At 39.0% G+C, this 117,500-nt stretch overlaps 1 protein-coding gene across 1 annotated transcript; it reads right to left on the bottom strand.

Annotated features, from left to right (window-relative positions):
* Positions 1–47,083: 47,083 nt before the first annotated feature.
* Positions 47,084–111,006, bottom strand: LOC145392258 (phosphatidylinositol 3,4,5-trisphosphate 3-phosphatase and dual-specificity protein phosphatase PTEN-like). The gene is made up of 12 exons (XM_080266724.1): positions 110,879–111,006; positions 104,270–104,399; positions 103,081–103,255; positions 100,595–100,702; positions 98,208–98,343; positions 97,883–98,055; positions 94,725–94,858; positions 90,962–91,309; positions 75,487–75,619; positions 74,119–74,296; positions 58,774–58,915; positions 47,084–48,655 (listed from the first exon to the last, which is right to left on the bottom strand). The coding sequence occupies exons 1-11, from the start codon at positions 110,955–110,957 to the stop codon at positions 58,815–58,817; spliced, it is 1,695 nt and encodes a 564-aa protein (XP_080122850.1). The 5' UTR covers positions 110,958–111,006; the 3' UTR covers positions 47,084–48,655; positions 58,774–58,814.
* Positions 111,007–117,500: the final 6,494 nt, after the last annotated feature.

A 117,500-nucleotide genomic window follows, 5' to 3' on the forward strand; every position in this document is an offset into this window, starting at 1 on the left:
TAGAATGACTGAAGCAATCCTACTTAGTCTTAATTGCAACCTAAGTTTTTCTGGAGCTTCAAAGCTGCATCTGTCCCCCTGTTCATCTCAAATTTGAGAGGAATAAGGATGATTGAGTGGCCTCAGAATTTCCACATCTTCCACTAGGTACAGTACTACTCACAGCAGCATGAACTCAGTTCAGCAGAACAAAATTATTTTAAAATAGTTAGCCATTCTCATCTTCCTGCAAAGAGATACTGTCAAAAATATATGCCCAGGAGCTCCAAGCAGCATCACAGCTGCAAATACTTTCATTTGTAGATTTTACAGCACTTTAGGCTGTGGTGGGTGGTGGTATTTTCCTATCCTTCCTGCCACTTACTACTCTTCTTTCCATTTCAGGTAGCTCTACACTGAATGACAAGCCTAAATGTTTCCTGTAACCCAAGAAGCTATTTACTGTACAACAGTGTGTGGTAACCTTATAGCTAAACAATGGGGTGATGTGGAGCTCTTATGGTGCCCCTGTTAGTTGGGTGGAGGGACGAAAGTGCGGCTTTCATCCAGGAACCAAACCCCAACACCCCTTCCCATGCTTTGCTGTGGCGAGGTGCTATCTACCATTTGGGAACATTGATTCACTGCACAGAACAGCCCTAGTAGGGCGGCTGCTTCCCTGTGGTTGTTGGATCTGTTGAGCCAGACTGGCCAGTATTACTCAACAACACCACCACCACTTTAGGAGCAGTTACAGTACATCCATAATTTACAAGCACAGTGGAGATGACATACCTTTCTCCATGTCTTAATGCCAATCCAAAATGGTCCCTAAACAGCCACCATGCTTGTGTATGGCAACCAAAGGTAGCTGATGCTGCTCTTCTGTACATGTCAGAATGAACACTACATGGAGGAAAAATGTGTATACAGTGTAAAACCCTGTGCTTTGCTCAGTCATGTGTCACTGAAATTCATACGATGTGTCTACTGCCAGAATATCAGCTGTAGCTACGAGGTCTGTTCGGATTTTTTTTTTTTTTTTTTTAATGAATCAGACTCTGGGCAAAGGCTTCAGGGCCTATTACAAGGCCTAGTAGTCCTCCTACACACCTCCAAATGTCACCACTTCAGCGCTAACACCCATCGTCCGTATTGAATACATGCTAGGGTTGTCTCATACAGGATTGGTGTATTGGTATTAGCGGGGGTATTTCAACGATATGTCAGCAAGTCCTCTGGTAGATCAGTAAAGTCTGCAGGAGATGCCAGAAACCAACTTTGAAAAATGTTTCAGGCAGTGGAAAGAATGCTGGGGCTACATGTGTCAAGACAGAAGGGGCCTACTTTGAGGGGGATTAGTGTCCTAGCTCAACAGGTTGGCTACTTGTTTTTTTAGAGCCTGAGGTAGGATACATTCTGAACAGATCACAGTTGCTGTACAATTTAATCTCAGCTTGTCAATGCGCAACAATCAGTGGTGAATTTTCTTATAAACTGTACTGTGTTATACTTTATGTAATTTTTAAATCTAAATGAAAATATTTACATGCACATCAGTGTCAAGTTTAATTTTAAGAAAAGTGTTTTAAAAAAAAGTACAGGTATACGTATAATCTTGATTCCACATTAATATACACATAATAATAACATCATAATAGATACAGTAACATATACAGCTTTTCCAGATTTCATGCACATGCAGTAACAAGCTTACAGCACAGAACACATAGCTAACTGTACAGTGGCCTAGAATACAGCATAGTTTGGTAGTTGTGTCAGAAACTTAGGGAAATGACCATACATGTTACACAAGACATTCCACTTGCAGAAACTGGGAAAACTAAATATATGCCAGTACTGTTAAGCAGTACTAAACCTACGTATAATATACAGTATTCAAAGGTCTATTGATGTCCATCACTGAAGTACTGGTAATGGGAGATGCTTATTAGCTTTAATATTATGAACTTAGAGTTTAAAAGTAGAAGCAGATGCAAGAAAGCAAGAGATAATCAAATACAAGTACAGTACATATATCATGCGATAAAATGCACATGCAAGTCTATGTAGCATGCATGCAGTATAACAGTGCTTATGTACAATACTCCATCCAAGACAAGAAAGAAAAAATACATCTTGCTAAAAGCAGAGTGATAAATTTATAACAGTATATACCTACTGCAGTTTTTCAGTATTCAATAAATATATTGATCATCACCTGCACAAAATTTAATCCAGTTTACCTTAATACCTAATATATGAATGCCTAATTGTAACAGACTTGACACCTACTATACTACTGTACTGAATGTTTGTTGGATGCAGGTTGTGATGATGGTACATGGTGTGCTTCGTAAAGTTGTGATAATCTGAAGCATTTTGCATGGGATGTAATATCCATGCTGAGGTATTCCTCACTCAGGATTCATTAATTTAGGATACATTCCTCAGATGGCGTTCCTTGCTTGCATGGATATTTTTTTTCCTTTTTCACCTGATGGCCATTTTCCAAGCTACACAATCTCCTTCAGCATTCTGGTCAAGTCCCCTAACACTGAGCTTCCTGCTTAAGATCTCATCCAACTACATTCTTGGTTTCACAAAAAGGGAATAAAATTAGTTAAACACTTTCCTTAATAAGGTGTGCAGTGAAGTCACTGCTGAAATAATTCACACTAACATTTATTTCTGTGAATTTGATCTTATAAGTATGAACTATCTGTGTGCTCCCACATTCAGTACAAATGCTGGCACATCTCACTGCAACTTTAAATACACCTTAATGATTATGTTGACAAAATGCTGCTCAAATCTGAGATAGTCTTTCATGTTGGAATATAACTGTCACTTAAAACAGTTTCACAGTGATGTAGTTACTATACTATTAACATATAAACAATGTTAATGGAGGAATTACTGAACAAAGAAAGACAACTATGGTAAGTATTGTCTTTTGAATGATTTGCAGCACAGTATTTTGCTAATGAAATACAGTTGCTTCAATACACAGTGCAGTACAATTTTCCTCTTAACCAATGACATGCTGCACAACCTCTACTGATGATAACTAAGACGTGTGAAGCTAGAAGTGGAATCTGAGAAAAACAGAGCCATATCTTCATATAAACATCTTTAATGAGGATCTTCAATGAAATGTGACATTGTTAGTAATTTAAAGCCTTTTCTTTAATAACTATGATATAAACACAGTCTTACATATACAGAGTATTGACAATAAACAGCACACATTCTAAATGATTATAACAGGGTATGGCAAAGTTAGAAACAGACTAACTGCATCACAACAAAACATCATTCAGGACAGCCAAGGTAATCTTAGTAAGATGGGTTGTATGAAAAGAATAAAAAATACCTGGTATTCTTGCAACTGCTCCAGACATCACAGTAACTCTGGGATTGTGTACATTCACAAGAGTTGTATTAACTTTCCTGCTTCACTCTACATGCACAATGAAAATCCATCTGGTGAATCTGCAAAAACTGATGCTGATGACTTTACAGTATTTGGCCACAGATTGGTATCATCAGTACTGGCTGCTGTAGATAACCACACTGACTTTCAAAGTCCATGGAGAGAGAGAGAGAGAAGCAGGAGAGGCAAGTGGACCTTTGTGAATGACTGTACATCTTGTGTCAATGGGAAAATATCTGACTACGATCACCTGGGGCCATATTCATAAACCCTCTTGGACTAAAGCTGCATATGAGATGGGTTGTTTATACTTAACCCATCACTCACACAGTGATGAAACACTTCTTCATAGCCAAACTAGAATGAGTATTAGAATGAAAAATGACAAAAATATATAAATATTCCTGACAATATTTAACCTCAAGGTCAGGCCAAATCTAAGTCATTTCCACCTAACACTAATTTTATTCAGCTTAGCCTAAGTTGCAGGCATCTGAGAAAGTAAATACTGTTATCATTAACCCTATGGTTTGGATAAAACTAGTATTCAATTCTAGCTAATGCCGAATGATTATATTCAGCTGCACCAGTCACAGGAGCCTGAAAGTTAAGATGCCTTATGAATAAAACCCCTGATCAGTGTTTGTGTTATGGGTACATGTTCTGTAATTATGTATTTAACCCCTTCAGTATGATGAGTGTCTATTTTTTTCTTGGTACAGTATCTCCAGACCATTTTTACCCAACTCTGCATGAACATGTATTTACAAGGAGTTTAATGAATGTTATATCTAACCCTTCCAACTAGAAAGTCTCCCTTTGGCTGAACAAAACTGTTTGGTATGAGAATGAAATAGATTTTTCTTTTCTAGTAGTTTAATCACACCACTGAGTTCCCAACACGGTGGCTCTCATGAGGGTGCCCATAAGGATATAGAAAATGCATTATCACAGTGAAGGGCTTAACTCCTTCAACCACACATGTTTAGTATTATACTCATATTCTTGCTACTACCAGACAGCTATATGAGCAGTCCTATCGTATGGTAGAGACGTGCTGCAAAATATCACAACTCTTTCCATTCAACTGGTACTGTAAACCTGGAGGAAACGGCAACACAAGTTTAAGTCTTTTGCCATCCATAGATGCTCCTAGTGTATTTTATTCAGGATAAGTTCTGATTTTTATTCAGCTCCAAAGACTAACTGAGACAGTTCTGAACCCTATAACTACTACAGTTTCCTGCAGTTGAACATCATCATATTGTGGTAGCCTGAGCAAAATAATGTGTTGAAAGAAGGCAAAAAAGTTAACTGATAATATTTCATAATTTACTGTGAATTTAGTGGTAAGAAAGGAATGTCAAAAATAGTTGTTTGGAATAAGGACTTAATATATTCAGTTTATGGGTGACTTTTCAACCAGAGGGTTTAGAGAGAGCTTTCACTTACCCTATCAATTCATGGGATCTACCCTTGTCTGGATAAACAGACAAGACGTAGCATAAATAAGTCAATTACTATGTCACTGAACTGAAGGGACTGGTGTAAAATCATTACAAAAATGGGAATGCAATCTGAGAAAATAAAAAACAAAAGTTGAGAATGAGAAAAATAAATAAATAAATAAAATAAAATACACAGGCAGTCACTGACATGCATCAGAAATGAGTTCCAAAATATCAGTATAAAATTTTCCATACAACTGATACATTAATGTAAAGGGCGGGATGTACAAGCAAAATTTCTACAGTTTACTGTGAATCTGAGAGCAAAAGAGACTTTAAAAAAAGAAAGGCATATGTAATGAGAGCTTAATGTTGAAAATGGGGAAAATAGGAAGGTTGATGTTAGCTTTGAAAAGGGGAAGGTAATGAAGAAAAGAGGGTGAAGTGAGAGGAGGGAGAAAACTGGAAAGGATGCCAATGAGGGGGAAAAAGGGAGAAAATTATAAAAGAGTGAGGAAGAAACTTAAACCCTTCAGTCAGTTTGTCATTTTCTTAAAGTGATGCTGCTATCAGATTATTTTATTCAATTCAAAAAAGAATCTTTTGGTAGTGATGGTATTAATGTTGTGCACACAGAACTCCTCCACTCTGAAAATTCAACTGTTAGGTGAATAAAGTTGTTTGGAGATAGCAAATAAACAAATGAAATACAAAATCTCTTTCTAAGGGATAAATCCTTGTGTCTGGTGTAATATTATTTAGCTTATTCTTGTTAAGTACAGGCAGTCTTGCTTAGCAACGGGCTCTGGTACGGGCTCTGGTAATGAAGGGGAAAATACTGTCAACATCTAACTCCTCCAGTTCAAATGTCACTGTTAGGCTGAATAAAAGCCCAAGTGTAACAAGAAAATAATAACAACTATGCCATCAGAGTGATATACAGTAGTTAAAAGTGATGCAACTAAAGTGCTAAAGGACAGAACGAGGTGGTATTACAACAAAATAAAAAATAAAACCCCAGTAAGTTCTCATTACAATATATGAAACCTTTTTTGACAGTAGCTTTGTCTATAAAGTCCAGTAAATTACAAAGTAACTGCCTATTACAGTTTCTCAGTTATTTATAAAACTGTTCTTACAATCCCCCAAATATGGCATCAATTTTTTTTTTTTTTAATGCAAAAATAAGGAACCAAAGGCCATGACCCCACAAATTTGTTCCCTCCAAGAACAAACAAAAACAAGATAACAGGAAGCCAAATTCAAGATCTATTCATTTCAAGATGCATCGACACTGCATCTGAAAGACTGGAGACCATAGGCTGTAGGAACTACAGACAGAGGGAGACAGTTCCAGAGTTGACCTGTTGCAAACATGAAAGACTGTGAGTAATGGTTAACTCTTGTATTAGAGAGCTGGACTGAAAAGGAACTGTAAGGAGAAAGGTAAGGTATTTTGGCACATCCTTTCCACTTATACAAAGGACTGACTGTAGTATGAGGGTGAATGGGATGCTTGGAATGAGGCAAGGTTAGGGGGGATTAATGAGATGTGATGTACTTAGGGCAATACCCAATAAAATATATAATTGTATATAAAATGGTAAGAGCAAATCCTGTATTGTGCCCTTTAAGATGTATGAGAAAAAAAAGTAATTCTGACCTTTGTCTTCGGCATATTATTACAATTCATACTTATACAGCATATTCACATTACAGCTAAAGAAACAAACAAACACCACTAAATGGTGAGATACTTGTATGATACAAATACCATAAATATAGAGATTTTTAAAATTTTTGTAAATAAGTTCAGTAATACCAACAGTAAATGATACAAGATGATAATATATAACATACAATGGAGGTATGGTATTTACAGTAAGAAATTAACACTGTAGCTCTATTACACAATAAAAATATAATAAAGGCTTGAGTAACCATATAATGCTGTATAATAATTAAGAGAAATAAGTGAGGTTATGGGCTGCGTGCTGTGTACTTTTCAATACAATTGAGCCCCTACTTACATGCTTTTACGATACAAATTTTCAGACGTACTTTTTTATGGAACCATGTATGTCGCTGGCATCTACAATATACTGTACGGTTTAAAGTATAATATCTATTAAGAGTTACTGCAAATAATGACCAAATTTACTCGAAGCAACTGGTACAACAATGGTAATTTAGTTTCTACCTAGGTTCACCAAGTCTTGCCACAGGTACACTGAATTATGACTTGTGAACTTTTCAAGCTACAATCCACCTCTCAGAAGCCTGTGGGTTTATAAGTAGGGGAGCAACTGTAATTTTATGTGCTCACTGAAAAAGAAAAAAAGAAAGAAAGAAAAAAAAAAACACATGCACATGCACGCATTACACACACACACACACACACACACACACACACACACACACACACATTTTCCTGATATGGAAGCTGACAAAATCAATTTATTATAAAATCAGTTTGCTACAGCATGGGAGATATTATGGTGGGAACCTAATGTCAGATCTTACTTTTCTATTTCCTATCAGAAAAATCAGTATGATATTACATCCAAGTTCTCAACACCCCCTGGCTTTGATGTGAATTCATATGATGTGCATGTTGTGCATATCCTGTAAAAGTTGATCATAAATTTCCCTGATGTACAGTACTTGTGTACTTTAACTGGGCCCTCTCTCCACCCCATTCCCACTCTTGACTGTATTCCTGTTCTATTGCATCTCTTACATGAACACCGGCTATCCTCATGGGACCTGCAGGTTAACAACATATATCACAGTAGAAGGGGTATTAAATCCTCATTTCTTCCTTGGCACACCTTAACCCACCCCAATCGTTGATGGGAGACTATCCTTGCTTGCCCTCACTTCTGTCATACCCATTCCACTCAAGGTCATTTAATGAGCTGTAACCCTCAGCCACTCTTCTCACTGTAACAGCCCCATGACTATCCTTCACCTTTTTCTTGACTGTTCATCTACATTCCAACACTGTCTCTCAGCTCTTTCCCTTCCTTTACTCATTATGATGGCCCCCACTGCTTACTGATTTCATAGGTAACTCTCCAACTGTTTCTATTTCCAATATTATCACTTTCTTTCTGCTGTTCACATCTTGCATTTAATTCAATCATCCCCCCCCCCCCACTCCCTTCCGCCTTTGTGCCATATGACCATTTTGTGGCTTGGTGCTAGTTCTTTATTAATCCTTCCTTCCTTCCTTGACTGGATGGTTCTTTTGGTGATGTAATGCAAACCTCACCTTCAATGTGCCACATTACATTACTGCAGCCATAGCTTAGACTTCCTCTCAACCATAAAGGTACTGAGACTAGGACAGAGTAGGCCAAAACATGTGAAGGTAAGTTACCAACCTAGCCTGGTGGTATTACAAGAGTAAAAAACCTCCTGTCATTCTTTTTTGGTCAATAAGAATATTATATGAAATACTGTCCCTAAGGGACATTTCATTAGAGAACTTGAGAACAAAAAATGAGAAAATCCTAAAGGGAAATGGTGTTAGAATTTTATTTTTTTTAATAACATAACAGAAGGAAAAACGAATAAAAAAAAAAAAAAATCCATACACCAGATTACTGGTGTCCTCCACTCACAAAATATCTGTAATTATTGGACCTGAACTGTTGTAGGCTGAAGTTTGGGGGGAAACAACTCTGAGGAAACGATTTCCTGAGAGATGCAGTTTGGGGATAAAAGAATTCTGACAGGCAGAAGTTCTGGAATATGGCTGAGTGACATTCCAGTCATGAGTGCTACCAGATGCCCGTGTAGCATGAGGGAAGGCATGGAGAGGTGGCACAATGGACACAACTTTGTCTGAGCATTTCCCATAAAAATATCTGTAAAACAATGTAAGGGAGGCAACATTCCTTCTTACTTGTAGGGGACGTAGTTTGTTTATAATAGCAGGGTTATTAATAATTCCAACAGCTTTGTTCTGAATTTTGTCTAGTTGTTTTAATGGAACCTCTCCACATCCATTCCACAAGGGTGAGCAATATTTAAGCTGAAAGTGCACATGACTCTTATAAATTATAGCTAACTGCTCATCAGTGAAAGAAGTTACGGACTCTGTACAATAATCCAAGTTTCTCTGAGGCGGTTTTAGCAAGTGATCTGGCATGAAAGGTCCAGCTGAGGGCACTGTTAAGTGAGATGCTGAGAATTTCAATACTTTTGGACATGGGCATATTAGCAGCACTGAAGGTAATATATGAATCTGGCAATATATGTCTATTAGTAAACTGTATATACAGTATTTGGTTTTACTAGCATTAAATGAGACAAGGTTGTTTTGTCCCCATTCATTGATCATAGATAAGTCTTGATTTATGGAGATGGCTGTACTGAGTTGAGAGTTTGAGATAGTAGAGTTTGTAAACAGGTGTCTGAGTGTGAATGAACTATGAAGTGTCGAGTCATCTGCATATAAATGGATGGGATTGCGGCGCCAGAACTGATCCCTGTGGCACGCTGGCATTAATTGAGTGGAAATTGGAATATACATCGGATACTTTTATTTTTTTGTTGCTGAGATACGAGGAAAGCAGAGGAACAAAAGACATTAGTACATAGCAAGGGAGTTTGGGCAGCAGGGAATGGTGCCATACTCTGTCAAAAGCTTTAGAAATATCAAGGGCTACTGCATGAGTTTCTCCATGTAAGTCAACTGACTGATGGATGGTAGGAGTCAGGAGACTGAGTCTGTCAATGGTGAATCTTTCGTGGCAAAAACGATATTGTCTATCACTAATTAAGTTGTTGGATTCAAGATGTTTAAGTATGTGCTTATTAATTAAAATTTCAAATACTTTACCAAGACAAGATGTGACATCTATTGGTTTGTAATCAGAGGGGTTAGAGGAACTTCCTTTCTTTGGAATTGGGTGGATATTGGTTTCTTTCCATGAATTAGAGAATGAAGAAGTACGTATGCCTAGTCTGAATAATTTATCTAGGACAGAGGCAAGTTCTGAGGTAAACTTTTTCAAAACAATTGGGGGAATTCCATCTGGGCCTGGAGCTTTGTTGGTAGGAAAATTGTCTAGGATGGATTTTACATATCTTGTCTGTATTTTAGATGGAACAATTTTGGGAGAGTCAAGTTCTAGTATTGGGGCATTCTGGCTGACTTCCTCTATGGTAGTATTTCTGGCAAATGTACTGGCAAAGATATCTGCTTTCCTATGCAGGTTATTTGTAATGCTGCCATCTGAAGATTTTAGTGGGGGAATGAATGATGACTTGTTAAAGTTATTATTGAAAGAACTGAAAGTTGACCAGAATATTCTATTGTCATTAGGGTTGTTAAGTAGATTTGATGTTTGATTATGAAGAAAGTTTGATTTGGTGAGATTTATTACAGCTTTTGCATGGTTTCTAGCAATTTTAGATTGACAGAGTGATTCATATGTTTTGATTTTAAGTAAGAGTTATATGCTAATGACCTTTGGGCTGTTGCTCTGGCACAGTTGCTATCAAACCATTTTGGAGAGTTCAATCATTCAGAATGATGAGACAGAAGCTGCAATGGCATTCAACTTAAATGATTATAAATTAAGTTTCAAGAATTCTGGTATCATTGTAGTATTATTGTATAATGAGAGTATTCAGCAATAATTAACACACTTGAATTTCTGTCAATCTGGCTAATTTGGGTACATTTCTCAGGGTTGAATTCTGGGATGGTAACACCTAATTTTCAAAGAATATATATATTTTGGGCAGACTAGATTTAGTAAGTTCCCACTGTGGGGTTGGAATGATCACAGACTGGAAAATACACCAAAACCTACAATCAGCTTTATCTGTTTTGTACTAGTTCAGGTAGGGTTAATGCACTTTTTTCAGTTTATAGCTTCCCAGTTCCTGCACAAACACTAACATAATTAATTTAAAATTTAATACAAGTGCTTGTGGGAACTGGCAAAAATAAATTTACAAAATGGTTTTAATTCTCACTGATACCATACTACACCATCTGAAAACTGAAGTAAATTCTATTTTGAAAACAGCATTTTAGGCAAGAGTTTAATATATTTATATACTTTTTAGGCTTCACTAGTTATGTGTAACTGAAAATTTTCATGGGTGGTTGGTGGGGACACTCACCATCCACTCACTCAATGTAGTGTTGCTCTCAGGTGCCAGCCCTTTCCTCTCTTCCTTCCTTCTTTCCACCCATCCTCTCGTCTTTCTTTCCTTCATTCATTCAACTTCCTTCTGTCTATCGGTGACTCTACACTAAGTGATAAGCCAAATGGTTTCCTGTACACCAGGAAACCATTTACAGTACTATGCTGGGTTGTAACCATATAACCAAATTATGGCACCTGTAGGTTTAGTGGGCAATTGAGGTGCTCCAATTGGATTGAGAGTGGAGGTTTATATCCAAGGGAAGGTTGGGGTTTATTGCTCACATAATGCCACTCAGGGATGAGTGAGGCTGGTCACTCTCATCTTGAATGTCAGGACCAACTTGCCTGGCCCCGGGCTCCTATGTTCCTAATGGGGCAACACTGGGTTAGATGATGGATGGATGAAAAATTTTCATGGATGACACTATGTTACACAACTTGACAGTTTTTAACATTACTGAGCAGTCAGCTTGGTTCTGAATTTATTGTACAGCATTTAAATACATAGTAGAAAATGAAAAAAACATATGAGAGTGATATACTACATTTTGCATGTACAGTATTACACTGTAGTACTGTACATAATAGCACTATATTTAGTACTGAACTCCAAACAGAATGGCACACACATCCAGTGTGTGTGTGTGTGTGTGTGTGTGTGTGTGTGTGTGTGTGTGTGTGTGTGTGTGTGTGTGTGTGTGTGTGTGTGTGTGTGTGTGTGTGTGTGTATTTACCTACAGTATTTGTAGTATACAAGAACTTAGCAATGCTAGTGTTATCCTGTCTCCATATCCACATTTATCTAGTCCACTTTTACACACATAAATGTTTTTCGCCTGCACCACCTCTTTGTCTAAGTCGTCTCAACTATTTATGTATTTACCTAATATACGTAATTGTGGAAAGTATTAAGAATATATGGAGTAGATAGGAAGTTGCTGAATGCTGTGAAAAGTATGTATGATGGTGCTAAGGCTGCAGTGCGTGTGGATGGTGAACTAAGTGAATTTTTCTCTTTGAAGGTTGGGTTGCAACAGGGATGTGTCATGTCTCCATGGTTGTTCAATCTGTACATGGATGGGGTAATAAAAGAGGTACAGGTACAAGGTAGGGTAGTGGATGTTGGAGTGGCCCTGGTGAGAGAGAACAGTGTTTGGAAACTCCCTGTACTGTTGTTTGCAGATGATACTGTGTTGTTGAGTGAAGACGAAGGGGAGATGCAAGGCTTGGTGGATGAGTTTGGGAGAGTGCGTGAGAAACGGAATCTAAAGGAGAATGTAGGGAAGAGTAAAGTAATGGTCTTTGAGAGAGGTGAAGTCAGTGAATGTACAGCGAGGTTGGATGGTGAGGAATTGGAAAAAGTGAGAATGTTTAAGTACTTGGGTAGTGTGATGAGTAAGGATGGAGGTTTGGAGGGTGAAGTGATTGAAAGGGTACAGCAGGGAAGAAAGGTTGCTGGTTCTTTGAAAGCAGTGATAAGAAACAGGGAAGTGGGCATGGAAGTGAAAAAGTTACTACATGACAGTATTGTGATACCAACACTAACGTATGGAAGTGAAGCTAGGACGTTGTTGGAAGGACACAAGTCAAGAGTGAGAGCAGTGGAAATGAGTTATTTAAGAGGAGCCTGTGGAGTCACATGGAGAGATAGGCTGACGAATGAGGATATAAAGAAGCGTTGTGGTGTGGATGTGGATGTGATAGGAAGCGTTATGAGGAACACACTGAGGTGGTTTGGCCATGTGGAGAGGATGGAGGGTGAGAGACTGACAAAGAGAGTGTATGTGAGTGAGGTGGAGGGAGGAAGAGGGAGGAGGAGGCCGAGGATGAGATGGAGGGATGGGGTGGAGAGGTATATGAGAGAGGGGGGTGTGAGTTGGGAGCAGGGCAGTGAAATGGCGGGGGACAGGGCGACGTGGAGGTGATTTGTTTGTGGCCACCCCAAACGGGATTGAGGCGTCTGGCAATAGACAGATAGATAGATAGTGATATACACGAAATGTGCTATGCTCGTGGGTTCCCGTCGCTGTTTCTCAGGAAGTCAAATTTAGCTTTAAACTCGTTTAAGTTTTTAGACTGGACAATATCTTTGTCCAGGCTATTCCACAGGTCTATAGTTCTATAAGGAAAGCTATATTTTTTGATATCCTTCAAGCAGCTTGACTTCTTCAATGTCATTCCGTGTCCTCTTGTTGCTCTCTTATCCCATTCAAACAGATCTTCTCAGTCAATTTTTTCTACTCCTATCATGGTCCTGAACACTGCAATCATGTCTCCCCTCTTTCTCCTTTCCTCTAAGGAAGGCAAATCCTGCTTTTCCAGCCTCTCTCTGTATGACAGATCTGCCAGACTGGGGACCATCTTGGTTGCTGTTCTTTGTATTCTCTCAATCTTCTTTATATCTTTCCTTTTGTGTGGGGACCACACTACCGCTGCATATTCTAACCTAGGGCGGATCATGGCCACTATCAATTTTTTCATCATCTCCTCATCCATATAATGAAATGGTACTCTTATATTAGTCAAGAGTTTATAAGTCTCTCCAACTATCTTGTTAATATGTTTTTCAGGTGACAAACTATCTTGGACCAGCACTCCCAAATCTTTCTCTTCTCTCATTTTTGTGAGTAATTCATCACCCAACAAATAATTCAGTGATGGCCTCCTGCTACTTTTACCCATTTCCAATATTTTACATTACGTTAAATTTCATTTCCCACATCTGGCTCTAATCATGTATCCTATCCAGATCCTCCTGCAGCATTTTACAATCCTCCTCAACCTCTACCTTCCTGCAAATCTTTACATCATCAGCAAACAGACTTGCATAATTGTTCACTCCATATATCCTATCATTTACATAAATCAGGGACATTACTGGAGCCAACACCGAGCGTTGAGGGACTCGACTTGTTACTTCCCTCCATCCAGAGATCCTATCCTTTATTACTGTCCTCATTTGTCTCTCTCTCAAAAAATCTCTCATTCATTCCAGGAGGTTCCCCCTCAGTCCTCCTAAATACTCTAGTTTCCACATTAGTCTCTTATGAGGTACCTTGTCGAAGGCCTTCTCTAAGTCTAAGTACAGTACACACAATCCACCCAACCATCTCTCTCCTGTACCACGTCAATCACTCTTGAGTAAATGCTCAACAAATTGGAAACACATGACCTTCCACTTCTGAATCCAAATTGACATTCAGCCAAGATATTCATCTCTTCTAGATATTTTATCCATCTGTTTTTCAGGATTCTCTCACACAATTATGCAACCATGCTGGTTAGAGACATTGGTCTAAAATTCAGGGGCTCTTCCTTGTTTCCTCTCATAAATTGGTACCACATTTGTCCACTTCCATTCTTGTGGCACTTTCCCCTCTTCCAAAGAACACACAATTAATCTGTGAATTTTATCCGCCAGTTGTTCTCTGCATTCCTTCAGTACCCAGTCAAAAATTCCATCAGGTCCTGGGGCTTTCCTTACATCTTGAGTTTCCAGTAATTTATACACTTCCTGTACCTCCACTTTTATATCTTTTATCATCGGTACATTTCTAGTCACTCCCTCCCCTTCCACAAACTCCTTTTCATTGGTGAAGACCGATTGGAAACATTTGTTCATTATTTCAGTTTGCACTGCTGCATCTTTATAGACCTCTCCTTTTACTTTCAGTTTGGTGATTCCTTCCTTTTGTTTCCGTTTGCCATTAACAAATCTATAAAACAGTTTGGGTTCATCCTTGCATTTGTCTATTATACCTTTTTCAAAATTCCTTTCTTCTCTATGTATTCTTGTGTATTCATTTCTCATTCTTCTATATTCTTCCTTTATGTATTTACCTATTTGTATTTACCTATTTGTAGTAAACAGGAATTGAGCAATGCTCGTGTTGTCCTGTCTCCATATCCACATTTATCAAGTCTACCTTTACACACATGAATGTTTTTCTCATGCACCACCTCTTTGTCTAAGTCGTTCCAAATATTTAAGTATTTACCTAATATACCTAATTGCGATATATACGGAATGTACTATGCTCGTGGGGTCCCGTCGCTGTTTCTCAATAAGTCGAATTTAGCTTTAAACTCATTTAAGTTTTTAGACTGGACGATCTCTTTGTCCAGGCTATTCCATAAGTCTATACTTCTGTAAGGAAAGCTATATTTCTTGATATCCTTCAAGCAGCTTGACTTTTTCAATTTCATTCCATGTCCTCTTGTTGCTCTCTTATCCCATACAAACAGATCTTCTTTGTCAATTTTATCTACTCCCACCATGGTCCTGAAAACCGCAATCATGTCTCCCCTCTTTCTCCTTTCCTCTAAGGAAGGCAAATCCAGTTTTTCCAGTCTCTCTCTGTATGACAGGTCTGTCAGACTGGGGACCATCTTGGTTGCTGTTCTTTGTATTCTCTCAATCTTGTTTATATCTTTCTTTTTGTGTGGGGACCACACTACCGCTGCATATTCTAACCTGGGGCAGATCATGGCCACTATCAATTTTTTCATCATTTCCTCATCCATATAATGAAATGCTACTCTTATGTTAGTCAAGAGTTTATAAGTCTCTCCAACTATCTTGTTAATGTGCTTTTCTGGTGACAAACTATCTTGGACCAGCACTCCCAAATCTTTCTCTTCTCTCCTTTTTGTGATTAATTCATTACCCAAAAAATAATTCAGTGATGGTCTCCTGGTACTTTTACCCATTTCCAATATTTTACATTTCTTTACATTAAATTTCATTTCCCACGTCTGGCTCCAATTGTGTATCCTATCCAAATCCTCCTGCAGTATTTTACAATCCTCCTCAACCTCTATCTTCCTCAAGATCTTTATATCATCAGCAAACAGACTTGCATAACTGTTCACTCCATCTACCATATCATTTACGTAAATCAGGAACATTACTGGCGCCTACACTGACCCTTGAGGGACTCCATTTGTTACTTCCCTCCATCCAGACATCTTTTCCTTTATTACTGTCCTCATTTGTCTGTCTCTCAAAAAGTCTCTCATCCATTCCAGAAGTTTCCCCTTTAGTCCTCCTATATATTCTAGTTTCCACATTAGTCTCTTATGAGGTACCTTGTCAAAGGCCTTCTCTAAGTCTAAGTACACACAATCCACCCAACCATCTCTCTCCTGTACCACATCAATCGCTCTTGAGTAAAAGCTCAACAAGTTAGAAACACATGACCTTCCACTTCTGAATCCAAACTGACATTCAGCCAAAATATTCATCTCTTCCAGATATTTTATCCATCTGTCTTTCAGGATTCTCTCACACAATTTTGCGACCATGCTGGTTAGAGACACTGGTCTATAATTCAGGGGCTCTTCCCTGTTTCCTCCCTTGTAAATTGATACCACATTTGCCCTCTTCCATTCTTTTGGCACTTTCCCCTCTTCCAGTGAGCATACAATTAAGCTGTGAATTTTATCCGCCAGTTGTTCTCTGCATTCCTTCAGTACCCAATTAGAAATTCCATCAGGTCCTGGGGCTTTCCTTACATCTTGAGTTTCCAGTAATTTATACACTTCCTGTATCTCCACTTTTATATCTTTCATCACCGGAACATTTCTAATAACTCCCTCCCCTTCCACAAGCTCCTTTTCTTTAGTGAAAACTGACTGGAAATGTTTGTTCATTATTTCTGCTTGCATTGCCGCATCCTTAAAGACCTCTCCTTCTACTTTCAGCTTGGTGATTCCTTCCTTTTGTTTCAGTTTGCCATTAACAAATCTATGTGTGTGTGTGTGTGTGTGTGTGTGTGTGTGTGTGTGTGTGTGTGTGTGTGTGTGTGTGTGTGTACAAACTAGCATGTAATTAACTCATTCAATCCAGTGATGTACATTTCATTAATCCCCAGCATCTCTAGAGAATTCTGTTGGCCTTAAGAGAGGCTTTTCACACTGGAGGGGTTAGACATACTGTATCCATAACTACCCCTTCATAACTAGAGACCTTTCCTAAGCTAAATAAAATTGTCAATGATAGCTTGATTAAAATGGAAAAAGTTGTCATCATACTGATGGGATTACTAATCTGCTAAACCACGTGAGATAATTCAGATTAAATGTCTTAACTCTGTGCTAATAAAACTGGGAACATGGATATTGTATATCTGTACTACAATAATATATCTGTATGTTAAAAAAGAAAAGATAAAAGTCAACATGTGCACAACAAATAACAAAATAAATCAGTGCAATACTCCTTAAAAAAAAAAAAAAAAAAAAAAAAAAAAAAAACAGTATGTACTAACAGCATTAAAATGTTGGTGGGTAAAAGGTTGTACAACATTAATCAATATCAGCAGCATACAGCAATTCATCCACGAACCTCGAATAAAATATACAAACACATGCAGCTAATACAGGTAGGGTAATTTAAAATGTGGCAAACTCAAGAAAACCTATACTGTACTGTATATTAATGCTCAGTCAGTGTAACCTGGGTACATTACTGTACTAATGTATCACAAAAAATAAATATATACAAATACACAGTGAATTATTAATACACCATACTAGCCTTTAATGAATAAGGTACAGTATACAGCAGACACCCAACACATGGTTGGTCTGGCTTTCCATGTAGATTGGGTCACAAAAGTATCAGTGTACAACATGCATGAAACATTTGGGACCACAGAACGAAGGTCACTGAAATATTAGTATCCGACCTACCACATGTTGGTAGCCCTGATGTCGGGAGGTGTCATATATCACCAACTAGCAATATCCTCTTGCAAACATATAGCAAATGTAATGTTTATACAGACAGACACTGATGATACACAATGAGACGTTTGTAATGTCAGCAGTTGTTCGAACCTTTTCGGTAGGCATCGCACCCCCTGTGCACCAATACTTTTTTGATCGAGTGTACATTTGTGAGTTGTACTTTCTAATCCCACTCTAACCCCAAATCCAGACAGTTTGGAAGTTATACCCAGGATTTCACACTGAATGAAAGACCTGTTGTTGGCAGTTCAGAACATTAGTAGTATGCATGAATAACAGTGTCTCTTTTTAAACTGTTCCTCATGCAGTCTAACATAGCTTCAATCTACCAAGTGGAAATATGGCAACGGATCTTCATTCAGTGCAAATCTCTAGCTATGACTGTCTCTCTAGCCAGGGGTATACAGGGTCGGCAAAAACTATGATCCAACTGTGTACAGTAAGACCTCACTATAACGGACTAATTGGGGCGCAAGCCATTCTGAAAAAAACGAAATTGTGATAAAAGCAACATCTGGATTTCTCCCTGCTAACCTGGACTTTTTCCAATATATCACACATTAGTTCGGATCACACCAACAGTTTTTAAACTGTTTTCACTACCACTGCAGTACTGTACTCTATTATACCTTCACTACAATAATCAAATGCTATAATATATATATAATAATGCTGTACTGTACACTGATAAACATGTCTTTTATTTACTTTATTGTGATGAACATAGCTGAAGTGGCCAGGCAGTCCGGACTACTTCTGGCTTTATCGGACTTTTTCTGATATACAGTATAGGAATTTAGTCCAGTAGCTCCTCGATATGGACAAAAGCAAATTCTGGTCTACTGAAGTCCATTATATCAAGGTTTTACTGCACTTTGGTTCTATATACAGGAATCCCTCTTTATCTGAGGGGGCTATGTCAAGAAAAGTTATTTAGGACATTGATTCTTGGGATACCAAGGCGAGTTCATAGCATGGGTTCTATGGGGTTATGTCAAGTAACCATAGCGAGTTACCGTACCCTTGTGTGACTGTAGCTATCCCTCTCCCCCAAGTACATATCTATGTGCAGTAATAAAAGGATCACTGTCCGTCTGTATATGGGTTTATCCAGCAACTCTTCCTTTACGCAGGGACCAATTTTGATTAAACTTTGCAGGAACACTCCTATGGGCCCCATATTCTGCATAAATTTCTTTTGTTTCAAAGTTCCATAAAGTATTTTATTTGCAAAATTTTTATAGTTACCCCTGAATGCTTTCTGTAATGCTGCCAATGGAGCCAAGCCCATTTTCTTCTAGCTTTACCACATACCCCTGTGCTAGATTCTTCATAATATTTAATTTATTTCAAACTTCCAAAAGAGTAAACAGAGTTAAAGACCAAACGAGCATAAGCGGCCTACCGCGATTACAGCCATAATGTACTCATTGCTTCTTACAGCAGCATAATACCTGTAACAGAATTTGGATAACACACAATAACCCGTGGGTTACTTAGGTTTTGTCAAGTGGCCACCAAGGGTTACTCTTGTATGACAAAGTCACCCCCCTCCCCAAAGTACATGTATAGTACATATCGGTCATAGTTTACTCATTACACACTTACAGTGGCACAATACGTATATTTTACTCTTGCGTGACTTTTGTCACTGCCCCTTCCCAGGCACATGTCCCTTCATAATATACTCATTACACACTTACAGTGGCATAATACCTACAACAGAATTTGGAGACGTGACCACAGAGGGTTACTCCCAAATATATGGGAATAATGATTCAATGGAAAGGTTTTTGTGCAAAATGCACAGTACAGACACACTAGGAGATTGGTTGGGCATTCTTCATGTCTAGCATTTTACATGGTTAGAAAAATCTTTCACAGGGGTATTCTTTACATTAAGAATTGAGATAACCAGGAAAATTGATTTGGTTAAAGGGTTTTGGTGCACAACATGGTGATTGAAATATGTGAAAATTTGGATATCAGTAGTTCAGATACCTGGGGTTTCCTGTAAAAAGAATGCCAAAAATAATGTCAAACTGATGGCAGGTAGATATTAAACCCCTCCACGACAGTGACTTCTAATTCATTTTTGGTACCATAAAGCAATTTTATTTAATCTTGGGGAAAGTTATTGTAATCAAAGAGTCAGAAAGATTTCTAGTAGTCTCTTCAGTACAGTGAGGTTTTCTGTTCTACTCTTGCTGCCACCATATACTGTAATTTTATTATATCTCGGTGCAGAATAAACGATTAAACAACCATGGCTGTCCCTGTGTAACAGTTTACAACATTTAATCCACTGAGCCCATGGATATCTTTTTTATTCCATTCTTGTCATTTCCTGACAATTTTATTTAGCTATGGACTGACTTCTCAAAGGCTTAGCTATAGCCTTATTAAATTCCTTCAATACTAGAGGCCTATCCAAAGTTGAATAATACTGTCTGGTGGCAGCAATAATAAACTAAAAAGTATATCATTCAGATTCAAGGGGGTTCAACAAAGGTATGCCAACAACAGTGGGCAGTAGTTTTTTATCTTGGACTTGATGTAGTACAGTATATACTTTATTAACAGCAAAGCAGCTGGCCTCTCGTCAAGTAAGGGACTAGTCATATTTCAGGCTACCATATGTTGAGGTCTCCAGTAAATACTAATAAATACAATAATTAGGATCTATCACACTAATTCAACCATGTACAGTATAAGAGGCACATCAACCCTACACTTAAACATATTGTAAAGCTGGGAAATCAGTTTGTACCAAGTATGATAATATTTCCTGAACGATCAAACAACTAACCAATTTGATCTCCTATTGTAACAAATTTGATCTCCTACTGTATAGGTGTCCTCAGACACGCTGGAACAAAGGGATTCCAATTTCTATGTTGTGAATTGCCTTAACTGGGCTTTCTACTTGGAGAAACAAAAATACAGCAGTGTATGGTTTGGTGTTACTTCTGAGCCAAGTGCAAACTGTCCTCATTATAAGCCAAAAGATCACAACTTTATCCATGCACCTGGCACTGCAAAGTAAAGGAAACTCATAAATCACCTCTACAGGTTGCACGGGAACTTTAACCCACTTAAATATGATAATGTATATATCCATTTTATTCTTGTTACTTACAAGGCAATTTTAGTCAGCATGGCAAGGGTCAGATAATGTGTGCATTAACCACTTCACTATGAAAGGTCTCTCCAAAGCCGAATAAAATCATCTGGTGATAACATGAACAAGACAAACAATACATCCCCAGGTGGTTGGCATCAACAGGCAGTTTTCTGTAATTTTCTATACTGTAAAAGGGAATACCAAAAAATGAGACTTGTAATGAGAACTTACTGCATGCCAACCTCTGATGGCACTTCGTAGAATCATATGCATCGACAAAAAATTTCCTGTCCTGGTAATGTATTCTGCAGTTATGCACAGAAAAACTGATGGAAATAAGTCAGTCCTCATGACAGGTCTGGGAGGTGTTCTAAAATATCACAACTTCTTCCACATGACAGGCATTGAAAAAACTGGGGGAACCAGAAAATCAGCCTTACTGCATTTTAAAAATATATTTTCAGTATTTACTGTGGACTTAAAAGCAAAAAAGAACTTCAATAAGGGGACTTATAATGAGGACTTATTGTACTGCAATTGGTCAAAAAACTGAGAAAGCATAGAAGCTACAAAATCTTTTTACATTTAAAACAGTGTATTTCTGTCTACATTCTTAACATCACAGTTAACTAAGCACTGCCAAATACAGTCCCCTCCAACTTCACACCCCCCGGCAGTGAGAATATGCGAGATCAAAAGCTTTGGCAGGGGTTCACATGCAACAAACATTACTGTAAACACAATTAAAAATCATACTCAAATCAGACCTCAGGATGAATAAGCACTAGAGGTTATACGTTTTCATAACGTCAATCACTATCTTATGTGCTTTTCCATATACCTGTACACCAAATAAACACTTTATTTAGAGGCAAAATCCAACTGTATGCAACTTTTGTTGAAGTGCATGTTTCGGTGCTTTCATAAAGTAAAAACATGTAGACTATACTGTACTCTTTGTAAACAATTACTATTATCATGTTATTTGTACACTTGCTTCAAACTATTCCACTTAAGTACAGTATGCCCTCCAATAGCTGTGAACCTTCTTAAAAACTTATTTTAAACCTCTAATGATAGGGTATTTTATTCCAGCTAAATGCCAGATGATGCTACTCAGCCATGGGTTTATTACAGGAGCTGGAGAGTGTTAACACAAACTGGAAATGGTGTAAACTCCACTGTGACGTTGGCTACTTTGTGTTAATGGAAACAGGGTAATAAATGTTGCAAATGCTAAATCCACACTAACAGGAGGGCACACCGTGATATTTGTGCCAAATCATACATGAGTCAAAGCCTTTTGGTTTCATTTACATACAGTGCCATGCACCAACTTCTAAAACCAGCCTTTACAAAACAACAAACAATATTACAATAAAGCATTATTCAGAGCAACTCCATGAAACCACTTTATGATACAAGAACAATGCCAGGGGAAAATATACATTCCTTCCCAAGTACAGCACATAAAAATATTGTACTGTACTTAAATATATAGATAGATAGATAGATTGATAGATATAGATATATATATACATATACATACAGATAGATACAGTAGATATATATATATATATATATATATATATATATATATATGTCACCACAGGGGGAATTATCATTACAAAATAACTTAAACAATGTCAACCTTGATCCTCTTTGCTTTTGAACAATATTCAAGTTACCAGAAGCACACCCCCATTCAAAAGCACCTTAAACTCAAAAATCCAGAATAAAAATCTATACCTATCCTACCTTCCCTATGAGGTAAAGGTGTACATGACTTAACTTTAAAAACTCTGAGAAGTTACACCACATATTACAAATATTCCTAGGAAAATTTAGGAGTATTATAACAACCATGTACTGTATATTCACAGCACTATTCTACATTCATACTTGACTACAGTACACCACTTCTCTAGCTCTAAGTCTATTCATCACATCATATCACTATATCTGTACATCTATCAACCTGTTTATCCATTTGTTTATTTATGTACCCTCTTTTTCTCTGCACAAGTTCTCTCAATACTCCATCCATTTCTATTGTGTTCCACTACCCAGCAGCTTTTACTAAGCAATACTGTGCTTAAATACAGTAATCAAATTACCATACTCATATTAGCTAGTGCTAGCATAATGTAATACATTTCCTGGTTCAATTTTTGCTCACTTATAAACCTCACACATATAAATATACAAATTAACCAACTTACCTATATATCAGTACAGCATTTAGAACAGAAAAAGGAAGGAATTTTGATTCACACATTGGCACTCTATAACATGCATATATAGAAAACTGTTGTACCTTCATGTTACTTTTGGCCCTGATAATCATGTATAATTATGTCATAACTACAAAATGCTTTGATGTTGTAAAACTTACTCTGTGCTTTTTCAAAGACTTCTGAAGCTCTATTTTATTAATCAATTAATTAATTTATTTATTTTTACAGAAGATGGCCACTGGCCAGAGGAAAAAAAACACAAAGTAAATAAAAAATAAAAATAAAAAGCAATGCTTAAATAGCATGAAAACTGCTAACATTTGTACCCCAGCTTGGTTTTTGAATTTATGATAACATGAAATTTCCTGAAGCCTACATACTTTATGTATAGAGCATGTATAATATTAAATTTCTTATCATATATAATCCAGCATTATGCCTGTGCATCACCTTTTGTTTCCTAATTCGGTCAACTATGAACATTGCAGTAATAATTGCAACTTCAGTCAGCAAAGTTCTGCAAGCAGACTGTCAATCTTAGGTATCGTATTATGCTGTCTAGTTAGTTATACTGCTATTTTCTGCTTCATTTAATAAATCATCAATGACAACATACTGCACACTCTATTTCACTGATCATCAATAACAACTTATTGTAAACTACATAATGACTGTTTAAACATTTTAGTATCCCAGAGGAGTAAAGTACTACACTTTGTCCATTTACAAGACTTTTTAACTGACAATTGTGCTGCACAGAGTGAGCTTCACAATAATGAATCAGTCATGCAAAACACTCAGTGTCTGAAGTTAATGGGATTTGGGTCAGTAAGAGTCACCGATCCTGGTCAATATGCAGAATTAATACAGTAGAGTAATGAACTACCTGTACAAGGTGTACAAATAACACTATACAACACTGATTTAGAAAAGAACAAAAATTCGATATGTGGTCTAATGATGTGCACAGTAACTCCTCCATTAGCAAATAGGCTAAGTTTCTAGGCACCTCCAAAATAATGTAATTACAGCCTTACGAAAAGAAGCTGGGCAATAATCAGTCACTCACTCACTGATAATCTTCTGGTTGTCTAAATGGAAGCAGTATATGAAAAGATGGCCAGCTCAGAAATAACTCTGTGCTAATGGAAGACTTACTGTATACAGTACTACAGTATAAATCAAAATACAGTATTGCATGTAATACTGCTACAAAAATCTATCAAGGTGCTTCATAAGATCACTGTTAAAAACTAGATTCTTGTACCCAAAGCCTCTTGGAAGCAGATATTAATCATACAATGTACTGTATATATATATATATATATATATATATATATATATATATATATATATATATATATAGTATGTATGGTATATATATGTACAGTATATAACATATACAGTTCCATGCCAAGTGGGTTTCCAGGTGCCCATACCATGTACAATATGAATAACATACAATAAACCATCTCCGTTCACTTTTGCTTACAAACAGAGAGGTACATACAATATATTTCGCATCCCAATTCTTACATGTTGTAGGAATGGCTCAGTTTGCCTTACCAGTTTTCACCCTGCATCATTTCATTATTCCCAGATTTTACAGAGTGTGTTTTTTATGGCAATTGATTGCAAGGTTGATTAGAAACTTCATGAGGCCACCAACATGTTCATACTCCTCTCTCCAGAAGACAAAACCATTCCCACACCACACAATAAGGTCAAGCATAATATAAAGACCAGACTGTACTGCTAAATTTCCAAAAACTCTGAGAGCATAAAAATATTCAGCAGTTAACTGAGGGTACTCATGAACAGCAAAAAAGTATGAAATAATAGCTAGGAGGAGAAGGGCACCAGTAAGAGATGCATGAGTAGCACTGACAACCATTTAGATAGTCAGGTAGCAGTGAGATATTGGGACTGATGTGTAACCTAAGAGAAGGACTTGGTTACAATCAATGTATGAGAAATGGCAATGACCTTAACAAATGAGAAAGATAAAGAATGAATGGGACAAAGAAATACACATCACTAAAATGCACTGACACTTGTGAATGGGAAACACAAATATGTGAAGGATGGATATCACTGAAAAAGGAATATAATACATGAACAATGAGCACCAACAAGTCTAAACATAACTGCATGAGAGAGTGTCAGCATGTGGAAAATAGGTACTGCAAACAGACAGATGGATACTGGCAGAAAATTAATGGCAGCACTGATTAATCGCTTTGGTCTTGTGACGTATCATTTTAATTTATTGTCATTCAACTTATAATCATCTATAGGAGCAAATGGATTAATGAAAGCTACATCTATCTAACCCTTCTACAGTTGTTTAAGATTTCTATTCAAAGCTACATATACTTGCCCGGAGATAGGAAGAATAGAGCATATTGTATGTCCCAGGGCTCAACAATTAAACCCCTTCAATCTAATGATGTATTAGGTATGATCCACACAGAACAAAGGCATTTAGTGGTACCAAAATACAGTAGTACATTCCTGAACTACTGTACTAAATAAAGCCAATTAAGATAATGAAGCTTTATCTGCTACCAAAATGAACTAGCGAATCCTACCAAGTACATCTTACGATGGATTTTTAGTAATCTGATGGCAGGGCACAGGGAACAACAAATCACAACAACCAGCCATTCAGTTATAGTCAGTCTGTTTTCACCTGATGAAGAAACTGGGTCACTCCCACTTTGATGATGCATTTTTATATTCTTGCTACCACAGAAGATTTTATTCAGTTTAGGAGAGACTTGTACAAATAAGGAAGCTAAATATAGCTTTTACTAACCCCCTCAATACAAATGGTCTCCTCTAAGATTAATAAAATCGTCTGGAAGCAAAAAGAATAAACAAAAAGAATACGTCCACAGTTTCAAGGGGTAATAATGTCATGGATGCATGAAACTTGGGAGACTCAGTTCCCAAGTCTTCTTGGTTACTAATTGAATTGAAGTTCCAATCTTAAAACACTTAGCCATCAAAAGAGCTACAAGGGGTTAAGGATCTTCGTCAGGTTAGAAATAAAGTGCCATAGGTGCATCAACAGTTGAACAACTCCCCCACTTTGGTATGGTGTCTTCACAGTGAGTTTGTACTTGGACAACATTCATTAGCATCAGAATCAAGACAGTTAGCCAAAGGGGTATTAAGTTTAACATTCAACATCCAAAAGGGTGACTGAGGTTATATACCTGTCAGAGCAAGAGCTTACTGGAGTAAGCAAACAAAGCATACGTGACTGCTTGTGGTGTTAACTGTATGCATGAGTAACTTTATGAAGGTAATTTGATGATTATCATGAATGACCACAGTGGCATGGTAAGACAGCAACTCGTGACCCCAGTGTCTCTTCCCACCTAATTCCTCTATGAGTGGTTAACCAGAATCTTAAACCACACAAAAAACATAAAACTCAAGTTAGAATGGGGAGGGACATCAGGTAACATATATATAGATAGACAGATATTTCATTCATTCATTGCCAGACGCCATGTATCCCAAACGGGGTGGCCAACGGCTTAGAGTTAATTGTTTTACAGGGAGGGGCACTAATCCTCAACCAACCCCACTTGACACGTAGGGATGCCAACAGCATCTGGTGTTCCCAGGCGGTCACCCATCCAAGTACTAACCAGACCCAACGTTGCTTAATATATATATATATATTGTGGTAGGTGGGGGCGCTCACCATCCACTCACTCAATGTAGTGCTGCTCTCGGGTGTCTGCCCTGTCCTCTCCTCCATCCTTCTTTCCTTCCATCTTCTATCTTTCTTTCCTTCATTCTTTCCTCTTTCTTCTGCCTATGGGTGACTCTACACTGTGTGACAAGCCAAATGGTTTCCTGTACACCAGGAAACTACTTACTACTCTGGGTGGTAACCATATATCCAAATTTTGGGCCTGGTGGTTTAGTGGGTAATTATTGTGCTCCAATCGGATTGAGCCGGTGAAGGTTTATATCCAAGGGGTGGTTGGGGTTTATTGCTCACATAATGCCACTCAGGGATGAGTGAGGTTGGTCACTCTCGTCTTAAATGTCAGGACCAACTGCCCAGCCCCGGGCTCCTACGCTTCTCATCGGGCAACGTAGGATTGGATGATGGATGGATGTATGACATATATATATATAAAAGATATGGCCTAGTGAACACAAAAGATTACAAGTAAAGAATGACAGTGTGTTACAGTGCTTGTTATATAATTCACTGTTGTTTAAATGAATTTATGGAAGTATAAAGACTGTGGTAGGTGGTGGCAACCATCAATCACACACTACATGTAGTGCCACCTAATTCTTCCTTCACCTTTACCATTTTCTTTCTGTGTCTGCTCCTCTCTTCCTATTTCTCCCATCTTTCCTGTCACTTTATATTACTCTTCTGTCCTTTTCAGGTGGCTTTACATTGAATGACAAGCCTAATGGTTTCCTTTAAGCCAGGAAACCATTTACAATGCTAGGTGGTAACCATATAACCAACCAATACATGTTCCCTACATGTCAACTGCAGGTTGGTGGAGGGTTAGCACCCCTCCACGTAAAACAGCTAACTCAAAGACAAACGGCCACCCCTTATGGGATTATGGCATCTGGCTATACAGTAGACAGAAAGATAGGTACAGGTTGTGGTAAAATCTTGGTGGTTAACTTCTCACTGCTATGGATATTGGTAAAAGAAAACAATATTTATAGAAGAAAGAGTGACTGATGAGAATTATACCACTTACAGTATATGCAGTTGCTTGAGTGGAAAGCATTTGGTGAAAAAGGATTTAGTGGTAGAGTACAGTATTTGAATGTGATGTGACTGACCAATGAAGACAGACAAGGCAGCGTAACAACAAAGCCACTTCTGATGATATGAATGAGATACTATTGTAAAAATAAGTGAATGAGACGAGCTGCAAGTGTTGAAATGACTGAGTCAAGTGGTTCCTTTGTAAGGTTTTAGAATGGAAAGATTTTATGTACAAAGTGTTAATAAATGACAGTGAGTGAATGACAGAAAGATTTAGATGCATGAGTAAATACAAATGATCGCTACACTGTATATCTTTGTTCAAATGCAGTTATGGCTCTAGGACAAATTAAAAGATTTAGTAAAATGCCGATTTTTAGAAGAACAAAAATAATGGACAGTGATAGTAGAGTACCTCTTAATTACTGAATGCAAGAAGACAGCATTGGCAGTCCTCAATTACAGCTAATTCAGATCAATTCAGAATGAGGGAAAAAAAAAAAAAAAAAAAAATGGGTTAAGTAAATTTATATTTGTATGCCATTTGTTAATGTATCGTATGAATATGCAATGTCACTGGCAATATAAACACACTGAGCAGTGGCTTCAAGGATCTGATATGCTGGACTATTAAGGTGAAGCTCCAATCCTTTGAAGAAAACTAGATCCATCGAGGAAAAAAAAAAAAATGTTGGCCTGATATAATCATAAATCCATTTCTATTCCATTAAGTTGTGGAGGGACCCTTAAGGATTGAGCCTTTGCTGCTCAACACAGCCATAAGTTGAGGAGATAAGCAGTGTTACTTCACTAGACTTGAACAAATTTTGAGATCTCATCCCAAGTGTACAAGTGTTGCGACAATGGTATACAGGAGGCCTAAGAAGGTAGGCCTGAGCTAACCTGAATGCATTACCTGAATCATTAGGCCTGGGTAACATTTACACTCACTGCTGGGTCCTCATTTGGGAAACCTAGTGTGCAATCTCACAGGGAATGAGGGCTGCCCCACTGGGATGATTATGCCTTTACAACATTCCAGTGAGGGAAAAACAGGTTTATTAATAAGCATAAACCTGGATTTTCACCCCAGCAAGTCAAAAAGGATGCCACAGCTGGGAGCCAGGATAAGCATTTATCTTGTATTTTCCAAATATATATCTGGGCTTTATTGGTGATGAGAAACAGCAAGTGAGCCAATGAACTGTCTATAGGGATGATTCCTGAGAAGTTATCTTTTGACAGATACGATGCAGGGTTTGATCTCAAACTGTGGCAGGGAGCAATCTGATAGTTTGAATTTTGTTCAAACACGCTATTGTTCTATTAAAAAAAAAAAATCAACTAATACCATCACTCATGTCCTAAGTATGATAGCTCTAGCATGTACGAGGGCTGTTCAGAAAGTATCCAATCTTTGGCTAAAATAACTAACTAACCTGTTGAGCTAGGACACTAATACCCCTCAAAGTACGCCCCTTCTGATTTGACACACACAGCCAAGTCTTCTTTCCACTGCCTGAAACATTTTTCAAAGATGGTTTTTGGTATCTCCTGCAGGTGCTTCATTGCATTCGTCATGACCTCATGTCTCGGATGAATGTTGCTCAAGACATGTTAGAGTGTGCAAATCGTGATCCAGACTTTCTGAAGACTGCTATCACTGGAGATGAGACTTGGGTGTACAGGTATGGCCCAGGAACCAAAGCACACCTGTCCCAGTGGAAGCATGCAGGATTGCCTAGGCCAAAAAAAGCATGACAGGTCCGAAGTGAGTAATGCACTCAGATGTTGACATTTTTTTTTTTATTACTGTGGTGTTGTGTATCACGAATATGCACCAGGTCAGACTGTCATCAAACATTACAGTCATGCACCACGAAATGTCCTACCACACAACGTGCATTCACTTTAACATCTGGGGACCCATTTAAAAAAGGGGGGGGGAGGAATCCAAAGACCAGGACACAGTGAATGTATGCAGGCACAGTGTTCCTGCATGACAGCCAGCCAGCGTCCCAAAACAAAGTGATCATGCTGCCGGCCGTACAATACACAGTACATGTATAACCTGTACAGATACACTGTAATACTGTTCATATGTCTTAATATTTTCTTCCCCATCTTGCATAACAGCAGTAAAAATTAAACCAAACAACAGTAAAAAGTTTACTAACATGCAGTAAAAAGTTTATCATATAGCAGTGTCATCAACACCAGCCGCAGGGAGCCACGTCTAGTTGCATGTTTACTGACGCTTTGGGGTTTTCATGCGTATCCTTGCATCGGGTGTACATAACATTACTTATTGTATAATTATCTTAATTTGGGCTTTTTGTACTGTACTGTACTTTAAAAGTAATATACAATACAGTATATACTATATACCTGGATATATATGCCATTTTTGCTTGGCTGGTGGGTTAGGTTCTTTTAACAGCGCGCAGCTTTAGAAGCCAGCCAGGCGACTTTAACCATTCAGTAGGCAAGTGGACAGCCATTTTTGCTCAGCTGGTGGGTTAGGTTCTTTTACCAGCATGCAGCTCGAGAGGCTGGCTGGGCGACTTAGACCATTCGGTATGGAGGCAGACAGCCATTTATTGCTCAGCTGGTAGGGTAGGGTCTATTACCAGCACACAGCTTGAGAGGCCAGCCGGGCAACTTTGACCGTTCAGTGAGGAGGTGGACAGCCATTTTTGCTCAGCTGGTAGGTTAGGGTCTATTACCATCACGCAGCTTGATAGGCCTGCCGGGCAACTTTGACTGTTCAGTGGGGAGGCGGACAGCCGTTTTTGCTCAGCTGGTAGGTTATGGTCTATTACTAGAGTGCGGCTTGAAAGGCCAGCCAGGTGACTTTAACCGTCAGTGAGGAAGCAGACGGCCATTTTTGCTTAGGTGGTAGGTTAAAATCTATTACTAGTGTGTGGCCAAAGAGACAGGCCGGCTGCCCAACCGTATACAATACTGTATACAGTATACAATGCATAAGTTACGATGGTTGCTTAACGTCCAGACCATTTAACATCCATTTTTCAGAATGTATCGTGGACGCTAAGTGGTGCATGGCTGTACCACCTAAACATTATCTGTTGTCTTCATGACACAGCTTGGCAGAAGAGACGAGACCTGTGGAAAGTGACAAGTTGGAAGCTGCACCATGACAATGCCCCTGCCCATTCTCCTCAATTGATTCAAGAATTTTTGGCCAAGCACAACATCCCACAGGTCCAGCAGGCTCCCTACTCACCAGACATGGCTCCGTATGACTTTTGGTTATTCCCCAAGCTCAAACCTTCGCTGAAGGGTTCCCAATTTGAGACGAAGGAAGAGATCATAACGAATGCAACGAAGCACCTGCAGGAGATACTGAAAAATCGACTTTGAAAAATGTTTCAGGCAGTGGGAAGAACACTGGACTAAGTGTGTCAAGTCAGAAGGGGCCTACTTTGAGGGGGATTAGTGTCCTTGCTCAACAGGTTGGCTATTTTTTTTTTTTACCCTAAAGTCAAATACTTTCTAAACATACCTCATTTTAGTATGAACAGTGCGTATTTGCACCATAATGGTGACATGTCAAGGAATGTGGCATGTAGGACTACTAATGATAATGCATCTACTCCAGCTCAGTCCTTATTAATGGTGACAAGGGAAGCCATTATTCTCCCCTCTTCTTTTCTCTCCAAATTCGCACTCAGACTCACTATGCAGTTTTCTTCAGTGATGGGTGCTCATACAGTGACTTCACATGCTGACATAAGCAAATGAGCTTTGTGGGAGAAATAAAATTTCAAGCCACCCATATAGGCTTTATCAATGCCATGTGGGGTAATGTGATGACTTGAAGACAGAATTCAGCAAATGAGGCGAAGACTTTATTGGAGATGCTTACTGAATTGGTTTGCTACATCAAGATGTCAGATACTGGTGATATTTCACAAGAATCTACAAGGCTTACTATACAGTATATCACTCTTAAGGATATTACATATAATTCAGTGAGACATCCTATACAACAACAATATCTGCTATGTGGAAAGACTGACACTGCAAATGATTAAAGAGGGTGTTCGTGTAAAGTGCGTGTGACCATAAGTGAAAATTGCTAACCTGGGGGTCTGCTTCTCTGATCAGGTCTACAGAAGCAGGGATAATGTCTCTGTTTCAGTCGTGGCATTAAAATGAATGTGAGAGGTCAAGGTACGTACAGATGAAGAGGGCATGGCGCTCATCACTGGTAGTCTTGGACTGTAAGTGGTAATCAGCCGTTCTCATGAATTTCCAGTCCATTATTGATACCTTTAAATGACCTGTAAACGGGTGAATGGATGGCCTCGAGTCATCTTTTGTGAGCTGGGAGTGAAGGGAGGCTGTGGATGGGAAAGACTACTGATCCACTGGGAGTGTGGAGGAAAGCTTCCACCTGATTAACTAACTGCTCAAAGTCTGATGCTGACATAGTACGATGGGCTTGCAGATGGAATGACCACAAAATGATACATTGTCCTGAAACCAGATAGTGGGTCTACTAGCACATTATAGTACTGTGAAACATGACTGTTTTTGAAGAGAGAAACCTGTTTTGTACACAGGAAAAATCATGCAAATTGTTACCAATATGCCGGGAATCAAACCCGGGACTCTCAGGTGAGAGCCAGGCAGCATGCTGCTTGGCTCTCATCTGAGAGTCCCAGGTTTGATTCCCGGCATATTGGTAATATACTGGATGACTGTTTTTCATATCTATTTATTGTTTCTAATGAGATGCATCAAGAAGTTTGTCATCACAGTTGTGATATTTTAATTTCTCAAGGAGGTTTAAAAGCATGATCAAATCAGTTGGTGCTGTTTCTAGGTTGTGCTCCTAAGTCCACTGAATTTCAGATTAGGGTGTAATAAACCAATGTGCTGTTTCACCCTTTTATATTTTGGGCAAAGATTCTGCGTAATGATCTCACAAGAAGATGGGATGAGTGAGCGCTCTTATTCACAAGGTGCAAGGACTGTGACCAAGCAGTCTACCTGGATAAACTTTTGTACTTTAAAGATGGCTGCACAGTTTGCAAGCGAAGTGATGGAGTAATGTCTGTGGGTGAAATGGGATAGCTTGTTCCAGCTGTAGATGACAGCATCCCTAGTTGAGAGGCCTCCTGTGCTCATCCTCTGGGGGCCATAAGTCAGTCTATTATTCATGATTTCTAAAGGTTTTGTCTTGGTATGTGATGGTATCAATGATCCCTGTTAGTTAATGCCTTTCACTGTGGATGTGCAATCTCTGTACGAAGGAGGAAAAATGTCCTAGTAGATGTGAGAGCTTCAGAGCTCTGACTGGGGACTTCAGTAAGTCACTAAAGTCTATGGATATCAAGCAGTAGCTTCACAGTCCTATTGTGGGGCATCACTAAAGAGTGAAGCATCTGGTATAAAAAAAAAAAAAAAAAAAAAAAAGTGACGGACAGACAAGGTTGTGCTGAGAGATTCTCCCACACATATATAGAAGACATCTAAGATTTATCTTCCCTTGACATGCCCCGCATTCATCTTATTGTTTGACTACTGAAGTTGGACATGTTCCTGGCACTAATGGCAGCTCTACTTATCTCTACAGCTTGCTGATTCTGGGGAAGAGAGGAGACTGATTCATCTCTATGACTTGTCAAGGCATGAAATGCCTGAAGCACTTGAAACTACAGTTTCAATCTGCTCATTGAGAGGTACTCAGTGCTGTGGCATGTGATATCTGTGAATGAGCTTTATGTAACCCTTCAGAAATCTAAAAAGACTTAGGTTTTAATTTCATCCAAGGCCAAGACCTTTTGTGCCTCACTAAGCCAATTCACTGGGAACTTGTAGGGCTGCAATGGAGGGGAAAAAAAAAAAAATCTGGTCCATCCCCACAATGGAGTACTTTGGGCAGAGTCTTCTTGGGGCTCATTTACTATGAATGACAGCCTACTTCATAACAGATTAGGTGTCTGTGGCAATGATCTTCACTTGGACGTTATGGTCTTCCATCCAGAAAACTACGTCCCCCATTTTGTGAAGAATAATGTCTCCTAGGTGGCATGCTGCCTAGATATTAAAATTCTCCCAATCAGCTGATCACATCAAACCACCAGTGTACTGCTGAGGCAACACTAACTCAGACACTTAACTTGGATGGTAAAATGCAATCACCAGTGGCACTGCTATGACACACTGTAAAGCAGGTGCACTGGGGTAAAGGGAAGGCAAACCCTGCATTCCACAACATCACTACAACAGCATTATGGTAGTGAATCATCAGGATGGTGATCAGCTGCAACTCTACGTCAATGTACCACATGGTCTAAAACAGGCGCGGTGACATAGCAGAGAGGTAAGCCAAGCTCTTACCCTTCCTTCCACAGTATAACTAAGTGGGAAATAGGGTTGCCCTGTGTTAGTGAGCCTGGAAGTTGGTGGCTATGAGCTACTAAGCATTGCTATCACTGTGAAGCAGATGCAGTAGTGAAATACTCAGAGGAGGTGGGTACAGTAAAGGCAATGAAAGGCCTACCTGCCCCAACTCCAGTCACCTAGAGATGGGGGAAAGCTGCAAAGCCCTGTGGGCTATGACAGCTGAACATGCATGTACCACTGCCATGAACCATGGTAATGACTCTGTAGAATGGAAACATAAAGGGAAAAGCAAAGTTCTGTAAACCCTTTCTGCTGCTGGGGCAGCTGTGACTATTAGAGTGCAGTTGGTGTGACCAAAGCATGTATGATGGCACACTCACTCTAGTTCAGCCTGCATATGATGGGTCAGTACTGGCAATAACAACCTTTGGATCACTCTTCAGACAGCACCCCAGTAGTCTTACTAAGTGCAGAAGAGCTATGGCAACAACTGAGATTGACACACAACAACCAAACTGGAACTATACCGCTCACACAGGGTGATGCAGAAGAGTACGGCTAGATTAAGGACCTAATGGACTCACTACTGCTGGCTTCAACTAATTCATCAGTCAGCCTACAAATACACATTCTTCACACTGATTAATATTGTAAGTACGCACATATATGAACTGGATGACAGATTTATCCAGAAGGGAAAATCCAAAGTTAAGTTAATTTGGTATAATACATACTGTATGTTGTAAAATTAAATATTAAATTTGACTCAAATTCTCAAGATATCTGAGTTGCTAAAATGGAAAGAGTAAAGTTCATTAGGTTGTATTAGAGTTTTGTATGACCCAAGTTATGCCTCTGAAATACAAAAATATTGCTTCTGACATAATACAATGGATTTAACAAAATAGGTCCCAATGGACCTAAACCAACCGGAACAAAGTACTTCCAAAGACCTGAATATATAATTTCCTCTACACAATAAAATAATTTACATATTTATCAATGTCATGATGAAACTATTCATCAGTGAGTCAGAGGCTTCCAGTGGCTCTGGAGCATATTGCAACCAATTAGTTTCAGTAGGCTTAAATACATTTACCTTCTTAAATGTGTTTAAAAAAAAAATTTAATAACAACAAGAACATAATGCTTAAAATACCCAAAGATAATCCCTGTCCATGTTTATTCAAGGCTGTAAAAATAAATATTCCTCAATCGGTAGAGAGGTGGCCTGCAGTCCTAACGGACCCCAGTTCAAATTCCCGCTGGGACAGGGAACAGTTTATGGATTTGAATTTCATAAAAAGTAGACTTTACTGATTTACCAGAAGACCCACCAACATGTCATAAAAACAACCTTGCTAATACCAATACACCAGTCCTTTATGAGACAGCCCTAGCATGCATTCAGTATTGACAGTGGGTGTTAGAATCAAAGTGGTGACATGTGGAGATGTAGGAGGACTACACAGCCTTGGGGATATGCCCCAAGGACAGACCCTGAAGCTTTGGCCAAAGTCAGAAAAAAAATAAAAAAAAAGCATTGCAATAAAAAAAAACTATTTATATATCTATCTACTCCCAGATGCCTCAATACCATAAGGAGTGGCCACAAACAAATTGCCTCAATGTCGCCCCGTCCCCCACCATTTCACTGTCCTGCTCCCAACTCACACCCCCTCCCTCATATACTTCTCCACTCCATCCCTCCATGTCATTTTAGGCAGTGAAAAAAGACATTGTCTGATAATATTAAGCTCCTGAGCATAATACGTTAATCTGACACATTACTGAACGAACTGTTAACAAAGAGAGTAAGCTCCAGCACCTGTAATTCTGATAACCAGGCATAGTAAAACACCCGTTTCAAGAACAGAAGACCTCACACAACATGAATACAGTTAAAGTCCTCTCATTCGGCATCTTCAGGACCAAGCAGATGCCGAAAGAGCAGAAACTGCCGGATAGCTGGGAAAACCTGCCAAAAAGTTTCTAGCAATCATGGTCAGTCATCCCAGTGCAATCACAATGTCTAGCAAGTATTATTGGTCAACCCTAAGCACTAAATATTAAATAAGCAACTTACATTTAATGTATTTAATGATACAATACACATGAACTTGCCTTAAGGACGCAACCAGATTTCGGAGACAAAAATATCGAAAAGTTTTGGAAAATCAGTGAAGGACATAGGCATATTAGTCAACTATCTGGCAACACCTTCCCAATGTTTAAGCACCATAGGAGTACATTTGAAATTTTGGTGAATATTTTTATAAGGCTCACTGTGGTTAAAAGAATATTTAAATAACCTAGCTGCCCACGCGGCATGCGTGGTGAATGTAAACAAGGAAAATAATTTTCATTTCACTTGCAATTTTGGTGTTTTCTCATGTTGAAATTTAACTCTTTGCCAGTATCTGGCAACTAGCTAGCCACAGGCTCTGTGTGTGTATCGAGAGAAGACCAAACCATCAGTTACCTCAGGGCACTGGGGGTGGGAGGTCATCAGTCTCGTTTCATCACCTTTTGTGGAGAACTGCTCCAGTTTTTGCTTATTCCCAATGCTTCCACTAAGCAAGTATGTGTTACTGATGAGGGAAATGCTAGAGAAAAGGCGAGAAGAAATGGCTAAATGACATAGATAACTTCCATCCATCCATCCATCCATTGCCAGACGCCATGTATCCCAAATGGGGTGGCCTAGGGCTTAGAGTTAATTGTTTTACAGGGAGGGGCACCAATCCTCCACCAACCCCACTTGACACGTAGGGATGCCAACAGCATCTGGTGTTCCCAGGCGGTCACCCATCCAAGTACTAACCAGACCCAACAGAGAAAAAAATGGGTGAAAAGTGAGCCATGCTCTACGCCACCACCACTTCATCACCCGACATCACTGGCATCACCGGCACCCCAACTTGACAGTCCTACCCAAGAACCTGTCACATCATAACACACTTCCTGTGCCGAGAAGAGGAAGAGCCTTTTCTCTGATGAACCGAGTTATACACAGTGCTCAGCTTCAAGAACAGTGATCTTAGAAATAAGTGAAATTCATCATGCCCTGAAGAATCTAGTCTGCTGCAAGTGCTTGGGTCCTGATGTTTGCACACTAAACGATCTCTGCCCTCAAACTGATAACTGGTGTTTCTGGCAAAAAAACAAAGTGTTTAGGAGAAGAAGCACCTTCCCATTCTACTATGAAGGTACAAGTCCCATTGGATGGAAAGGAAAAGGAAATACTACGCCAAGTGTACATAAGACTGACTGATGAGAAACTCCTAAGACGTTGTTTGAAGGGCAAGACGCAGAACCCAAACAAATCGCTACATGCAAGAAGTTGGAAACTTTGCCCCAAGGTTGAAAGTCTGAGTAAGTCAGTTCTTGAGTTTGCCATTGCTTAGTCATGTTTGTTTTACAATATGGGCTATGAAAAAGGACATCTTGCTAGCGATCTTGGATTCGAACACACTGAGGACATTATCTTCCTCATAGGTGGGACATGTATCGAGTGATGGTATGCCCTTCTAGACCAAGAAAGAAGTGAACGATCACTGCTGATCCTCATTATGCTGCAGGGGCACATTAGGAACCCACATTTTTGTTGAATGTACCAACAGGGATATTTTGCTGAAAAATGTTCACAGCAGTCAGCATTGCAGCAGTGAGGGTTATCACTGCAAACCTGAAAGAACAACCTTACTGCATAAGCTACGTTAGAAAACCATTTAGATATGCAGATATATATCAGATATATATTACACAATACATGCAAAACAACTCTTACAGACCAACAAGGACAAAGAAACGGCATTCACAAACTTCAACGCTCGTTTTCTCATAACTACTTTTTTTTTAAGTTTCCTCACTTTGTAGAGACACTATATCATTATTTATTGACAGATTATCAAGTTTTTGGTCTCATTTTAATCTTTAGGCTTTTTGTTACGTTTGCATGCAAGGGTTTTGAGGAAATTCAATTATAACTGCAGCAGAACATTTATTATATTATATTTTTGCTATATTCGCAATGTAAAAAATGGTTTCATACTTCAACTATTAATATAAAATACAGTTTTCTTCATAGGGGAAAGTTCTTCCACAAATGTTTCATTAATGTATTTCTCTAGTCAAAAATAAATTTCAGCCAATTCCTAGAGGTTGTTTATGTTAAGTACCTCATTTTGTTGATGCAATAAACACGCAATTTTCTGTGCATTACATACATTTATATTTATTTATTTTTTATTTTTTATGTTCAGATCTGCATGAAATATGACTGAAATAATGTTTCTCATTACTGTCAATGTATAGTACAATTTTCACACTGATCCCCTAAAATTTTGCAACTCTAGCTATATAAAATCCTGGTTGCGTCCTTAACTTAGGTGTGTTTACATATGTACACTGTAAAACAGCACGACAAAGTTTCCAAACTTTTGAAAGGTCCCGCTCACAAAGCCAGACACTCATGAGTCATGATGGCTGATGGCATATGCAGAGTTGGCAAGCAGAAATCTTCAAAAGTGCTAAGCTCAACTTTAAAATGCGCCAAACTATAGGTGAACTGTCCACTTTTATGCTCTAAATTGGACTTCAAAACACGCTAGATATAGAAGAAAATCTAATACAGTACTGTACCGTATTTATGGGCACTAAATTATTATGAAAAGCACTAGATCTCGTATTTATGGGCACTAAATTATTATGAAAAGCACTAGATCTAGCACCAACAGCGCCAAATTGGTAACTATGGGTTCATGGGTACATATGGCAAGACAGCGACCCCATCGCAGGTGCTGATCGGCTCACATATGTGCCGGAAGGGCTAAGAACTTTTATAACGGGACTATTTATGAAAACTGCTGAAAGACTGGAAATACCATAAGACCAGATGCCGAAGGAGAGGACTTTTACTGTAAATACTTCACATGTTTGAGAATGAAGTGGTAGTCCAGTTAGAGAAGTGACCTGTTTTCCGAAAGGATGTGAGTTTGGTCCTAGACTGGGTACAAACAATCAGATTACTGTGTTTGAATTCTGATAAAACAGGCTTTCCCAATTTTCCACATGCTTCATTAGTATGTCTGAACAATAGCTCTGCTAATACTATTACATGAATTCTGAACCTGAAAGACAAACCATGTACTGTATACTAAATAATGAGGACAGTGGGTATTAGTACCAACGTGGCAAATGTGAAGGTGTGTTGCACATAGAAGGACTGCTGAGCCTGGGGGAATGAACTGTCCAGTCATAAAGTTGGATAGATTAAAAAAAAAAATTACTAATAAAATGAAAATAAAAAAATACAATAATTCAGCTGGGGCATACAGTACCAACCTAAGCCAAATTCTTCCAGCCAAGAACCCTTGAGAATCAGGGTACATAAGCCAAATACAGCAACAACATCATATGCAGCTACAGCTTATGCAAATTGCATAACCTCAAACACAGAAACTAGCCAGAAATAAATCAGGGTTCATCCATCCAAATAAAAAGATTTTCATCCTACTTCAGCTAATTTCCCATAGTTCAGTGACAGAATATGACAACATTGTACTTTGGTTCTACATTCTACCCACAGCCCTTCTTCACAAAAGGTATCATATTCTAGTAATCTCATTACAGCTCAACATTCAGGTGGTAAGATGGCAACTTCAGGTCAGATTAAACTGGACAGATTATTGAGTGAAAAAAAATTAAATCGTCAAATCAAAGCTACATAAAATAAAGTCCCAGAAAAAAAAAAAAAAAAGAAATCAAACCCATACAGTATTACATACATGGAGGTGTAGGGGGCCTGAAGCTGGGCAAATTTAGTTCAATACATTTATGGGAAGATCATCAGCATATTTCCCCTCGTAGCAGTGGATGTAAGTAATCAAAACTCCTCCAGTCACCTCTTGGGAATTGAATCTGAACTTAGCAACGCTGTCATTCTGACCGGAGAACCCTAACTATTAGATCATATGTGCCATGTAATAAAAAAATCATTAGGGTGAAGAAAGGCTCAGGGCAGTGGTGTATAAAATGTGAACATATGGAATGGTGAAACCAAAGCTAAGCAAAGTAAAAGTATGATGGTAATTGACATTTCCATTTTACTCCCACCCATGCGTAGAGACCAAAGGCTAATACCACAGTCCAGTACAGTAACAGGGAAATGACCAGCCTCCTTCCCCAGATATCAATATGTGCCTGAAAAGTCTCCAATCACCTCCTGGTGATCAAACCTATGGAAGGCCATCACTCTGAATGGGGCATTCCTACCACTAAACCACCAGATGCTGAAGAAAAAATACATGAGCCAAAATATGAAAGCAAATGGTAAATGTAGGGCATACAGTAATGACAGAAGGCAACTTACAGATCTTCTCATGGCGACATCTCTGCTTATACTTTCTTCCAGCTAATACCCAACAATTTATTTAGATAAGAGTCAGTCTTTGAAGGTTAATAGAGTCATCATTAACCCTCTCCTGTTACAACAATTCAAGTATTTTTTCCAACTAATGCTGTACAGTTATATTCATCTACAAGGGAGTCATAGGATTCTGAGACTGATTGGGTTGCTGTTACCGTAGCACTGAGGACTAAAGTGTATAAGAGGTGGTATCCAAAATTTTCCAGACTAATGTTACATAGAACTGAAAGCTCACCATAGCTCTTACAGGCTGCCATCACCCTTGAGGTAGTTCCCTTGTGCACTGATACATCGGTCTCAACACTTCCTCTATTGCTGGAACGCTCCCTGGAAGTCCTTTTCGATGAAAGTGTTGAGCGCCACAGTCTGGATTTCCTCAGAAGTATCAATAAAACACCCTTTTAGCTTGATCATCAATTTTGGGAACAGAATGAAGTCACAGGGGAGCAAAATCCAGCAAGTAAGGAGGGTGGGGGATGATAGTCATGTTGTTCTTGGCCAAAAACTGCTGAGTGTTGGGCATACTGTGAGCTGGGCATTGTCATGGTGAAGCAGCCAGTTGTTGTCTCGTCAAAGGTTGGGGCGTCACCTTCTCACATCTTCATGCAGTCACCGCAAAACATCACAGTAGAAGTTGGGATTGACAGTTTGGCCAGCTGGGGTGAATTCTTCGTCCATAATCCCCTCAACGTCAAAGAAAATGATCAGCATGCTCTTGGCACTGTTTTTCACCTGTCTGGCCTTTTTGGGTCTTGATGAGGCTGTCCAGCCAAGATACTGCTCACCAAACACTTGCTGAATCACTGCCAGGGTCATTCTTGCATTCTTCCTGAGATTCGCACAAAATCTGATGCAAATTTGCTGTTCCTTTTTTATATCCATCTCGAAAATCGCAAGATGACACATGCACAACAGCAAACAAACAAACGTCACTAATCCCCACATCTGCCTAGCTCCGTGCCGCATGGCACACTGACTCACAATGCATGTTAGTACTGCCACTTAGAGGTGCATCACGCTACTACAATCCATTTAGGAGTCGCGATCCCAGTCCAGAAAATTTTGGATAGCACCTCGTATGTAAATACATTACGCCAAACACACCAGTTGACACACATTGCACAGCTTCCCCTGAGCCATACAGACTTAAATCTATGTCCCACCATTTACCAAACTTCAAGGAATTTCAAAGCTTTCTACAAGCACAGTAAAATTACAGCAGTCTTCTCCTCAACTTATGGTTATAATGAAAAAAAATCCCCCACTTCCAGGCAATTGTGCAAAACATAAGTTCAGAGACTTACGACTCCTTGCTTAAGGAGTTAAATGACCTATGAGGAGTGTATAACCAAAAACTATCTTAAGTAGAAATTCAGTGAACACTGAGCAATGTGAGTATTTAGCAGTGTTATTAAGCTATTATTATTATTATACTCAATAATAGAGGTAGATAGCCTATATGTTAACATAAAAGTGGATTAACAAGTCAAAACTGAACCAACAGCACCCATAAATAAAAATGTAAATGGTTAATTCTCAACCTACTGTATACTATTACTCATAACCTGTCAGCAAAAAACTTGCTTTAATTTCTTATATGGTAACACCAGGGAACACTCACTTCTGGTACACTCAAAATTCAAATTTCATGCTTAGATTTTTTCTGAAATTCTGTTGTGTATTTGAGTGGAACAAAATTTTCTTTGAAGCATCAGTGTTTATCAAAATAAAATTTATGAATCATTACATGCATGTCCATAAACATAGGTAACTATTAATTTGCTTGTTATATATGTAGCTCCATCATCTCAATCCATGGGCACTCCTGACAGTGCTTACGTAAAACAACCAATACCCCAGAGAACAAAGATATATCAGAGATACTGACCAATTCACAAAAATGCCTCCCTGCCACAACAATCACAGTATGCCATGCAACACTCTCAGCACAAACAAAAGTTGGACAATGATCTGAACTCCTGCCATTTCTCTGCTTAAACTCTGCCAGCACTAATATCAAATAAAATCCCAACTATAATGCTATTTAAAAATTCTGAATACAGCAAAGCATTCACAGATTACAGTATGCCCCAATATTTACGTCTTGGTAGTGAACAGCTTCCTCACTGCACTGAAAGCATGAACATCTGTTCAATAAAAATACACTTTGGGGGGAATTTTCCAATTAGGTATAGAGGAGTACAATCCTGTATCTATCTTTGAGAGGCAGTGCTCCATACTTACATGATGGAAACAAGTCTGACTCAAGCAAGAATGGAACACTGCCTATCAAAATGCAAGTTTGTATGATTCTGAATATCTCAGTTTGGTAATATCCATTTGTACCTAGCTAAAATATACTCTCCATCAAGTTCAACCTGCACCTGAGTTTAAGAAGACTGACTGATATATTTGGGCCACTGGCTAACTGAACTGTTTAAGCCTACTGTAAGCAAAACTGAGGGGAGGTGGTAAGCAAGTGATTAGAGAAGTGGTTTGCTCTCTGAAAGGACATGAGTTTCATTCTAGGCTGGGGCTGGGAACATTTTGACTATGTGTATTTTGATAAAACAGGTACTACTGATCTCCCACAAGACCCACTGACATGTCATAAAAAACACCTCTGCTAATACCAACACAACAGTTCTCAATGAGACAGTCCTAACATATATTCATAAAGATGGTGAGTGTTAGTGACAAAGTGGAGGCATGTGATAGTGTGTTACATGTAGGACTGATATATATATATAAAACTACGAATAACTAATTCCATTGCCTATTAACACTCTCGTGATCAAGTAATTCCAGTATTCTGTTACACCTAATTCCAAATTATTTTATTTGACTGAGTGAGTTATAGGAGCCTGAACATTAACACAACTCTCTCATGGTTGCATCTTCCTTAACATTCTATTACAGCTGATACAAAATGCCCCTCATCAGGTAACTGTGTGTCAAAGGTGCCTAAGTGTTAATACTGCCACCCATTAACCTTTCACTGTCAGGACCACTCTACTACTGTATTCTATCCCACCTAATGTCAAGTTAATTTATTTAGCTGAGCAAGTCATGACAACCTAAGTGCTAAATCATACTTGGCATCAGACACTAAAAATTCTGGCTATCAGACTATATAGTGAACATAGTACCTGTTTTTCGCTCACAATGGACATAGCTAATTCTGATTTTCAATCCTTGAAATATGGTGTGCCAAACTTTACAGTACTTTATAATGAAACTAACTCAAAAGCAACATCAGGTACGGTATTCCAACAGCACATGTTTGATTTTTAAGTATGCAAGTCTTCAGGAGGAGGCCATTGTAACACTGTTGCTGTCAAGTGTAAAAAACAGTTGTAATATTCTCATTTTTCCTGTAACACAACTTTCATAAGCACTACACCTGTTATGGAACATTTACCTTTTTTAATTTTCAGACTTCCAAACACAGTACTAACCACCTCACTCACTCTGATCTATATGCAACATGTTGTACCAAAAAACATAAATAAATAAATACGGTAAGTAAATAAATAATTTAAAATAAAATATTTCTGCAGGGGTGAAACTCCGAGGCCAATACTGTGATAACCATGATTGTACCAGGTCAAATCACTAGCAGTCAGTAACTGCTCTGTCCACTTACTATCATTTTTCTCATTTAAATACGTAACAATTTTCAACTGGTACAAATGTGTCCACTCTACAATGAGAAAAGGGATATAATGAGGAAATAAGTGTGTGACAGCACAGAACTGCAGAAACACTTTTAAATGCTGAATATTTAGGATATGACAATGTGATGATGCAAAACAAAGCAGAAGCAGAGGGAGTGGAGGAATTATACAAAAACCACGGATGGGAGGTTAAGGGAGAAAAAAATCTCTCACAATATCAAGACATCTGCCGTTAGATTCATCTTCATAACTCAGATTTGTTTTTGCAAGAACAATAAGAACCAAACAGCCAATCCCATTTTCCCCACTTCAAGCTGTACAAGCCTGAGGCTGGGCTACTGAAGTTCATTACATTTAAGGGTAGATGACCAGCCTATTTTTGGCAGCATAAAAATTAAAGATGGAGATAAACGCCGCTAGACACTTAGCCGCAGTGTCCATCTCTGTATCTTAGGATTTTGAGCCTGTGGTGGGTTATTCACCCACTATCCTAGGACACAAGGTCATTGCATCATCCAGGTTACCAAAGTTACCCCTCCTAGGTTTTACTGTAGGTACTCATTTTACCTACTAATCCACCAAGGATAAATGGACATTTGAGTCTAGGTGTTGTTGTAGGTACTCATTATACCTATGAACCCACCAAGGGTGAATGGACATTAAGGTGCAATAGCTGCCTGCATCAGGATTAAAATCCTGGTGCTAATGGACATAACCAGCAATGCCAATTACTTGGCCAGTGCAGCTTAACAGCATTACATGACTGGAAAGTCTTTCTAATCACCTCTTGGGGATCAAACCTACGCATGGTAATGACTTTGATCTGGGTGTACTACCATTAAACCTTGTCCTCCCCGTAAAAATAAATCCTAGCTATGAGAGACATTTGATCATATGGTTTTCAATGTATCAATATCTTCGCCATTAGGGCCCAGCATTTTCCTTGTCATTAATGAACACACAAATCTTAGTTATTAGCGGAAACTAAGTATAACGTTGTTAGAGAATCAAACTGGTGCTCTGGATCTCCCCGCTCCCAAAGTAAACACGAGAATTTGGGTTGTAATAATAATCATGAATGTGGAAAAAACAAGGGAGACGATCAGTAGCCAAAGATATGTGGTAAGTCCTCATTCTGTGTTCTATAATACCACAACTTTTCACACATAACTGGTAGTGTAAACCTAGAGGAAGAGGCAAATCAGTTTTATGGGTGGCAATGGAACCTTAATAAATAACTTTTGTCTGGCTTACTGAAGACGGGATGCTGTAAGAACAGAATGTCATAAAAGGCAACTTTTAACGAGGACTCTCTGTACAATGATAAACAGGTGAAGAGACTAAAAGAGGGCACAAGTAGACAAGGATATACTCAAAAACAAAACAAAAGATCTTAGAACTAATAATGCAGCCCACAGGCACATATTAAATGCACAAGAACATTTTAACACAAGTATGTTAGTCAAAGTTGTCTACAAGCTTGTACTGAATTTTCAGCAAGTACTTGTACCTTTTTCTATTGAAGTCTCAGTCAAATGCAAGTTTTATAAATCTTTTGAAGCAAATTATTTCAGATGTTAGTATCAATTCTGTTTGTAATAAAAATGAAAAGCAATACAGGTAGTTTAAAACTGATGGGATGTTATTTTCATCTGCACAGTACCACTAAGTGCAGTGTTTCCAAACACCTACCATTCTTCCCTACAGCATGCTGCACAACAAAAATAATATAATATTAAACGCAGAATTATTTAACTTTTCTGTAATGATTACCAATTCGTAGCCTAATGCCATATCTCAAGATTTTTTCACAACTGTCTAAAACTTTCAATGATTCAAACCCTACATTTCTTTCCATAATGCACTACATTATTATCCCTAAGTTATGGCCCTACACAGTATATGTCCTTTGACTAATAAATACTGATGTTAATTATGGGCAATATATTTTTTAGATACTGCTTTTTGATTCTGTAATGAATTCCCTTCACCCCCTTTAATTCGGTGACATACATTTCCACTTTATTCTTGCATTTACAAATATTTTTATTAAGCTTGGGAAAAAATTTTCAAAACCAGAGTTAGGTATACCCTCCATCATTACCATCACTACAGGGATACTCTCCCACACTAAAGAAAATAATCTGGAAGCCACAAGAAAAAAAGAAAACACCATTTCAGAGGGTTAATATGCCACAAAAGATGCGCATTGTCCATAATCAATTACAATTACTCCAGAATCCAAATCGCTTAGGATGGATGAAAGTGCAACAGATTTAGAAAGGGATTACTAAAGGGCTTGGAAAGTTATGTTTAAGGTAGCAGTGGAGTTCATTCTCATTGGACTAGGCATTCCAACATGAGGGGGCACATACTTCTAGAAGGATGGGTTAATTTTATGTAAGGGTACGCTGAGTTAGCACACAATTACTTAAACAAGACAGATTCCGTCAAGGTGGAATGAGTGTGCATTCAGAACACCTATTACTTGCTTTGTTCAGGCATTTGTATACAATGAAAAATCCTCCCTTTACCAAGCTACACAATCATCTGTCATTTATAAAAATCAGGAAACAGGTATGCTTATATTATATATATATATATATATATATATATATATATATATATATATATATATATATTGTATATAAACATAAAAGTTGGGTTTTGAAGTACAGGCAACAGGTATGTAATTGTGTTTATGTAGACATGAGTACATACATATACATAATACATGTATAAAATAGCCTTGGCATGTCTGCCATACATACCAGTACACACAACTATACATTCATACCAGTACATATATAAATCTAGTCAGTTACACTCCTCATATACATATATATACACAGATTCACAAGTTCATGCAAAGGGTAGCAAATATTCATATGCAGTCAGTGCACATGACTTTCCTCTATATACATGCACACACTCACATATCCACATACACATACACACAAGGAGAGGTAGATATGGATTAAATTTTCATCTTTTCTAAATAATCAGTGAGCCTGAAACCAATTAACCAGAGTTCAGCTCAATGAATTTAAATACTACAAAATACATATAAACAGACTTAGCCTCTCTTCCTGAAGTATTGTATCTGTACTTTCTTCTGCCTAGGATGTAAAATTTACAATTTAATTCCCTACTCATATATTGCTAATGGGGGGGTGGGGGGAATGTACATGATGGCTGTAAAAAACAACAACATATATGCAATGAAAATAATAATAATAATAATAATAATAATAATAATAATAATAACAATAAAAATAATAACAGTACCGTAATATCCACTGACACAATATTATATCAATACATAATTTGCTGATTACATATTTGATGATATAAGCAATGAAAATGAGGAAGTCTTCAGAGAATACATCTACAGTATTCACCAAAACACACAAACACACACACACACACACACACACACACACACACACACACACACTCAAACAGAGAAAAATGCATCAAATACGAACAAATACAACATGGTATGTCTAAAATGTATATAAACAATTGCTCTGTCCACCGCTGACCAAATGAGAGAGCGAGAACAGCCATGGAGATTTTGTAGCTGATGCGATGGGATGAGGTGGTGGTGGTGGGTGATGGTGGTTGAGGTGGTGGTGGTGGTGGTGGTGGTGGTGGTGGTGGTAGTGGTGGTGGTTGAGGGGGAGGAGAAGGGTGCAGGAGGAGCAGAGGGTAGGAGAGACCCAAAAATACAGGAGACTGGATAGTTCTGCCTCTTGTGGCCATAAGCTAAAACTGTGAAGAGGAAGGCAATCCTCCAGTGTTTTACAATAATTTATGGACAACATGATGAAGACAGAATATGCTTAATCTCTCACCATCATTTAACTGCACTGTATACAGTAATGTGAGCTGTACACCAACTAAACACCCTTTCATAAAGGCCTGTAAAAAAATTAGTCTTGCCTCACCCTTGCAAAGTTATGTTTTATGCATATGGCCCATGGTCTCAGATCCACCAAACCTGTCGAGGCTTGAGCTGTGTTCTGCACTGTCCATACACTGGGTTACTGAATTTGGTCACAGTCATATACTGTATATCAATACAGCAGAAGCTTCAACATATTGGGTGCAAATCATGCCAAACTCATGGAGATATTCACTCTCATATACTATGGAGTCTCTCGGGGGCAGGTCAGGTTACACCCCTACAATCCCCCTCCCCCCCACGGCAGGTCCCGGTGTGCTGCTGGCTACAGGAGAATCTCCAAGCCCTCCGCTGAAAGGGAGTAGTGTGTTATGTCTGAGATCACTTGCTTTCCACAATTTTCACGGTACTAACCATTCTCTCAATTAACAAGACTTCTTTTTATTCCATTACTATCACCTCAAACTTTTTTTCCCACTTATTCCACATTTCCCAAATCTCTCCTCTCTTCTATCCAGTCCTAACTACTGTACTTTATTTCCTCTTTTCTTCTTGGCTTTCTCTTAATATTAGCATCTTCACCTTTTCCCACTTTCTCCAAACTTTCACTCCTCATCCCACATATGCTTACTCCAGTCTTACAAACCAAACTATACAGTACTCTAATTCTGGTCATATTTCCATCCTTTTAAACATCTCAAAACACAGCTAAACGTTCTTTTATCTAATCTGTCTGGTTCATCATCCTAACTCGCAACTCCACATTTCGATAGGGTGGCAAGGCACAGAGCAGCTCTTTACTGTAATATATCCCTTTGTTTGCCTTTATTTTCTAGCTTTCTGCAGTTCATTTTTTCATATCGCACTCAATACTTTTTCAAGCACTTGTGACTTCTTGTTCCAACAACTCTGACCTTATTTCACTTCATCCTATTCTCATCTCCGTCTTTTCTAATTCAAACAACTTATAAAGCATATCTAAGCCTTCCTCTTTCTCCTTCCATGACCACCTATTGTACTACATTAACAAAAATACCAAGCTATAAAAAAAAAAAAATGACAACACTTTTAATCATAATTCAGAGTACTGTACTGTACTTTACACAAAACAACCAACTCAATCACACACACACACACACACACATTAAACTGCCACAAAAGTTGCACACATGCATAGCTCTTGTAATGAACATTTATACAGCTACCACATATGACCATATCAAAATAAAGGCTTCAACCCATATAACCTTCTCTCACTATGATGACATCTTTTGTCAGTTAATCTTGTTACCACTGGGTAATTTTATGTTCCTTAAGAGCAACTTTGCAAGTGAGAGAGGCTAAGTAAAGCCTGATCTCCTCTAAATTAAAATAATTAGGGGGTACCAAGACTAAACCTAAACATGATATCAACAGGTTAAAGGAGTTAACTCCTTCACTGTGATGATATACTATGTATTCTATTCTTGCTAACTCCAGACAAATTTCTTCAACTTCAGAAAGGCCTCTCATAGAGAAGGGGTTATTGAAGGCTATTCCTGAGGCGAATAAAATCACTGGAGACTGCGGGAATAAAATAAATATCATCAGCTTTAAGTGGCAAATGTGCAGATGATGGTACTGTACTATACATATGCTACACATGCTCATACAGTCATACATTCACTGAACACATGCACTGTAATAACATACTAGACATGAGCAACCACCTTGGTTTACAAAAACAATGTCACTTCTCTTACTATGTATAAACAGATGTAAGAGATAATGTGCATAATGGAGGTGATCAACTGACAAAATACTTAAGATCAAAACTGGTCATTATACCAAAATGTCTTTTATCATCAAATTTTCAAGTTTCAATGCACACAAACAAGCATACTGATTATACAGTCAGTGACAAAAGTTTACTGGATATTTCACATCTTCTCACTTTGCTCTGTTGGCCAATATTACCATGCTGAATCTTGTGTTTCTCTGCCCACAAATATGATGCAGCACTAAGGAACGTACTTGATATTCCCAATACACCGTAAGTGTTAAGTATGCATGTGACATAATGGGTGAACTTTTGTCCTTGATGTACAATGATCAACTACAGCATATCAAACACTACCTATCCTACAACACTTATATTTAACTCCACCGCACATCTGACCAGAAACTGGATTATGAATAATACCCAGTGATCATCCAATTTTTTAACCCTTTCACTGCAGACTTTGGGTCCAATTCTGTGCCACATTATTACGGCTGTTACCAAAATGACATCAACACACATATTTCTGGCAACACTAATCCAATATCAGTATAAGCTACTTTTATCTGCAAAGAAGATATGAAGAAATAGCAAACTACTGTTGAATTGTATGGTGTGGACTGAGTAGTCTGCCTATGTGCAAATGCTATTACCAACAATTACTGTACAGTTAGCCCTTTGTAGTGAAGACATTAATATTATACTGAATTTCTACTTCAGACTGGTTGATATCAAACAATTTGTAATCCATGACCACTAACAGGTTATCGGCAGTCGGCAGTTACAATCTGACTTTTTGTACAAAAGAAAAAAAAAAATCAGTTGTTTCAGATTCCATTATTAAATGAATTACAAATTAAAAGAAAACAGTATTGTGTGTTTTATATCTCTTTAAAAATAATTTACAGCATACGTTGCAATATGACAAAAATCTAACTAACTACTTACGATGATAAAACCCATTGTGAACAGACTATGGCTTAGCTGCTGATGAGGCAAATTATTTCTAAATTCTTTGCTACAATATACTTGTAGGTCTTACGAATGTTCAGACGAGAAAATTGAGGCCACGGCAAAAATAAATAAATAAATAAAGAGATGTTAGATTGCTTTGGGATACCACAGTGGTAATTTTTCCAGTGGGTGTAAAGAGGGGTGATTCTCATGCATTAATAAGACCTCCAACATACTTGGAAGCAATGTAAAATGGCACATTTTCTTCCTCCTTTTTTTTCTGTTTTCTATACAGTGCAGTCCTCAAAATCAAAATTCCACATTTTTGTTTTGTTTTTAATCCCAATTAATTTTAAAAGATTCAGTTTATTTCTTTATTTTTTACACATACATTTACTACAAAAAAAAAACTCTTGTTCAGTTACCAGGGTCACTGTTATACTGAAAAAAGTGCCACTGTACTTTACAGTCACCCAACACAGCTCAAGCTGGCTGTACTTGAACCACGAGATTGATTTAGCAGTTTTCTGTTCTGCCCCAGTGGTAGGAGAAATCATCAATGTTTGCTGCAGATTTTTCCTACCTGAACCATCAAAAATATGATTAGAGGATCATAAATTTGAGAATGGATACAGTGAATGAAAAAAGAAATGACAAATATGTGGATGTCTATACTGTACATGTAAAAGATGGCAATTGTAGGCAGATCCAGTTTTCCAAAAAATTCAATTTTCCAAAAGCCTCCTGATCTAGACTTTCAGATTTGGGGAACTGCACTGTACTGTATTAGATAATAAAAAAAATGTTAATTTACAATTTTACAGTTCAAACAGCATTGACGTCTAGCAATAGCTGGGGGCGCTCGCCATCCACTTACTCAATATGGTGCAGCTCTCAGGTGACTGCCTATTCCTCTCTTCCTTCCTTCCTTCCTTCCTTCCTCTTTTGTTTTTCTTTCCTTCATTCTTCCCTCTTCCTTCTGTCCATGGGTGACTCTACACTGAGTGACAAGCCAAATGGTTTCCTGTCCACCAAGAAAGCATTTACTATGCTGGGTGGTAACCATATAACCAGGTTATAGTGTCTGGTGGTTTAGTGGGCAATTTTAGTACTCCAGCCAGATTGAACCAAGGGGTGGTTGGGGTTTATTGCTCTCATAATGCCACTCAAGGATGGATGAGGCTTGTCACTCTCATCTTAAATGTCAGGACCAACTTGCCTTGCCCTGGGCTCCTATGCTCCTCATGGGGCAACACAGGGTTAGCTGATGATGATGATGACAAACAGCACGCTATAATGGACAGAACTGATCCGCATGGAAGGTAGGTGGAGCCTTCCCCTAACAGTACTCAGGTCACAACATGGGAAGCTAAACAATTTTTCGTTTTTTATTATTACAGTATCATTATTCCCTTGCAGTCTCTAGTGGACTCTTGCCTCAGGAAGATACAATAGCAGGAGATGTGTGGTGTGTTTTCCCACCAAAAACACATACACATGCCAATGAAATACAATCATAAAAAGAGCAAGACTCACAGGTGACCTGCATCAGTGAAAGAGTTAAGGATCGCCAGGGTATTGTTAATAGAAAATTATCATCTCCATCCAACTTTGTGCCTGGCATACAGTTACTAATAATACTACAGGTTCTTTGGCAAGTAAACTCAAATGGATATATACAAAGCCAGGCATACAAACAAGGGTCTTTTTAACTGCTTCAATTGAAATGACGATCATTAGACTGCGTTTTACAGGTATACCTCGATATATGATACCCCTAGATGTGATACCCCGGCTTAACGATGGGGGTAGAAATAACGCCATACCCTGCCTAACGATGGCCAAACACTGGTGTAATGATTGGTTTTGATTTAGTTTTTACTGATTTTTGATGGTATTTAAGACTAAAACTGTGTGTTTAGGTTGATTTATAATCTGTTTTTAGACTTAATATTAATGTGTTTTAGCCATATGTGGGGTGAACATTGTCAGTTTGGGGTACAGTTTACTAAGCTTGATAATTTCCACACTTACATTTCACGATCTTCAGATTTTATTTATTGGTCTTAGCGAGTTATTTACAGGTGTTAGGCTTAGGTTAGCTTCTTTTACAGCTGTTAGGACATTTAGATTGGCTTTAACCCTTTAACCACGGGTGTCATCCCTGAATGACATTGCAAAAACTGGATCAAACCGCGGGTGTCATTCTCAAATGTTTGTGAATATTTTGAATACTGCGCATTTTTTCCATGCGTCAACTGTTTCAAGGAAGAGTAGCTATTAAGTTCTTTCACTCCAGCCGACCCCCACCTCCCTCCTCCCTCCTCCCACCCCCCGGGCCCCCCACCCCACCCCTGACCAAACACGCATCAGTATCTGTCCAGCTGTGTGAGTGACAACACCGCTGATGTGGCAGTGAAGTGCGGGCAATTACAGTGCCTTCTACCTGCCTCAGTGAACACAGAGTGGGTGTTTATCGTATGTGCAGTGTTCATATATGTTTATAGTATTATTATCAGAATGAGGTTGGCATTTGGTAATGGTGTGTGAGCGAAAAATAGTGATTACAACACTGCTGATGTGGCAGTGAAGTGCGGGCAATTACAGTGCCTTTTACCTGCCTCAGTGAACACAGAATGGGTGTTTATCGTATGTGCAGTGTTCATATATGTTTATAGTGTTATTATCAAAATGGGGCTGGCATTTGGTAATGGTGTGTGAGCGAAAAGTAGTGATTACAACAACGCTGATGTGGCAGTGAAGTGCGAGCAATTACAGTGCCTTTTACCTGCCTCAGTGAACACAGAGTGGGTGTTTATCGTATGTGCAGTGTTCATATATGTTTATAGTGTTATTATCAAAATGGGGCTGGCATTTGGTAATGGTGTGTGAGCGAAAAGTAGTGATTACAACAACGCTGATGTGGCAGTGAAGTGCGAGCAATTACAGTGCCTTTTACCTGCCTCAGTGAACACAGAGTGGGTGTTTATCGTATGTGCAGTGTTCATATATGTTTATAGTATTATTATCAGAATGAGGTTGGCATTTAGTAATGGTGTGTGAGCGAAAAATAGTGATTTTAGATCGCTCACTTCTAATGGCACTGCCCATCCAGTGATAGTCAACGAAATCATGAAACCTACATCATTGCAAAGCCGAAGGTTAGTACTTTCTAATGGTACCTTATTTTTCGCTCTAGATTTATTCTGTGCAGAGTTATAAAGGTTTAAAGTTTGTTTACATTTTGGCTGGAACCCCCGTGAGAGAGGCCAGTCGGGGCAAAACAATCCCCACGGTTAAAGGGTTAAACTTGTTTTGGGGTTAATTTGGGTGGGTTTTCGACTTGGCTGGGGGGGAAACCCAAGGCTGAAAAACGCATCCCATTACCGGGTACATGTTAAATCTACCCTGATGTACGATACCCAGCCTAACAACGAGTTTTTATCTAACCAACTGCATCGGGGTATACCTGTATAAGTATTCTGGAAGAGCCGTGTGAAATACTGTAAACTTTTCAGTCATTTTTCACACCTACTGCAGGATTACGCTTGATGAATGGGTCGCGAATTGTCAGTGTGGAGTGCAAACTTTGACTAAAATGTTACCATGTTTGGTTAGGTATAAGTGGGTTGAAACACATGATGAAAACACGATTTTTCTAACCAGTTTTGCTGCACCACGGACATATGAAATGTTTAGGGCTGCCGCAGCCTAGGGGTTAAATAAGCCACCAGATTAAAAATGCAGAAACTGTGTACAAAGACCAACAGTACTCAGTGTACACACTCAAGTCATATGTCTCACGTCATACTGTTCTCAAATGCAGGACACTATTTAATCAAGCACTCTTTTCCTTTTACAAGCCACTTTATCCAGATATAAAAATAAAAATACAGTACAGGGTCCTATACCGAATGGCAAATGTAGATGTACAGTATATAAAAAAAAGAGTAGCTATCACAACAACAATTAACACTTTTACCTTAGCTGGGATACAAGTAACTGATTTAAAGTTCAGCACAAGATCAGCACAATGCTTTAAGTGCCTTTATAATGCAAGTTATTGAACAGTTTAATCCAAAGACTGCAACATTCCTTCCAGAAAACATGGTGGACAAGCACCGCATAACAGTATGGTACAGTACTGTACTTTTTAAAAGGGGGAATAATTTTAGAAGCTACCTGGTTAAATTTGGCTCAAAATGTTATCAGTTGACTATTTGTATAGGAATGCCATTAGTGACATACACGCCAGTGATAAATTCCTTTCACCATTGAATTCAAAAGTCAAATCTTCTAGCATTCACCCTAACCATACTTTGGTACATACTGGCTTGTAAATGGGATTAATCCCTGAGTTAGACCTCATCAGATCATACAGCCCTGCTGGGGTTACAGGAGAGTGCTACCCCTCCCAGCACAGCAGCCACCGGACGGGGTGCGAGCTCACAACCTCATGATTACGAACCCGACACCCTACCACTGAGCTATTGCACTCCCCGGCCTGTAAATGGGCTGGTCAATACTTGAAAATATGCATATTTATCTCACCAAACAAAAAACTATTTGGGATGAAAATATACATTATGTACACTATGGTATTTCTATGAATTGTGATAAAAGTTGTGAGGCACAATTTAATTGTGAATACACTATGAAAGATGCTGACCTAATATTAGAAACATTTATACTTTAGCATGTTCCCTTTTATACAAAAAAAATAAAATAAATAAATAAATAAATACTGTAAATACCAAGTGCGAGAAATTCTAATGCTGCTGTTTATAGGTTAGACATATTTGATATCAATTCCATGTCTTTGTGTTTTTTGATGCAAAGGATTAAATCAGAAACTTCACTTCACATCCACTGTGCAGAATTTTCAATGCAAAATTATACTGCCATAAGCTGGGGAGCTCAAAATACAATCAATTTAATTACATTTTCAGACTTTCTTCCTAGTTTCTAATGATTTTATTCAACTAAAGAAGGATCTGTAGCAGTGAATGGGTTAAATAATGCAATAGCTAACCCCTCCAGTTCACAAGATATCTCTAACTCATGAGTAAAACCATTTGAAGAGAGCATGAATGTAAACACTATGTTACTGGATTCAAAAGGGTAAACACTGAAAGTGACATGGGGTAGTTTTGTATCTATAATCATCTATCTATCCAAATACTATACTGTACTTCCCATCAAAATATAAACTTCCCATCAATCCATTCTCTAAACAATCATACATTGTCATTCACAATCACTAATCATTTAAAAATCACACTCACAATACAGAAATACAAAAACAAACATTTCATCAAGCACTACAAAACATCGATTCAATAGGGTTATCACACTGTGCTATGCAGACTGGTCATGGCAGTAACTGCCATATTTAGTGGTGCTCAAACTGCATGATATTTTGTCTTAGATTACAATAATTAACACTTTCAATCTCTGGACATTTTTTTTACAGTTTGTTTTTGTAGTCTGCAGATGATTTTATTCAAACAAGGAAAGACCTCTTGTATCAACTAGGCTCATGAAGGCTCTTTGTTAACCCTTCCAGTTTGAAATGTCTCTCCTTAGCTAAATAAAACTGTCTGAAGGTGGCATAAATTAAAAGTATACTACTGTATGCCATCAGAGTGAAATGGTTAAAATAGTGCTCATTACTGGAATGTTAAATAATGCAGAAATGATATCCATATTTAAGTCTTAACAATCAATTAACTCTTTGGTAACGTGTCTCTATTGTTACATGAAGGCCAGAAAAAATATAGCCCAGTGTGAACCATCAAAATCCTTGCAATAAAAAGGCAAGCAAATAAAGGCCATATTCAAGGTGGCAGAGGAAGCTTAGTGGCACCTATTCGTTAACAATTATCCTGCATGTCATACCTTAACACTCTCTTGTATCTTACCTATGTTGGCTTAATACCAATATAGTTTGCTTCAATAACACACAAGAGGACACCGAGGTGCAATGTGCTGAATAAATCCTTAAGGAAGTGGTGTTATGATATATCCAAAGCCACTTGTAATATGACCTTGGGAACCATATTCTCATCAGCTAAGGAAACTTCCTAGCACCCCTTCCTCAGCAAATAAACTCTCTTGCATGCTAATCATGTCTTCTCATTACCAACACAAACTGCACACAACATAGAAGACAATACTGACATACTGCATGCAGAAATAAACAGGTAAGAAAAAGGTTTTGGGGAGCCTCAGCAGCGAATGATATCATGGCCCAGAGGCAATAAGCTCTATCACATAAATACACAGACCACAAACAACATACTATCTAGCTTACAAGACGCTTGATCCCTTCAATCAGATAATGTATTATGTTTTATTCTTGCTATTTCCAAATATTTTTAATTCTGGTCAAGAGGTCAGAGATAGCCTTCATTAGCCCCTTTATAACATGAAGTGTACCCTGAGCTAAATAAAATAGTCTAGCATTAGCAAGCATAAAAATTAAAAACACATCACTGCAATGAAGGGGTAAATATCATAAAACGAAGAAAAAGATGAATTGTAAAGGGGCAACAGCATTCAGTACCCTCACTATAATATGATCTCTGTATAATCATAGCATACTGAAAACTTCAGGGTAAAAATATACATACAACAGCAAGACACATAAATCACAGTGCAATACAATCATAAGCCACTGCACAACTCTCCATGCCCTACTTAACATTATATATATATATATATACACACACACACACTACAAACATACTTATATGAATATTTGTGCTAAATGGCTGCAACAACAATGAAGTGAAAAAGTAAGGCAGGTAGCAATACAAAAACATTAAACTACAAATGGTATACTGAAAATTGTATACATTCATAAATCTGTACAGTATATGTGTCAACACTGTGCAATTAACAAATATGTTTTGGAATGCAGCTAAACATTAAAAAAAAAAAAAAGTAATACTAATGCAATCACTAAGCAGCTATTATGTCTACAAAGGTGACCAATGTATTACTGCATGAGATTAACTGTATACTGAGTGTTTTATATACAAAACATACCACTTACCAGAGAACTTCTCATAGTTCACTGTTAATGTTTCACAGTTTATGTTCTGCAATATCTACTTGGTCAACTTAACATCCCTTCTGTGCTTAAGCAACCTTGCTGAACTTTATATAGTAATGCTGTAATACTTTCTATTACTAAAAAAATATGTATGTTCTGACATGAATCATCTATACATTCTCCAAATAACCCATTTCCAAAACCAATGCTATGACACGCAGAGGCTTAGTTTGTTCCTCAGCACAGAAAGAAAGTGCAGGGCACATCAAATGCCATGGCAAGAAAGAGCCAAATGTTAAGAGTACCTTTACAATAACAGTGTATCCACAGTGGAAACTGGAATAATAAGTTTTTGCATACTATCACTACATACAAGTACAGTACTACATTAAAAATTAAAACTGACATTAAATAAGTAAACTGAAAAGTATGATGAACAATTTGCCAAGTCAATCAATAAAATCTGAGGGAACAACTTTGCTATGGTTCAACAGGTTATACTGGAAAGACAATGCTTGACATTAAAATAGGGCCTTCATTTATCAGTATCTGATTGCAAACACACTCTATTTTGCCATGACAAAAACTGTGTCATCCAGTATTAATGGTAATATGTTCCTAATTATACAAATATGATAAGCAACTAGCAAGCAGAGGGTGAGGTGTGGGTGACGAGATAACACTAAACCTGAAACGTACTGAGAGGAGATGTGTGTGCCTATGAGGGTGAAGGGCTAGGGTCATGTGGGAGCGTCGGACACCGTGTAACTGTTGTTGGGGGCGGCGGAGCAGTCCGACATGAGACGGTAGCGGCCCACGTAGCGCTCGGGGCAGTGGCCATCTGGGGGTAGGCAAGGGGGTCACTCCTTCCACCCCATGCAAAGGACCACTAAATGTACAATATCCACACCCCTTCAGATATGATGGCAAGTTAAGCATGGACTTGCCATTCCTATAAACTGAATACCATATATAACCACCTTAATTTACTCTACAACATTCTCTTCAGTCATTAACATAAACTAAGCAGCAAAAGTACAGCACAGTGCAGTACTTTTAACTGTAAGGTACTGTATATTATCCTTATCATCCACACCCCCTCAAGTACGATGGCAAGTTAAATATATGCCAGAACTGTCCATTTTTTACTGAGTGAATATGTAACTATCATCATTTGCTGTCCTCTTCAGCATTTCACAATAACTAAGAAATAAAAGTAAACTTAACTTTAAGGGACATTATCCTCATCATCCACACCCCTTCAAGTATGATTGTAAGTTAAGCTTGTAATCTCCATTCCAATCAAGTGAATAAATACAGTAACCACCATAATTTACTGTATTCTCTTCAGCAAAAAACAAACTTAGCATTAGAAGTACAGTCTATGTACAGTATCTTTATGGCATATACTGTACATCATCCTCAAAAATCACATCCTCTCAATTGTAAAATTTGAGTTTATGCTGGCCATTCCAGCAAAGTGAATAAATAATCACCATATTTTACTGCATTCTCTTCAGTTATCAACAAAGTCTGAGCAAAAATGATACTTCATTTGCTGAGAACAAACCTTTGCCCTAAATGCATACATTACCCTTATCAGTCACATCTCCTCAAGTATGAAGGCAAGTTAGGCAACAGTATACCCTCCATTACACGCCCTCCAATTGCACGAAACATGATTTACAAGGCAATATAAACCTCTACCCTAATCCCACTTACATGGGTCCAATTCCATTTACACGGAAAAACTGGTAACCAACTTTCTATTTTGCATTCCAACATTCAAAATACACACAGGCTTCCTTACTCCAAATCTCTACTACAGTTAATCAGCTTTCAACAACAAAATAACAGTTGTAAGTTTCTTCTGCATTGTGACTTGGTGTAATAGTTATCAAATGTGATCATGACTGAGTTAAAATAGTCATAGTGATGAATATAAATACGCATTCTTATGACTAAAAATGTTTATCATAAAATCTAGGTGTAATGGTTAGTAACAACGGTATACCATGACTGAGTTTAAATGGTCATAGTGAAGAAATAAGTAAATATTTTAACCCCAAACCAGTTCATCACAAATTCTGCATAACATCGGATGCCTTCCTTCCACCTTGGAAACCCCCAACAGAGAAAAATCTCGATAGAACTGGTGCTGAGAAGGGATACCTTCACATAGTAGCACCAATATAAATAACTTTAAATTCCTCCTCTGTCCCCCAGAAGGAGAATGGTAGACATTTTTCATTTGTAAATCATCAATTTCACTCCTCAGTTTCAACTCCCTTTCCTTACTCAGTTCTTCTACCTGGAACCAAGTATAAACTAACAATATGCAATACCATATTTATTTACAAAGTTTTCCAATTTCAAGAACAACAATCTCTGCAAGATGGTATTATCATTAAGTTTTAACCCCTTAAGTACTACAGACGACAATCGCTGTTTTCCAAGCTTGGTAGGTAAAGTCCTTTGTCCCACGATCTTTTCAAGTTTACATAAGGGTGCGTCCACACGTGTGCTCAAACATATGTTGGCAACACAGATGGCAACATGTTCGGGAACATGTTTGCAGCAGTATTTGGACAGATGTATGTAAACATGTTTCAGTGCAGCTTCGAACACTGGCAGCAGAGTGTGTCCATACAAGGCAGCTGAGGCTTCATCATGATGTTGCCAACATGATTTGGACGCTGCTGTTCCCAACATGATTTCAGTGTGTTCGTTACTGTGTTGCTTACATGTTGCCAAGACTTGTTTGAGCATACATCTGGGCATGCCCTAAAACTGGAGAGCTGTAACCCCGCCTCTTTTATGATGTAAATGGCACCTAACCAATGGACACTAAGAGATCAGGTGGTGGCCCCCCCTCCCCCCAAGACACCTTTCCACCTCCCTCTGTCCCATTGGATCCTGTCCTCTGTATCCTCTCCCTCCCAAACTACCCCCAATACTCCCTCGGGACCATATTGGCTGTGTGTGGAAAATATATTCCCTCCCTTTGTCCCCCTCTGTATGTCCTTCCACACTCTCTCCACTGCCCTATTCCCCCGTATTTCTCAAGGATGTCCCATTCCCGCTCATAGCAAGGTGACTTTTTTTATTATTTTTGACAGGTGATTGTGCGGTAACCATTAGATATATGAGAATGAAATATACATTTTCTGGGGTGTAAAATCAAGCTCTTCAAGTCTATAAGACCAAAATCTGATTTTTCTCTATATATACTTATATTTATATAATTTATATATTTGCTACGTCAAATGGGGTTGGTGGAGGATTAGTGCCCCTCCCTGTAAAACAATTAACTCTAAGCCCTTGGCCACCCCGTCTGGGATACGTGGCGTCTGGCAATGAATGAATGAATGAATGATATTCTTTGGCAGTCAATATTGCGGTAACCGTTAGTCACATGAGTGAAATACTTTATACATTTTCAGGTGTGTAAATTAAAACTCTTGAAACCTATAAGAAAAAATTCTACTTTGGTGAAAGTTGAAAAATCGTACCCTTTTTTGCGGTTTCGAGGGTAAGAAGGCCGGGAGACTTGCGTATTTAAGGTGTTATTGCACATTATAATATCTACTTAAATAAGAGTATGTACAATAGACAATAATGGCACCAGCCAATCCCACTTTACCCCCAGCAAGGTGTAAATGCCCAAGCCTGGGCTTCCATAGTCCAGTACATTTAAGGGCTTGATCAGTCTACTTCCCTTGATGGTAATGCATGATCAAAAACCTTCCAGTCACCTCTTGGGGACAGAACCTGCAGAAAGATGTCACTCTGCCTGGGATGTTCTATCTACTGCATAACAATATAAAACTAAGCACAACTAGGAGTTACACAAGCCAATGCTGCAAAAGGCTGACTGATGAAGTACACGTGACATTCTCCTGATAACAAATCATGCTAACCTTCTGTATTTGTGTGTACTGTACTTTTATGTGGTCTAGGCTGTGTGACAATGAGTGCAACAAAGTAATAACATACTTGAGTGAAGTCAGAGAATTACATCCACATTTGATGATTTTATTTACTGAGGAGGTACAACAGCTTTAGGTTCAAATCACATCCAAACTGTTGCATGTATCCCCAATAAATATAACCTTTACTAATGTAGGAATAATTTTTCCATTCCAACAACTGATGGCACTGTGATATTAAGACATACTTGAGTGACGGTTACAGTGTCACATGGTGCTGACAGAACAACCAAACAAATATAGTTACTTAGATTCTCCAAACTGAAGCTGGCTCTCACACCCTTTGTAGCTATTCAGAGAGTAGGTATGATGAATTAATATTCATCAGAAAAAAGAACAGAAAAACAGCAAACATTTCACAATACCATTAACATAACAGTGTACTCATTAAATAGTTTTTCCCTTTCTTTACTTCACATGCACCAGACTGGCAATGCTCATTATGAAATTTTTCTTATACCTCGTAAGTCATAACATAATGTATGGAGAGGTCCTGTAGCAAGATAACTGTCCCATCTCAATCGGAAACCATTCAGCTGGCTAATAATGAGTAATCCCAACTGTCCATTAATGGTATGATAAAGGGTCACCCCTTGTCATTAATGCTACTCTAAAATACAGAGGGTTTTAAGATGAAATGAAATCACTACTGGTAATACATACTCCTCTCTCCCTCTCAAACCTAACCCTCCTCCTGAAAAATTCTGACCAAAACACTAAAAACTCCAAACTACCTGAGGGCATATAGTACATGCTGTAACTTACATAATTCGATAGGTGAAATTTAAAATCTACAAGTTATCATCACTTCCTACTCTTTTCCCACCTACATATACTGTATGTATAAACCATATGTATATATATATATATATGCAATAGGCCGCCCACATTCGCGGAATCAACTTTCGCAAGCTTCGAAGATTCGCGCATTGCCCCTCTGTGGAGCCAAGACTGAATTTAATGGGTATGACTGCAAGAGGTTGGGGTATATATGTAGCTGATGACTTGCGCATGGGAAAATCATCAGCTATTTATGGTATTTTATGCTGCTTTCAGGTCCGAGATATGGTTTATTAGGTACAATATGTGCAAACTTGTTCACATGGGGTGATTTGTGGTTGTAGAGGCATTTACGGGAGGGTGCACCAAACATTCACGGATATTTCACATTCGCAGGGATCTGTGTCCCTTAATCCCCATGAATGAGAAGGGCCTACTGTATATATATATATATATATATATATATATATATATAAATATCTATCTATATATATATATATATCCATCCATCCATCATCCAATCCTGTGTTGCCCCATGAGGAGCGTAGAAGCCCAGGGCTAGGCAGTTGGTCCTGACATTTAAGATGAGAGTGAATATATATATATATATATATATATATATATATATATATATATATTTCCATCTGTCCATCCATCATCCAATCCTACTGCTCCACGAGGAGCATAGAAGCCTGGGGCTAGGCAGTTGGTCCTGACATTTAAGATGAGAGTGACCTGCCTCACTTATCCCTGAGTGACATTACGTGAACAATAAACCCCAACAACCCCTTGAATATAAACCTTCACTGGCTGAATCCGACTGGAGCGCAATAATTACCCACTATGCCACCAGGCACCAAAATTTGGCTGTATGGTTACCACCCAGCGTAGTAAATGGTTTCCTGGTGTACAGTACAGGAAACCACTTGGCTTGTCACTCAGTGTAGAGTCACCCACAGGCAAAAGGAAGAGGAAATTTGAAGGAAAGAAAGACGGAAGAGGGAGTGTAAAGTCACCCGTGGGCAGAAGGACGAGGAAAGACTGAAGGAAAGAAAGACAGAAGAGGATGGAAGGAAAGAAGGATGGAGGAGAGGAAAGGGCAGACACAAGAGAGCAGCACTACACTGAGTGAGTGAATGGTGAGTGCCCCCACCTACCACAAATATATAATGTATATATTGTATATATAAATCCATCCATCCATCATCCAATCCAATGTTGCCCCATGAGGAGCGTAGAAGCCCGGGGCTAGGCAAGTAGGTCCTGACATTTAAGATAAGAGTGACCAGCCTCACTCATCCCTGAGTGGCATTACCTGAACAATAACCCCAACCACCCTTGGATATAAACCTGCACCAGCTCAATCTGATTGGAGCACCTTAATTATCCACTAAACCACCAGGTGCCATAATTTGGCTATATAGTTGACACCAAGCTTAGTAAATGGTTTCCTGGTGTACAGGAAACCATTTGGCTTGTCACTCAGTGTAGAGTCACCCACAGACAGAAGGAAGAGGAAAGAATGAAGGAAAGAGTTAGCACGAGCTATAAAAAAAAAAATGTGAACAATTATGGGATGGGAACGAAGGTCAATGGTATGTTTACACGACCCTACACTACCATTCCAAGCAGTCAGGCGGTCGCTTAATCTCAGATGTTTTCGACCATATGGCACATGCACTGTAGTTTTATGAATTCTTCCAAGAATCATAGCAAATCATAGCATGGATTTAGGAAGCTAAAAAACACGTTGCTAGGTGTGCCAGATGATTCTCTTCACATCTTCAAGAACAATAAATATATTTCAGAACTTCAAAAACTGTTCCAGGGCTGGCTAAGGGTGCAAGCAAATTTCCGAACCCATGGCCACTGAGGGGTTTAGCCATTAAGCCATACCTACGATTGTTTGTTTCCAGCGCAATGAAAGAAACTTTCTCTCTGTACTCAAACATGGATTTCATTTCCCAACTTCCCAGCTGAAGGTTAGGTTAGGCTTGGTCAAATTATTAGGTACAGTTAAGTTAGGTAAGGTTAGGTTTAGTTAAACACTTAGGACAGTCCCTTCCGCCATTACCCTGATGAATCAAACAAGAGTTTTCACAGCCGAACAGTTAAAAGTAACAGGGAAACAGAGTTAACAAGAGAAGTTTATTTATGGTAATGCATTAAAGTAACAGTGGTTCATAGGCTATGCAATTACCTGTAAATGTAATTTTTCAGGAAGGCATCAAGAATTAGCGAATTTCAAGAATTAGCGAGGGGGTTTAGAATGTAACCCTCACAAATTTGGGGGGGGGTAACTGTGATGTTAAGAGACATCATAGTTTTAATATATTGTATTTGGTGTGTCTTAATACTTGTATGCATGAAAATGTGATGATTTATGCAGATTCAAAGTACAAACCTGTGTAGGTTGGACAACTGCATAACTCAGACCGAGTTACCCCTGAATTAGTCCGAGTTACCGAGGCTTGACTGTAGATATATAAAAACTGTATATAGATAGGTAGACAGATAAACTGATTGATAGATAGACTGACTGGCAGACATAGACTGATAGACAGACAGATACACTGTAGATACACAGACAGACAGATAGATAGATGGATAGATATATAAAAGATCCTAAGTATAACAGAATGCAGAACAAGCCATGACAGTATGTAACAAATTCACATTTATAAGAGGGCTCAACAATAATTGCAAAAAAATCTCAAACGATTATAAATCACTCCCACAGATAATCGCTTGAAATATGCAGTTAATGACAAGAAGGTAAATAATAAAGAAAATTCTGCTCATATCAACAGTTCCAATGCCCCTCACCCACAGTTACAGCTACCCACCACCTCACAAGAATAATGGTATATAAAAGAAAACTATCATAAGCATAATCATTAAATCAGTATTAGCCAAACATATATAAATACAATTGAAATACTTCACTTTAAGTACAGGCATTCCCCGCTATACAATGCATCGCTATGTGATACCCTGTCTTAGCAATGTGAAAAAATTAACATCCTTCCCTGTCTATCGATGGTCAGTCCGTGATTATCCAATGGGTTTTGTTTCTTTAACCAATTCTGATGATACAGTATTTTAGACTTCAATATTGTGTTTAGGATGATTCATAAACTGTTTCTGTAATTAGATTAATGTGTTTTAGTCACAGATGGGGTGAACACTGTCATTTTGGGGTACAGATTACTAAATTTGATTTTTTCCAGACATTCTTGATGATTATCAGATTTTATTTTTAAGTTTATGTGAGTTATAAACTGCTTTTAGGTTTAGTTTTGCTTGTTTTAAAGCTATCTGGGGATTCAGGTGAGCTAGACACTTGTTTTGGACTCATTTTGATGGGTTTTGAACTTGGTTGGGGAGGGTAATCCCAAGGCTCCCAAACGCATATTTATACTTTCTATGTTGTACGTCCCTGTTTTATGATAATCCAGTTCAGCGATGGGTTATCCCAAATGCATCTCATTGTTATAGCGGGGACGACCTGTATACAAAAAAAAAAAGTCTTTAAAATTCTTCATTACTCCACACCGAAAACATATATATGCAAAACAAACAATTTAATTACAAATCAAATTCTGACACAACACATATGGCAATTCACACAATGCATGAGGTGAAATAAAAACTACAAAGAATAAACATCATAAATATGCTTTATAACGATGGTTTTCATATACAAGGTGTGCTCTAACAGAGTACCTGAAGTATGAATATACCACTTATAACATTATACAAACAGCCAAAAAATGCAGAAAGCTCGTCTGATCACACACACACACACACACACACACACACACACACACACACACACACACACACACACACACACACACCAAATCAAACAAAAGCACAGCCAATGGCAAAAGGAACAATGTGCAAGTCAATTATAAACATAAAAATACTCCAAGTGTGTATAACTTATTCAAAAACTCAAGTCTTAACAGACAATGATATGGAAAAACATTAGTCAGGGAGAAATCTCTATTACTGACCTATTTTGTAAATGAGCTTCTTCAGAAGAATGTCTCCATGAAGAAGTTCAATGGCAAATCTGGACACGAGTAAAGTTTTTTACCTAACTTCATTTCTCTACATCACCCTCCTATAACTGTACTGAAGTAACTTTGCTATACTTGAAGCAAATTTTTCTTTGTTTCAGGCCATATTACCTTCTCTTACTACTGAATTGTCCTCCTAAATATACTCTGCATGTGCACAAATACTGTCTTAAAGGCAGCAGATTCCTTCACTTCCATTTCTCCACGCTCTAACCACATACAGTAATTCTTAATCCAATTTATTGGTTCTCCCTGTACTCCTCATATGTATCTGTCACTATTACTGTACTGGACTCTATTTCTGCCCTTACATGAAGGCTGATGACTGCAATGCACAATCCTTTTATAGCAAGTAGCAGTTTACAGACTGACTAATTTGCAAATAAATTATTGCATTGCAAAGTGAAAATAAGTGATCCGCAATTTCTACCCACCTATCTACTGCCAGATGCCTTAATCCCGTATGGGGTGACTACAAACAAATTGCCTCCATGTCGTCCTGTCCCTCACCATTTCACTGCCCTGCTCCCAGTTCACCCCCCCCTCCCTCATATACCTCCCATTCCATCCCTCCATCTCATCCTTGGCCTTCCCCTCCCTCTACCCCCTCCACCTCACTCACATACACTCTCTAAGTGATGGGTTACAGTACAACCCCTCACTTAGCACCAAAGATGCATTCCCAACTATTAACCTCTGGATTGCGAGCCACAGCTCAGGCTGGGAAGTGCCACGCTACGAGCCACAGCTCAGGCTGGGAAGCACCACGTTGCAAGCCACAGCTCACACTGTGCTAACCTTCCAGTGGCCGTGCATCACTGCTCACTACTCCACCCCTACGCAAACGTACACATGGCGCTACACAAAAATGGAGAGAAATTTTTTTTTTCCCCCACCAGATGATACCCTGGATGTTTACCTTCAAGTTTATAATAAACAAAAACTTTTTTATTTTTTTCATTTTTTTCACTACTCCACCCCTACACAAACATACGCATGGCGCTACACAAAGATGGAATTTTTTTTTTTACCTGATGATGCCCTGGATGTTTATGTTCAAGTTTACAATAAACAAAAACTCTCACCCCTTTTCTGTCCAACTCTCTAATGCAAGAGTTAACCGTTACTCCCAGTCCTTCATTTATGCAACAGGTCAACTCTGGAACCGTCTCCCTCTGTCTGTATTTCCTGCTTCCTATGATCTCCAGTCTTTCAAACGCAGTGTGTCCAGGCATCTCGAAATGAATGGATCTTGAATTTGGCTCTCTCTTGTATTTTGTTTTTCTCTTGGAAGGAACAGTTATGTGGGCTCATGGCCTTTGGTTCCTTCTTCCTCACATAAAAATATATAATATATATATATATATATATATATATATATATATATATATATATATATTTTTTCACCACGAGGTGGGATAAAAAAGGGTAATTGCACAATCCACGGGTTAATGCTTGAAGTAAAAATTGTTGCAACTACATTCCAACAAGACAGAGTATTTGCATATCCTCATATGAGGATTTCTTAAAAAGAATCATGGCATCATGTGACTGAGTATGGACTGCTTTTCTACTTGACCGTTTCACTGTATATACTGTAATTCCTCTAACAACAAGGCTTACTTTGTTGCAGGTCAAATACAATGAACAAAAAAATAGAATAATAATAAAAACTGCCATCATAATAATAACATAAACAACAATAATAATAATACTAATAATAATGAATGTAATGAACATCATCACCATAGTACAGGTAATCATAATAGCAATAATAATAATAATAATAATAATAATGCCACTTTTACACTTTTAAAAAATTGTCAAACCCTAATTCCTTTGTTTGGAGACTCGGTCAGCTTCCCCACTATTCTTCAATTCATTGTCTGTAAAATGACTGCAAGCTGTTTCACTTTCACATCAATTACAAGACTAAGTTATCCCATACAAAGACTGAGGTTAATATCATTTCCAATCTCAATTTCATTTCAACAATGAACTTTGATAATTGACAGTAATGGCACCAACCAATCCCATATTACCATACTGTACTGCTTTACGGCACGGAGGGTCTTGGCTATGATTTTGTCCGGAACATTTAAGTGTACTTTGAAAATCTGAAAATACATAAGAGTGCTTTGTTTTCTAGAATTTTACTGAGAGTTTAATTCTATCTTTTCTACCCTTGCTCATGCTAATTGATTTTACTCAGATTAGGAGAGGCCCCTCAAGCTGGAGGGATTCATCTAGTTTATTTATATTAAAAAAAAAAAAAAAATACATTACCAATCATTTGCATTGTGACCAGTTCAAAATACATAAACCTAGTCTGACCTACCACTTTTTATGAATGCAACTTCTGAGGAAGAAGTCCTAATTAACCTCCTTCATTACTAGGTAGGCTGCCAAATGTAAACAAAGCCATTTCTCTCCCATACCAAGTGAATCTCACCCAGTCAGGAGGGCAGCAGTGGCATTGTAAATACTGCTATACTTACATTTTTTTCACAGTTACCCAAATTTTATGTATACAGTCATATAACTCTCAAGCAGTGTCCTCACTGAAAAATGGATCTGAAAGTATTCACTGAAAAATGGATCTGAAAGTATTCACTGAAAAATGGATCTGAATGTAATGTGAAATCCTCTGTGAAAGTGCTGAGGGAGGAAGACCATGACCCACTTGTTGCAGAAAGTCTATCTCAACTCCTGCCACTGGTGCTTGGGGACTCGCCACTATCTTTTTCAGGTACATTATCACTACCATCCTCATTTAATTGACACATACAATAGATTCATCTCCTGATGGGCCTGTCTCTAGTATACAGGACATATATTTCTTGTCACTATCAGAGGGGAGAAGCAGAGGGGGCTATATATCAAAACTCACAATCTCTTCCTACACATTCAAAAGCCAGGCTGAATCCATCTAGGGATTGTTGGGGATATGAGTAATACCATGGGAATATTTACAAAATATACCAATACTGTATGACTGTTTATGGGGTATTATGTCACAGGTGAAGCAAGGAACTGGTCAAGACTGATGTATTTGTTATCTTTTATCATGTGATTGTGATGAATCATGATGCCAACCTGCTAATACCCATAGTAAAAGCCAATATGCCATATCTAAACATGCCAAAGTAGCCAAGCTGAGAATTCTTAAACCCCAGTTGCTTCAGTTACAGTAAATAACCTCAGTACACATGTACGGATGTCACGAATTCAGTCCTTGCACCGCACTAATTTTCTTCACATACATGTACAGATAATAGTTTTTTGCAGACAAAGGAGTTAAGAGACAATGTTTCTTTACAGCTACTTTTGTCATGTGACTTAATAAAGCTTGCTGGAATTAAATTTTGCGACAGGTTGCTAACCACATTCACTTCACCTCCCTTCAGATTCCTATCCTGGCATTCTGTGGCCAACTGAGCTTAAAGTATGGTACCAAGTCAATGACACTCTTCAAAGAAGAGACTGCCTGTTAATTACGGAACCTATGTTTGTGTGTACTGCACTGACACTGAAGAAACAGGCTTCCCAAAAAACAAATTTTTTTTTCTCTCTCTCTCCGCCACAAACGTCTCACACAACTAGTTCATATATAAGCTAAATTTAATACATTTTAATGTTTATTGTCAGAGGATAACAAAGTCTCAAAACAACTGCTAACTACCATTGTGTAAGCTCAGTTACACTGGTTGTGTATATGCTCCAATCAAATCATCATCATCATCATCATCTGTACCTCCTTTCCCACCCTAGGGCAGGGTGAGGAGTAGCAATGTCCAGACAGCCCAAGTTTGCCCAATCCAATGGACCACACTTTCATTACTCATCATTCAAGTCCCCGGAATCCTGGCTCTATCTGATACACCAAAAACATTCACCACATTCTCTGGCTTCACATAAAAGTATTCGACAGAGTCAATCCGGACACTGTTACGTTAAAATGGGATGCCAAATCCCTGATCATGCACTTCCCACAACATTCATCCAGCTAGCTCCATCTCTTGTCAGTCCCCTAGCCCCACCAACTTCCATACCTAGCTTCCTCACACACTCATCCACCATATCCCTCCACCTTCTCCTTGGCCTACCTTGCTTCCTCCCTCCTTCAAATGCACTCAGATATACCTTTTTCATCACTCTCTTGTTATCTATTCTCTTCACATGACCATACCATCTCAGTACACTCGCTTGGATTCTGGTGTCCACAGACTTCCTCACTCCACATCTTTCATGGATCACATTATTTCGCATCCTTTCCATTATCTGTACTCCACATGCATTCCTCAGCAGTCCCATCTCCACTGCTTTCATTCTTGACTTTCCATTTTCATGCCAAACCACAGTCTCACATCCATATGTTAAAGACGGCATTAACACTCCTTCATGTAAGCCTCGTGCAGCTGCAACACTCAAGTCTCTGTTTCTTAACATGGCCTTCATAGCACCAGCTATTTTCCTTCCTTGTGTCACTCTATTTTCCACTTCTTTTGCATATTTTCCTCTATTTTCTCTCACTGTACCCAGGTATTTGAAATCTTTCACCAATTTCAGTCTCTCTCCATTCACTGCATCATCACACTGGGAGTCACCTTCTCTCTCACTAACCGTCACTTTACTCTTTTCTAAATTTACGCTCAAGGCACAATGCTCAAAGACATCAGCAAAACTCTGCACTAGTCTACCAAGTTCTTGTCCGATATTTGCAAGTAGTACTGCATCATCAGAATACATCATCATTCATCCAATCCTGTATTGCTCCATGAGAAGTGTAGAAGCCCAGAGTTAGGCAAGTTGGTCCTAACATTTAAGATGAGAGTGACCAACCTCACTCATCCCTGAGTGGCATTACCTGAGCAATAAACCCCAACCACCCCTTGGATATAAAGCTGCATCGGCTCAATATGACTGAAGTGCCTTAATTACCTATCAAACCACCAGGCACCATTAATTTGGTTATTTGGTTACCACCCGGCATAGTAAATGGTTTCCTGGTGTACAGGAAACTATTTGGTTTGTCACTCAGTGTAGGGTCACCCAAATATTCCATCCTCACCATCCATTACCAAAGCCATCCCTTCTTCCATTACTCGTATTTTTACTTCTCTCATCACTCCATCCATATATATACAGTATATATATATATATATATATATATACTAAACAACCATGGGGACATCACACAACCTTGTCGTACACTCACACCAATCGTGAACCATTGACTTAGATGCCCATTTACAATTACACATGCTTCACTACCATCAAAAAAACTCTTGACAGCACCTAGCAGCTTACCAACTACACCACACATGTACAAAACCCTCCACAATCCTTCTCTGCCTACTTTGTCGTATGCTTTTTCCAGATCCATGAATGCTATAAACACCTTATAGTCCTTCTCACAAGCCTTTTCCACTATCTGTCTTACTGCAAATATTTGATCCACACATCCTCTGCCACTCCTAAAGCCACCTGTTCATCACTCACTAGGACTTCTGATATCTCTCTTACTTTCTCGATAATAATTCTTCCATATACCTTCCCTACCACACTCAATAAACTTAGGCCATGATAATTCTTGCACTCACTTCACTCATCTTTGTTTTTGTACAGGGGTACAATAACAGCCTTTTTCCACTCTGCTGGCTCAGTTTCACTCACCATGTCTTCTTACATATCTCCAACAAGCACTTTATTCTGCTCTCTCCACTACACTTAATCATCTCTGCATACATCTCATCAACCTCAGCAGCTTTCCCATTTTTCAGCCACTTCAGTGTTCTTCACCCTTCTCTGCACACCCCCAAAACCGATCATATTTACAGTGGCTCTGCTCTCTCTATTCCCATTCATCAGGCTTTCAAAATATTCTTTCCATCTGGTCCTTACTTCATCCCCATGGGTTAATAATCTACCACTTACATCCTTCACACTTTCACATTTCTTTCTGATGTCACTTCTTAATTTCCACACCTCTTTCCATAAATACTTCCTATTCTTAGAGTAATTTCCATTAATTTTTCTTCCTTGATCATTATTTACCTCCTCCTTTTTCCTCTTCACTAGTCTCTTTATGTGCTTTTTGCTCTAAATATATTCAATTCTTATTTCAATTGAACCTCTGTCCTATAACCACTCTAGCCACTTCTTCCTCTTTTTCATTTAAATATTGATGCAAAACCTCAGCCCCTCCAGACAGGATTGCATGGCACAGCTGAAACAAGGCTTTATGTAACCTGTAACACCAGCAATATCAAGCATGTACTGTACATTCTTTGATGCACTATACTTACTTATGCACTCATGTATCCAGGATATAATTATGAAAGAAAGCTAAAAGCAGCATTTACAGTCAACACTGTAAATATGACATAACAGTAAATGAGTAATCTGGCTTTATACACCAATATAACTTGTCAATACATAAAACATCAAGACATAAGTAATCTTAAACTGAACTTTCAGAGGATTTGGTAAAAAATATAAATAAAGGGGAATAATGTAGTTTAAATACTGTAATAAGAGGGGTATTCTCATACCACTGTAACTTAATCCATGTATACAAGAAATAAAATAATACAAATTCATAAACACTAACAAGCTCAAAAACACTAAAACTGTCAAATTCATTGTGACAGGTTTGTGTTGTATAAATGTTTCCTTCCAGTTCAGGCAGATGAATCATAAAGAAATAAAAACATTAAAATATGATACAGCCTACAACCTATGATACAGAGAAGTAAATAAAAGATGACACACAAAGATATCGATAACACTGAAAAAGCAAGGATAAAATACAATCAAAACAAGCTGCAAAATACATAACTTATATATACACTGATACCAAGGCAACATAACACCAGTAACTACACATTCATACAGTAATAATCATGACATCCTATCATTTGTGGTACAAAATGAAATAATCACTGTTCAATGAATTCGAAAGATAGTGACACTGGTAATTGGTGGTAAAAACTGACATGGGACAGAAACAAGTCATCAGGCATGCAAACACAAGACAAAGCCAAAACTAGGAACAACACGGCAGGCAGGCAATGAAGATACAGGGCAAGCAGGCAAACAAAATGAAAGATACTCGGCAAGAAAAGAACAAAGCAGGAGCAGTGAGCAGCAATCTATACAACAAGAAAATAAGGAGCCATTTTGTCTACCTGAGTCCCAATCCTCCTCGTCGTCGTCATCATCGTCATCGTCATCGTCGTCAGTATCGGAGGAGGAACCGGAAGGAGTGGTGGTAGAGGGGGTGGAGCCGCTCTCAGGGCCGCTCACACCCCCTCCACTCCCGCCACCACCTTTGTTTACGTAAGTCACCAGCCACCATAACTCCAGCTACAGGATAACATGGTGATCAGCTACAAATGTGACTGCTGAACCACTGACATTATATTTCATATTAATGTATACAAGATTAATACACTGCTCAAATGGACTCTGAGGACTAATGGGGAAACTAAGAACAGAAATTACCTTATCGTAGGATACAACAGAATATCTAAAGATCTCAGTATTCAGATATTGTGGTCCTGACACTGAATATGCTCAGGCTAATACTGTATTAAATGCTAATGAATGACTGAATCATATTTCTTCAAACATGGCTCAAACAACTTTATATTGCTAAAAATATGAGCTATGTTGAGAGGCCAAAGAATTGCTCAAGTGCATATGGGCACTGTGCACCCAGCATAGGTCCACAGGTAACAACAGATATCAGCCCAGGCAGTACACATCTCTTGCTTTACTACACAAAGGTTTAACCTCTTGCTTCCATCTGTACCCAGGAAGTCAACCAGTAAATCTTTATTTCAATGGACATTAGAGTTACCATCAACCATTATAAACAGTAAGTCTCCAGGAATGTAATGTGATGTACATCTCTAATTTCTCCCATATCATGGTCACTGGAATGAGGATTAATCAATTAAAAACCAAGCATATGTTCAGTAACAACCCACAGTAACACCTTTCCTGACATTTCTCACATTTCGGATTTTGGCTTCTACCAGAAAATATTTAAAAAATTTCATCATTTTTTTTTTTTTTTTTTTTTTTTTTTTTTTATGTGCTCGACTCTGGGCAGAGGCTTCACAGCCTGCTCCCGAGGCACAGTAGTCCTCCTACATATACACCTCTACATGTCACCACTTCAGTGCTAACACCCACCATCCATATTGAATACATGCTAGGGCTGTCTTAAACAGGATTGGTGTGCTGGTATTAACGGGGGTATTTTTACAACACGTCGGCGGGTCATCTGGTAGATCGGTAAAGTCTGCTTTACATGAAATTCAAATCCTTAAACTGTTCCCTGCCCCAGTGAGGATCTGAATCTGGGTCCAGTAGGATCGCAGGCCACCTCTCTACCAACTGAGCCACTGCCTCCCCCAACTATGTCATGTGAAAATTTCTCAAATGATGTGTACAATTAGATGATGTGGAACAAAGACCTATCGTGCCTGACATCTTGTGATACATGTATATCAGTAAAGCATATGACGACTTAAAAAAGGACTACATACCTGGAAGTCCTCTGGAAGTAGTTTGTGGTGTGTATCCTTATTGGCTTTGTCCAGCTGTTCTTTCTGCAGCACCACCACCACCTCCTGCTCTCCTGGCCGACCATCCTCCCATGACACCCCACTCATGCCCACACTGCAACATAAGCCAAACTTGTCCAGTAATATATACAAACATCACAAATACTGCACTAACTGCAGTAAACAATACTAAAACTATAAAACACCAATGTATGCAAACTAAACATAATGCACTCACAGTGATACATCCATCCATCATCCAATCCTACGCCGCCCCACAAGGAATGTAGAAGCCTGGAGCTAGGCAAGTTAGTCCTATCATTTAAGATGAGAGTGAAGAATGGTACATACAGCAATACTAATCATCATCATCATCATCATCATCATCATCATCATCTCCTCCTATGTTGCCCCATGAGGAGTGTAGGAGCCCAGGACTAGGCAAGTTGGTACTGACATTTAAGATGGGAGTGACCAGCCTCACTCATCCTTCATTCTTTCCTCTTCCTTCTGCCTACGGGTGACTTTACACTCCCTCTTCTGTCTTTCGTTCCTTCATTCTTTCCTCTTCCTTCTGCCTGTGGGTGACTCTACACTGAGTGACAAGCCAAATGGTTTCCTGTACACCAGGAAACCATTTACTACGCTGGGTGGTAACCATATAACCAAATTATGGCGCCCGTTGGTTTAGTGGGTAATTAAGGTGCTCCAATCGGATTGAGCCCATGAAGGTTTATATCTAAGGGATGGTTGGGGATTATTGCTCATGTGATGCCATTCAGGGATGAGTGAGGCTGGTCACTCTCATCTTAAATGTCAGGACCATCTTCCCTAGCCCCAGGCTCCTACGCTCCTCATGGGGCGAACTATGGTCCTTTCACTGCAAGAAGTCCGTTCAGGGTGGGGCCCACCTGGTGAATCACCTCTAGCGATGCTACCAAATCAACCGTAGTACATGCCTCTCTCTCTCTTATTTCCCATCTATGTGCTATTTGAAACTGTTTTTTATATTCTGTATATAGTAAAGGAAGCTATATAGTACACTGAGTATCACTTTTTAGAATTATACCAACGATTTGAATGAATTCTATGACACGTGGCAGTGCTTTTTTCCCATGTTGCCACGCCGTAGAATTGCCAATTTGACCACCAATTACCGGATTATCACCTACCCCCATCCCACCTGTTTCTCTCTCCCTCTCTCTCTCTCTCTCTCTCTCTCTCTCTCTCTCTCTCTCTCTCTCTCTCTCTCGTCAATATAACAGAAAGTTCTGATGACGAAGAAAATTATGATTAAAGATCAGAGAGAGGATTAGGCTGACAGGGGAAACCTCTTAAAAATAAAACGCGCTTAGACTTTTACCTCATAAGTGGTGTGGAAAAAAAATTGGAAATAAATAATATATATACAATATATACATATAGAGAGAGACAGAGAGAGAGAGAAACAGGTGTGATGGGGGTAGGTAGTGATAATCCGATAATTGGTGGTCAAATTGGCAACGTCGCACTCGGGGGAATTCCAAATTCTGCCACACCCTGAACGGACTTCTTGCGGTGAAAGGACCATAGGACTGGATGATCGATGGATGGATGGATGGATTATTATTATTATTACTATTAGCATTAATATTATCATAATAATAATAACTATATAATACTGTACAGTGTCCACACAAAGCACACGCTAACAAATTACAGTCAAGAAGAAGAAGCACTGAGACAGTGCAACACCCATGCCATACAAAGATCACTGGGCACTTGTGCTCTTGGTGTGTGGTAATGATAATAAGCAGGAAACACAATCATGTAAGTGTTGTTGTTGTTGTTGTTCAGTAACCCCAATCCAGCTGGCTAAGCAGACCCATCAACTGCAGGTAAGCAACTGCCTTTGCAGGGCTGTCCCATGCTGTGAACCAGTGTTCCCTTGCAGTAGAAAGTGCCTCACTATAGTTAGGCACAGGGAAGAGTGTGGAAGTTTAGTTTCTAGATGGAAACTGCATCTGTCTCTCTCCATCTAGTTAACAAACACCAAATTAGGCTCCTCATCACCCTGTTACAGTATTTGGTTATAAGGTTACCACCTACCAGGTAAAGGGTTATATTAACTTTCCAACACACAATGTAACATTTATCATTCTTCACTTCTGAGGGCACCTGCCTTCCCAGAGGCAATGTAGATATTCTTGGTTGATTCATCCCAACCCTGAATGTCATCAGCATAATCTGTTCAGTAGTGGTTTTATAACTGCTTGCTCTGTAAGTATAACCTAAAATGGCACGATGATGACTACAATACTGCATTCTGATTATTCTAATGGGAAAATAAGCCCATTACTATAATCTGAAACCCTGCTTGGTGAATTTGAAGTTCAGAACAGCACACATTTGATATAACGAACTAATTGGTACCAGACCCTTGACGTTAAAGCCAATACTGTAGTTCGCTAACTTCGTACAACATGCTGTTTGGTAATCTGGTAATTTCCCAGGCATCGCGGCTTTTAACAAACAAAGACCATTAAATACAGTATAGAGCATTGTTCGGCCATACAGTCATACACAATAACATACAGCTAGGTCTAAATGTTTTTTTTTCTCAATACATGCTCTACTTATGGCTCCTCAGTCGCCCAGAGACTAATGTAGCATTTTACGAGATGTGGAGGAGTGCCAGTGTATGTGTAGAGACACAATGCTGGTCGGTGTTTCCCACTTGTCCATTATTGTATCAAATGAAAATTAATTAAAATAGGGTTCTGTTTATTGAGGGTGTACTGTACTTATTTGGGAGTGGAAGCTTATGAATTTTCAAAAGAAATTTCTGATTTTTATCAAATAAGAAGTTTTCAAGAAAACACCTGAAAAATATAAAAATTTAGTGCTGCCAGGCAACCGACCTAAGAACTTCTGGCATTTCTCCCTTGCCTCAGCAAGAGTTTAGAGTTACATCATACTTTCTTCTGTGAAACTTGCTGATGTATCAAAACATATTCAACTCTCTTGACAACTTATATGAAACGATAAAACAGATGGTACAAACATAGTATAGCTCTGCTTCCAGTATACTCATACTGTACAATGCTAATAAAATAAAATGTATAGACTCTATGGCCTAATACATCATTTGGCAAACTACAGCAAAAGCAATAATAAATAAGGCAAGCATGTTAACCACATCAATCCAGTGTTCTTCTTTTAGTTTATTCCCACAGACACCAGTTTTTATATTCAGCTTAGGAGTGCAACCCAGTAGTGAAGGGGTTACTAAAAGTTGTATCCATCCCTTCCAGTACAAAATAATAAATACAATGAAGGAACAAATCATTCATCATCAACATCTGTTGGGCCTCTTTTCCCACCCTAGGGCTGGGTGAGGAGTAGCAGAGTCCAGACAGCCCAAGACTGCCCAGTCCAATGGGCCACGCTTCCATTTCCTCATCATTCAAGTCCCCGGAATCCTAGCTCAATCTGATATGTCAAAAACTTTCACCACATTCTGTAGCTTCACACAAACATATCTGAAGAGTCAATCCGAACGCTGTCACGTTAAAAAGGGGTGCTGAATCCCTGATCATGCACTTCTTCTGACAACATTCATTCAGCCAGCTTGATCTCTTATCACTCCCTTAGTCTCACCAACTTCCACTCCTCTCTTCCTCACACACTCATCCATCGTATCCCTCCACCTTCTGCTTGGCCTACCTCACCTCCTCCCTCCTTCAAATTCATTCAGATATACCTTTTTCACCAGTCTATTGTCATACACTTTCTCCACATGACCATATCATCTCAGCACACTCTCTTCGATTCTGGCGTCCACAGACTTCCTCACTCCACATCTTTCACGAATCACATTATTTCATATCCACTCTCTGTACTCCACATACATTCCTCAGCAGTCATCTCCACTGCTCTCACTCATGATTTTTCGTTTTCATGCCACACCATAGTCTCACATCCATATGTTAAAGTTGGCTCTAACACTCCTTCATGTAAGCCTAGTGCAGCCGCAACACTCAAACCTCTGCTTGTTATCAAGGCCTTCATAGCACAAGCTACTTTCCTTTTCTGTGTCACTCCACTTTCCACTTCTTTTGCACTCCTCTCTTTTCTATCACTGTGCCCAGGCATTTGAACTCTCTCACCAATTCCAGTCTGTCTCCATTCATTGCAACATCACACTGGAAGTCACCTTCTCCCTATATTACCATCACTTTACTCTTTCCTACATTTACTCTCAAGGCACGACGTTCACAGACATCAGCAAAACGTTGCACTAGTCTACCAAGTTCTTTCCCAGTATTTGCAAGTAGCACTGAATCATCAGCATACAACAAATTTGAGATATTCCATCCATCACCATTCATTACCAATGCCATCCCTTTCTCCATTACTTGTGTTTTTACTTCTCTCATCACCCCATCCATATATATACATATATATATTGAACAACCATGGGGGCATCACACAACCTTGTTGCACACCCACATCAATCGTGAACCATTCACTTAGATGCCCATTTACCCTTACACATGCTTCACTGTCATCATAAAAAGTCTTGACGGCACCTAGCAGCTCACCACCTACACCATACATGCGCAAAACCTTCCACAATCATTACTTGTCTACTTCGTTGTAAGCTTTTTCCAGATCCATAAATGCCATAAACACCTTATAGTCTTTCTCACAAGCCTTCTCCACTATCAGTCTCACTGCAAATATTTGTTTTACACATCCTCTGCCACTCTTAAAACCACCCAGTTCATCACTCACTAGGACTTCTGATATCTCTCTTACTTTATAATAATTCTTCCATATACCTTCCCAACAACACTCAGTAAACTTATGCCACAGTAATTCTTGCACTCACTTTGCTCACCATTATTTTTGTGCAGGGGTACAATCACAGCCTTTTTCCACTCTGCTGGCATAGTTTCACTCATCTATGCCTTCTTACATATCTCCAACAAGCACTTCATTCCGCTCTCTCCACTACATTTAATCATATCTGCATACACCTCATCATCCCCAGGTGCTTTCCCATTTTTCAGCCACTTCACAACATTCTTCACCTGTGCAAATGTCATGTTTCCTGGCACTGCATGCCTTCTCTGCACACTCCCAAAACCAATCAAATTAATAAATAACTACACAGATAATCTCCCTTTAGCTGCATAAGGCTGTCTGATGATAGCAATACTATAACATCACAGAAAATATCTCACTGGATTGATGGGGTTTAATTCAAGAGACACAAGAATAAATACAGTCAATCCTTGAGTAACGGGCAGTTGAATAACACGTTTTTTGTTCTAACGTGGTCAGCAAAATGCGAAAAGTCATAATCAACATGGGGAAAAACTCGAGCTTACATGGGAAGTCAGCTGGCCTGGCAACAAAATTTGAAAGTCACACGTGGTGACATCAGCCGCCAGACTCGCCATGATTGGCCAGCTTACATCTGGGTACCTGTCCTGGACATACTCAAAGCCATATGGTCAGACAAAAATGTACGGGTTTCGAAATTTTAGGGGACAAAATGGAACAAAAATGTTTATTAATCAGAAAAAAAAGACTCTCATCCATGTGTCCTTGTAAGTTAGCGTTCAGTTCCACATTCTTTGTTCGATTTCGTGCTTCCCAACACATTTTGGACTGATACAGCATACAAGTATCAGTCCTATATCGTATCTCACTGAGTTCTTCCTGGGCTGTGCAGCAAGATTTTTTTTGTGTATGTTTGAATGTTGAGCGAAAACACTGACTCTTAGTCACGAGACATGATCAGCCCCAGCCACCCAGAAAGCGGCACATCTTCATGTATGCCCAGAAGTACAAGATGGTAAAGAAGTTAGAGTGGGGAAAGAGGAAGGTCAAAGTGGTGAATAAGCATGGTGTGAATGAAAGCACCATCAGAACAATTTGGTGGGACTGGGAGAAGATACAGAAGAACATGCATAGGAACCCTGGTGATGCAAACCTAGCAGTAATGAAAGTTTGTAATGTTGTCCTGAAGCTAACTGAGAAACTCATAGGGTGTTATGTGGAGCAACACAGAAAGAACAACATCCCTACCGAAAGCCGCATGATACGAGAGAAGGCGAAACTTTATGACAACAACAACACTGAGTGGGGGGCGGGCGTAGAGTGCTGGGGAGCTATGCATCAACAACACACGAGTACCCAGCCTAACTTTTGTATTTGTTAATGCTATTTTAATACCATTCATGTTCTTAATTACAATAGTCATATCTCTGGTTGGTGGGGGGCTCACCATCCACTCACTCGATGTAGTGTTGCTCTCCGGAGCCTGCTCTTTCCTATCTTCCTTCTCTCCATCCTTCCTCGTCTGTCTTTCTTTCCTTCAATCTTTCCTCTTCCTTCTGTCTATGAGTGACTCTACACTGGGTGACAAGCCAAATGGTTGTACACCAGGAAACCATAACCAAATTATGGCACCTGATGGTTTAGTGGACAAATTAAGTTGCACCAATAGGATTGAACCAGTGCAGGTTAATATCCAAGGGGCAGTTGAGGTTTATTGCTTGCGTAATGCCACTCAGGAATGGGTGAGGCTGGCCACTCTCATCTTCAATGTCAAAACCAACTTGCCTAGCCCTGAGGTCCTACGCTCCTTATAAGGCAACACTGGATTAGATGATGAATAAATTAGTGAAATATCTCTTTCAAAGTTTTACCTGATGGTAGGTACACGTAGGGGGTCATTTATATGGGGTACGGTGGTAAGAAGGGGTAAAAGTAAGTTTGGGAATGTCACCAGAACACCTATTATTGTTATACATGCAAACATATTGTCTGAGTGACGTGGGTTTGAGTAACACAGTCCTTGTCCAGTCCCTACTGCATTGTCGACGTTACTCGATGATTGAGTGTATATATTCAGGTTGCTGATACCAACTGCTAAGCTCAAATTACTGCAATTCAGATAAATATAAAACAAATAAAATAGGACTCAAAATACATTTTTAAAAATCAAAAGTTCAGTACAGTACTTACAATTACAACTCATACAGTACAGTACTGTACTTATATTTACAACTCAAAACTGGGGCATGACACACTGATAATCAATAAAAGGAACAAATTTACAAGTACTGTACCGTATGGCATGCTAAGTATAATAATAATAATAATAATAATAATAATAAGGAGGAGGAGGAGGAGGAGGAGCAGGAGGAGGAGGAGCAGGAGCAGGAGGAGGAGGAGCAGGAGGACACCATGATGTCAAGAGCAGACAACTACAACATGTGGGAAAAAGAAAGAAAAAAATAAAAAAGACAAAACAGACATAAAGATCGGCTAAGGCAGTCCAATAATGAACTGAGACTGACAGTATGTTTCTTGCATGAAATAAAAAAGACTTTGTGGAATAATCCAAATAAAGAATATACTACTTTTTCACATTATGCCAATGCTGAAATTAAAATGATTTGTGGAACAATCTATCTCTATCTATCTATTGCCAGATGCCTCAATCCCATTTGGGGTGGCCACAAACAAATCGCCTCCACGACGCCCTGTCCCCCGTCATTTCACTGCCCTGCTCCCAACTCACACCCCCCTCTCTCGTATACCTCTCCATCCCATCCCTCCATCTCATCCTCGGCCTCCCCCTCCCTCTTCCTCCCTCCACCTCACTCACATACACTCTCTTCGTCAGTCTCTCACCCTCCATCCTCTCCACATGGCCAAACCACCTCAGTGTGTTCCTCATAACGCTTCCTATCACATCCACATCCACACCACAACACTCCTTTATATCCTCATTCGTCAGCCTGTCTCTCCATGTGACTCCACAGGCTCCTCTTAAATAACTCATTTCCACCGCTCTCACTCTTGACTTGTGTCCTTCCAACAACGTTCAAGCTTCACTTCCATACGTTAGAATTGGTATCACAACACTGTCATGTAGCAACTTTTTCACTTCCATGCTCACTTCCCTGTTTCTTATCACTGCTTTCAAAGAACCAGCAACCTTTCTTCCCTGCTGTACCCTTTCAATCACTTCACCCTCCAAACCTCCATCCTTACTCATCACACTACCCAAGTACTTAAATGTACTCACATTTTCCAATTCCTCACCATCCAACCTCGCTGTACTTTCACTGACTTCACCTTTCTCAAAGACCATCACTTTACTCTTCCCTACATTCTTCTTTAGATTCCGTTTCTCACACACTCTCCCAAACTCATCCACCAAGCCTTGCAGCTCCCCTTCGTCTTCACTCAATAACACATCTGCAAACAACAGTACAGGGAGTTTCCAAACACTATCCTCTCTCACCAGGGCCACTCCAACATCCACTACCCTACCTTGTACCTCTTTTATTACCTCATCCATGTACAGATTGAACAACCATGGAGACATGACACATCCCTGTTTCAACCCAACCTTCATAGAGAAAAATTCACTTAGTTCACCATCCACACGCACTGCAGACTTAGCCCCATCATACATACTCTTCACAGCATTCAACAACTTCCCATCTACTCCATATATTCTTAATACTTTCCACAATCCTTGTCTATCCACCCTGTCATATGCTTTCTCCAAATCCATGAAAGCCGCATACAACTTCTTTCCCTTCTCTAGAAACTTTTCCACTAAAGATCTAAGAATGAAAATCTGATCTACACAACCTCTTCCCTTCCTAAAGCCTCCCTGTTCTTCTCCAACTAATTTCTCTGTTCTTTCTCTAACTCTGTCAATAAGTATCCTACCATACACTTTTCCTATTATACTAAGAAGACAAATGTCCCTATGATTACCACACACTTCTTTTTCTCCTTTTCCTTTGTACAAGGGAATAATTATACCTGACTTCCAATCCTCCGGGACTCTACCTTCCTCCCAGGCCAATCTACACATCTTCCACATCCATTCCAAATAAAGAATATACTAGCTCTTAAAGTTATGCCAATGCTAAAATTAAAAAGCTATCTATCTCTCTATTGCCAGACACCTTAATCCAGTAAGGGGTGGCCACAAACAAATAGCCTCTATATCATCCTGTCCAATGCCATTTCACTGCCCTCCCCTTAGCTCACACCCCCCTCCCTCATATACCTCTCCATTCCATCCCTCCATCTCATCCTCAGCCTCCCCCTCTGTCTCACCCTCTCCACTTCACTAACACATACTCTCCTCATTAGTCTCTCGCTCTCCATCCTCTCCACATGACCAAACCACCTCAATGTATTTCTCCTAACACTTTCTATCACATCCACATCACAATGTTCCTTCACTTCCTCATTTGTCAGTCTGTCTCTCCATGTAACTCCACACGCTTCTCTCAAATACCGGTAACTCATTTCCGCTGCTCTCACTCTTGACGTGTGTCCTTCCAACAAGTTCCAAGCTTCACTTTCATACATTAGAACTGATATCACAATTATCATGCTGCAAATTTTTTACTTCCATGCTAACTTCCCTATTTTTTATCACTGCTTTCAAAGAAGCAGCCACTTTTCTTCCTTGTTGTACCCTTTCAAGCACTTCATCCTCCAAACTTCCATCCTTACTCATTACGCTACCCAAGTACTGTACTTCAATGTGCTCAGTGTGCATAAAAAAAAAAAAAAAAAAAAGCTTTGTGAAATAAGCCAAATAAAGAACATTCAAGCTCTTCAAATTATGCCAATTAAAAAGCTTTGCAGATTAGTTCAAATAAAGAATTCACTGGTTCAAGTTATGCCACTGTTGAAATTAAAAAAGCTTTGTGGATTAATCCAACTAAGGAATATACAGTACTAGTTCTTCAAGCAATGCCAATGCAGAACTTTAAAAAACACATAACATTTATCAGTATCTTTCATCCTGAATACATGAAGATATCATAACTGAATAGTGAGGCCTAATACCACTGTAGAACAAGGCAATGAATGAAAAAAAAAATGATAATATTAGTAATGCAACAAACCAAAACAACTGGTGCTTTTAACATAACCACCATTTAGCTATAATAATAAGCGATAACACAATTCACTGCAATAAGAAAAACATGACAAACACTGGTCAAATATATCAGTAAGAACATTACTACACAGAATTTTTGTTATTTAAATAACTGTACTGTACAACCATTCAGATGGCTCTTTCTTAATGCTCCTGCTCAAGATAACTAAAAAGCCAATATGCCAAATCATTTACTTAATTTCAGAGTCAATGCTAGAGTTCAGTTTATTTTACTCCTATTATTATTATTATTATTTGGCCATGTGGTGAGGATGGAGGGTGAAAGACTGACGAAGAGAGTGTATGTGAGTGAGGTGGAGGGGGGAAGAGGGAGGGGGAGGCCGAGGATGAGATGAAGGGATGGGGTGGAGAGGTATATGAGAGACGGGGGTGTGAGTTGGGAGCGGGGCAGTGAAATGGTGGGGGACAGGGAGACGTGGAGGCGATTTATTTGTGGCCACCCTGAAGGGGATTGAGGCGTCTGGCAATAGATAGGTAGATAGATTATTATTATTATTATTATTATTATCATTATTATTATTACAAAAAAAAAAAAAAAAAAAAACATCCTTTTGAGATGCACAGGTTCAAGGTTGGGTTACCACAGTCCAAAAATTTCATGATAGGGAACTAATCAACACCTCTGGTACCATTTAAGTGACATGATTTTATTATACAATCCATGTAAAAAGTAATAACTATGTAAACAAATATCAAGCTTCAGCCACTGACTGATCAGGTACAGTATTTGGGTAAATAGAATTCTTCTGTGTAGTACTGTACATTAGATTGACAATTTGACAAACTTAAGACAAATGCTAGTATTTAAAGCTGTATAACATACAGTATTAAAAACATGATTCCAAAATTAAAAATAAAATCCTCTAATTCAATTAACAGGATTCTGTTAAGCAGCAGATATTTGTACGATAAATACATGATTTCTTCTTGCAACCTGTTTCATAAAATTCTTCATATAACCAAGATACCTCTGCATCATGGATTTGTCCTGTTCTTAAATAAGGATGGAGATGAAACAGGGGTCAGTATAACAGAGAATCTATCAAAGTAAATCACCTTTGCATCATCCCTAACTGGGATGAAAGATAACTGAATTTTGTACAAGTATTGTATACAAATCATCTTTGGAAACAGATTAATGAAAATACTACAGTATCCATCTACACCTTGTATTATTTTTAAAGAGAGGAAAATGGGAAAGGAGTCAGAGACTGACACTCCTCCCTTTTATAAAAGCACAGGAACAAGGAAACACCACTGCAAACTTCAGGGGAAATGTTTGGTTGATTTCCTTGTCAGATAGTCACAACCCTAAGTCTAGCACAAATGCTACAAGCTATCTCAAAACTTTCTATGACGAAGAAGGAAGCAAAACTGTACTAGAAATCTCTTTTCTCCTTCAATTCATGTTCCCAAAGAGCATAACAAAGAAGACTGGTGTAGCTTGATGCTGATGACAACAATAATTTTCAACATGTACATGCTAAACACACTCAAATTACTGGTAATGCAGGGTATAATGCATCATTCTGGAGCAGCATTGCCAAAAATAAGAAATCATTTGGACAATTGGGTTCTGAGGTATATACTAATACAATTTCTGTGTTATTTCAGTACCAATGTATGACTAAAATAACTGCCACATTCTGTTAGCTGAGATGCGTATTTCATCCTCCTTTCCAAATCGGAGGTTACTAGCTGCCAAAAAGATAACACTGTTATTAAATACAGTATCCAATGGTCATTAAAGGCACTTATTTCTACATCATTATCAGCTGTTATAATACTGCCATGTCTGTATTAAATTCCATTAATGCATTACTAATCTGATGTACTCAGCTTTGTACTGTGGTGTGGCTCTATTCTCCTCTATTCTCTCATACACTGCCAGTAGTCTCAAGTCTATGAAAAATTCAACCTTTGCCATGTTGGAATTCTTACTGTGCTCTATTACTGCTGAAATGCTGTTGAAGCAATGAGCATGGTATATAACATTTCATGTCACTGATTATCGTTACCCAATTATGGTTCAGATATCAAATCTCCTCACAATTAAATATGAGGAATGTTATAGTGCACTCCCTGTCACTGTATGATATTCATATAACTGTAATAAAATGCCTGTCTCCAACTTTGTATAACTGGACTGAAGTTGCATATAACTACATAAATTCATAGCCCCATTCACCTCAAATAAAAACTCAAATGTTCTCTGCAGTAACATCTGCCTGTAAACCATCATTAAAGAATCGGAGACACAATTCTCTGAGTATGAAGCATTATTTTGTCACATTCTTCTGACTTGCTACTCTTTACATTCTCAAGGAAGTCTGTGACACTGCCTGATGTGTTTCTCCCCATTATGAGAGCCAACTTATCAACCAGCTCAATTATCAGTTTATGTGAAAAAATCAACATACTAATGATCAGATATTTAGTATATGCTCTGATCATATAAGCATGAGTTCACTGGAGGAAATGTTATTCCAGAGTTTTATGGAATCAAAATATGAAAACAAAAACATAATAATCATCCATAATTTTTTACAAGTGAAAATTAGTTGACAACTCTGTTCCGTAGAAAATTTCTAATGGTATTACTTTCACAATCAAACAGTTCTTATAAATATAACAAACCAGTTTTAAAAAAGGCATGAGTATATTACAAACCAATCATCTGCAGTTTGAACAGTATTAGGAAAAGTTACATTAAAGCCATGCCCATTCTGGGTTTCTTGGTTGGAGGGCAACATGGTCTATAAACAATGAAAAACTGAACAACCATTGAACTACAATATTTATTTTTTACAAAAGTGCAAGACAAAAACCTTTTCCTTCATGTGCATACCATAACATATTGGCTTAATTGTGTCTTTATACACTCCAACCAAATAACCAGCAACGGATATTCCATCTACAAGTGAGTGAATCTAAAAAATAACAAAGTTTATGGAAGGCAGGGAGTGTGAAAGAAAAGTGCATGCACATACCATGGCAACCACCCTTCCCTTCACAACTGTCAAAAACCATATACAGCAAATTGGAAGTGCTATAATCGGACACTTCATTTGGTCTTCACCTGTAAAGTATGATGACTTTTCTTTTCTACCACCAATCTTATTTAGCTTAGGAATCCACCCTGTAGTAAGGGGTTTGAAACAGTCTCTATTCACAACGTCAGTAAATCCATCTTTTTAATTTTTCTTGCTATTGTCAGTCTGTTTTTATTTTATTCAGTTTTGGTGCAACTCCAAGCATAGTGAATGTGATAAAACAGCATTAGGGGTCTGCTGTCCCTCTGTGTTCAAACCAATACCTAAATGCAACCAATATTCAATACCTAAATGCAGCCAATATTCATATTATGCTTAGCTTAGAAAGACTATCACTTTAGTTGAGTACTGTTACATATACAGTACTGTAACTTTATTTCTGAACTTAGTACAATGTTGGAATTGAAGAATTAGTATCTAATGTATAATTTGCAAAATCTATCAAACTGGTGATACACACTAATTTTAATTCACCACTAATATTCGTCATACTGTACTATTTACGTGTTTGTCATTACTGATCCTTTCGATATTGTAGACTGTATACTGTACTTGATTTGAGCTACCAACAGAAATACTGTATTTATTCAGCAAAAAAGTTCAATAAACAACATGATGATGATTTCTTAGTTTAACTGAAATACCACATTCTTACCACTTTGTACCCTATCCTCAATCCTACCAACATCAATAATTCACCAAAACAGGTCCACTTATCCAGTGGTTGCACTTCTAAATCCTAAAACAATTATATACACTGAGGTAATCAAGGAAAGTTCACGGGACAGAACGGCCTGTTATACTTTAGTACTGACTCAAATGAATGTTCTATGTACAATATTAACTACAGAACAGTAATTCCATTCAACTGGCAAAACAGATTATTACCTTTAATACCAACACAAAAATGCTACTCGTCATTTATATATTTCTGGTAATCTAGCTCTCAAGTAATTTATATATTTCTAGTAATCAAGCACATCTTAAGTTTCACATCACAACTGCAGGTGTAAAGTGAGTGAGGGATGGGTGGGGTTTATCAGCAGTACCACATAAGATCAATTTGAATATCTGCTGTTATAAGCACAAAAAGCAAGGTTAATCCAATTTTGTTTGTGGGAAAAACTGTGACCAAATGGAGAGCAACATGAATAAAGCCTACACGACATTTCCAATAGATGATATTTTCACAGATGAATCTGAACCTGTCCATTACTATACAAAAGGGTACAGTACTGCTATACACAAATACAAAACAATACAAGTAGTCTGACAGGTAGCTTCTCTGTTTTCTCTCTCACCAACTATTCTCTATTTGTCCAAAACAATGACCAACTCTTGATAGTGCTCAGTATGATTTGGGAATGATCAATTATTACAACTATAAATAATAGGGAAAGGGGGGAGCCAAATAAATAACACATTAGCAATATACTGAGGTTCAATGAAAGCCAAACAACAGGTGAGCGCACAACTTGCTGTCTACAGGCAAGAAAAAGCAATTAATTCACTGCTTAGTCAACATGCAATGGGGGAGGGGGAGTAAAACTCTGGTGATCAAGAGGACAGAAATTCAAAGGTGTGCGCAGAGAAAAAGCTAAGTGATATTTCAGGACGGGAGGGGGGAGGGACGTCTTCTTATCAGAGGGTAATATTTGAGCATCCCCTTGTAAAGTTACAAGTGCTTGATGAAGACTACACAGGGCTACAGTCATCTCAGACACTGGTACAAATAAATAATGTACTGGTGCATAATGATTTTACTGTTCTCATAATGTTTACAAGTGAAGTAACAGTTTCAAAGATGCCTGACATAACAGGAATCAGTACTCAAACATTAATTGCTGAAACTTTTGACATACTAAAATAAATGTCTTTTAAGTAGTTCTCAACAGCCAAGGAGAGCTTATTAAATCACAAAAGATGAAGTTTTGTGCTGCAAATCAAGCAGAAGAGAACTGTTCTAGTATTGTACTCCAAAAACCTTTAATCATCACTTGCTTTGAGGTTTTGAGAAAGGGGAGTGTAATCACTGATTATGTATGAGAAGTGGGAAGGGGCTGTGTGCGAGACTCCACAAGTTAAGCAGAACACAAACCACACTGAGAGGGGCAGAGCAAGTCTCATAGCAGGACAGGGTGGGCAAGGCAATTTTAATGCAATCACCTTAACATATGCCAATGGTAGGCTACAATGAAAAAAGAAATTAACAGGGCTTCAGAATTTACATCAGACAATGGTGCTAAGTGACTTGACAATAACTTTACTACAGTGTGAGAAACATTATGTTTCATAAAGATCTAGTAATCAGATGAAAATGGTGTGAGGTTCCAAGATTTCCAGCCCAACTGTCCGAGTCCTGCCCCACCCCAGCCCAACATACGGGTGCTATGTGGATCCTTACGGGATATGTTGTGTGTGATGACGACGGCGGTGGCGAATATCAGTGTGGGAGACTTGTCGGCTGTCATGGTGATAGCTGTGATGGCGGGCATGTGGTGGGGGGCTAGGAGGATGAGGACGTGGCGGGGGTGGCCAGTCATCAAGAGCCAAAGAGGTAAGGTGCCCAGTGGGGAGGCTCTTGCTCTCGCCTCGTTCTCGGCTTCTACGTTTTGGCTCCCTCGCCTCCTGTCTCTCTCCCCCTCCCAATCCAGTAGGGGGGAAACCTCCTCCCCTGCTTCGTCCAGACTCCCCAGACTCCCGACGTTTGTGGCGATTACTTTCATTCTTGGCCAGACGGAAACTGTTACTTCTGTACAGACCAACACATACATATGCTGGACGCACCATCAGAGGAAAGCAAGCACACCTACAATCTCCCTTAATTTCAATTGACCTTGCATTTCCAATTAGCCTCAAAATGAAAAATACAATATACAATATAGCACAAACAACAATCTGTGATATACTGAACAAACAGCATTAATGTGTGAGTCAGGCATTTTCATAGTGAGTGCTATTTCATCAATATTTTTATTACCCTGAGAACTATTTATTCTTCTGTATGTCTTATAACACATACAACATAACTATCACTCTTCACAGCACTTCTGTGCACATACAAATACAGGAAGGGTAAAGGTGAAGACAACCACAAACTGTGAATTTATTGTGGTTAAGTTTAAGTACCTGTATTGGTTGGAGATTGTTAGACTGCATTTTATTGTAAATGGCATCACTAGCAGTGAGGCTGAAAAGTTAAATGCAGTATCTTTTAATTTTGCTTTATAAAAAAAAAAAAAAAAAAAAAAAAAAAAAAGGTGTTTGTCCTCCCTTTCATAACTGGTTTAATAATACAAACCTCTGCTCCATCCACTGAAAAAGCTTCTTTACTCAACTCACTCCAGTAAACTAATCCACTTCCTTTCCCATGTAACTGAAAGTACTCTTTTTCCCAGTGTATAGTGCTCTATGAGAATGTTTTAACCTATATCATAATCAGAAATATATAAGCAATTATTTTATGCTTTGCATTACAACACACATCATTTTCATATACTGGAAGTCTTGAGTATCATTCTATTCCCACACTATATACTCTACCTAGTATCAACTGCTTTTCTTAACCCTGTCATTACAATTACATCATAGTTTAAATTAATCTTGCAGTATGGACAGTTGCCATTAGGTGAGCAAGGCCAATGCATGCATGCATGCTGAAGCCTTTATAAATTATATGATACAATATAACTGCAACCTCCAAACTTTTTTAATCAACATAGGATAAGCTTCTTTTATTCTGGGTTATGAAATATCCATGAATCCCTTCAGTATGAGGGCATATTTTTTTACTTTTTCTTGTTCTATCCAGATTATCTGACTGTGCAGAAACCTCTCAAAACAAGGGATCAGAATCTCCATTACACTCTTCCATTATAAAAGGTCTCCTCAAAGCTAAAGACAATAATTAGATGGTGGCCTGATTAAAATTAAAATGTCATGTGACTGAAAAAGCTAACCCTCAATGCATTATATAATAATATCCTCTCCTAGCTTATTCTTCCTACCTTCATATGAAGTTTATCAACTTCCAAATACCTCCTGCACTGACAGGATTAAAATGTATTACTGCAACCCACACTCAGATTTCTCTCATTTGATATCCTGGCACTGCATGAATGAATTAAAAGCTTCCACATGCATGCTGTTTCTGTCTTTTTCTTTCTTTCTTTCTTCTTTTCATCTTTTAACATATTCCTAATTCTGAATATGATAACATGTTCTGCTTCACAAACAATTCATTAAAAATGTTTTGCACGGGTTTCATAAACATCAAATAACAAATCTACAAGATATTAAGAACTTTAACACCAAAAAAAGACAACTCTGATGGCATTATACGTACCTGTACAGCTGCAGACATAAATACTGATCCACTTAAATTTGATTAAAAAATAGGCTGGTGTACAGTACTGAATATTACAAGTGACCACTGATACTCAACAATGAGTACAAAGTTTTCAAATTTCAAGTAAACTTTTTAGCTAAAATTCTAAATTTCTTACCGTAACAGTGCTTTTGGTAATGACCAATTCACCATTCAAAAAAAGTATGATATTACTATAAAAAAAATGGATTTCCATCCATCCATCCATCATCCAATCCTACGTTGCCCCCTGAGGAGTGTACAAGCCTGGGGCCAGGCAAGTTGGTCCTGACATTTAAGATGAGAGTGACCAGCCTCACTCATCCCTGAGTGGCATTACGTGAGCAATAAACCCCAACCATCCCTTGGATATAAACCTTCACCAGCTCAATCCGATTGGAGCACCGTAATTACCCACTAAACCACCAGGCGCCAAAACTCGGTTATACAGTATGGTTACCACCCAGCATAGAAAATGGTTTCCTGTGAACAGGAAACCATTTGGCTTGTCACTCAGTGTAGTCACCCAAAGGCAGAAGGAAGAGGAAAGAATGAACGAATGAAAGACAGGAGAGGGAGTGTAAAGTCACTCGTAGGCAGAAGGACGAGGAAAGAACGAAGGAAAGAAAGACAGAAGAGGATGGAAGGAAAGAAGGATGGAGGAGAGGAAATGGAAGACACCCGAGAGCAGCACTACATCAAGTGAGTGGATGGTGACCAGCAAACTAAATATAAAAGCCTCCAAAATTAACTTCTGGATGAAATACATAATACTGATGTAACCAATCTGGTACCCTACTTTAAACTACATATATGAACAACTGTCTGGTGCAGCTTGTCAAAAAAAATTTATCTTAAATGTCAAGCTGCAGAAAAAAAAAGAAAAAATAATAATAATTTTCCATCTTCCAAATAATACTATTCAGATTTCTTTATATCAAGTACCATTACTGTACAAAAGTGATTGACTGTTCAACATCAGTAACAGTACAGGACATGTCCTCACCATGCTGAGAATAGTTTAAGTTTTCAATCACACATAATCTATCTAAGATGTTCCATTTCTATATCAGTATGCAGAGTTTCTTAATCACTATGAACCATAAACATGCACAGACATCAAAATCAGACAAATCCCATGACATCACAATTCAAAACACCATCTGCAATGTTGAACTTTATTGTTGCATATGGTGTACTTACATATTATATTCAGCTACCACTGAGTGTTTTCATTCATCTCAGTGGAATCTTAGCATTCACTGGAGGGAAAAAAAAAAAAAATCTTTTCCTCTGCCATTAACCTCCTCATAATAATTTTTTTTCCTTTTACTCTTACTAACTCCAGATAATTTCATCTAGGTCAGGAAAGACTTTTCAAGCTGAAGGGGTTAAATATTGTACAGGATTCATTAACACGTTCGGTACTAATGCCCTTCCTAAATTAAGTAAAATCGAGAAATTGCTAAAATACTAATACATAACTAGACTGAAGGGACTAGGGCTGCTAGAAATTTACTTTAAATACCATACGACTGTTTTCAGTCAAGAGAAACCCACACAGTCAAAAGCATCAAAAAATATCTCAAGTAATTTTTCTTCTACAGTACTATTAATGCACTTAGTTATCTAATTTAGGCTAACATCATATGGTTTCATTATCAAAAAAATCCTGCAAAATGCATCTAATGCATCTGCAAATTTCACGTAAGCTACATCCATAGTGCAAGGTTTTATTCACTTAAGAAATCCTGGGAGTTACGGGTTAAACGATAAGGTGCAAATAAAAAAGATACTGTACCTCTGTCTAGTGATGTGAGTGGTACAGGTATTGTGATTGTTTTGGTCGGAGGTTGTTATCTCACACCCATTGCTCACCTTCTTCCCTTCCTCAAATATAAAATGCGTATTGAGCCAGGCACTGAACAGTTTTTCCTGGAAAGAAAAAGTCATCATAACAAAAAATTAAGTACAGAATTTCTCAAAAATAAAAAACTGTATTGTTACCGTAAACTGGGGTGAATTCGGACGATTTTTTCGTTTTTTTGTGCCACGTAATCTAGTTTTTAATTCAATCCAAGATCTTAAGTATTGTATGTCGGGCTGGTCCACTAGGGTATCGAATCATAGCAGTAAAAAATTTAAAATGTTTCATATATAATTATAGCAAATATAGTAATAAGTGTCCGAATTTGTACTCAAACTTTGGTGACTTCGGACATGTTGTATACAGTACTCGTCAGAAGTATTCAGCGTTGTCCGCCGGGCGCGCAATACTTATGGCCCAAAAAGAATCACCCATTTTTGGGGGTAAGAATTGAGCCACAAGTTTGAGCTCCGAGCATGACGTCACGGTAGCCTGAGGCCTTCCGACACGCTGGTTGGTTCCCGCCTCAGTCGCCCACGGGCTGCCTGAGAGAGAGGAATTCCGCCGAGTGTCCCTCTCAAATTGCGCCATTTTTTACCGAGTGTCCCGCAGTGTTTTGGCCTTTAAAACTTTGTTATGGCACCTACCCGTGAACTATCGAGTGAAATCATATCCCAGATCATTGCTCTAAAGGAGGCAGGCCACCAGACAAAGGAAATTAGTGAATTGGTTGGTGTGGCACGATCGACAGTGCGTCGTTGGTGTGCGCGGTTTCGGGAGGAAAACAGTGGTGAAGTTCCCACAAAGAAACCGAGGTCTGGTAGGCCTAGGAAAACTTCCCCAAGGTCTGTTAATGTTTTAAAACGTGCAGTGGAGTTTAATCCTCGTGTGAGTGCAAGGAAAATTAAGGAGAGCAACCCAGAAGTGTTTGGTGAGGTGTCAGTGAGAACAGTGTCTCGTAGGGTGCATGAGCTTGGTTACACAAGTCACAGGCCTGTGAAAAAGCCTCTTCTCTCTAGCAGCCAGAGAATTCGTAGGCTTGCCTTTGCTAATAAATATCTAAACTGGGGTGAGGAGCAATGGTTGTCAGTGTTGTGGTCTGATGAGGCAACATTTAGTGTTACCTGTAACAGAGGAGCACGCAAAGGTAGTGACCCACTTGACCCACGGTATGTAGAAAGCACAGTTAAACATCCTGATTCACTCATGGTATGGGGTTGTTTCTCAGGGAAGGGTTTGGGGAAGCTTGTTGTACTTCCCAAGAACCTCAGAGTGAATCAGGATGTTTACCTGGAGCTTCTGTGTGATCATTTACCAGACTCCTTCGAGCTAACAGGTGCACGAGTGTTTCAGCAAGACGGTGCACCTGCTCACAAGGCCAAATCGGTCACCAATTGGCTTCGTGACTGTGAGGTATCATTCATGACAGACTGGCCAGGAAATAGCCCAGACCTCAACCCGATTGAAAACCTCTGGTACCTCATAAAGAAGAGTCTCCAAGGGAAGGACGTGAGCTCTCTGCCTAAGCTGGAAGCCGCCATTCGTGACTCCTGGGACAAAATACCGCTCCAGCACCTCAGGAGCCTTGCCCTTTCACTTCCAAGACGTCTCAGGTCCGTGAAGAAACGTAAAGGCTACCCTACGAAGCACTAAAGGTAAATAAAATGCATTATTTATATGTTTTTTCAATGTTGAAAGGTTTGTTTCTCAGGAGGGACGCAGGGCGCTCCATACTTCTGACGAGCACTGTAAGTTCGTACATAAATAGAAAATGAATGCAGATGACTACCCTGGGTTCCCAGTTTAGTCTTGGAAGTATGTGGGGCCATTTCGGACGTTCTGGGGCTTTTAAAAAAATGTTCTTTCATTACAAAAATAATCTCACTCCCTGATAAAATAAGCTAATGACTGTAATGAGATACGAACATAACAGCAATTTTATTTTTTTCCTTGGTTTAAATAAAACATATTGGAACACATATAGATAATATAAATGTAGCTACAAACCTTCGTACTGTATATACAGTACTTAGCAATCATTTCTGACTAATAATTTTGTTTTTGGAAGACTAATGGAAAATTAGTTAAAGGTGATTTGTAACAGGATTATTTGGCTTTACCAATTTTTTGCTTGCTTTTTTCACTAAGATAAGGAGCTTAATCTCCACCAGTTCTTTTCTTAAATGTTCGAGTCATTGGGTGACCTTGCTTAAACAGGTAGTACCTTAAAAGCTCAAGAGTATACCAGTAAATGACACATATGAACCCAATTACACACAATATCCACATCTGGCAAATTATAGGCAATTGTACGTTGTAAAAAATGTTATTTTTTCATTCATAATCCTCCTGTCCGAATTCACCCCAATGTCTGAAATGACTCCAATTTGCATTGAAATTTTAAAAATTTCATTAAATGCCCAATTAAGGGATTAATTGAGAAGATAACGCCAATTACTTACTTTGCACCTTCACACTATGCATGAAAGTACATCTGGGCACCGAAGATTTTCCTGCATCTATTCATTAACATTTCTGCCAAAGAAAGTTTGCCAATGTTACGAAATTTATTCTTTTTATATCTGTTTGCATTTTAGTATATATTTGGTATGTGTCATGTGATATGCTAAATATCTTTATACACAAAAGTAGAGTAAAGAATTACAAACAACTGGGTGCAAACAGATTTCTAATACGTTTATTCATTAATTATTAATTCATTTAAATAACTTTTTATTGCAATAATATCCAAATTCGCCCCAAGTCCGAATTCATCCCAGTTTACGGTATGTTTCATTACCTAGTTTCTTGATTATCTGGCAATATAAAATCAGTCCTCACTTAAGGGATATGTGCAGGCAAAAATGTTACTCCGAGACACACCTCCAGTTCATGACAAGAAAAAAAATCGCAGGCAACTTTATGGAAGAAAAGTAACGAATTTCGAGAAATTAATAGTTATTTTGCTGAATTATATCCTTCTATCCCCTTTAGCTCTTCAGTTATCTGCAACTATTTTTCTAAAACATTTAGACCAGTAGTTTCCTTACAAATTCTAAATCCCACTGAACTCTAAACACCAAGCCACTTACCGTCCGCCTGACAAAATTGGTCCGTTTGAGCTCAATCTTGATGTCCCCAGACATAGGCCTAGCAACTTCATCTTTAACAGGGAGGTGAAGGCGTTCCTTGCCCTTGCGTACATCGCACGGTTGTGAGCAATACCCTTTTTTGTTGCTGTGGGAGCTCACCACTAGGTACACCTCTGGGGAAGAGGATCTGATGATGATGATGATAATGATTAAAATACCATGGATCAGCAAATATATAATCCATTTTATTATAATTTACGGAGGAAGGGAAACTTGTCAGAATAGGATTGGATGAGAGGGTAAATAAAAGCTCTAAAATACAAACCTGAATTAACACTGGAGAGTGGCGCAGTCATCCGAGCTTCCCTGAGGCGCACATAAGGTGGGTGGTAATTAAAGTTTGAGGCGACTAGTTTGGCATAATATTCCACATATCTTCTTTGGCTAGGTATAGTTACTCCCTGCAAAATTAAAATAGAATGTGTTAAGTATCGACTAGGGTACAATGAATGAGCCTACACGTCTGCTTTCTTTACAGCATCATGTTTCAGGTAATAGGAGTAAAAAACTAACAAGGGGGGTCAGGGATGGAGGTCCATCATAACAAGTTGTCTCTCATATAGTAAATTCATCATATGGTACTGGTACCAGAATTTAGCAGTTTTCCTGGACACCAATTTTATTGTCATTGCTCAAACAAGTTCATAGTCTTTTATTCAATCAGAAACAAAAGAAAGAACAGCTAAACATATAACACTTTTACAGTCAAAAAAATAAAATAAAAATCCATCCATCCACCCATCATCCAATCCTACATTGCCCCACGAGGAGCGTACGAGCCCAGGGCTAGGCAAGTTGGTCCTGACATTTAAGATGAAAGTGACCAGCCTCACTCATCCCAGAGTGACATTACATGAGCACTAAACCCCAATCGCCCCTTGGACATAAACCTTCACCAGCTCAATCCGATTGGAACGCCATAATCATCCACTAAACCACCAGGCGCCAAAATTTGGTTATATGGTTGCAACGCTGCATAGTAAATGGTTTCCTGGTGTACAGGAAACCATCTGGCTTGTCACTCAGTGTAGTCACCCACAGGCAGAACGAAGAGGAAAGAATGAAGGAAAGAAAGAAAAAAGAGGAAGTGTAAAGCTACCTGTAGGCAGAAGGACGAGGAAAGAATGAAGGAAAGAAAGACAGAAGAGGATGGAAGGAAAGAAAGATGGAGGAGAGGAAAGGGCAAACACCTGAGAGCAGCACTGCATCAAGTGAGTGGATGGTGAGTGACCCCACTAAAAATCAAAAGCTGAAATCATTTAGCATTATTTACACCAGCTGTGTGGCCTGAACTGTAAATGTCTGTCTCACTTTGCATGTCCACCTTGATAGAAGTCCCACATAACAGGATCTATCGTAATGGGGTTTTACCGTACGCCTACTTCAAACACCGTATTCTACAAGCCGAGACTTGTACAAGACTACTGCAATTCTATCTATCCATCTATCTACAGCCCAATGCCCTAATCCCAATAAGGGTGGCCGCAGACAAAACGCCTCCAAGTCGCTATGTCACCCACCATTTGACTGCCCTCCCCCCAACTCACTCCCCCTTCCCTCATATACCTCTCAACTCCATCTGCAATTCACCCTAACGTAATATCCACCTATCATACAAGAATAACCACAGCCCTTACCTTACTGACATTAGTGACGCTGTGTACGATTCCTTACTCAATATTTATTAAATCTTTATCAAATGTATCTGGTAGGTGGGGGCACTCAGCATCCACTCATCTGATGTTGTGCTGCTCTCAGGCAACTGCCCTTTCCTCTCTTCCTTCCTCTTCTGTCTTTCCTTCTTTCTTTCCTCTTCCTTCTGTCTATGGGTGACAAGCTAAGTAGTTTCCTGTTCACCAAGAAACCATTTGCAACGCCAGGTGGTAACCATATAACCAAACTATGATGTCTGGTGGTTTAGTGGGTAATTAAGGAGCTCCAAGCGGATTGGGCCTGTGTAGGTTTATATCCATTGGGTGGTTGGGGTTTATTGTTCGCGTAATGCCACTCAGGGATGCGCGAGACTGGTCACTCTCACCTTAAAAGACAGAACCAACTTGCCTATCCCTGGGCTCCTACACTTCTCATGGGGCAACACAGGTTTAGCCGATGGATGGATAGACTTCAGTCAATAAAATTATGAAACTCACACACACAAACATGCAAAAAAAAAATAATAATAAAAATAAAAAAAATAACATAGTTTCCATCAGCCTTGTCAGGTTTTGGGCAGAGGTAAAGTATGAGTTTTACTTTTCAAATATCCCTACTAAAATTTATTTGTGCATTTCCAGTTAAATTTTGCAGAATTTTCACTGAAGACAAGCACAAGTACACCTGGAGACATATGTGTACTCAGTTCTCAACTCCTTTAACCTGACTACATCATTTTCTGTTTACTCCTGCTACATTCAGACAACTTTATTCAGTTAAGGGGAGACCTCTTCTCAGGAATGGGGTTAAAGATAGCTATTCTAGCCCCTCCATTTTGAAAAGCCAGTTCAATGCTGAATAAAATCATCTGCTAACGGTCTGACCAAAATAAAAATGTCACTTATATGAATGGGTTAATAAGGTGAAAAAATCATTCATTAGTGGCATGATCAACATACAATTGTCAATGGTCTGAATGGGTTAATAACATCAACTTACTTTTCTATCAAACGTTCTCTTGTCCCCGTAGTAGTCTAGAGCGTCTTGAGCTAAGACCATATGACGAGAATGTAACAGGTAGCAGCAAATCATCACCCCAGTCCGACCCTGCAGATTACATTTTTGTTATTCTTCTACAATGCACATGGACTAACCTGGTACCTGTTAGGTTATTTTTCTTCTCTGCAGAATTAAACTTTATTCACTTTACGTGCCTTTATTTAACTAATGTACAGCCCAGGATACAAGTCAGCCTACTGCTGTACTGTATTCCACTGCATCTACTGCACACTTGAGGTATGTTCACCATTTTCCTTCATGATATATCACATCAAAGAGAATTACCTATGAGTGGAGAAACATGGCATGCCTCTCTAAGTTTAGCAATATAAGCCAAGAGAAGAATGTGAAAAGTTGAAAGGTGTTCATTAAGTGACCTTTGTCCCCCACTGTACCTGATACAGGTTATAGGAAGGAAATTATGATATAACAACTACTCTTCTCGTACAGCAGTGTAACGAAGTGCAAGTGACTGCAAGTTAAGAATTAAACTCACATGGGTGTCAAATGTCTGGCAAGCCAGAAGCAGTATGGTTCTGTTAAAACCTTAAACCACTATCTTTCTCTGTTAAAACTTTACTAGTGTGGTAGGTGAGGGTGCCCACCATTCACTCACTTGATCTGTTGCCTTTAGGTAACTCAACACTGATTAACAAGCCAGACATCATAGCTTCCTGTAAGCCAAGAAACCATGCACTACACTGGGTGGTAACCATATAACCAAAAAATGCCTGGCACTTTAGTGGGTGAAGGTGCCCACCCGGACTGAGCCCATAAAAGTTTCCATCCGAGGGGTGGCTGGAGTTCATTACTTATATAATGCCACTCAGGGCCAAGGCTGGAGTTTATTACTCATATAATGCCACTCAGGGCCAAGTGAGGCTAGCCCGAAGCTGCCATACTCCTGATGGGGCAAAAAGGTACTGGATGATGGGCATACCTGCACAAAAGCTAATGCAAACAAAAGACTGTGCTAATAAAATCAAGAAAATCCGAGTTTTAGTAACACTACAAAACAGCAAATGGCTGCCTCCACTTGGCTCAGAGTTCCACAGACTAAATGTTAACTGTCTATCTATCTACCTACCTACAGTCAAGTGCCATAATCCCATAAGGGGTAGCTGTTTGTCTCTGAGTTGGTTTTACAGAGAGGGGCACTAACCCTCTGCCAACCCACTTGTTGACATGTAGGAAACATGTATGGGTTGGTTATAAGGTTTCCACCCAGCAGTGTAATTGGTTTTCCTGGCTTACAAGAAACCATTAGGCTCATCACTCAATGTAAACCCACCTGACAAGGAACGAGGAGTAATAAAAAGTAACAGGAATGACGGGAGAAATAGGAAGAGAGAATGGTAAGAATGGTAAAGGTGAAGGAACAAGTAGGCAGCACTACATCAAGTGAGTGGATGATGGTCGCCACCACCTACCACTGAGGTTAAGTGTACCAAAGCATAGTGTAGTTTATAGTTTGTAGTACAAGCTGAAATAAATGCTTCCTAGGGTAAGCAGGGAAAGGATGGGTGAAATCATTACTACATAAATGAATCTCAATAACATACTGGTAGGATCCCAGTACGGTACATAATATGTATAATCTATAAATGACAGGAAAATTGCAAATGGACAACCAACCTTTAACTTAATATTTTAACACAATATGTGCAACAAACATTTGTTGCTCATATCAACTGAAAAAGAAACCCGAGACAAGGTTGTGTGTGTGTGTGTGTGTGTGTGTGTGTGTGTGTGTGTGTGTGTGTGTGTGTGTGTGTGTGTGTGTGTGTGTGTGTGTGTGTGTGTGTGTGTGTGTGTGTGTGTGTGTGTGTACAGAATCAACAAAGTCAATGAGATAACTAAAAACAACAGCTCCCTCCTTTTCTAATATCAAATACAGTACTGTACCAGAAATAGAGTACAAATGACAGAGAAAACTGCTAAAAGGGCTATAAAAGATCCTACAGTCAAACTCAAAATTAAGCTTTGGAAAAACGGACTAATTTAGTAAGGAAACAGAGGATGGATATAACAATGAGCATGCTGGAGAAGTTAGATACAAATATTAAAATATGTGATGAGAGCAAAGAAGTAAGAGGTGGGTGAAGAAAATATGCAACCTATTAGCATTCTGGTTCTGTGACAAACTCTGTTGAATAAAACTGTTTGTGTTCAGCAACATACATTACTGCATGAAAGGCTGATGCCACCATGACAGGGTTAACAGAGACAGCATTAACCTCTTAACCATTATGACATCTCTTATACTGGTATCCATATTCCTACTATGGCCAACAATTTTCTTCAGATCAGAAAGAGTCTCCATGTAGTGAAGTTGTTAATAACAAATGATATTATAGAGTCTGAAAGAAAATGCTTGGGCAAGTAAATATCTAATTAAACTGATTATATGATAACCATGCTACCACCTTGCCAGCTTTACAATGAACAACAGCTACATTCTTGCGGTCTTTTGCAAGCCATTCAGCCATGTCCTTGCATAGTGGTTCAATGTCCATGAGAGGAGGGGGGTTGTGGTCAGCGAAGGGGAACGTCCGTACTCTGTTGTGGAACCTCGTTGGATCGTATGATCTTTCAGAGCACCTGCACAAAAAGTAAAATATCATAAATTACACAGGAGGTAAAATCACTAACATAATTATCATCGGTGGGAATTACAGAGCAACTAGGACGGACTTCACATATGCCATTCAGTGGCTGTACTGAATATCTAACCTGGGCTCCTACACATCTGATGGAGCAATACAGGACTGGATGATAAACAGATAAATCAGTAGGCTATGCAAACCTTCAGCAGTATTACCAGATTAGACTAGTTATCAGTTTCTAATTCAATGATCTAACACAGCAAGGATTTCCTTGATCTTAACCCCCAAGAACAGCAAGTAGCTACCTATGACACTAGTATTCAATCTAATACAGTAATATCCCCGATATATGATATATAACCCTAAATGCGATACCCCAGCTTATCGATGGGGGTAGAAATACCACCATACCCTGCCTAACGATTGCCAAATCCCAGTTTAAAGATGGGTTTTTATTTTTTTTAACCAATTTTGATAATATTTTAGATTAAAATTGTGTTTAGGTTGATTTATAAAGTTTTTAGACTTACATTAATGTGTTTTAGCCATAGGTGAGGTAAACATTGTCATTTTGGGGTACAGTTTACTAAGTTTGATTTTTTCCAGACTTATATCTGACGATTTTCAGATTTTATTTGTTGCTTTTAGTAAGTTATTTACAGGTGTTAGGCTAAGGTTAGCTTCTTTTACAGTTGTTAGGCCATTTAGATTGGCTTTAAACTTGTTTTGGGGCTCATCTGGGTGGGTTTTGGACTTGGTTCGGTGGGGAAACCCAAGGCTGAAAAATGCATCCAATTACTTTACATGTTAAAACCCCCCCTGATATATGATACCCAGCCTAATGATAGGTTTTTACTAACCAATTGCATCATTAAACCAGGGTATACCTGTACAGCATTTAGCTACGAAATGTTTTCTATTTACATCCACCACAGCCTAAATTAGCTCTTTGTGCCACTAGGACTTCTACTGTACAACAGCACCTGTCCCTGGATTACGGTATACTCACAAGTTATATATTCTGTAATGGTCCTTATGCCTATCCTCAAGGAAGCGGCAGACGTCATCAATGTGGTTGCGGTAGACTCCCTCCAATTTTTGGGCAGGAAAGCCCATAGCAATGAGGCGTTCTGTGATGTCTGAGGAACTCAACTTAAGGAATAATCACGTATTGCATGGCTAGGCTTAGGATGATTAGGAAAAAAAAAAAATTGTTTCCAAACACAAAGCACCTAAAAAAAAAAAAAAAAAAAAAAAAAGACTTCCCCAGCAGAATGTTAAATTTCATACTGACATGGTACGATATGTGGTATGTATGGTAGTGATTAGCTATGGTATGGTAGCTAGCTAGCTAGCTACATACAGTACTGTATATGATATATCACCACTTTACAAAAACACTCTTTACAAAGAGCAAGAAAAAATTAGAAGATGGTAACCTTTATGAGTGTGGCAAGATATGAAAATGAAGAAATAAATGGCAAATGCCATTACAGTATATACTGGTAAAACTTAAGACTGCCACTATGGCATCTGGGAGAATTTGCCGTGATTTAAGCAGGTATGTGAGTGTGTCATGCAAAAAAATGGAATGATATGCAATAAAATACATATTCTGGATTTCACTGAGAGGAGTTACATCAGCTGAGATTGAGAAAATGGATCCTTTTCCAGGGGTCTTTCGATGGTGTTGGACTGCTTATGTGCAGGTAAGCATTAAATGGCCTTCATACAGTGACTTTCTGAGAGCACTGGTCGAAGTGGAGGCTGAGTGGACCACAACAGGTTCTCTTAACCAAGGAGTCGACAGAGAGAAACAGTGGAGGCGTAGATGAGAGAAAATAGTCGTGGTGCCAAGAGAAACTGGTGGCTGAGAACAAGGTTTTGTGGAGCATGTGGTGACCAGGATGTTAAGGTGAAATGATTTAGTAAATGAGAAACAACAGTCAGGACTTGACAGAAAGGGGCTTACACGTTGTGTAGCTATTATGGTGGGAAGAGGGTTTTGTGTATGTAGTGAGTTTCTTAGCAGGCCAGGGGTAAAGTGGGGCAAGTGGACACCTGGATAAGTGTACAGTACTGGTAGAGAGGGTATTACTTTAGAAATATGGAGTATTGTTTTTGCTACTGTTCGCTTTGAGCAAAAATGGGACCTTACTTTAACAACAAGGAGAACTGTATTGTGTACAGTACCATTTTTTTATAACTTGTACTACTGTGTAACTGTGGTACTGAGTACCTTTAGGGACACCTTGTAATTATGCTAAAATCTTATAATAATTACCCTACTGTACACCTAACCAGGACTCTTGTCTGTGTTTGAAGGAAGTGAATTTTTTGTGGCAGGTGGGGGCGCTCACCATCCACTCACTCGATGTAGAGCTGCTTTGGGTATCTGCCCTTTCCTCTCTTCTTTTCTACCTCTTCTGTCTTTCTTTCCTTTCTTCTGTCTACAGGAGACTTTACACTCCCTCTTCTGCCTTTCTTTCCTTCATTCTTTCCTCTACTTCTGCCAGTGGGTGACTCTACACTGATTGACAAGTCAAATGGTTTCCTGTACATCAGGAAACATTTACTACACTGCGTGGTAACCACATAACCAAATTAAAGCGGCTGGTAGTTTAGTGAGTATATAATTACGATGCTCCAATTGGATTGTGCCTGTGTAGGTTTATATCCAAGGGGTGCTTGGGGTTTATTGTTCATGTAATGCCACTCAGGGATGAGTAAGGATGGTCATTCTCATCTTAAATGTCAGGACCAACTTGCCAAGCCCTGGGTTCCTGCGCTCCTCATGGGGTGACACAGGATTGGATGATGGAAGGATGGATGAATCCTGGGGTGTACTCTTCTAAGATGGATGGGACACTTTACCTTATTACAACTGGAATACAGTACTAATCATGGAGCAAATCTATGAAAGGGATGCTGAGCCACAGTACTGCCTTATTCTACCACTAAGCTATGGAAAATACTGGTAAGCTGCAAAAGAACAAAAATCTCGATCTAGTTAAAATGAATGATCTATGGCAACAGAGGAGACCCATTCTTATCTCATAACTAAGATTAATCAAAACTTTGTGCAACCAAGGCATACTGTAGTACAGGGTATTCAAGTTATGGAAATTAAGCAGTTCCATTAAATGAAAATAAACTGACTATAGCCAGAAATGTACCAGTACTGTAAGTGCTGCATCATAAACCAGTTCAGCCAATGGATGTAACTCTTATTCCTACTATGGTACCAGCTTAGAAAGTCCTTCAGCGGTGAAGGGGTTGCTTCTTGAATCCACATAACATCCTTTTCAGTTTACTCTTGCTGTTACTACCTGACTTCATGCAACTCAGGAATAGCTTCTCATAGCTACAGAAGGGATATGCTTAGCCTACTGGTCTATCTGACCCCCTCCATATCAGAGACTACCCTAAGTTCAATAAAAATCATATACAGGTCTCCCTCGTTTTACGCATTATCATTTTACGATACCTCACATTTACGATCCTTCTTCTTTACTACCAAGTGTTCATTTTACGATTGAGCTCCCTCGCATTTACGATTGGGCATGTGGAAATCCCACACTCACAGGCAGATCAGCTGAGAGTTGCGTGGCATACCCGCCACGCCCACACAGTTTCCCGTGCTTTTGCCTGTCTCACTCGCGTGCTTGTGCAGCATACAACCTCTAAGCGTCTGTGTGCATCAGTGCCCAGGATTTCTCCTGTTCTTCATATTTTGCACCCCTAGTGCCACCACCGTGATGTCTTGTAAACGCCCTCCAACATCTGGTGCTTGTGATATGAAGCCAAAGAAAGTAAGAACGTCCTTAACCCCGGAGTCTAAGCGGCACGAAGCAGGTGAGGGGGCAAACTCCATTGCTCGTTCCATGAGTCTTGCACAGTCGATTGTCTAGACTGTTATAAAGCATGCTGTCAACATTAAGAAAGCTGGGGAGACAAGCACGACTCTACAATACATAAAACATTATCATTATTATTGCATAATAGATCACTTGTATGGGTCTTGGGTTCCTTATACACGAGTCCAGGAACGCATCCCTATTTTTCCCATTAAACCTTAATTTCGCATCCCTATTTTTCCCATTAAACCTTAATTTCGCTTTACGATATTTCAGTTTACGATTGCCTTTCTAGGAACGATACCAATCATAAAACGAGGGAGACCTGTAGTGAAAGAAAGAATAATAATAAAATAATCCCTGGCTTTCGTGGACTAATGAAGCCTGCATCCAACCCTTCAACCTGCAATGACCAGACTGAAACTTAACAAATTAATCACACTGTCCTGGCCGTGATTCAATCTCAGGCCCTCACGCTTGATATGCACACACGTTACCACTGAGCCAAAGAGAGGATCCCTGCTTCGCCTCTAAGCAAAGTGGGCTTTTATACACCCCATTACACCACTCTTTTCTCCCCTTGGTGATTAATTTGGTCAATTTCAAACACACAGTAGGGCAGCTTCGAAGGCCACCGTTGGGGATGCTACAGACCACACCGGACAGCTCATCTTCGGGATGTAAGGACTAGAATGCTGTCAGCTACTCAGCTAACCAATATCATTGTCCTCCAAGACTCAACTCACATCCCACACCGCTGCCAACCAATGTAATGACCAGACTGAAACTTAACAATTTAATCACACCGTCCTGGCCGAGATTCGATCTCAGGCCCTAGTGCTTGATACGAACGCATGTTACCAATGAGCCAAAGAGAGGATCCCCACTTTGCCTCTATGCAATGCAGGCTTTCATACGTCCCATTACAATATTGTATCATTCAATTGTTAATAAAGGCTCTGACATGCTTCCATGTGTCGGCATTGGTCACCTAATGGCAGCTTCATACTGCTTGATCTCTGACAGCCTGTCGTACCTATTCAGTCCCTTATTCCTGAGGTCACAATCTATGACCTTGTCCCAGGTCTTTTTCAGTCTGCCTCTCGCAGCCCTACCACCAATGTTCACACTTCCCACCTTCTGCACCCACTTGTCATCCTCCATCTTCTCAACACACCCAAACCATCTAAAGCTGCCCTCCCCATCACTACACCAATACATGCCAGCCCCACCCTTCCTCTCAACTCTTCAATTGTAATCCTAGCCCCCTAGGTCTAACATTCAAGGACACACTACACATGCATCTAGGGTAATCACTGTATTTCTGTATACAGCAAACTCTTAATAATTCAGCATAATTCAGCTAAGCCCTACATCAGTTAAAGCAAAATGCCGGATATTGCATAGTACCCCCATCGGCTCAATATTCAGCGTTTGGCCGGATATTGCATTACTATCCATCTCAAATCCCTACGGTACTGTTATCCTACAAACTTTCCCGTGGGTAAAGATGAAAATTAAGCATAAAATACAATGATGCAATGATACAATACTGTAATAGGTACAGTGCCATTTGGCTACTTTTACAAGCCAGTTGATACACCTCAATGCCAGATATTGCATAGAACCGCTGGTTAAGTCCCATTTCGGCAACAGATATTGCATAATTTCACTGTATAGTGCTTTAATAGAGCAGAGCCAGCAGCACCAAATATTGCACTGGGCTGGATATTGCAACGACTGACAACTGAAAGTTTACTGTATTTCAGACTATACATATCCCCTCCCTTTACTGCCTAGGTCTCACTACCATACAGCATTACACTTGTAACACATGCCACACACAAAGATCCCTTACCACACAGGAAGAACCCTCTCAATGTCAAGAGAGGCTAGCTCCAGCCCTGCCTCCAGTGCATATAACATGTCCCCCAGCTAGCAAAAGTCTTCCAAACTCAAAAGACTGTCCAGCAAGATCAATCTATTCACACCTGACAATCTCTACATGTGCTCTGCAACACAGTCTCTCCTACATTATATAAAATCGTACTGAGATAGCTGGAATAAACTAACTCATCCAACAGCATGGACAGCCACCATTAGATGACCTAGGCTGACGCATGCATGCATGTTGTAGCCTTTATAAATAAAACAAAATGAACCGCATGTCATCTAAATCATGGGATAAAAAGCATCCACTGACCACTCATGGGACAAGATCACACAAAATGATTAAAACCCTTCTAGATAGTAAACTAAGACAGGCACTGATCTCACTCAAATCAACCGTAACTTTAACAAAAAAAAAAAAAAAAAAAAAATCTTGAATATTTGTTTTTTCTTGGTGGTAATAATTTGCAGGCTCCTAGTGTATGGTTCCTTCTTCCATGAAAAAAAAAAAAAAAAAAAAAAAGCCTAGAAGGAAGCTCTCAAACGAGATTAGAGACTTCATTAACTACCACTACAAATGGAGATCTTCCAAGCTCAATGAAGGTACTTGGTACCAGCAAGAATAAACTGATAATGCATAGCTATTACAGTGCTTAAATATACCGTACTACTCCATAAACAATACATACCGGTAAATGCAAATAGGCCTATGCAAATGTATCCATGTCAGGTCAGCTTAGCATAATAACAAATGCGACACTATCTATCTATCTATCTATTGCCAGACGCCATAACACACACAGCTAAAACCGGTACAGTGCTTAGATATACTACTCCATAAACAATACATAAATTCAAATATGCAAATGTATCCAAATCAGGTCAGCTTAGCATAAATTTGTTACTTAGTCTAAGCCTACAGTTTGGCACTGACATAAATCTCTCATGTACCAATATACAGTATAGGCTACATACCATACTGTATGGTACCTAAATCACACTAGGCTATACTTTAAGCTCAAACCTTCAATAAAGAAGAAAAAAGAAAATAAAAATGTGAATCTCTTCTAACATTTAAAAAAACAGTTAACCCTTTCAATACAAGTGAGATGTTCAATTTACGGCTTGGCAACTACCAGATAATTTTATTAAGCTCTGAAGTTCCATACCAACAAGGGATTTTCAGATTAATAGCAAGTAATCCTTCCAGTTCTTGGATGTATTCTTAAACTATAATATTCCAGTTACTGCCAGACAAACTGTATATATTTAGTCAGGTAGTGGGTGGTCAAATTTACAATTGCTAAATATTAACAAGTTTGGAACCTTCCTTAAAAAGAGGTAACTCCATGGGAACTACCAGGACTGAATATTTCTCTACTGATGAGAGAATTTTCTCACCATCTCTTACCCAACCAAAATTCCTGTCCATAAAACACATATCAGTCAGGTTGGGCAAAAACAGGTGTATCCTAGATGACAGGTACTGATGATGGAGAGAGGTACATGAGGATAAGCAGGTGTAGCAGCAGAATCCTGTGGTGAATGTGGATATACACAACACAGGTCAAGGCTTGGGGAGGTGTGACAGCCAGGTACAGGTAGGTACTGCTATCCTCCTGTCAGCTTCATGCACTCAAGGCCAGACACTTTTCACACAAATTTCTACTTCCATTTTCACTGCCATTTCACATATCATTGCACAATTTACCTTCACTCAATTCCTGCTGTTTGCACTATTTCCATGTCTTCATTTCACTACCATCCACTACATTTAACAGATCGAGAAATAACACTCTAAATCGAAAAGGGGAGAGAGTGATTGGACCCCCTTATGTCACCCTCCTTCACTATCTTCATCAAAAGGATACAGGAAAGATCCAAGTCGTAGCCATCTTCTTTGAACCTCCTCTTTCTTTTTGACACCAAATTGCGTATGCCCTTGCTCATGGTGGCGTCATTTGAGAGAGGTTGGTGGGGAGAGCAGCGCTGGGCAGCCACCAACACAACACCATAATAAAAATCCCCCGAAAACACTGAAATTTCCCCAGAGCGTCACACAGGTCTTCCCCTAGCTGCTTATATTGAACAGAATTTGGTAATTTGCGGCTGCATTGTTAATATTTTCAGTTATTTTTGGCTGTTTAGCTTCCAAAGTATACTTACTCAATGAAATGAAACTTTAGCAACACTGAAATCTGAGCACCGACATGAAATTGTTTTGAACATATTCGGTCAACATGCAACTAAAGAAGTTAGTTTTTTAAGATTTCTATACAAAATAAACCTGCTGATTTTATATAGTGACTTGATTATTTCTATAACACCGCTGTACGTAACAGCAAAAATTCTCCAAGCACAGAAAACAAGCAAATCTCAACTTTCCCCAGATTGTTCTCGTTTCCCCTAGACAAGTTCCCTAACAATGGCGGCGGCGTAGGAACACTGCGCTTTGTCAACTAGTGCCTCGCTCGCACAGTGAACACCCTCTTACATCTCACCTGTAGTTTGGTACTTTCACCACTCGCTCGAGTCGCACACAATGGATGATTATTTCCAAGCTTCCCCAGAGAGCAGTTGCAGCGCAGTGCATCGTGGGAAGAAGTTATCAAAGGATTGTAGTAACGCAAAAGTAGGACACATAATTATTCACCGGAAGAAAGTTATCGGCTTGCAGGAAGCTCATTGAGTCACTCACAACGTCACCTTACAGCTTACTTGAAGTGGGTGGCCTGGGAATTCCTGACGGATTTTAAACTAAGTCGAGTACAGGAGTTCCGGTGACGTTTTCCTATCCGTGACAGTTACCATGCGAGAAACACCCATAATAGTAATGTATTTATGTATATTTTATAATACGTTTTCTTAAGATTCAGCGATTCCTTTACACTTCTTTTCATTGAAATGCTAATAATAAGACAGATTTAAATATATCGACGCGGAATTACAGTATAATAACTTTTGAGCATACTGTGGCCACTACTTAAAAAGCATCTTTTGCGCGCAGTTGCAAATTTATACGCCAAGCAGCCTAGTGACCTAGCTATTGATACAGGTGAATAGCTCCTTACAGATGAGGTGAAGTAGGATACAACAACGAGAGAGAGAGAGAGAGAGAGAGAGAGAGAGAGAGCTATCATACATACTGTGGGTTACCTAATAGGCCGATAGTTCAAGCTTTGGAAGTAGCCTACTGTACTCATGACCAATGCCTGCATTTTGTTTTCCTTCTGGCCTATAGCTGCGCCTTTCATACACATGACGGGTCGGCATCCTGTCGATTAAGTCATGAAAAGAAAATACCATCTTCGTGCATACTTCATCCTCATCCAGGAACGGATTTGAAAGGGAGGGGGGTGTGCGTACAGTACATCCACTTATTTTCGGCAAACTAATGATAAATCATAATAAAGCATTGTCATTTACCAAAATATCATCATCAGCCGTTTTGAGTATCCACTGCAGGACCGGCCTAACCCAGCCGAAATCGGGACGATACAGTCAAAGTATTCATACCAAGTGGCTTAGGCTGTCTGGTAGAGACTGTATGTAGGGTGAGATATGCTTGTAAGTGTACTTGTAGTGTTGTAGTGGCTTTGGATGTTTGTGTAGTCTGTGAACCAAGTGTAATCGGCCCGCGCAAGCCGACTGGGTGCAAGCATACTTTATAGTAAGCGACACTGGTTCAACCACAGCACCCCTTGTGACCGCCAAAGTAGGACGTGGTTGCGTGAACACTCCCAGAGTTTATTACCCTGGCGGGGCGCGAACCCTGGTTCACCCGTGTACGAAAACGCACATTCTACCACTGTACCACAGAGGCTCCTACCAAAATATATTATGCAGTAAATATCTTATCGCACTTTCATATGCCTGTATTGTGTTACCATGATTAAAATAGGTAAAATAAATATGAATTTTGATATTTTGATTGCTTAAATGCACTCAGTAGTAATTATGCTAGGAATCACGCCCCTAACCATTTTGAAAGTGCTGGATTATACATGAACATTCTCAAGCATGTTATTCATAATTTTTTAAATATCGACATAGCTTGCATGAAAACATACGAGTACACAGGCTACTAGAGCATCAGGTCTCAACCTTTTTCTGATCGCAGCCCCCTTAGGTTTGGTTCACAAATTCACTAGCCCCCCTTAGCCTTGGTCAATATATCCACGCCCCCTCCCCCATCCAACTTCAGTTGCCATCATCTGAACGTGAAAATTTATTTCAGAATTATTATCATTTTTGCTACAGGTTCAGGCGAACGTTAATTCAGATGGATACAGGTTGCTTTCGAAGAACAGGGGAGGGAAGTTGAGACGTGAATATTTTAACTGGGGTTTGCTCTCTCTCCAGCAAAATAAAACTTACTGGTATCTATAATTTTCTCTCGAAACGACTAGATTGGAGAAAAAAGTACATGAAGGCTACCAGGCGGCAGACGTGAAGGAAAGAAATCAACTTATTAACAGGGTACAAAGAAGAATCAAAGAAGAATGTGCTTTGAAAGCTGAAACAAACAGAATACGAATATATACTTAATAGAGATCAATGATCGTGACACACACACACACACACACACACACACACACACACACACACACTAGTTCAAGCCACACATTCGTTTCTCTCAGAACCCTCACGCCCCCCAGGTTGAGAAGCCCTGTACTAGAGGATGCTGGGGTGTAATGTACAGGATACATCGCTATGAAAGAGGTACTCCGAAGCCTGTTTACAATACGGGGCTTATTGGAGGTGATTTGGGAGTTTCCTTAGCACCTCTTCCGTAGCGATTTCTTCTCATCATACGACACCTCAGTATCCTCAGGTATGTTACTGATGCAAACTCCGTCGATATAAGAGAGGTATCTAAATAGCACACAAAAGAATGTTCCGATCTAATATGTAAAATAACTCGCTTAAGATGAGATGCCACGTACGAAGCCTCCTATGCCAGTTACCATTATCAACTTCCGTTTTCTCACTTTCTGTCAGCCACATCCAGTCGCCCTTGGTCCCATATTCTTGTCGGTTGAGGAAGTTCCCCAACACCTTTTCCTAAGCGATTTATTTCGTTTATTACACCTTACTACACATCTTTGTTACGTAAAACCTTCCAATATCGCCATCTATAAATCTATCGCCAGACGCCTTAATCCCGTAAGGGGTGGCCACAAACAAATCGCCTCCATGTCGCCCTGTCCCCCGCCATTTCACTGCCCTACTCCTAGTTCACGCCCCCTCTCTCATATACCTCTCCACTCCATCCCTTCACCTCATCCTTGGCCTCCCCCTCCCTCTCCCTCCTCCACCTCTCACACACACTCCTCGTTAGTCTCTCACTCTTCATCCTCTCCACATGGCCAAACACCTCAATGTGTTTCTCCTAACGCTTCCTATCACATCCACATCCACACCACAACGCTCCTCCACAGATATATCGCCATACTCCGAATAAATAAAGTACAAAATTTCTCACACAAGTTTAGGAGAGATTATAAATCCGGCCCCTGCTCTCTTGGAAGTCCGTAGTTCAAGAAACGTACAGTAAATGTCAGATCCTCAAAGATTTCACATCCCCATCCGCTTCCGCGCTCAGATGTAGATGTAGCCTATTGAGGTTGTTTTAGTATTTTCAACCTTATTTACGATCGAGTCAGTGTCTTATTAGTTTTCACAGGAAGAACTTTGAGACGCGGAAAGAAAACAGTTAAAAAATAACGTATTTTTTGCTGCATCTTATTTTCTTTAAGGGACAGGATGCATGGTAAGACTGCATTCTCCTTTCCCTTGACTACTTAGCAAATCCTAGTTCCTAGAGGCAGTTGATGGCAAGTTTGTGAATCTAAACCTCCTTACGCCTTGCAGTATGGGAAAGGTCTGTGTCTCCTCGGTTAGGCTACTCCTCCAATCCAGTGATCTATATTCCACTTCGTTCTTGTTACCTTCTAACGATTTTATTCAGCCTAAGAGAGATACCTAGTAGTGAAGAGACTAGCTAGGGCCATATACAACCCTTTCAGTTCGGAAAGTCTCTCCTAAGTTGACAAAAATCGTCGTAATATAGGATGAATAGGATGAACAATATCATCGAAGTGAAAGGATTGAGGAAACTCCTTGACATATCTTCCATAACGATTTATTTTGCATATTACATCTCACTGTTATGGTGTATGTTGTTTATATCCTTTTTTTCATATCGACACTGGCTGCATATAGAACCTACAAGATAATATTCACGTATCACAGGCAGAAATAAGCTGGTAAGAAAGAGGTACTGGGAAAGCTCCTTAACCAACAAGAAAATTGGCAAATAAATAATACATAAGTAACAGTTCCGTAAGTTTGTATCCCAGACGTATAAAGATCGTCACATTCGTCTTAGGGCTACCTATAAATCCTGTTGGGGAAGACTCGCAAATATCCTCCTTATTTTTCTCTGCTGATGGATGAAGAAGGTTTTTTCTCCTAGTATGACATTTATCTAGAGACGAAAGCTCAATGTTCGTGTTTCAATGTGTCTAAAAGAGTGAGAGTGAGAGAGAGAGAGAGAGAGAGAGAGAGAGAGAGAGAGAGAGAGTGTGTGTGTGTGTGTGTGTGTGTGTGTGTGTGTGTGTGTGTGTGTGTGTGTGTGTGTGTGTGTGTGTGTGTGAGGGCCGTATTCTAGGTGGCACAAGAGGCTTCGTAACAGCCCTTCCGTCTCGAGTTATTTCGTGTACTACACCTTAACATTCTCTTGTATGTTTTATCGTTTTAATATCGCCATACTCTGAATCGGCAGCATACAAGAGGATACGTAGGTGTAACGTGCAACATAAATTGCTAGGGAAGAGGTGTTACGCAAATCCCACTGCCACCCGTGGTAATATCCAGTTCATGACAGACCTCTCGTAGTTTCCAATAATCCATCCCTTTCAACACTCGGGCTACTATAACTCACTCTCAGTTGAATAAAATAGGTTGGGGGTAGCTGGAATAAAGGACTAGAGAATACCATGAGAGTGTTAGCTTGGTAGAGATTTTCGTCCTTTGTTTAATTTCCATAGCTCAAAGTCAGAATAGGACAATATCATGGCTCTACAGCATATCCTTCACATTGCACTTCTGTGTGACTAGCACTATATTCTGGTGTTAATCTCTCGCTGCAGCTCAGGAATCAAGATGGAGAAACGGCAATTTTAGGCCAAGTTATTAAAGCAGAGAGAGCATAGTTCCCAACGTAACTCTCACCCTCTCTCAGTTTGACGTCAGCGCTGACTATACAGTTTTTGCTTTAGCCTGACCCTCACTAGACCTTGGCCTGACCATGATTTTCGTTCTTCTGCAGCTTATTTCACATAGCTTAGCGGTAGAAAAAGAGAAGAGTATGGCTCCACAAGTACATCCATTACACAACACTTCTTCGTGGCGAGCGCCACAGTCAATTGGCAATCCCTTGATACAACTCAGCATTCAAGATGGATAGACGGCAATTTTAGATCAAGTTAGAGTAAAATGAGTATAGTACCATACAGTGTACCAGTACTTACCATCATGTACCACTCTCTGTAACCTTCCCTTTAATCAGGACCAGTTGCCGCAATATCTAACCCGTCCGGTCCGAACAGTCACTCTAAAGTTGAATGTAAACGTTTGGAGGTAAGGAAAAGAAAAACAGGAAGCAGTTAACATAAAGTGTAACACCCGTGCCCAGCAACTAGTCTAAGAGCCGAATATTTAACTTTGCCCTGTGACCCTTCCACCAACTTTGGTTCAAATCAGTTCAGTGCTGTGTGACTTGATTTTACCCAGTGATCTTGACCTTTGGCTTTTTCCTTCAATACGGTGACGTCTGTTTGTATTTTCTTCTTGCTATTGTAAAACGATTTTGTACACCTTAGGGAAGACCTCTCGTTGCTCTTCGAAGCACCTCTTCCGTGGCGACTTACTCTGCTTAGTACAACCTGATATCATATGACAGGCAGCTTATGTAATATTAATATTGGATTTGTTTACATCAGTGACATACAAGAGTACATTGAGAAGCAATATACAGGACTAGTCGCCAACGAAGAGATGTTAGGAAACTTACTTGCGGACGAAGACATGTACCATTCCCAGTCCGAAAAAAAAAAAAAAAAAATCCCCGGAGGTAACAAGAATATCAAGGATTTTATTGTATTAGAGGACTTCTTTTTTTTTATGGAGATTTCATGATGGGATGCTGGAGAGGGATGCCTTCACGTGGTGGCATCGATACAGCAGGGTGTCTCCACTGCCCAGATATGCAAACATCCCTCAACTCTCTGCCCCTATCCCCCAAATGGAGGATGGTGAAATGGCGAAGGGGGTAGCTGCATTCTCAAATCAACTGGGTTTATATTTCAGATTAAGTTGGAGGTTCGACTACTACTACTACTACTATTACTACTACTACTGCTGCTGCTGCTACTACTACTACTACTACTACTACTACTACTACTACTGCTGCTGCTGCTGCTACTACTA

The sequence above is a fragment of the Coenobita brevimanus genome, chromosome 21, assembly GCF_032717465.1.
Source record: "Coenobita brevimanus isolate Jiangsu-jjx chromosome 21, ASM3271746v2, whole genome shotgun sequence".
NCBI classification, from domain to species: Eukaryota; Metazoa; Arthropoda; class Malacostraca; order Decapoda; family Coenobitidae; genus Coenobita; species Coenobita brevimanus.

Bases quoted from the DNA above. Each gene is read 5' to 3' on its own strand.
- LOC145392258 (XM_080266724.1), bottom strand. From the start codon at position 110,957: ATGAGCAAGGGCATACGCAATTTGGTGTCAAAAAGAAAGAGGAGGTTC. The intron at 98,344-100,594 runs GTAAGTTGATGT...TTAATTTTGCAG, and splicing joins AGAGAACGTTTGATAGAAAA to GGAGTAACTATACCTAGCCA. The intron at 74,297-75,486 runs GTATGTAGTCCT...GTTATCCTGTAG, and splicing joins TACTTCCAGAGGACTTCCAG to CTGGAGTTATGGTGGCTGGT.